At 43.7% G+C, this 107,648-nt stretch overlaps 2 protein-coding genes across 3 annotated transcripts in view; one reads left to right on the top strand and one right to left on the bottom strand.

Annotated features, from left to right (window-relative positions):
* Nucleotides 1-20,411: 20,411 nt before the first annotated feature.
* SUSD6 (sushi domain containing 6) lies at nt 20,412-78,787 on the bottom strand. Its single transcript, XM_040332976.1, has 6 exons — nt 78,620-78,787; nt 57,519-57,676; nt 29,572-29,769; nt 27,878-28,016; nt 25,097-25,521; nt 20,412-21,626 (listed from the first exon to the last, which is right to left on the bottom strand). Exons 2-6 carry the CDS (start codon nt 57,628-57,630, stop codon nt 21,601-21,603), a joined length of 900 nt encoding a protein of 299 aa, XP_040188910.1. The 5' UTR covers nt 57,631-57,676; nt 78,620-78,787; the 3' UTR covers nt 20,412-21,600.
* Nucleotides 78,788-101,738: 22,951 nt separating this feature from the next.
* Nucleotides 101,739-107,648, top strand: part of CCDC177 (coiled-coil domain containing 177) — a 16,474-nt gene continuing 10,564 nt past the window's right edge. The window contains exon 1 of one of the 2 annotated variants that reach the window (XM_040332575.1): nt 101,739-101,952. The gene's annotated coding sequence lies outside the window, so the exon portion shown is untranslated. The other variant, XM_040332576.1, reaches the window with a different exon arrangement.

The following is a 107,648-nucleotide window of genomic DNA, read 5'->3' as shown; positions in this document are numbered from 1 at the left end:
TGTAGTCTATCACTACCTGTGGCTTCATGATGTCTTTTCCCACCTTTTGTGCGTACCATAAAAGTGGAGGTATTATGGATTGTACTCATTATGCACACATGTTTTTTGTCACGCCATCGCAGTGCCATGATTTTGCATTTCTGCCTGGCAACCATTTCTCCTGTCTTGAGCTTCTTATTGCTAAAAATTGGCAGAATGTCACGCCGGTAAGCCCTAACGGTTCATACATCCGTTTTGTTCTGCAGAAGGAACTCATAAAGTTCAGGAGATGTGTAAACAGGGCTCAAGTCCTGCGGGAACGCGTGGGAACGGAGTTCCTGCACTTTTTTCACAGCAGGAACGCAGTTCCCTTTGGAGGACTAGAGCAGCCGAGCCGCCCGAGCCAATCCTTCACTAAGCGGCGATGCCCAGCTCGAGTCACTGTCAGGGGCAGGCGATCCTTACTGGCCGCTTCCTGTGTATGGATTCATCAGGTAGAGTGCTGGTATTCCGTCACTTCCTCGATGCCGCAATGTCTCCTGGGAGCTTTTGTCATTGTTCCCAGGAGACATTGCGGAGGTCTGCCGCGAGTTATCGCGGGATTTAGAAAGAACTTGCTTAAAGTTGTGGTTTAGTAATTATGCATATGAGTGTATCATTTTTTTTTTGGTGGGGGAGTGGATCTTGGGTGGGAGTTCTCACACTTTTTTCCCCAGGACTTGACCCCTGCGTGTAAAAGTTGTCTGTAGTTACACAATAGCCCTGATTTAGCAATGGCTCAATCAGTGAAAGAATGGAAGATGTTGCCATTCCATAGTTACTGTATTTTAAGTTGAATTTGGTTCCTTTCCCATTGTATAGGACAGAATTCCAAATTTAAACAGTTGTCGATTCACATAGCATGAAGGATTTTATGCCAAAAGTTATGGAAACGTAAGTGTGAAGCGGGTACCTGTCAAAATTAGGTACCTGCTTCACCCCTCCGGTCCTCATTTGTTCAAGAGGTGCAGGGAACGGGGCCTTAAAGCGGAACTTCCCCTTTTGGGTGGAGTTCCGCTATGACACTAGAATACATATATTAATCAGTTATGTATTCATGTTTTATTTGTTTGTTTTAGTTTTTTGTAAATATTAATTATTCGAAAAGGAAAGTGACCCCCACTTCACTCACAGTGACTGTATGGCACCCCTGGACTGCCACTCCAGGGGCACATACACCATAGGCTTTCTGTTCCCTATCCAACCTCCCGACCGGATCAGTACAGCCCTCCATCCATGCCAGATAGAGAGCCCTTCAAGGTTTTCTCAGGGAGAGCTGCCCCAGTAATAACAGCCTCCACCGATACTAGCCCTTCCAGGCCCCCATCAGTCCGGCAGATTTGCATGGCACCACCTAGCTCCTCCACCAGACACTAACAGGAACAGCATCCACACCAGCACCAGCCAGAAAGCCAGAAAAAGACCCAGCCAAAAGGCCAGATGCAGCACCCATCCTCACCAGGAGCACCCTTCTGGATGGCTCAGACTCGACCATGGCTGGCCCCCAAAGTCTGTCTGGGCGCAACAGGTATGAATCCCTACCGAAATCACCCTTCTGGGTGCAATGACACAATTGAATTTGCACCTGCCCTCCCCATTTGGAGTAGCATAGCGCCTCCTCTGGCAACTGAGAACACTTGATCTTAGCCAAAAGGCCGAAAAGTAATACGTACATGTCACTAGAGCCTGTACATCGCCTCATAGTACAGACCCTCCTTGTGACAAGACACTGCAGAGGAGGTTAAGCAGAGTAATTGATGAGGTTGAGGAGAGGTAGATAGGGATGTTGCTACAGAAATGGTGAAAAACAATCTCACTCCATATTTCTCGGGGTGGGGGTATGTGATCTGACATCTCAGTTGTGTGTGTTGCATAACACAAATCTGGGATACTTAGTAGGAGACGATTGGTGACATTTCACCAGAAAGAAGTAATAGAAATTCTTATTTACCAATATGTTATTGGCTATATGGTTAATTGAACATTTTTATTTTAGCCCTTTTTAATATATACATTAGTGTAAAAAAGTAAGTACAACCTATGGAAATTGTTAACTTTTTAACATATTTGAAAAGGCAAATTTTATAGTAGATCTGGAGTCAAATAGTGCTTACAGATAAAGGTGACATGTGTGAACCAATGACAAAATTGACAATTTGACATAGTGGAATTGATTTACTAAAACTGGAGAGTGCAAAATCGTGTGCAGCTCTGCATAGAAACCAATCAGCTTCCAAGTTTTTTAGTCAAAGATTATTTGAAAAAGCTGAAGTTAGAAGCCGATTGGCTACCATGCACAGTTGCACCAGATTTTGCACTCTTTCCGGTTTTAGTAAATCAACCCTGTGTATATTTATTTTCATAAATGAATAAAAGTTCTGATTTTTCATATGGAAAAAGAAAGGACTATTCTACATTAACATTACTTAAACCTCTTGCCGCCCATATAACGCATATGCGTCCATGGGCAACAGAGCTTTCTGTGCTGAGCACGTGCTTACAGCACAGTGTCTGAGCTCTCAAAAACAGCACCATACTACCAACACATATTAACTCACATCCTAGTGTCAACACTCATCGACCATCCCTTAACCACTCCTCATTTACCCACATTCATCCAATCTAATCTCCTCAAAGAGGCATACATCTTATACCCTAAAACATTCACACCACAACATATGTCACCCTGTCAGAAGGGTACTTACTGAGGCCGAGAGCGGTTCACCCTTGCGACTAGGCACACTCCGCCCCCTGGAGTTGAGACAGGGAGGGGATCACACAAAGAGGCACAGGCTACCACGGAATGAAGACTTGCGTAGAGGTCCTCTAGAGAAGGGCAGCTGTGCAATGACTGGGGGTCGCAGGAGTGACACAGGCTACCACGGAAGGAAGACTTGCGTAGAGGTCCTCTGTAGAGAAGGGCAGCTGTGCGATTAAAAGGGGGGTCGCAGGACCAGCAGAGTTCCACAGAAAGTCAAGAACAGACTGAGGATCAAACACAGGAGGCCAAAGGCAGATCCGGGTACAGGCCAAGGGTCAAGGACTGGAGACAAGAGGCAGGTCCGGGTCAAAGGCAGGTCAAGCACTAGAGACAGGAGACAGGTCCGGGTAACAGGCAGAGTGTCAAACACTGGAGACAAGGCGGAGTCCATAGGCAAGCCAGAGGTTGGTGCAGGAGAAGAGCAGAATGGTCAAGGTCAATCCGGGTCACAACAGGTAATCAGATGAAGGAAACAGGAAGCAGAACACAACAGGAAGCTGAAGACAAACCAGCAATTCCTCTGAGCACTTGCTCAGCTTTTATAGCCAGGAAGTTATGCGATGTGTGCACTAAGCAGCTGACAGCTTCTCACTGTCAACTTTGCTGCCATCTAGTGTTCAATGTATAATATGCTTCACTGACACACCCATTCTCCATTTTGCACCCCATCTACTTGCATACTCCCACGCAATGGCTCCCTACATCAAAAATCCAAACTTCCCCACCTAAATACAATTCCCACCACCTAAGGGCCATTCAAAAAGAAACCCCACTAAGCTCACACCAACACCACCCCACATGTTAACCCACACCTCACAACAACCTCTATAGCTCCAGGCCCATGCTGAGGATTTCGTCACTACTGGTCTTAGTTCTTTATACTGCCCATTGAAGCAACCGGTCTTGGTTTGATTGGTTGCTTTGGAGGGCTGAGAGATCAAGGTCCCTCCAGGGACCAACCATATGCTTCCATTAGGAGGACCTATCATTGTCCCAGCTATCACAAAAGCTGTTGTCTGAATACCTGGAGAGAGAGATTGCATTTGACAGGATGCAGTAATTGTTTGGCCAACAATTTTCAATTCAGCTCCTTCGATTTTTCAGGTGATATTTCAGGAGCCAGATGAGGCCGACAAGGTCACCCACAGCTTGAATTGTGTCCGATTCCTGCCATGTAGTTTCAGCTATTAACAAGGACAAAATGCTTTGTTCTAGGTGTATCAACATCCACTAGGTGTCACTTTTGGTCTTTTTTTAAATAGAGGCTACTTGACAAAATGACATAAGGCTTGTTCCATAGAGTCAACAGCTTTAATTTTATTATTGTTGTTATTATTGTTATAATTGTCATTAATGGTGTATTTATAACAAATGGAAAAGTTCTCCTTTAAGAGGCAATATAGCTGTAGAAGAAATGAAGGTCTATCACAGTGATGGCGAACCTTGGCACTCCAGATGTTTTGGAACTACATTTCCCATGATGCTCATGCACTCTGCAGTGTAGTGGAGCATCATGGGAAATGTAGTTCCAAAACATCTGGGGTGCCAAGGTTCGCCATCACTGGTCTATCACCTCACCTTTGCTGTTCTTTCTATCTGTGTGCATCAAAACTGGGCCAAGCAAAGTATTATAATTATTTGATGAAGGGGTGCAAATGATCACTTTGATCCATGTATTATGACCAACAACAGCAAGAGCACAGGCTTGAGCAGGAAGAAATTAGGTCCAATCTGCCTCTAGCCAACTATAGCCAGAGTAGATGTATGGATGGTCAGTTCAATAAAAAGATAACCTCTTCAGGAATACTTTATAGTTATCTTTAACCACTTCCATACCAGGCATTTTCACCCCCTTCCTGCCCAGGCCAATTTTCAGCGCTGTCACACTTTGAATGAGAATTGTGCGGTCATGCGACGTTGTACCCAAATTATTTTGATCATTAATTTTCCCTCTACAAACCACCTTGACCAGGAATGGGTGCTTCCAGCTTTTAGGGAAAGATTCAGCATCCCCGAAATTATACAAGCTGGATATGTCAAGAACTCTCAGACATTGCAGTAGTCTGACACAAGAAACTATCTAGAAATATATAAACACGAAGGACAACTTTGGCAAGTTGGATCAGTTATCTCATTCGGTGGACACTGGACATATCAAACTAGTGGTCCTCCGGTTCCAAAAATCAATAAGTATTCACTCTACATAGTGAATGGTCTTTTGCTGGGCAACTGTAGAGCTTTTTTTTCCCCCAGAAACTCTGTCAGGCGACAAAATGGTCGTCTTTTACCTCATTCATGACCGACTACGGTCTAATCCTGGTTGCACTTGCTCCCCACGACATAAAAAAAAAAAAAAAAAACTAGAGAAGCAGAGGGGCTTCATGAGCTGTCTGATCTATAGTCGAAAGTAAAAAATATTTTGGCAGCTACCCTCCCTGTGAGTGAGTTATTAACTATATGTATGCTGCCATGGAAGGCACCAGGAAAACTGAAAATTGAATACTTACCTTTCCGTAATTTTCCTTTTCTGGTGCCTATCCATGGCAGCATACGCCCTCCCCTGCCATAATCCTTAAATGTTTGAGTCTAGTTACAAGAATGGTGTATGGGAGAGGCTGACACTCTTTTAAAGAGTTATAATTGGTCCTGTGGGTTGGTTGGGGGCGGGGTTACCAACCATATGTATGCTGCCATGGACAGGCACCAGGAAAGGAAAATTACAGAAAGGTAAGTATTCAATTTGCCGTTATTTTAATAATAAAAAAAAACAACCTTTACAATCACTTTAAGAATGAATGTCTCCACAGCACATTTACACTAATGTATGTTATCACACTGTGAACCTAGCCTAAGGGCTCTTTCACACAGGCGGCCCGTTCAGGTCCGCCTGCCAGTTTTTTTGGCGGACCTGAACGGGCGCTCTGTGCTCCTCTATGGAGACATCCCCGCTGACATCCGACCCGCCAAAGTGTGACCGAGGAAAAAACGACTTTTCCATCCGTCTGGCGCATCGGATGATCACGGACAGGCGGTCTGTGTTCATCCGATCCCCCCATAGGGGAGAGCGGAGAAAAGACAGGACGGTCCCTGCACAGTGTGCGGGGACCACCCTGTCATCCGCCGGCTCAGCGGGGATCAACAGAGCGATCCCCGCTGAGCAAGCGGAGGTTCACGGGGCGGATCATTACTGATCCGCCCCATGTGAAAGGGGCCTAAGACAATTTAAGGGAAAAAAAAAACATTGACATATTTATGAGCTTGAACACAAATAAATATTAACTTTTATAATGGGAACGCTTTAAACATTCAGAAAGTGAATGTCTGTTTTTATGTCACATATTAACTGTACTTCCTACACAAGGAAATGAGATGAAAACCCATCTCTGCACCAAGTGTTAGAAAGGAAACCATAACACCTTCTGTTGCTTACTGATGCAGAATTATTTTGGTCACACCATATTATACCACAACATGATAGCTGTCTGGTTATGAGAATTAGAAAAGTACTGAGTGTCAAATATAAAAAGAGAACAATTTATTTGTATTGTCATGACGGTTCTGTAGGTTGTAGTTACAAGTTGGCAAAAAAAAAAAAAAAGGGCATAATCCGCATCACACCTGTAACCTATTTTTTATCAAGCTCTTTGTACCCTGTTTTCCCGAAAATAAGCCCTACCCTGAAAATAAGACCTAGCGTTATTTTTGGGGATGGCTGCAATATAAGCCCTACCCCAAAAATAAACCCTAGTTAAAGTCATCGTAAAAACATGTAATCCGTTTTGTAAAAAGATTATATAATGTGCAGTGTGTCTCCTTTTTGTAACTTTGTTTACAAAAAATACCTTACTTACAGTGCCGCTGGGCGCTCACGTGACCGGCTGGAGATCTTCTCCTCTCCAACGTCAGCAGTCCCTTCCTCTGCAGTGCTCAGAGTGGAGAAGAAGAGCTAAAGCGGGTCACTGTGCTGGCTATCATGCTTTAAAGGATCAGGATATATTTTTTTCTTTTTGGGGTTACAACCACTCTAAGATCGTCATGATGACTGTATTTGAATGTAGATTATTGTACATACCGTAAATAAATAAGACCTCCCCTGAAAATAAGCCCTAGTGTGATTTTTGTAGCCAAAATTAATATAAGACCCGGTCTTATTTTCGGGGAAACACGGTATGTACAGCTTTACCTGTATTTGCCACTGAACAGATAATTAAAGCATTACTGAATCCAAAAGCAAACAATTATCATATTATAGCTTACCAATTCTTAGATGTGAGGGCTGTATCACTTTTATTTTGAAGGCTTCCTTTCATTATTTTTACTTGGCAATCTAGCCAGTAATCCTGTTTTTCAATAGAACAAGCTCTCCTGTAAATGTATCAATTAGAGTGTTGAGACAAACTATGTACCACTGACAGGGGTGCTTTACAATGATCAGCTTTTATTTATTTGTGTAAAACGTTTATTCAAAAAACAAAAAAAAACCCCGTTGCTTTGACTGCTTGTGCAACTACAGTGCAAGGCTGGCCATAGACAGTTTGAATCTTGGCCGAGATTCAAACACCATGTATGGGCAGGCACCCAACATCCCAAATTTTTAGGGCAAATAGAATACTTACATTTTTTTTTAAACATAAAAGATGGCAGCATGCTTTAAAGGGGTTGATAACCGACACTGACCGCCCCCCCATTTCAGTCACCTGAGCCTGTTCGTTCCCTCAGCGGAGACACTTTATTCCTCTCCACCCGTCGGCTCTTGATTGGATAGATTGATAGCAGTGCAGCCACTGGCTCCCGCTGCTATCAGTCAAATCCAATGACGCGGGCGGGGCCGAGTTCAGCATTCTGTGTGAACGTACACAGAAGCAGGACTCCGGAGCGTGCCCGCATGGGTGTCCACCTTAGGAGAGCCTTCTCCAACGTGAACACTCGATGCAGGGAGGAGCTACCAGCACCGTCGGGGGACCCCAGAAGTTGAGGATCAGGGTCACACTCTACAAAACGAACTGCACAGTGGAGGTAAGTATGACATGTTTGCTATTGTTTTTTTTTTAAAAAGGAGAGTTTACACAACTCCTTTAACATTGTGCACATCCCTGCAAAGGTGAAAAACTATGGTATATTAAATTATCCATAGGTGATGCTTTAAAAGCCTTTACAGGTTACCAGTTTAGAGGTAGACAAGGTGGTGGGGGATAGAATTACTGCTCTTGCTCTGACGTTTACAGTGATATTTCACATGTCTGAGGCCTATGTGCGCATTCGCATGTGAGCACAGTCAATTCAAAGAAAATTGGTCTATTTAATATTTTACTGAACTTTATTGCTATCACAAAGCATGAACAACACACCTTGTGATAGCATGGAACCCGACAGGTCTTCTCTGCTCTCCAAAGCAAACGGAGACTGGTTTGATCAGCTTCTTTCCTAGCCGGTAATGGCTAGTAAACAAAAAGCCAAAACGGAAGAAACAAAATCCTTGTCACTTCATATTCAGAACATATACTAATTAATTAAACACTAATGACTTCCTACTTAGACTTATGCTTCCAAGGCCAGTTTTAAGAAATAGTGGCGTTCTTCTGATGCTTAACGATAAAAGGGATTAGGCAAAATGTCTGCTGGACAGGAAGTGGGTGTAATATACCACAGTTCCTGCCAGTAATGGATGCCATTTTTTTTTCTACCATGCCATCCAGCTACAGGATGCCTTTATTTTATTTTTTTGCGCCGTACTCACAGTTTAATCTTGTAGTTATGTTTCAGACTCCCCGCGAGGAGTAGGCGTTCCTATGCAGAGGGGAACGTGATTGACGGCCGGCTATGGCGCGTCACGCTTCCCGAAAACAGCCGAAATAGGACTCGGCTCTTCACGGCGTCTGTGCGCAGGCGCCGCATAGCGCCGTGAAGAGCCGAGTCCTACTCCGGCTATTTTCGGGAAGTGTGACGCGCCATAGCCGGCCGTCAATCATGTTCCCCTCTGCATAGGAACGCCCATTCCCCGCAGGGAGTCTGAAACTTAACTACGTGATTAAACTGTGAGTACGTCGCAAAATAAATAAATAAATAAAGGCATACTGTAGCTCACGCTAGTATGCTGGATTTCATGGTAGAAACTTGTTTTTTAGGGTGAACCACCGCTTTAAAGCAACAGTAAGATCATGAATATGTATACTTTATGGTGATCAGAACTTTAAAGTGTGCCTAAAGCCAAAGCCAAAACAACATGATGATATTAGCCAATATTAGCTCTCCTGTCGTGGTTTTACTGCTGTATCACCGTGGGGGGGGGGGGGGGGAATTCACCTTGTGTGTTTGTCCCAGTGAAAGTTGTCACAAGAAAAAATTGAGTAGTCAGAACAGGAATAAAGATGTAATCTACAAAATAGGCACACATTGTGTTGACAATCATAAATAAGAATTTCCTTTAAATTGGCTATTACTGCTCACAAGTTTAGTGGCAATTAAACAAGCAAGGAAAAATCCCCCATGATGGGCAAAAACTTTAAAATGCGCAACTCAAACAATGAAATCCAGATATGTTAGTATTGTAATAGTAGTGTCGGTAAAGTAGCCAAAACATTTGGGAGTTCTACAGGTTCCCCTTCATCGGGGCTTGAACATGTTGGATAGGGAGGTGATCCAGACTTTGAAACATTTCTCTTGAGCCAACAGTTTGACAGACAGGCAACTTTAAGCACCCCTAAAGAACCCTGGAATCACATCATCTACTGTATCTACCACCCCCCCCCCCCCCCCCCCCCCTTTTAAGCATCTAAGAGCTATATAAACTATATCTGAACTTGTGTGGCGGTTTCTTTTCTGCATGTTGGAGATGTGCCAAGAGGCTCAGGTGTTAAAGAGTGGCCTGAAAATTCCCCTAAAAAAACAGAAGTCACATCTGACCACTCCAAATCATAAGAGGGAACTAACTCAGTGTGCCTAAACCGCACTTCTCAAGGCAAAAAAAATATTAAACAAATTAAAAGTCTTTCTACTCTATTCAGAAGTTTTTTTTTTTTTTTGTTTAGATATTTTGGATATACAGCACTATAAACAATTAAGGCCCACCTAATGACGATATACGTCAGCAGAGCGGCGCGGCCGGTCGTGAGCTCCGTGACCGCGGGACCCGATCGCCGCCGGTGTCTGCGATCGGGTCACAGAGCTGAAGAACGGGGAGAGGCAAGTGTAAACAAACCTTTCCCCGTTCTTCCTAGTGAGTGTCACTGATCGTCTGTTCCCTGTCATAGGGAACAACGATGAGTGACGTCACAGCCAAGCCACACCACCACACAGTAAGAATCACTCACTAGGGCACACTTAAAGCGGTTGTAAACCCGCATATACATTTTTTTTTTTAACCCTGCAAGGGAAAAGCCATACTGAGCTAGTATGCACCGCATATTAGCTCATGAAATACTTACCTCGGAACGAGGTAGGGAACTTACCTGGTCCACGCCGAGCGTGTCTTCCGGGTATCGCCGCTCCAGCGCTGTGATTGGCTGGAGCGGTGATGACGTCACTCCCGCACATGCGCGGGAGATTTCAATCCGGCATGGGTCGACGGGGCCGGCCCTTCAGCCGAGGATCCCCCCTGCGCATGCGCCGCTGCAAGATCCTTTATACCTACAGGTAAGCCTTATTATAGGCTTACCTGTAGGCAAAAGCCAAAAAAGTGGGTTTACAACCACTTTATCCCCTTCAGCACCCCCTACAGGTTAACCCCTTCGCTTCCAGTGTAATTTTCACAGTAATTCAGTGCTATAAAAATGCACTGATCGCTGTAAAAATGACAATGGTCCCAAAATGGTGTCAAAAGTGTCCGATGTGTCCGTCACAATGTCGCAGTGATGATAAAAATTGCTGATCGCCACCATTACTAGTAAAAAAATTATAAATAAAAATGCCATGAAACTATCCCCTATTTTGTAGATGCTATAACTTTTGCGCAAATTGATCAATAAACGCTTATTTCGATTTTTTTACCAAAAATATGTAGAATACATATCGGCCTAAACTGAGGAAAAAAAAATGTATACATTTTTTGGTGATATTTATTATAGCAAAAAGTAAAAAATACATTTTTTTTTTAATTGACGCTCTATTTTTGTTTATAGCGCAAAAAATTAAAACCGCAGAGGTGATCAAATACCACTAAAAGAGAGCTCTATTTGTGGGGAAAAAAAAAAGACATCAATTTTGTTTGGGAGCCACGTCGCACGACCGCGCAATTGTCAGTTAAAGCGACACAGTGCCGTATCGCAAAAAGGGGCCTTGTCCTTTAGCAACAAAATGGTCCGGGGCTTAAGTGGTTAAAGAAAATGTCTAGTTTTCTAGAAAACTGAGTATAATGCAGGAAGACTTGCATTTAAAGGGGTGGTTCACCCTAAAAACGACTTTTTTTTATTACAATGGCCCCCCACATTACAATACGATTAAGGCTCTTATTTTTTTGAAGCTGTACATACCTTTGTACAGCATATTCACCCGTTGCGAGTCCCGCGGGAGTGGGCGTTCCTCACATGTCTGTGATTGACATTTTGCCCAAAAACGAGCTCCCCCCGTCGCGTAAGCCGCGTCACGATTGGCGAAAGGAGCCGAACGGCGATGCGCATGCGCAGTATAGCACCGACTCGCCGTTCGGCTCCTTTCGCCAACCGTGACGCGGCTTACGCGACGGGGGGGAGCTCGTTTTTGGGCAAAATGTCAATCACAGACATGTGAGGAACGCCCACTCCCGCGGGACTCGCAACGGGTGAATATGCTGTACAAATGTACAGCTTCAAAAAAAGTAATAAGATCCTTAATCGTATTGTAATGTGGGGGGCCATTGTAATAAAAAAAAGTCGTTTTTAGGGTGAACCACCCCTTTAAGGCAGTCACAAAATTTGATTTCTTCTTTAATGCCATGCTAAAGTTTGAGTGCTCTGTACGGACTCTCATGAGACTCACTATTGATCCAATACTGAGAATGATCAACAGTCATGAAAAAGCCACTATATGGATAATTAGACTGAGGAAGTATTAGATTTCCTATCAGGTTATTAGGACTATCTGCAGCTCTGTTAGAGAGATTTTCCCCTCTCTCACCATCACAGTAACAACAGTTTCTCTTGAAAGTCTAAAGCCTCCAGCACATGATCGCACTTCCATCAGACAAATCCGTGGATTTTGGTCCGAAGGGCGTTGGCCATGAACTTGGTATGCATACAGACGGCACAACATTTTCAACTAACAAAACCTAAATACTAGGAATTATATAACAGCTTACCTGTAAAAATCATTTTCTTGGAGTACATCACGGGACACAGAGCCTAGTAATTACCAAGTGGGTTATATTCCACCTTCAGGTGCTGGACACTAGTGTAATCAATTAGACAGAAAGTTTCCTCCCTATATAACCCCTCCCATACTGGGAGCACCTCAGATTTTGTAGCAAAGCGATAAGTGTTCCAATATCCCCAAACAAGAGGGGCGGGAGCTCTGTGTCCTGTATTGTACTCCAAGAAAAGGATTTTACAGGTAAGCCGTTATAAAAATCCTATTTTCTTATCGTGCATCATGGGACACAAAACCTAGTAATTACTAAGAGGGACGTCCCAAAGAAACGCCTACTGAGGGGGGGGGGGAGACACAAATAACGCAGACCGCCATAAGATGTGAGGACCTATACTGCTGCCTGCAGCATACTGCGCCAAAAAGCGACATCCTCTTGCCGTCTTACATTCACCTGATAGAAATTAGTGAACGTAAGCACCGATGACCAAGTTGCGGCCTTGCAATCTGAGTCATAAAGGCTTGGTAATGCACCACGCATGAAGAGCTTACTATCCTGGTAGGGTGCACTCTAAAAGAAACAGGGGGAAACCCTCTCTTTAAACCACAAGCCTGAATAATAACCTGATGAATCAACATTGAAAACAGTTGATTTAGATGCTGCCTGGCCTTTCCTTGGGCCTCCTGGTAGCGCAACATCATCAGTTTTCCGTATCCGAGCAGCTGCTTCAGATAGGCCTTGACTTTTCTTACTCTAATGAGAAAGTGTGTAACCATTTTAATAGCTGATCTGAACACTGCCTGCCCATTTCTAGGGTCTTCTGGCAGCACAACAAAATGTCAGTTTCCTATATCTGAAAATTTTTAACCGCTCTTATGATTGAGAGAAAAGCAATAACTTTTCCTTCCGCAGAACAAGGTTCTGGAAAAAAGAAAGGCAAGACTATCTTGATTCAAATTAAAACTAGATCCTTCTAGGAAATAAGGCTGGTGAGGATTTAACATCACCCTATCCTTAAGAATAATTAAGTATGGCTCTATACAAAGAAAGTTGCCAATACTGAAACGCTCTTGCGGAGGCTACTGCAACCAAGAACACCAATTCCCTTGTTAGAAGGATGAAGGGAAATATGGTGCATCGGCCCAAGGTGCCGACCTTGTAAGCCGACAAAACTAGACCAAATTCCCTGAGCACAAGGGCGACCTAACTGGCGGACTTATATGCGTTACCCTATGTATAATGCATTTTAAGCACTACTGTGTGTACAAGTACCCTTGTGTGACCAAGTCTCTGTGTGATCAAGCACCCCTGTGCGATCCAGCATCTTTATGCAATCAAGCATTTTAATGCAATTTTAGGCATTTCTGTGAAAACAAGCCTCTCTGTGTGACCAAGTATCCTTGGGCAATCAAGGACTTGTGTGACCCGGCAACCTTGTGTGATCCAGCATCTTTATGCAATCAAGCATTTTTATGCGACTTTAGGCATTTCTGTGCAAATAAACCTCTCCATGCGACTTAAGCACTTTAATGTGACCAAGCATCCTCATGAGACTATGTAAAAAACATGTAAACGCATACAAACAGAAACATGTATCTTTATGTGATCAACGGTAAACATGTTCTGTTACTTGTTTTTACCCCACATGCATTTTGAACATTCCAAACATGTATTTTATGCAAACATGTGGACTGGTAAAGGGGAAGTTATCCCCTGCAGACTTGCGTTTCCGCAATCATGCGATATAGCTGTTGTGCATTAGCAATGTGCACCAGCAACTGTGCATCCCAGTTGTGCGTTTGGTTAGCCTGAAGCCAGCACCAGGATGAGGACCCTGTGGAGGTTTTTCTAGCAACCTATAGAATTTTTTTTTTTTTTTTAAACCCCAAGGAGGAGACAGAGGCTTTGGCCGTCTAGGCTAAGTTATATGCAGGATGAATCTCTGAAAAAGACTGCAGCTGCAACTCCAGAACTTGCAAGGCTTCTGATAGCTCCTCCTCTCGTTAGACTGCACCTGTTCCCTGTCCTCTGATGGTGAACTATCACCCTCCGGTCTTTTAATCCTTTTGTTTGAGGATTTAGAGCAGGGGAAGGGGCACACCCCGGTTTCTGCTTCTTGCGAGGATGCTGTGAATATAGCAGTTAACCTCTTATAGACCAACAAATGCAATGCACAAAATGTCCAAACTGACATATGCGGGGAGGCTACAATGTCTGACAGGGCCGATGGCTCAACCTGTGGGCTGCCTCAAGTCTCTACAGGGGAGGATGGTATCATGCAGGCATGGTAAGGGCCACCAGATTCAGATGGCGATACCCTGGTGCCCTTTTATATTCCTGAACCTTTTCTACAGGGAGACGAAAGTCCTAAGCTAAAAGCAGAGGAACTTAACAAAAGGTGCATCAACAGCTGAACTTAGTCTAGCAAAAAAAACAGCTGGCTTTACAGAGCTCTGACGTCTGGGCTTTTTTGAAGGGCCCGCCCTGCGTCTGCACCATAAGCCGGCGAGCACGTGCAGCAACCACATCGCCCGCCTACAAAAGCACACGCGCGTAGGCAAATGGTGGAGGCGGGGGGAGCGAGAGATCCCCCAAGGAGCGCCATGGACCCGGACTACGAGGGACTCCCCCCACACAACTGTGGCAGAGCCTGAAGCGGAGGAAGTGAGCAGCTCAACAGACCGGCTAACACTGAGCTTTCGTTCCTGGAGAGCATGGTAAGCGAAATACAAGGTATGTCTCTTTACTGCCTCTAGTGGCGGAAAACAGAGAAGACATGCAGATACTCATGGAAGACAATCCTTAAGGTATTTACCTAGGATTGTCTTCACTTACCTTATCCCCGCTGCAGGATACTGCTGAGCACAGACAGACCCAATCTTCACCCATCACCACGGGTTGTCAACAGACCTTCAGGGACCGGGATCCAAGACAGGGTTTCCACTCCCCTGGACCTGTACCGCATCCTGCCAGAAATCTTTTGGTATGTGGTTATAACCATAGTACTGGAACCCAGGATCCAGCCCTCCGAAGAGAGGCATTACAGGGGAAAACCTCATGCTTCGGATAAGAGGCCCCAGGTACCATCCACTTTGGCCCAAGGCACTTTGGATGGATCTGGTTTTTATGGAGGCGATTTAAATCCAGCATGGATCCCTCCAGTGGAGCTCCTCAGAGCACATCTTCACTCGTGACCAACACCTTAGACACTGGCGAACAAACTGAGGTGCTCCCAGTATGGGAGGGGTTATATAGGGAGGAAACTTCCTGTCTAATTGATTACACCAGTGTCCAGTACCTGAATGTGGACTATAACCCACTTAGTAATTACTAGCCTCTGTGTCCCGTGATATACGATAAAGAAATGTGTTTTTTCTGCTCTTTAGCGCCACCCTTTGGGCAACTTTTGCTAATGTGTCTTAATGTTTAACATTGGTTCGGAGCAGGCAAGTTTGTACTTTGGATTTTAGTTGGACGGATTTGTGTACACACGATCGGATAATCCGACGTAACAGATTTATTACCAGACAGTTGGTGAGCATGAACAGCAAACAATTGTCTGATGGAGCATACACATGGTCGGATTATCTGACACAACACGTCTATCAGACAATTATTATCGTAAAATTGGATCGTGTGTACAGCCTCAAGAGGTTTTGCAACAGGAACAAAGTTGCGGGGGGGGGGGAGGTTCTTTCCTTCCCCTACTTTACTAAAATAATTAGTTACCGATTAAAATTTTCGTGTTCGATTAATCGATTTTATTTAATCAATTAATTGACTAATTTCGATTAATTATAAGGCACACAGTTTTTACCATATTTTTTTTTTATTAAACTTTAAGACGTATCGGATCATTTTTCGGATCCCCAACATATATAGTCCCCACTGTAACATACACATCTCCCCCCATACTGTAATATACACATCTCCCTGCTCTTACCAGAATAGAAAGGACAGCAGGCAGACCCGTCCGCAGACGACACAAGCAGGCGGGTGATGACGTCAGTGCGCCGCTACTAGGCCACTGCCGAGTGTACCAAGATGGCTGTGGCCCTGGAGCTAGGCCGAAGCCGCGGCCTTTCCTATGGGCGAGACAGCGGATGCTCAATCCGCGGATCGTACGATCAAAATTATTTTGATCGATCAAAGAAATTACCGATTAATCGAGGAATCAATTGTTAATTTTCACAGCCCTAAAAATAATAATTTTTAATTTCTATGTTGCAGTTGGAGATTTTTACTTTCCATGTCTGGTGAGACTACTGTCACTGAGGGCAATATATCGGACAGAGCCTTGGATAGCACTAAAAATCCAACATGAGTTCAAAACCTTCCGCACACTGTCCACAATTAAAAAAAAATGGTTTGCACATACGCAAGAATTCCTTGGACAGAATTTGGAATGGTTACAAAAATGCAGACCTAATGAGCGGTAGAAGGATGAATAACTAGCATTCTGGTAATGGTAATAATGCAGTAAAAACCATAGAGCAGTTATTTCCCTAGGATGTGAAAGGCATTCTTCAGATGCTGCCATTTGATGATATTTATGGACTACCAAAAGTACTTTTGCCTCCAAAGTGGCTTGTAAGGGGGGAAACAATATAGATCACACAAAGTTTTCTAACTGCATGATCAATAATCCACCACATAAGCCTCAGCTATGAATAGCTGCAGGTAGCTCATTGATATTTTAATGTTTCTTGATCAAGCTGAAATAGCAGACTTGGTTTGTCCCAGGACATATTTCATACAGGTACATAGGGCAGAGCTACGTTTGATCAATATGGAGGAACATTACGAAATTAGCAAGCAGCCAGTTAAAAATTTACTTGCAGCCTACATGCGCACAGGCAGTTTGGCCCGCCAGTATTTGAGATGAGCTCAGACATATTCATACACAAGACTAAACTGACTAAGCTATCCACCCAGGATGTATTTTGTAGTCCAGCCAGTGAGCAGGGCCGACAACGCTGGTAGGGATTTAAGTGTAACAGAAAGGCACTGCATTGTCAGCTCACTGGACAGGTCAATAATGTTTTGTACCTACTGCATCTTTCATGGGATAAAACAAGGAGGGATAAATATATGGGGGATACATGTAGCCCAAATCAAACATAGTACCGCTCAAATGCTCCCCAAAATCTGTCGGATCAGCATGTGGATAAACGGATACAAGACAGGGGGGAATCATCTAGTAGACTAACAAAATGGTGACTATCTGCACAAAATTTACTCCCTGTTGCAAAAAATATGAAAAATTACAGATGGGTAAAAATTGGCTTCTGTTCTCCACTTGTAGAGATGCATTTTGCACTTTTCGGGGTTTAAAGTGTTACTAAACCCACAACAGTAATATCAGTCTGTATATGCAGTAAAGTATGCTTGTTATGCTCACTGTGGAACCTAAGGGGATAATCTTTTGCATTATGTATAAAGGCTGTTTGATCCCATCTTCTCTGATCCTCCAAAAAATAACCCGATATTTACAGAGCCAGGGGACAGGCTGCACATGCTCAGTTTTTTCTTTCTTGGGAGGGTGCATGCATGTCCAGACAGGGGATTCGGGGAGAATGAAAACTCCTCCTACAAGCTTTACTAGGAACTGATGGAAGTCATAGGACTGCTATATACTGCTAATAGAGGTATTTATCAGCTTATAATTACTTAAAATAATTGAATTTCCATGTTCTGTGTACTGTGGGAGACCAGATATAATGAATGCAGGTTCTGCCTAGACAAACATTTGAAAAAAAAAAAAATGGGCCTGTCACAGCATTTCCTTCGTATTCATAGGTAGAAAGTGAGGAAATCATACCCATGTTTATTGTATTAACAAACTAAACATTCCACACAGAAAAAACACAACATGATTTAAACTTTAAAAGAGACTTTTTTTTTTATTATTTAGAAATGCAGTTATATACATAGAACAATTAAAATTAAATTACTTTGTACAAATATTAAAATATTATCTTCAGCCCCACAGCAATGTCCAAGTTGACAGTCAGAGCAGAGGGAATAAAGCTGTGATTTGTTTATAATGTATCATTCTGGCACCAGAGGGGGTTACCTGTCCCTGTACGCAGTCATGCAGTGCCCCATAAACCATACAACACGCAATGACTTCCATAATGCCCAGGGACACCCGGAAGACGGTACTGAGGTTAGACCACCACTGAAGTGGTTCTCTATTGTCATCTTTCATGCAATGTCATAGGGCAGTAACCATAGCTCTGAAATAGTGGGCATAAAGAGGAATCACCTGATATATATTTGAGGGCACTGTTCGAAGAACATAAAGAAATAAAAATATAAAAAAGGAAAAATGAAAAACACCCCAGGATATAAAGCCAAGCCTTGGTAATAGTTGCAGAGGAGTCTGATTAAAAGTATTTACAAACTGGTGAAAGACTGTGCAGCTCATACATTAATGCTCTTGAAAATATTGCACTTTAGAATATAAGGAAGGATGTCTAGTGACAATGCAGCAGGCAAAAGCAACCTAAGGCCTGCCAGCTGTGGTAGCCCAACAAATACCAGCAAGCTCTGGTAGATGAGGTCCAGCAGGTCATGCTACGTCTTGCAGCTCCTCTACAGCTGATGAGCCACAGGCTACCTGATCCTGACTAAAAGGAAACTAAAAAGTGGCACAATGTAAACCAGCAGTGCTGAAATCAGGTCCTCAAGACCCATCAGGGCATGAATCTTAGTGGAATAATAAAGGTTGCTCTCTTACACAATTTACCAATTTATAGAGCAGAGTTTCTACCTCTTAGTGGGCTTTGAGAACCAGAGATTAGTGCCACTGAAGTAAACCACCACTGCAAATGAAGGCCATTTTTGGTTGTATGTCCACTCTATTCATGATTGAGGAAAGTGAATAGGCAAGCTGCAAGGTCCCTCAGTATGGGCCGAATTCAAAAAATGGCTGACCCTTTTATATATGCGACAGGCCCACATTTTCAAAAAGTGCATCTTTTTTGCTCAACTGATATTTTGTTTTTAGCTGTAAAAAGAAAAAAAAATTATATATATTATATATGTTGTTGCATGCCTGCATGTTAAAACCCCACTGCAACAGTGCCGGCTCTGAACAGTCGCTTAGAAAACAAAACTAAAAAAAAGGCCCCAAAAAAGCATACAGGCTGCAACAAAAACATGAACACACAAATATACACACGCACTCAAAACCATACACACCTACTCAAGGTGTCTTGTGTAGGTGTGTATGTGGCATTAGTCTTTTGTAGTAAATGAAATATACAAACATACTCAGATACACGCATTTGCAAAATTCCAATCTCCCTTATTTCCTCTCACTCCTGCCAGCAGCTCCCATATCTTCCTATATAAAAAAAACTTGATACACTCGATGCATCCATTTCCTTGAGTTCCTGGTCAACTTAATGAACCTGACATTATATGTATGAAACACTGTTGGCAAGGATGGCCCTTTCACAGTGTTTAATATACCCCCCTCCACACTCATATCATATTCAATTCCCATTCTTGACATCTCCACCTTGGCCTTTCTGGCACAACTCATTCTTTGTTAGGCTGCGGTGTTGGAATGGGATTATGAACAAGGATGTCTAGGATCCAGTTCTCAGGAGCACCGCGTGATACCTGAAATATTTCCAGGTATTCCATACAGGGATTCTTATACAGGGCTATACATTTGTAGCTTAAAGGGAAAACATTTTAAAACCACGCATCTATGTGGCACGGCTCTGATACAGCTGCTTAAAGCGGGGGTTCACCCTATAAACAAGAAAAATTTTTTTTTTTTCTTCTAGCATAAAATCAGGCATTGTAGCGCGAGCTACAGTATGCCTGTCTCGAATTTTTTATCCCCGTACTCACTGTGCAATCGTACATAGACGATTCCGACTGCCCACGGGGAATGGGCGTTCCAATCCAGACGGAAGGTGATTGACGGCCGGCTCTGGCGCGTCACGCTTCTCCGGAAATAGCCGAAATAGGCTTGGCTCTTCACGGCGCCTGCGCATAGCCTGTGCGCAGGCGCCGTGAAGAGCCGAGACCTACTCCGGCTGTCTTCGGGGAGCGTGACGTGCCAGAGCCGGCCGTCAATCATCCTCCCTCTCCATAGGCACGCCCATTCCCCGCGGGAGTTGGAATCTATAATGTACCAGTACACTGTGAGTACGGGGATAAAAAATTCGAGACAGGCATACTGTAGCTCGCGCTACAATGCCTGATTTTATGGTACAATGTTGACACTGAGGGTGAACTACCGCTTTAAGTTGTGCATTTTGGAAAACTCTGCATTACATTTAGGCATAGATTTTGTACGGATTTAGATCTTATATACGGTCTTCACACCTTTGCTGAACAATAAAAACGGGTTTATTGTCTTCTAACTAGATAAAATCCTGGCCAGTTGACTAAATATACGAGAGATGAAGTGTCCTACATTTTTGAGAAATGTAAACTAATAGAATCATCTTGAAGTGGATTATTAGACATACAGGAGCTACTATACTAAATTACAATATTTCCATGTCTAGTGCTCTAGGTATAGATTTAGCACGTGCACCAGTTTTAATTTATTTTTTTGGGCATCCCACATCATCTGGGAGTCCCATACGTATGGAGCAATGAATCTTACCCCAATGCATGATATGTATCTCTCGATAGAACTTATATTTTAAAATGTTCCTCCTTTTTAAAAGTTACAAAATGCTTTGCAGTAACTTAATGGTAGACACATATCCCATACAAAATGCCAAACCACCAGCACAGCCTATTCAGGGGTCATGGAGATGTGCTGCTCCTCTGGTACAATCATTACTAGAAGATATCAATCAAACCTATTTTTAAAAAGGCAAACCTCAATAGGCAAAGTGCAGTAAATCCATGTTTCAATCACCTTTGAGTTATTCAACATTGGTTACTGTACATGGTTTCTCCTTTCATTATGAAGTCTGTAATGATCATTAACAGAAGAGTGAACTGAATAAGCCTCTAATGGGGAAAGCAGCCAGCGTGAGAAGTGGTCTACACCTTAGGTGTTGGAAAAGTCCTTGTCCAGTGATGCTTGCGAAGACAGCGAATATTGCACTGGACAATGAATTTTGTAGCCACCTGAATTAGATGGCTTAACCTGAGACAAGAGTCTTCCCTTGGGAACCATGTAAATATATTCCAATTATTTGAAAGCGTCTTATGGAGGTCCACAACAACATTTGTGTGTGCTGAAATCACTAGGAAGGCCAAGAGGTATTAATATTTAGTAGGAAAACGTGCCAGGCAATGTATGATCCAGCCCATATCACAGGAATATTCGTATATAGGTTACAGCATAACACATACATTTTAAATAGAGTTGTACACCTCTGCAAGCGTGGCTCAGACAACCTGCTCCCAGCATTGTGTAGATGGGGAACAAAGTGTCTGTGCTAAGTGGGTTGGTGGGGTGAGGGAGGCACATGTCTGCTCCAAAACTCCTGTCCATACAGGAAATGCAGAGCAGAAGATTGTAGGGATCCCGCAGGGTTGAGTGAGGCATCAGATCTCTTCAAGCTTCTTTTAGCAGAGGGATATCTGGGGAGGAGAGATTACGAGAAACTAATTAAAAGAAACCTACAGACATTCCCCGAACACAAGATACATTATATAGCCAATATTTTAAAACGGTTTCCTAGGACATTTTGCTGTTGAGGTAAGGTACCTAAAGCTATACACATGCAACACAAGCTTTTTTTTAATGGCATTGGAACATTGTGTGAGACCAGGAAGGGTTGCCAAAGCTCCTATATGGAGAGGGCACCAGGGCTTAGGGCTGATAGGCAGCAAAGAAGCAGCTTTTATCACCTTGGAGTCTGCCCTACAGACATACAACGTTGTATACTAATAATTTTTTGGCCGATACTTAAAAAGTGGAGCAAATGGGCAAAATATAGCTTTGGCAAGAGTGGGTAAAGTTGAGGGACCAAAAGATTATCATCATTCAGGATAGCTTCGGAAGATATAAACAATGTAAAAAAAAAAAAAAAAACAACTTAGTTGATTCCCTGAACCCCACCTACCCTTATATCTTCCTCTCACACAACTAGCTGTTGAAACATAATTGAAGAAAAAGGAGCAAAATGTACTCCCAAGCTGAATTACCCTCCAATTAACCCATACAAGTCAATCCATGTAATTCAATCAGTATTTGAAACTCCTGAAGAAAAAAAGGGGGGGGGGGTGGATATTATATCCCATTCATATCCCTGAAACGCACTGGATGGTTGTCTCTGTGCCTCTTCGATGACATCAATTGTGGACTCTCCTAAACACATGGTGCTCCAGTTAACTACACTTTCCTGTTCAGTCAGCTGTAGAAATGCTCAGGTACGAATTAAAAAAGTTATTCCACCCAAAAGGGTTCTCAACACACCTGTTGCTTTTATAAAGACCCCCATTTTTTTCTGCCAGACCTCATTTATTTCATCGTTTTAGAAAATAAACCAAATGGAGTAGAAACACCGAAAACTCCAAGATGTGCAAAAACACAGCTAGAAGCAACTCTGAGGAGATCTACAGGAGCTCCCAACAAACATTAGAGACCAGGGAGTGTCTTAGTATCCTAGACCAACTATAAAATCTTTTGGTGAAAAGACCCTTTAATTGTTGGGGGATATTTATTACAACTTACACCGGTTCAATGCAGACTGGGCATAATTCCTGATCTTTGGAAGCAAACCCCTCTGCCAACAATAAGCCACTGGTCGCTAAATTGAACGACATTAGATCAATGGAAAGCCTGGTGGCTTCACGTTATAACAGAGAAAATTAATCCAGGGACACTTGGATGCCATGGATGGTGTTACACTTGCTCTACTCAGTACATTGACACAATAGCCAGAACCCCAACATTGAATGGCTGGGACCTCCGTTTTTCCTTGGATTGTTCCTTTTTTTTTCCCCAACCTCAACTCTCAGCATTTTAGATATAATTGATCAGACCTGGTATTGAGACACACATTCCCAAAGTTTTCCTTTGCTTTCCTCCCAATTCCCTTGATACTATGGAAGGAGGACATTTCTACGTTTAAAAAATATATGTTGTATCCGTTGAGCCGAATCAGAGATCTGCAATGTACATTGTGACAATTATTCCCCCAATTATACGCTATGATGTGTACTGATGCTGCTTATACTACTTTACTTTTTCAGAGCACACTTCTTAAATAAAAAATTTAAGAAAATGTTGGAGGCAAATATCCCTTGTAGCCTGTTCTATATTGTGTCTGGCCCAATCAACCTACTGACCAGCATGCAGGATTCACAAAGAGCAGCAAAGCTTCCAGGTGGACTGAACACATCTCTAGGCAAAGTAGGGAAGGCTCAGCATTTTGTGCTGCTTAAAGCGAACCTGTGGCCAAATCATGCATGTTAAATTATTTACATATTCTAAACAAGCAGTAAAAGCACAAGCGACACCCTCATTGTTTCATGCAACTATATGCCTTTATAGTACATTTCGAAATGCATATAAAAGTATGTAACGACTTGAAATGTTATTAATACACACCATATGTACTGTATATTTTCATTCAGATTAAGTATAGAAAAAAAATTGAAATCTGTGCATCCATAAGCAGATTAAATATTCTGAATGCCTCTAAAATGTACGTGTGTGTGTGTGTGTGTGTGTGTGTGTGTGTGTGTGTGTGTGTGTGTGTGTATATATATAGGTTTATGCTTTTTTTACTTTAACCACTTAACCTCTGGAAGATTTACCCCCCCCCCCTTCATGACCATGCCACTTTTTGCGATACAGTCACTTTAACTGACAATTGCTCGGTCATGCAATGCTGTGCCCAAATAAAAATGTATGCAATTTCCCCCCCCCCCATAAATAGAGCTTTCTTTTGGTGGTATTTGATCACCTCTACGTTTTTTTTTTTTTTTGTGCTATAAACAAAAAAAGACCGACATAAAACATATCCTATATTTAGCCCAATATGTATTCTGCTACATGTTTTTGGTACAAAAAAAAAATCCCAATAAGCGTACATCGATTGGTTTACATGAATATAGCGTCTACAAACCATGGGATATATTTATGGATTTTTCCCCCCCTATACTAGTAATGGCCAAGATCAGCAGGTCATAGCAGGGCTGCGATACTGCGACAGGACGATCCGACACTGACCTACACTTTGCAGCAAAGTGGACACACTTACCTGCTACATGCCTGCTTCATCCACCATCTTGTGTTTTTAACCCCTTTAGGGGTTATTAAAAGTTTTATTTTTCTGCACTTAGAGGCGCCTTGTTTGTTTTTCTGTTCCCATTAGAGATCGCTTGTTTCCCTGAGTGCTGCCTAAAGTGTGTGAAGATCTGCTACCCTCTCCAACACAGACTTTATCTGTCAGTATTCAAATTCTTGGAGCGCCCTGGATATACACATTTTTCTGACACTAATACAGCGATCATACTAAAAATATGCAGTCAATGTACTAATGACACTGGCTGGGAAGGAGTTAAACATCTAGGGCAATCAAAGGGTCAACTGTGTCTAGCCTGTGTTTTTGTGTACACCGTGTGCTGGTTTAACTTGGGGGGGGGGGGGGGGGGGGTCGACTCTAGTCCCTGCTTTGAAGGAACACAGGATCGATCGATCCCTTTCCCCGTGTCAGAACTGAGATATGCCTTGATTACATAGGCATATCTCAGTTGTCTATGTATTGCAGAGGATCGGCGGGTGCTGGAGGACATCAAGTGCTCGACACCCGCGGATCAGCTTCTGCTGCGAAGAATCACAGCAGAAGCGGCCCCTACAGGCGGAAATTGAGAATCAAGTATATATATGTGATCCTGCTCACAGCTGCCCAACCTGCAGCAATAAAACTGCTATAGGGTGCTCGGCAATTGGTTAATATCACTTTAAGGGTAAATAAGTTAATGTCCATACTGGGAAAAAGTGCACTTTAAAATTAGTCTTAAAAAGCATAACGCAACTATCACTTGAAATTAACTATATATAATATATGTGTTAATGTATCAGCATGACCTCTACTTACCATCTGTATATTCCTCAGAAGAGAGTGAAAGAAGACTCTGCACATCGCTGTTTTCAGAGTCAGCTCCCTCCCTTCCCAGTGTCCGTCTCTGTGCTCCAGACACCCACTGGGAAGAAGTCTGATGGACGAGTACAGTCTCTGATCGCTGTGAGCTGCCAGCTGTGCATTGTGAATTATGTGCCATGGCTGGGCCAGCGGCCTGAGCATTCTGTAGAGATTGTCCTGGTATGCTGGAGCCGGGTACTTCCTGCTGTATATCCTGCTCTTCTCCTGGTCCTTCAGATAATACAATCTGCACACGAGAGCTGGCAGATGGGATACAATTTCCTGCACTGCCATAAACCGCTTCTTCATACGAAGGAAGGGCTACCTGCACCCCATCAACCATGATGGAAACTTGCTCCCCCGTCATGTGCGTTTCACGCCTGTATCAGATCATACAAGAAAAATAATTAAAAGTCATGAAGGCTTCAAGTGTCCTTTACAGAAAACTCTACTACCGGTAAAACATGATCAAACATATAAAGTAGCTCAGTGAGTCACTGTCATTTAAAAGAAGCTTGTATTGGATGAAATAGAGGGCTGAACTAGCTGACCTTAACTTTTGTCGCTGCCATTTGCTTGTCGCTCTGGCCTGGATCAAGTGTGCGTATCAGAAAAGTCATAGTGATGTCAGAACTCCTGATTGTTGGAGTGCAGAACATTTTCATATCGGTGCATTTATTAAACTGGTATGCCAGTAAGATTTTGACTATCACTGGGCGATCTGTTTGTTTCTACCAAATAGAACCCTAAAAATCAGTGGTGCAAAATAATTCAGCAAGAGGTTTATGGTTGGGGGCCATGAATAGAAAGCGTTCTCCTGGATAAAACTTCACGCATAGCATCCCTTATTGTTTTATGGGGGTCATATCTGTCCATCAGATAATGTATAAATAATCAAAGTTCATATGTAGACAATAGTGATCAACAATGTGAAATCCGCCACTAAACATGTAGAATGCAAACTCACCAGACCCAATGGCTGGCCAAAATGTAGATCAGCAAATCTCGTTCATTACTTAAAGGGGTTGTAAAGGAAAAAATGTTTTCCCTAAATAGCTTCCTTTATCTTAGTGCAGTCCTCCTTCACTTACCTCATCCTTCCATTTTGCTTTTAAATATCCTTATTTCTTCTGAGAAATCCTCACTTCCTGTTCTTCTGTCTGTAACTACACACAGTAATGCGAGGCTTTCTCCCTGGTGTGGAGAAAGCCTCTTGAGGGGGAGGGGGCAAGCAGGAGTGTCAGGACACTCTAATTTGCAGATAGAGAAAGGAGCTGCGTGTTATTGGGCATCCTGACACTCCTGCTCACCTCCTCAAGAGGCTTTCTCCACACCAGGGACAGCAGCAGGAGCCATTGGCGCTCCACTGCAGTCTCAGGCAACGCAGAGGAGAGTCTTGGGCAGCCAAGTCTCTCTTGTAACAATCGCTGGATAGAGATGGGGCTCTGGTTTTAGGGGGTGTTGGAGGGGCTGCTGCACACAGAAGGCTTTTTATCTTAATGGATAGAATCCATTAAAATAAAAAACACCTTCTGCCTTTAAAAGCACTTTAACTTCCAAGTTTTGGTAAACATTTAGCCCCTGTTCACATTAGCGCGATTTCAAAGCCGCACCACTTCAGCGCGACTTCAAAGCCGTGATTTGTACTGCCTGTTTCGTTGATGCTTGTAAATTCATACAACAGAAGTCTATGCACACTGCAATGAAAATTGGTAAAAAAAATAGTGCAGATAACTTTTTCATAATCACTGCGACATGAGCCGCGGCAATATGAACGGTTCCATTGCCAGCAATGGGGTGCAACCTGTCATGCGTTTTTGGAACTGTCAAATCGCATGACAAGTTGCACCGGTGTGAACTGCTATGTAAGGTTTGCTTTCACACCGGATATAGGCAAATAAAAACCGACTAGCCACCAGCTAGATAAAAGCAACACATACACGATCAACATTATTTGCAGAAACATAAATGCCCCAAGCCAGAACAAGCACGTACTACTGTACATTTTAGGGGGGGGGGGGGAAACACACATTTAGGCCCTCTATCAGTTTAAAAATTAGTATATAAATTTTGAAAATGGGGAACAATGAAATGATCACAATATAGGAAAGTTGGTGAAAAGCAGCAGGGGCACGCCAAGTCCCCTCTCCATTGTGAGTCAGCTCATTTTAAGTATCCTTTTATACAAGTACATAAGTAATGTTAATACCCTCTGCCCATGTACATAAGTAATGTTAATACCCTCTGCCCATGTACATAAGTAATGTTAATACCCTCTGCCCATGTACATAAGTAATGTTAATATCCTCTGCCCATGTATGAATGTTTCACAACAATCAAACATAAAATTTACAAAAGAAAAAATAAATAAAAAACTCACAATAAAAATATCAACAGCTATAACCTTGCAATAAATAACCATTTTCTAAATGTTCAAACTGATTTGATACATTTTCAGTATGCAGTGCAGATACCAACCCTAGGGGCCACCTACTCATAGAAGAGACCAACAAAAGTAAAGTGAAAGCTGCCTGACATCATTTACCTCTTGCCATATACAGTATAGTTTTTCTGGTTTTACAGAAACCATCAATTAAACTTTTATTAAATAAAGGAGCGTCTTCAGCTCTAGCTCCGGCTGAAAGCTGCCTCAGGTGAACGTGAACCTGTTGAGACAGCAATATGCTTTCGTACATGATCAATTACGAAGATGTACAGACATTGTGCAACACTCACCTGCTGTGGTGGAAGGACTTGATTTTGGGCTGCAGCAGGACAAATAAGACAATTAGGAGTAGTATCAGGGCCACAGAGCTGGCTGTTGAGGCAACAATGGAAAGTGTGGGGACCCCAATGCTCGTGTTTCTATTGGTGTCTGTAGGAAAAAAAAAAAACATGGAAGTTACAAAGGTTTCCCACTACATTGCAGTGTTAAAGTTTAACCAAAACTTTATTTATTTTATTACTCTTGTTTATATGGTTATCCAGATTTTTTTCTCTCACTTTTTGTCACGGTGACAACCATTTTACAGACAGTAAGGGAGGAAAAAACATCACAGCAACAAAACACATTTTTGTGTGCGTTTTGTTGTTTATCCTTGGGGGGAAAAAAAAAAAGAATAAAAAAATAAAACGGTAAATCGTTGTCACCAGAATACAAAGTGATGGAAAATCTAAAGCACAGGTGTCAAACACAAGGTCCGCGGGCCGAATCCGGCCCTCCAGGCCATTTCATGTGGCCCTCGCACCTCTAGTGTGGCTGCAGGAGAACTCCAGCCCTCCTCTGGTCCTCCTCCAGACCCCTACTTTCAAGCAATGCATGCAGCTTCTTCCCAGCAGCAGCATAAGGAAAGGGGGGGGGTGCACTGTGATGTAAGGGGGACTCAACTTCTGATGGTGGGGTGGTTTTTGACATCTAATGTAAGGGGAGGGGATGCGCTGGACATCTAATCTTACAGATACAACCGGCCCTTTTGAGGGCAATCATAATGCTGATGCGGCCCACAATGAAATAGAGTTTGACACCCCTGATCTAAAGGAAACCCAGAGAGAGGATAAAAGCAGACAGAAGTTTTAATCCTTCCCAACTAGGTGATAAAAAAAATGGCAATGGCAGTGTACAGTTCACCAATCAGACAGATAGCTTCATCATTTTCATTGACTACTTATAGCAATGAATATCTTGAATAATCACACCGGAGTGCGCCTTCCATTGATTCCCATAATACACAACAATCATCGCCGCTTCCTGGAACCAGGTATCCCATATAACAGTGGTTCTCAACCCCTCTAGTGCCGTGACCCCTTGATAAAATTTCCCAAGTTGTGGGGACCCCTAACAGTAGAATTTTCATAGCATAGGTTGTTAGCACCTAAGGCCAGACAAGTAATTTGCGCCCCTAGCCCACGGACATTTAGGGCTCCCCAAGTCCCTTACACTCGTACATTATTAAAACCCCTTCTGGTACATTTTAGGAGTGCTGGCAGGGAGTTCTGATCAGCCAGCTTAGATGCTCTTGATCAAGATCATCTGCTGATCTGAGAACTCTAATCACAGGTAGTGTTACTCACTGTGTCTCCAGATCTGTGGTGTCTCGCAGCAGTGACACCTATGCCGAAATCAGGAGATAGGGTCTCCTCCAGCCCCTCCCACTTCAAATTTCTCACCAGCCAGCTGACCTCTAGTCTATGCCCCACAGCCATGCTGTGAACTGAATGGGCAGGAAAGGGCTCCAGGAGCAGCCCAGCTGGGCGGCCACAGGCTCCAGGGACAGCCCTGCTGGATGGCTGCGAAAAGGCTGAGAGTGCTGCAGGCTTCAGGAACAGCCCAGGATTCGGTCACCCCTGGCAAATTGTCATTTGACCCCCGAGGGGGTCCCGACCCCCAGGTTGAGAACCACTGCCATATAACCATAAGTAAAAGCACTCACCTTGGTTCATTCTACAACTAACTCCCATAGGTGGGTTCCAAGCACCATTCTTGCATGTTAGGAACTTGTAGTCTCCTTTCAGCATGTACCCCTCAGCACAGAAGTACTCTATGACGCTTCCAGAAGTAAACGACTTTTCACAGTGTGGTGGGTGACACATGAATCCACCATTCTCTGGTTCTGGGGGTGGTGGACACACTAAAGAGGAGACAACAAAGAAAAGATATACAAGTATTAGAACACAACTAAGCCAAAATTGCTGCGTTAAGAATTTAATCCTGTACTATAAATGCACAGTAAACAGTATTGAAGAAAATATTGTTGACGCACAAAGTCCATTAACTTATACAAAGGGCTGAAACATTTATGGCAAAGCAACAACTGTGCAAGAGAAACAAGGCGACTGCAATCCAATATTTGCAAGTGATGCTTAAAATAGAGCATTGTTCACGGTCAGTGTTCAGCAAGTTCTGCCGTTTGGTGCTCATTTGGTTAAGGAAAGAAAGGAAAAATTACCAAATGTATTATTCCGAAGAAGATCTTTCCATGTAAACAAACTGTCACCAACTTAAAATGCAGATAAAAAGGCACCTCAAAAATCAAGTATTTTAAAGTAGAAAGAAAGTACCTCTGAGTTTGCTAGAAAATTTGACTCGAGGAATCAATTCCCTACTTGGTCCCCTCCTTCATGGCACATCAAATATTGGGCTTTCTCCAAAAAAATGTTGGCACCCTTTTAAACTAAACTAAACTATGCAAAATATTGAGACACCCTTAGTCTAAAAATGTCAAAAAATACTTAAATGTTACTTATCAATGGGGAACTTGAGCCTGGGATGATGCCCACACACTTCCCTTCACAGAGGCCCTTCTTCATGCCAGTGAAGTGCCCTACCATGACAGAGTCTCCCCATCATCACAGACTCTTACACCCCCCCCCCCCCCCCCAACACTCCCCCTTTTGGTTGCAGCAGAGATGCAGAGGGTAGGAGGTTGAACAGATGGGCTTCTGTCTTGAATGCTAGGGTTGGCCACCTGCCCCGGATTAGCATTATGAGCAGGCATCGTGCAGGCTGGCCGCTAACACCATGGCAGAAAATGAAGTCCTAGAGCTTCAATGGCCGTTATGGTGTTGGCAGATTACCTGCCAATACCATAGTAACTCATGATGCCGATCCAGTGCAAACTGGGTTCCGTGCTCACGGTACCCCAAGGTAACCCAAAACGTCACCCTTGTCGAGAAACACCGATAGCCCTCTCCTCCTCTTGGAGTGTGTCTAACTGCTGCCTGTGCTGGCCCAGCTCCTCTACCCTTCTTACATTACTACATAACCTTTTATGTAGTTGGTGGGGAGGAGCAAAAGGGAAAAATTGGAGATAAAGTCAGTTAAACATCTCCAAGTCTGCTGGGGCTGATGAGATCACATCCAAGGCAGCAGCACCTCAGGGCATTGGAAAGTCTTCACAAGGGAGGATTTTACAGGTAAATAACATGCCTAAAATATGTTAAATGCACATATCTTAGAAGAAGATTTTTGTTGAAATCGAGAGTCAGGCGACAGTGTGTTATAAACTGTGTGAAATATTTGATAGTGTTAAAAAGGTTCCACAAACCTACAGGATATACTGTACTATAATGGGTACTTATTAAAATATACACTTCCCTTTTAAAACCTGTTGTCCTAGAACACTGAAAGGGGTTATATTACTGTAAAAGCAAGAAACTGCTTCACAGACTTCCTCCTTACAGAGCAAATGGATATATAGAATACCGTTAAGTTATACTTACCGCCACTGTGCAGCTAATTTTTCACACACTGGCCCCGATCCTGGTCTTCTGGGGTCCCTCGGCGGCTGTCTCGGCTCCTCCCTGCAAGAACTAACCCCCTTCATAGGCGCTCTCTCCCATGGGGGTTAGTTCTTGCGTGCACGCTCCTGTGATACAGCCGGCGGCTTTAGCCGCAGACTGCATCACTCGGACTTGCTCCCCGGCGAGGCGCACCATTGGATGTGATTGACAGCAGCGCGAACCAATGGCTGCGCTGCCATCAATCCATCCAATCCATGGCCAGACAGAGTGGAGAAGAGGACGTCGGGGGCGAGCGCAGCAGGTGACCTGGCTCAGGTAGGTAAAACGGGGGGGGGGGGGGGGGGGGGGGGGCATCATTGCCAGTTTTTTTTTCACCTTAATGCATAGGAGGTGAAAAAAATAAAAAACAAACCTTTAAAACCCCTTTAAATGTCAGCCCTCACTGCACCATCTCTGCCATGTTTAAAGAACTAGGTTTAATCTCTGTATCTTTGATGTATTAGCCAAAGACAATAGATGTATTCCAAAATAAATAAATAAAAAAAAATACATACATTACATAAATTTTTTATAGAACATGGTGATTCAGCTTGTTTGTCCTGATAACTATTGTAACCAGAACAGAAATGAATGCCTCCAGTGACACCTGTCCAAGATTGGATTTTCCCTCATTCTAGACAGATTTACTCTTCCACCCCATACACCCGGGCTTGACAAATTTGCTTGGAATCTAGGAGCCAGCTAAAAAAGGTTAGGAGCCAGGAAACGGTCCCGTCCCGCCGAGCTTGCGCGCAGAAGCAAACGCTTACGTGAGCGGCGTCCGCATACGAGAGCGGTGTTCAAACCACACGTGAGGTATCGCCGCAGTTGGTAGAGCGAGAGCAATAATTCTACCCCCAGACCTCCTCTGTAAATTAAAACATGCAACCTGTAGAATTTTTTAAATGTCGCCTATGGAGATTTTAAAGGGTAAAAGTTTGTCGCCATTCCACGAGCGGATGCAATTTTGAAGCGTGGCATGTTGGGTATCAATTTACTCGGCGTAACATTATCTTTCACAATATAAAATAAATTGGGCCAACTTTACTGTTGTCTTATTTTTTTAATTAAAAAAGTATTTTGTCCCAAAAAAGTGCGCTTGCAAGACCACTGCGCAAATACGGTGTGACAGAAAGTATTGCAACGACCGCCATTTTATTCTCTATGGTGTTAGAAAGTAGAACCCCAAACATTATATATATTTTTTATTCTAAGTAAAGGGAAGGAGATGGAAACTGGCAGGGAAGCTCCATTAGCATTGCTGGTTGTCTTGTCATACCAATGGGCACCACAAGAGGGTGCCAGATTCCAGAAGGAACCATAGTACTGCGGAAGGCCGCGGCCTCAATTACCGGCCGGCGCAGCCCGACGCGATTGCGCCCAGATTGCCAATTTTAGTCGCAATTGCGACCTGGCGCCCGGGGGTTTGTCGAGCCCTGTCATACACACTATTCGATTTTCTGACGATTTTTGGACTCCTCCCACCACGCAGTCTTCTAGGACACGTCATAGGTCCCAGAAGTCTGCGGACCATTCACAAAGTGCAGCGTGGCTTCTACATGCACAGTGGGCAGCTGCTTGTGAAGCCGCACAGTTGGATTCCCACAGTTCAGATATCGGTGCCGGGGACAGAACACCGATTGAAAGAATTGCTTGGGTGAGCACATCGCTGGATCATGGGACAGGAGTGTCTGTTTATTACAAGTTACAGTTTTTGTAGCTGCTGACTTCTAACAAACAGCAATTTGACTAGAGCTCATCTTTAAGATATCTGTAAAGATAATGATCTTGTAAAATAGGATGCAAATCATGCCTCTTAGTCATTTTTCTTTTGTGTCATAAGACTATAAAAAGGCTGAGGCATTTGTTTTGCCCCGACATACACTTTAGGCCGATTCGCACAGTTGAACCGATCGGGTCCGCCTGTCAGTTTTTCAGAGGAACCCAATCAGGCCAACCACTGCCCCCTATCGCGGCGGATGTAAACAGACATGTGTTCACTTACACCCGCCAACATCCGATCCGCTATAAAACAGACAGAAGGGGGATCCATTTCACAGCCGTCTAGTGGATTGGGTCGGGTGATGTCCATTTACATTTGAACCCCCATATATATATATGTGTGTGTGTGTGTGTGTGTGTGTGTGTGTGTGTGTGTGTGTGTGTGTGTGTGTGTGTGTGTGTGTGTGTGTGTGTGTGTGTGTGTGTGTATGTGTATATATATAATATATATATATATATATATATATATATATATATATATATATATATATATATACACACACACACACACACACACACACACATACACATACATACACACACACACACACACACATATATATATATATATATATATATATATATATACACACACAGCCAACTAGAATAAAGCTACTACAGTGGCCTCAACCGAGGCCCCTGAGGCCCCCAGTATTTAGTGCAAGTAATGCTACAGAAGACTGCAGTAGCCTGCAGATGAGCCACAGCTGTGGTTGGATCCATGTTGTAGGAGACTGTCCTAGACTGGGGACATCTAACATTAGACAGAGTTCTAAACTTTCCACACACTCCTAAAAAAGGTTTTATATGCGTAGTCTCCCATTGGAGAGATTTCCTATTTCTTCGGTGATATCCTCTCACTGGGACAGGAAATAAGGGAAGAGTTTCCTGATGGGGGTCCATAGAGCAATATAAACCCAAGACAGTATCTAACCCTTCCCCACTCTACAAAACTAAACAGAAAACTTTATCTGGAAAATCCTTAGTAAATTGACATTTTTACAGATATCCTCCTGAAGTAGTTTATTCCCGATGTGTGCACAATTAGGCCGATATTCTCTGTAGCTGATATGATGACAGCTATGACATTGCAGACAGCTGGAGTGATGACTGAACTATTTCCTTCAATAAACATTAACCCCTTTCCACCGCCCGACAACACATACATGGGACCTACTAAAAGGCTTACCAGCATTTGTGCTGGGATTGCACTGCACAGCACGGTCTCAGCACAGAGACTGGGCTCTCTCCGAGAACCCTGGGTCTCATATTAATGATTCGGGAACCAGGACTTCCGGCTCCTGAGAACCTAAATCGCTGTTATAGCCTCCGATTGGCTATTACAGTGATCAATCAGTGGGCAGCCAGCTCCTGTGTTTTTTTCCCTCTCCTCTGAATAGAGAAAAGGATACATTGGGGTTGATTTACTAAAACTGGAGAGTGCAGCCGTGTATGGTAGCCAATCAGCTTCTAAACTTTGTTCAGTTAAAGGGTCACTAAATGCAAAGTTTAAAAAAAACAAAAACAAAAAACAAAAAAATAAACATTTTATACTTACCGCCACTGTGCAGTTCATTTTGCACAGAGTGTCCCCTAACCCTGTCTTCTGGGGTCCCTTGGCGGCTGTCTAGGCTCCTCCTCGCAAAAGCTTTCCACCTTCATGCGAGCTCGCATGGTGGAAAGCTTTTGCGAGCGAGCTCCCGTGATACAGCGGCGACTGCATCACTCGGCCCTGCCCACGCTGTGATTGACAGCAGCGCCAGCCAATGGCTGCGCTGCTATCAATCCGTCCAGCCTAGCCAATCAACGGCCAGGCTGGGAACCGAAGAGGATCACGTGGACGCGCGCAGGACTTTCGAGAGGTCAGGTAAGTAAAACGGGGAGAAAAATTTAATCAAGTGTAAAAAATAAAATTGTAATTAAAAAAATAGCTAGACCAAGGCTTGGTCTAGGTCGGTGTTATGGTCAATGGTCCATGTAAGGGTCAGTATATTTTGGGTAGGATTATTTTATTTTTAAAAATTAGTATCGGTGTGTTCTAGGGAGGCTAAAAAACAAAAATGTGCACTATTATTTCTGTGCCCTACTACAGGTGCAAACAAATCACATATTGCTGTGATCATCAAGAGCAGGAGAATTTATTTTGGGTTGTTCTTTGGTGGCAAGTTATGGTGAGAGCAAGACATTCAGCTTAAAGGGGTGGTTCCCCTAAAAATAAACTTTTGACATTGCATTCGCTATAATAATTACAGTTAGAATCGGCTGGTTTTATGTAAAAAAATACCTCCGTACGTAGCGTTTGTATTATTCGTTCCCACCGCCACTTCCGGGTACGATGCTGGCGGTGGGCGTTCCTTATTGATGGACAGGCATCCGACCGACGCATCCATCGCGTCACGAGATGCCGAAAGAAGCCGAACGTCGTTGCGCATGCGCCGTACCGACGTTCGGCTTCTTTCGGCATCTCGTGACGCGATGGATGCGTCGGTCGGATGCCTGTCCATCAATTAGGAACGCCCACCGCCAGCATCGTACCCGGAAGTGGCGGTGGGAACGAAAAATACAAACGATACGTACGGAGGTATTTTTTGCATAAAACCAGCCGATTCTAACTGTAATTATTATAGCAAATGCAATGTCAAAAGTTTATTTTTAGGGGAACCACCGCTTTAAAAACATTTTTCTAGAAAAAAAAGGTACTATTTTGGCCCTTTGATAATAAAAAAATGAGGAGATCAGGAAATATCCATTATTGTTTACCACCAAATAAAATGACAAATTTGTAATTTTGCAATTCATGCAATTCACCTGGATATACAAAGTTGTTGCGATAAATACGTACAATGTCAAAGTTGCAAAATTGTGTTCAGGTGGAATTGTTTTACACTCTGCCACGAAGGGGTTAAATAATGTACCGAAGAAGCAGACATGGTTTACTGATGAGACAACATTTTTCATAGTTGTCTCTTTCTCAAAGATTTGTATCTGTGAGTAGGCCAAGCAGATAAAATGTAACAAAACACAAGCTATGAGCAAGTTGAGGCAGGGAGATCTTTATGTCTCATACAGCAGATGCTCTGTTCCCTCAGGACCCCATATTTAGAGTAACTGTCCACGTGGCTGGAACAGCTGAGAACACACACTGATCTCTACTAGAGGCTGCACAGAGCCGGGACATTTATGTGGTTCCAGCAGCTGTGGCAGAACATCAATAACGGCAGGAAACCACACACATGAACACAAACAGATGAACAGTACTCGTATACAACTGATGAGAGAGAAAGGAAGTGGGGGAACAGACTTTTTATAGTCACCAAAATGCCAGCAATACTGCAATCAGATAAAAAACGCACTAAGCAATTTCCAACAAGTCTTCTTACTTTCTAGGAGAACACGCATGTTCTTGTGCAGGATTCCCTTTAGCGAAAAGTAGCATTCCTAGGATACAGTTTTCTTTTTTTTATTAAGATTAAACAGAAGCGATGGAAGGACTGGGATATTTCAACCAGCTATGGTGTGTTTAGACCGTTTTCCCACTTGGTAATGTGTATTTAAATGACTTCTCAGTGTTAAAAGTAACACTAAATTATATTCTTAAAAGATTAGTTCACTTTGCAGGTAAAAATATATACCGTATTTATCGGCGTATAACGCGCACAGGCATATAACGCGCACAGGCGTATAACACGCACCCCAACTTTAAGAGGGATGTTTCAGGAAAACAACTTTCCACGGCCCCCTGCGTATAACATGCAGGCACAGTTTCCCCTCTATTTTCAGGGTAAAAAAGTGAGTGTTATACGCCAATAAATACAGTACTATATTTTTTTTGTAGGAGCCTGGAAAGCATTGCACCCACGATCAGCAGACCACAGGTGGCATGTAGGACTCCTATAGACTGCCAGTGTAAGCAGTCTGCCTGTACATCGTAGGAGCAGGCAGTTTCACAAAGTCAGGAAGGCTCAATGAATTACTTAAGCGCTCAATAACATCTTGGTAGTTCACCGAGAACTACAAATCGACCACCACAAAGGTGCTCGGTACTTGTAGTTTATTGATTCACAAGTCAGTGATGCTGCCATGAGGGTGGAGCCACACACAGCCACGCTCTTTTCAAATAGTGACAGCAGGTACAGAGAGACGATCCCCAGCCTGCTGTCACAGGGGGTGCAGGGACTGGAGAGTGGCTTCAGGATCAGGAACATGAATCCTTTAAGCAGCCCATAGATTACTGGATTTTCGTTCCTTCCACCACAGATGGGGGTTGGGTGCACGGGGAGCTTTCCTGACCAGCAGAATACATTACTTCTAGCGGCTAAAGCCGCTGGCAGTAATCGCATTTAGAAAAATCAAACAGGCTGGTTGCACCCAAGTCGACAGATGGATTGACCTGGGTACCTGGATTGAAATCTGGCCCGTCCCTGAACTGGCTAATGCCTATCAGACTAACTCTTCCCTACTCTACATCTAAAACTCTTCCCAAAGTCCCTAAAAGGACAAAAAGGAGGCATTGCGAGAATGGATGTTGTATGGTAAAAGAAGGAAGATTTCTTCTAGGCATGTATAATAGTGGGATCATTTCTTAATTGTACACTTTCAGTAGATTTAATTTCCTGTTAACCACGATACTCTAACCAAAAGATAAAAAATGCAGCCAACACACAGCGTGTCCTAATAAACTCAGACTGATCGCTCAGCATTTTGTAAGGTTTTTCTATCTGGCAGTCATATATCAGGAACACTAGAGCTCTCATTCATTTCACGGTACATACAGTACTTCTTCGCGGCACTGCATCATTTATTCACAGGAATATGTGAATGAATGCACTACAAGTCCCATCTTCCAATGCCTTATGGAAGGTATGGGGAGACAGCTTTATTGAGTGTCTGCAGGAGCATGACATTGCATCCATGATATACTGATCAAAAAGGTGTAATGCTTTGCAGGCTGCAGTGAAAATAAATGAACCTTTTTTACCTGCAAAATCATTTTTTTTTTTTTTTTTACAAAAAGGTGAACTTGGCCTTAGTTCTTTTTGTTTATTGGTGAGCTGCTCCGTCTTATTAGAATCTGTCTCCAGGAACAGAGAACATATGCTCAGCTAATGGATACACATTTACGTCATGTAACAGCACATGGAGCTTCACATGCCACTGCCAAAAAATCATGTCATTAGCTGGACAGTAACCAAGAAGCTCTACCTCACACTTTGACAGATTGGTGTGTGGGTGACTATGTTACATACAGTTCAGAATAGGGGTGAGGTACACTGGGACAGCAATATATGCCCACTGGGTGTAAAGCATTAAAAAGGTTCCAAACACCGTTGTATAAAGAAAAATATCCTGCACAAGCAAAGTAAAAATCCACATAATGGATTCATTTTTTGCTGTATTTTTTTTTTTTTTACATTCTTTAGTGATTTTACATGAGCAAAAAGAAAAAGTGAGTTCTACAACTCGAACAACGTACAAAATGTATCCATATCATATAGCATTTCCATACAGTAGCACAACAGCCAATCCTATATATAGTACAATCACATCAGTCCCTGCCCTCAAGGAGCTTGCAATCCAGGGACCCCAATTCACATTCTTACATACGATCAGAAGTCAGTCTACTTTAAAAGTATATAAAATCCTTCCCTGAAAGATAGATAGAGCAATGCTAGGGCCCAATGGATGTCTGCAATTTTAAGTGGGGGGACTTGGAGCCTTTCAACGAATAAGGGCATCATAAATGCATGGTCTGAAAAACAGGTCTGCTGAATGCAAGAGATTCATTTTAATTCATTTGGAGCCCGTGGCTTTAAAATTATTAAAAAGTGTATGAATCAACATTTTCAGTTTTGGATAGTATGGAGAAGTCCACCCCAACATTGAAATATCTACAGACATCCACAATCTAATACTAACCCATCTAGCCCAGTAAAGAATAAATCAGTATACATACCTTTTTTGAAGCAGAGCCAACCCAATCTCACACTGTGCTGTCAGCCACGGCTTTGCCGGGTGTAGAGGACATGTCAGACAACGGAAACCCCATAATAAGTCTATGGGGGGGGGGGGGGTCGTTACTCCCCATTCAGTTCACAGTCGTTGTCGGCTGTGTCCTCCGCAGAGCTTCCGTCGCTGGAGATCGGGTCAGATTGGCTTTAAAAAAAAAAAAATGTATGTATACCGATTTCTTCCTTACGGGGCTAAATAAGTTGGTGTTAGAACCATGGATGTCTGTAGATGCAGGGATTTTAGTTTTAGGGTGGACTTACACTTTAACTCATCTATCAAATTTCTTTTGTACCTGGGTGTCCACTGGGGAGACGTCAACCTTATCCCCTTGTCCTAGTGATAGCTGCCTCTGTGGCAGCATGTGAAGGAAGACCCTTTTCACTCTAATCAAAATAAAAAAGATTTGGCCGGAGTTTTACTTTAATACCATAGGGATACAAAAAGGCAGGCGCCCAATGGACATCGATAGTGTACGTCTATGACTCCCAGGTGGTTAGCGAGGCTTATTCTTTTTTGGAGGTTGCACCGGTTGGTGAGCAAGATGTACATTACGGAGCAATGGTCTATTAAGTGGAACCTAGCAACTTTTCTATTAAATGTGTTTATACATAATGAATTCAAACACATGATGACTCAAAAAAGGGCATGGATGTAGGTATGGAACCTTAGAGTGTATAAACCAAACTGTCAGTGAGACTTAGGCTGGCCATAGACGGTTCGAATCTCAGCCGAGTTCCTTCTGAACTGGCCAAGATTCAAACCATCTATGGCCGGCCTAAGTCTCACTGTCAGATTGACAGTTTCGATTCGATCCGAACCATTAATTGGGCAGATTCAATGTACCAAGTTGATTGATCAAGCAACTTGGGTACAACCAGCCCGCCGGATAATCACAAGCGGCTGCTATAGCCGCTAGCGATAATCACAGTATTCACCGTCTCCCACCGTGCTCAGCAGGAGGGTTTCACTTGTCAACACACTGTATTGATGGGCGAAATTTGCAAATTTCTTTCCTGCAACCCGTGGTTGCAGGAAAGAAACGTGCATTGTCTATGGCCTGCCTTAGACTAAAAATAAAAATGTATGAAACCTAGAGAGCTGGTTCCTATAACATTTAATACGATTCCAGTAAATAATGCAAAAATGTTTTGCCTGTTGTAGGCAGGGGTTCTACTTTTGCTGTAATCTTCAAAGATCACTTTCATTCTCATTTGTCTGCCGTATCTAAAAACTTATGAGAAGCATCATGTAAATAAATGTGCTTTGGTTGACGAACATGGAAAATTGTGGCCAGCAGATGCAAGATCACAAGACAGAAAAAATAACTGACAGAAACCACAAGGAGACCTACAGATAACAGTGGGAGTAACAACACCGCAGACATAGCCGTCATATAGGTCAAATAAGGGTTAAAGCGGAACTGGAGTCAAAAAATAAAAACCTACAAACAGGTAGGATCTTTATTAAGAGGCATGCACTCCTCTGCAATCACAAACTTACCTGCAATAAAATAAAACTGCCCGTTTGCAATCCTCTGCATGTACAGTGCCGTTTACATTCCTGCCACAGTGCTAGTGTACCAGGATGAATGACTCCCGTGCATGTGCGGAAGTGACATCATCCTGCACCGCCCAATCAAAATGGCAAAACCAGCACCCGGAAGAAGTCGGGGAGAAGATGCCAGCCCAGGACCTTGTGAGTGTAGGACTGTTGAAGCATAGGCAAGTATTCTTGCCTTGCGTTCATCTTTGAGTTTGCCTGTTGTGATAAAATCTGTGGGCTGCCGAGGCAAACCTTTTATGAACGTGACTTGCCTGGCAGCATTTGTGCAGCAAACACCCAAAGAAACGAGCAGCATATGAAAGTCAAAAGAAAGAATTTCTTATCTTTTTCTTCCAAACTTTGAATCACTGACCCCAGTGCACCGTTGCCCCCAGATCTCCTGTGTAAGCTTGTTTATTAGTAACGTTGGGCTCACAATTGTGTTTAGGTGCGGTATACTCACCGCTGGAGAGTTTCTACATCACTTCCTGTCACAACGGAAAGTTTGGCAAAATCTCGCCAAATGGGACACAGCAGTAAAACAGGTTAGAACTGCCATCATGTTGATAATAAATGACAGACTGCCTGTCCTCAGTGAATCTTGGACTTGAATTTTGCCAATATGGAAGCACATTGCAAATAAAAACCCAACAGAGGTTATATTATTTGCAAATTCTAGTAAAAAAAAAAAAAAGAAGGATTTTTATAACAGCTTACCTGTAAAATCCTTTTCTTCGATTACATCACGGGACACAGAGCATCATAGTAATTACTATGTGGGTTATAGGCCACCTTCAGGTGATGGACACTGGCACACCCAAGACAGGAAGTCCCCCTCTATATAACCCCTCACATACAGATTAGTACCTCAGTTTTTGTAGCAACTTGCCAAGAACAGGCAAGGATCCAGTGCCATCTCCACTCCACATAACTCAGTCAGGGTCTGTGCCACCTCTTGCCAGTAGGGACGCAATTTGGAACAGGACCAAACCATGTGAAAGAATGATCCCGGCTCAAGAGCACAATGGACTCCTGGATGGATATACCTTAGCTAACCTCTGCAGGGTGTGATATGCCCTGTGCAGGAACACAGGGCATATAAAACGATCCCTAGAAGCGATCATGGAGGGGACATATGAGGAAACACATTCCTCCCACACCTCCTCATCAAGATCAGGGATGTCAGTGCTCCATTTACCCAAAACCACTGCAGTGTCAGTGTTGTGGGCCAACGTGAGGTACAGGTAAAGAGATGAGTGGGGCTTCCCCATCACACCCGAAATCAGGACACTCTATTGAATTAGACTCTAGAGTCACCGGGTCAGGAAACTGCGAGTTGAGGGCATGCCGCAGCTGCCAATATCTGAATTGGAAGGAGCCGGGGATGTGATAAGTCCATCTTAGTTCCTAAAATGTCATGACCTTACCGCTCGGCATCACATGCTGGAGGGTAAGAATTCCCTGTCGTGCCCATATTGCAGGATCAGGCACAGTGCTCAAATGAGGAAAAAGGGGTTACCCCAAAGTGGGGTATGAGGGGAGACAGTCTGGTTTAGTGCCCATCGCTCGGAGGATTGCCACAACAGTTTTCACTGGCCCCGTGAAAGGGGTGCACCTTATATCCCCTAAAAAACAGATTGGAAAGTGTGTATGAACCTAGAACGGCAGCCTCCAATGTGACAGCCGGATTCTGCATGGGCTGAGAGGACCACCACCTAACTGTAACCATGGCCGCTGCCCAGTAAAATACAAGGAAATTTGGAGTGCCAGTCCACCACCCTATAAAAGGGAAATAGAGAATGCGTTGCATTCCCCACTGCCATCTTTACGATCTCTGCATACCAGGCTCTTCGGAGCCAGGCCGGGGCTACAAGAAGCACCAGCTTCCCTTCTTACTTAGTCCTTCCAAAAAGCTGTTGTAGAAGCTGAACGGGGGGGGGGGGGGGGGGGTAACACATAAATCAGTAAAAGATACCACGGGGTCACTAATGCATCTGTCCCATATGCAAGTGGGTCTCTTGTCCTTGACACAAATTTGACCAGCTTCTTGTTGAACCTGGATGCCAACAGATCTATGTCCGGGATACCCCATCTTAGGCATATGGCCAGAAAGATTTTGGGGTGAAAAGACCATTCCCCCGGCAACAACTGCTGGCGACTTAAGGGAGTCCGCCTGCCAATTTTCTATTACCAGGATGAAGACTGCAGATAGGCAAGGGACATGCCTCGCTGTCCAGGTCAGAATATGGTTCACCTCCCCCTCCGGGCTGTGTGACTCCTGGTGCTCCCTTGGTGATGGATATAGGCCACTGCTGTGGAAATGTCGGATTGAATACTGACTGGACAACCCTGCAACCTGAACATCCAGGCCCTCGAGCCAGACATGCTGCCCGAATTTCTAGGATATTGATGGGCAAGATCCTCTTGGTCTTGGACCACTTCCCTTGGACAGTAGCCTCTTCCAGGACTGCTGCCCAACACAAAAGGCTGGCATGTGTTACAACCTTCCAGGTAACCAGTATGAAGGATTTCCCCTTCTGCAGATTTTTGGCCACCAACTGAGGCTCTGGTGCCCCCTTGGGCCCAGATACATTGGGAAGTCGTGGGTGTGGCCATCACCACGGCTCAGCCATTTAAGCGGCTGCTTCCAAATAACCCAGAAAGAAGACCTGGTGAAGATGGAACCCTCTGCAGCGGTGACAGCACGTCGATGGAGGAGTTTGTTTCAAGGCAAGTCCTTCATAATTTGCTAGTATGCAATGCGTACTAGCACATCATGCAGTTTTTCCCCCCCCTCAACATTTACTATCGCTATAAAAATTCTCATGACAGCACTTTTAGCTTACAAAATTTCAATGCTGCTGGTTTCTGCTCGAAGTCTTCAAAAAAAAAAAAAGTTGTCTGCAGTGTCCAGCCAGTCTGTTTACTCAGAGAAGGGAGAGAGGAGGAGCTGCAGGGTTGTGCCTTGCCACCCTAGGCTGGGGCTGTGCGTGTCTATTGATGCACACATTGTAGAAAGACAGGCAAGGATTATAAGAAAGAAAACTGCATATACAGTAAGCGATTAAAATCGGCTGCAAAAACTGCGTTAAAACTGGGAGGATTTCATATTACCTCCTGATTGCAAATATATATATATATATATATATATATATATATATATATATATATATATATATATATATATACACACACATACATACATACATACATACATACATACACACACACACACACACACACATATACATATACATATACATATACATATACATATACATATATATATATTATACACACACACACACACACACACACACACACACATCCAGAATAAAATATCTACATTGTACTTCATTACAGCAGCGCCAGCGAAGGCATAGGCTGAGCTCCCACCAAAAGTAAAGAATATGCAGATATTGCTCATTTACATAAACCCAGAGACGTGATGACTGGGATTTTCCCAGTGAGGAAACCACATTGCATTTCTGGTTTTACTGTATGCTTCCAAAACGGTTTGCTTACTCAGACCTCTCTTGGTGAGATAGGGGGTAGTGCCGCCCATATCACTTAGTACAAGATAAAATCTGAAGCAGAATAAAAAAAGCATGGGTCTATCTGTTACAGTGCAAAAACAAATGGCGAGAAGGAATGCTTGTGAAAATTCTGAAAGCCCTAGAACACCATTTTAGAGCAGTAAATATATTTGTTTTAGACATGCTTTGTTGGGTCACGTGTAAATCAATATGTTCCTATTTGGCATCTGCCCAACCTTGGTTCTCCGTCATAATAAGCTGTCCAGTCTGGCCTCACAATTTGGCCTGGTGATGAAGGTTGATAACTGAGTGCTGTACACAATAGGTGAATAGAAGGGTGTGAGCCAATGAACTCACTAGAAGGGAATGCGGCCTGTAAATATGAGGAGGGGAATTTCATAATGCCAAGTATTCAGCGACAAAGCCTGTATTGCATGCAAATTCTCCTTGTGGCTCTAATTTCTGGAACACCTAGACCACAGGTATCTGAGCTTATCTAGTCAATTACAAGGGTTAAGGGGTGGGTCCGACCAAAACTAAAATATCTGCTGTTCTGGATACAGGCAGGCTACCAAATATACAAGTTTGTTTTAATAAAGTCTAAATAAATTAATTGAGACTCAAGCATAAAAATGATGCTCTGTCGTAATGGCCATATCACAAGGACAACACTGGGAGCTTATACAGGGAAATGTAGCTGATGGTGATGGAGTCCTGAAGCTGGATCTAAAGCCAAAAAGGAGTGGGGGGGGGGGCATTTAAAAAAAATGCTTTGTCCTTTGAGTTATTCCATCACCCCTGTCTCAATACACAACATGAACGAGAGAAAAATAACTTTTTAGAGCCTGGTCGTTAGAAGGTGCAACCCCACTGAAAAAGGTCACCATTACACCTCTTTTAGTTGGGATCATTTCACGGCTTTGCATTTTTTATCCCAATGAGTTTTCTATTGAAATACCCATTGACGTGGATTATGATGATGTGCTGAAGATCTTCATGGCACATGTTTAGTGCATGCATTGACATGTACATCCACTATGCTCAATTTCAAAAACGTTCTGTCCCTGTGGCAGAGAAAAATAAAGAAGGCACGTCTTTACAGACAAAAACCGAAAAGGGGTTTTAAACTCCAATGCTCTATCCAAAATGTGAAAAAAGTTTTGACTTTAAAAAACTGATCTCGATTCAACCCCCCTCACGATCTTAACGTGGCATTGCCATGATTCTATGTAACAAGCATAGAGTCATTCTCTGCTCAGAGCTGTCAAAAAAAAAAAAAAGCTTGCAAATGTTTATCAACATTGCTCAGCACTGAGAGAGCTATATATAAAAATGTATGTGTATATATATCAATCACACACACACACACATATATATATATATACACACACATACATACATATACACACACACACACACACACACACATATATATATATATACACACATACATACATATATACACACACACTTATTATTTGGTTCTTTTAGATCAAAAGGGGATGAACTTTGGTCTGTAAATGAGGTTAGTTTAACCACTTAAAGGCCAAGCCTTTTTCTGACACTTGTTGCTTACAAGTTAAAAATCAGTATTTTTTGCTATAAAAATTACTTAGAATCAACATTTTTGTAGTAGAGACTCTATAGAATAAAATGGTGGTTGTTGCAATATATTATGTCACACTGTTTGGGTCTTTCAAGCGCAATTTTTTGGGGGAAAATACAGATTCAATGAATATATAAAAAAAAAAAAAAAAAAAAAAAAAGTACAGTTAGGCCAATTTACTATTTTTTGCATAATGTGAAAGATATCGCTATGCTGCAAGAATCATGATCTTTATTCTAAGCAAAACAATTGAGATTCTCATTTTAGCCAGAATTGTGCAGATCTAGCTTTAGATAAACTTAATAAGTACTGGGAGGGTTGTTAATGTTGTCATCCAGCTAAAATCGATATATTTATATTAGAGATTGGACTGACCGTTTAACATTTAAATAAAAAAAAATCTACTTTTTTTTCCCCCCTTTTCACTTAAAGCAGCTCATGGTACAAGTTCTGACAAAGCACAGAAAAATAAATGGTTTATGTCCCTCTCATTCTCTGCCTATGGCTAAAATGTAGTCAGTTTCAACCCAGAAAGCCCTCAGATACAGGCAGAAAAATGTCTGAAATCTGAGTGGGGTAATGCCATTTTTTGCTGTAAGAATCTTCATTAAAAACCACATGAATGAAAACTACCAGAGAGTTGGCCATTCCTCCATCATCAATGAAGGCCTACAAGCAAGCCTGACAGGATTCAGATCTTTTCTGCCAATGAGTGACCGGTAATGTCCATCCTAGAACTGGAAGAGCTACCTTGTATACTTTGCAATTACATTGCCAATATTTAACAGGAATTAAGAAGCAAGAATGCCCACAATGGGAATGTTTGCAACCACAGATGGCAACAAAGACAATTGTGTATTGCTAAACGCAATGAGTTCTAAATGCGGTCATGTCAAGTCATGCAGAAACAGACTACAGCTGAACACAAAGCATATATTTATAAAACATCAAAATCTAATGAGTGCCAATATGGAACAATGGAGATCATCATAAAAAAAAACGAATGAAATCAGTACACCCATATAAGTGTTGGTCTTTGGGATTTTTTAGCATGCAGAAATGGTCATATTCAGTTCACATTTGTCACTCTAATCAGAAGGGAATTCTACCTCCATTTACAAAAATTAGGTATCTAGGAGCCAGCTAAAAGTTAGGAGCCAGTTTTTTTTACCAAAGCTTTATTTTCAACGACAAAACCCTTTCTCTTATGTAACCCTGATGTGCATCTTTACAGATGCACAACGCATTTGCCCATTAACCTTCTTAGGACCCCCAAGAACTTAGTACATCTGCAATGGAGATACATCCATGCTGGGACTTGTAATTCCCCAGCAGCCCCTGCCCCCAGTGTACACACCCCCAGGAGATTTCCCTGTACCATTGTACTGCCCTGTCATAGATGATATGACATCCCCCAGTCCAGTAACCTGACCCCTGCCCAACAGTCTGCCATCCGCGTCCCTCAGGCCTGCTCTATTCCCCTACTTAGTTTGTCAGGGACTCGGCTTCACCAATGAGACCCAGGCAGAAGTGAGCGCCAGGCCCCAACACTCTCTCCCCAGCCAATTCGCCGCATGGCTACTCCAAGCTGCACTCAACCTACGGTGAGGCACAGTGGGCGGAAGCGCCAGGCTTGGAGCGTGCAAGGTGGTGTCAGCTCAGGCCCGTGTGATCCCAGTGAATGGGTTGACAAAAGCTCAGGTGCCAGGGTGCAATTTCTAGTCACCATGAGGTGCCTGGAATTTGTCAAGCCCTGTCCTTGGGATTGTTTCCTGTGTAAATTTAGTAGGCAGCAGCGCACCAACTGTATATTATTTATAGGTGCGATGTGTGTTACACTGGTTATACCAAAAATGTATGAAAAGTGTATGGACTCCTGCCAGGATGATCTTTATTACCGTACCTAAATGGATACTATCCATGGAGACCAGGCTCTAACAATCCTTGAATAAAGCCAAGACCTTGTCAACTGTCATGTGCCTTTTCCCTTCCACTGTGGCCCACTATGACTTCAGGAAAGGCTGGAAGAAATACAGTACAAATCCAGTGAAGCCTCAACCACCAGCAAGAGATCAGCTGTCCATGCGGTGGCTGGCATGAGGCCGGGAATAATTCTGCCTTGTACAAAAGAAGTAAAAATGCTACTAGCTGGCTCATGGCCTTCACTCTCAATTAACTCGCAGAGACCCCATCTCTGCGGGTATTGAAATGCTAATTTAATTCTGTCCCGATCCCAAACAGAAGCTGCCTGTGTCCTCTGTAGACAGATGGCTGGGTCACTGCAATGCCCCAGGGTCACCCTAAGCATCAATCAGACCTTCCTATTGAAGCAGCAGAGGCCAGCTTGTGGCCTTTGTGTATATAACATGCAGACAACAGTGCAGCGACTCAAATTTGAGAGGTCCTTCTACAGAAAAAATGGTTAGAGCATTATAAATGCGTTCTCTGTCTGTAGAGTCACCCGAAGGAAATGACCACATTGTCATCACCCTACACCAGCGATCAGATGAAGATAAACTCATTCCTCAGTCAGTTGTTTCATTTATTAAAACTGAAATGGTCAGCCCAACAAAAATCCCAAGCAGCATTCATACTGCCATTGTTTATTTTTGGAAGAATTTTACTTTTCTAGTTCAGCTTAAAAACGCAAAATATACTCAATTATGGTGTTCAAAAGACCATTCCAGCAAACTTTGTCAGGTCAGCATATATCAGTAGTGTAATAATGATAAGCGTTATCAAACTCAGGAGGAAAATTCCAAGTTCATGGACACATCTATATTACCGTACGTACAATTTTTCAACCCATGTTGCTTCAACTCACGGTTGCAAATGGCAGGACCAGCTTCTTTCTACCTTGACTTCTATTCTTGCATTGTACTCTCGCCCAAGTCTGTGCAGAAACTGCAGCATGCGCATTCTCAAACAGGGAACTGTAACTCTACATCTTCCCGCTCTGTGCACTAAAAACTCAGCATGCATGTGCATTTGGAAAAAAAATTAGGCTGCACAATTTTTCTCAAAACCACGTACCGGTACTTTTTCTGAAGTACTTGCCGATAAAAATTAGACACCTATTTTTTGTGCTACGTGACAGTTTAAGGGCTCGTTCACACCATAAATACATGGAAACTGATAGGAGAACTGCGCAGGTTTGACTTCCAGAAACATCAATTTCACATCAGTTTTCATGTGCGTTTCAACATCTTGGTGGCAGTGCTAGATCAGTCCGGTTCAGGTGCTACCCTACAATTCACATTGGAATCACACTTGAACCTCACGCGCAAAAAAAAAAAAAAAAAAAAAAAAACAGCCCACAAGTATTCGTGCCAATGTTTAGTATTGGCACCAGTTTCAGTGCAATGCAAAAAAAAATGAATGTGCTCATGGGAAATGCAGTCCCGCCGCAAGAAGGAAGTTGCTGTGAAGTTGAGGGATGCAGATCATAAAGAAGGAAGCCGGTGTGAGTATCAAAGTATTACTAATATATAGACGTGCTTTAGACAAAAGCCAAATAATGTTTACTTTGCTAGAAAAATGCTATGTACACATAAACCATTTATGAGCTCCAGAAGATTTTACCCCCTTCATAAGCAGACCATTTTTTGCTATTTAGCACTACGCTAGTTTAGCTGGTAACTCCGTGTTTTGTTTTGTTTTTACACAAATAGAGCTTTCTGTTGGTGCCATTTGATCACTGTTGCGTTTATATACACACATACATACATATATAAATCACACATATACATTATATATATATATATATATATATATATATATATATATATATATATATATACACACACACATACATATATATATACACATACACACACACACACACACACACACACACACACACACACTTTCTGCTACAGAACATATCCAATAAAAAAAATAAAAAAGCCTTACAATGTGTGCTGCTTTTTACTACAGACCTCTGCAGGGATAAGAAACATAGATCACTCCCTCTGTACTGTGTTGATTGTCAACACAGGGCTTTGGGGTGTTATTGCACACAGCCGATCAGCAGGCCCTGGCCATAAATCATTGGGCGGGATACGCCAACAGACTCCCACTGTGAACAATGCAATCTAAACCTAGAAGCAGGCAGCAACGTATGGGTACGTTGCTTTGTCTATGAGGGTGGCCCATCTGCAAGTGGTTCAAGTTAATCTTTGAGGGCGCCATCACACCAGAATGCGATGTGAGAAACCCATATTCTGTGCATATTTCACACACCATGTTCAAAACGCATTGCAGTGGGTGTCAATACCAAGTTAAAACACAGGTTGCAAAAGCAGTGTGTTTGCCCGCACCGGATCGCATGGTACAGAAGTACAATGAATGGGCTGAAACCGCACTGCACAGAACGGCATGTGAATCACACAGGAAAGCACAGTGCATTCCAATGCAATTCCCAGGGTGAACAGACCCTAAGAAAAATAAAAATAAATGCATACATTATTGCAGGAATAATGTGTAATTTATTTTTCACAGGAGCCTACAAAGCATTTGCATCCACAGTCAGTGGATCATGGGTGCAATGTCAGGTTCCTGCAGACTTTTCCTTCAGCTCCCTGCCCAAACCTCTGTACAGGCTTTCACTTGGAGAAAAAAAAAACGTTGACTATGAATGCACCGATTATAGCGCTGAGAACACGTCTGCCTGCTGCGTTGGCAGATGGACTTGTAGTTTATTTATTCACAGATCTCTGTGAATGAATGACATGGCTGAGCAGTTAGAATGCCGCACAGCCACATAGAATTTAAAAGTAACCCCAAAACACTTTTATTGGGGGGGGGGGCTTAGCAACATGTAGCATGCTAAATAGGGGTGCAACATGTTGCTAAAAAGGTAAAGTATTCCTTTACTACTACTTTTTTTTTTTTTTTTTTATCTCTATTGATTTTTTCCTTTTTCATATACAAATATATATTTCACATTTTCATTTATCTCCTTATTAAAATCACATTAATACAGACATTCCATTACCTACTTCGCATCTTATTCCCATTTAACCTCTTTCTCCCATTGCTGTAGTTCCCTCCCACTTCCACGCCCCCCTACCCTGAAGCCGTTGTTACATTCGCTGTCCAATTTGCCCATATTTTCTTATACTTTTCCCCATTTCCTCTTTATACAATGACAAATTATTGTTTATCAATTTTTTCCATTGCGCCACAGAGAGGGCTTCGGCTTTTTCCCAATTTAACACTATAGCCTTTCTTGCGTAAAAGAGCAGCAAACCCACCTGTATTCTTCTTTCTATAGGGGCCATAATTTCCTCTACTAGTCCTAACAGGCAGGTCCCTGCCTCCAGGTCAAGTTGGACCAACGTCACTTCATCAATTACTCTCAAGACCTCTCTCCAAAACCCCCTTATCTTCGGGCAGGTCCAGAATATATGTATAAAGTTCCCTGGAGTGCCTGCGCATCTCCAACAATTTTGAGGATTTGATGCAAATATTTTAAACAATTTATCCGGTGTATAATAACTCCTATGTGTTATTTTAAATTGGATTAATTTGTCTCGAAGTGAGACTAAAATCTGAAATGGAAATTTATATATCTCCCCCCAATTTTCTGATGACAGTTTTGGGACATCTCTCAACCAACACTCACATCATTTATTCATATCTGATGGTTCTGTTGTTACTAAATGGGTGTAAAGCGTTGAGATCGACCCTTTCTCTTTCTCACCAGTTGTTCTAGGCCTGTTTCTATTAGCTGCGGGATGCCATCAGGAAATTGGGCTACCAACTGCATATGTCTAAAAAAAATAATTCTCCGGCACATTCCATTTTTCTCTCATATTTGCAAATGAGGATATTTTTCCCTCATATATTACTTGTGATATTTTTTTTACTTCAAATTTTGTCCATGCTCTAGGGTCCTGAATGGAAGTTAAATGTACCAATTCAGGATTTCTCCATAATGGAGTATTTGGGGATATATCTGTTTTTAGATTACCCTCTCTTGCTATACCCACTTTCCATACCCTTACTGTTATCATTGACGGAGTTAAATCTCGCCTACATTTTAACCCACGAAATGGTAATGCCTGCAGTGCCTCCAAAGACTGGACCACTGCCGCCTCCACCATTGTAGCGGGATCATATCAATCTGGATTCAGCCATCTTCTTATTGTCACCAGATAATTGTTGCAAGATAATATTTATATAGGTCTGGAAATGCTAACCCCCCCCCCCCCCCCGTTCCACTGGACGCATAAGTGTTTTTAATTTTATTCTAGCCATTTTATTTTGCCATATGAATGAGGATAAGACACAATGTAGCGGTGTGAAAAAACTTTTTGGTAACCATTGTGGTGAATTTCTAAACAAATATAGCAGCCTGTGAAGAATCTTCATGTTTATTAAATTTATACGTCCCAAAAGAGACAAAGGAAGAGTTTCCCATATCTTTAGTTTTTTCTTATATTCCAGCAGCACTGGGTGTAAATTTAGCTTTTTGAATTCCTCAGCCTGGCGTGATATTATGCCCAGATATTTAAACTCTGTTACCCATCTTGGTGGAAGATTTGGGGTTGCTGTATCCTTCGCACCTTGATCAATAGCAAATAACAGTGATTTATCCCAGTTCACTTTAAAGGGGTGGTTCACCCTAAAAACTACTTTTTCTTATTCCACTGCCCCCCCACATTACAATCCGATTAAGGCTCTTATTATTTTTTTCATGCTGTACATACCTTAGTACAGCATATTCACCCGTGCATCCGGGTTGCGAGTCCCGCGGGAGTGGGCGTTCCTCACATGCTGGTGATTGACGTTTTGCCCAAAAACGAGCTCCCCCCGTCGCGTAAGCCGCGTCACGGTTGGCGAAAGGAGCAGAACGGCGAGTCGGCGCTATACTGCGCATGCGCATCGCCGTTCGGCTCCTTTCGCCAATCGTGACGCGGCTTACGCGACGGGGGGGGGGGGAGCTCGTTTTTGGGCAAAACGTCAATCACACACACATGTGAGGAACGCCCACTCCCGCGGGACTCGCAACCCGGATGCACGGGTGAATATGCTGTACTAAGGTATGTACAGCATGAAAAAAATAATAAGAGCCTTAATCGGATTGTAATGTGGGGAGGCAGTGGAATAAGAAAAAGTAGTTTTTAGGGTGAACCACCGCTTTAAGTCCTGTAAAACCTGAGAAGACATTCAGTAGCTCTAGGGCTCCCTTCAATGATGGGCCTGCATCCTTTAGAGATAACAGCAAATCATCAGCATACAGGGCTACCCTCTCCTCCAGCCCCCTATTCGGAGTCCCTGGATGTCTTGTGAGGTCCTCAGAGCCTCTGCCACTGGCTCTATTACTACTGCAAAAAGTGGCAGAGAGAGGGCAGCCCTGTCTTGTGCCTCTGTGCAGATGAAAAAAGGATGACAGTTTTCCCCCCTAATTTGACCGCTGACATAGGTTTTCTATATATTATTTGTACCCATTTAATAAATGTTACTGGAAACCCTATTCTTCTGAGTACCTCCCATAGAAAAGGCCATTCTACTACTTTAAGTATGGATTCACACTTGCCTGTAATGACATTGACACTCCCCAGAGAGTCAACAGCTCACCAGCCAGAACTGATCAGGATCTAAAAAGATATTGCCCCTGCCAAGCTGGATGACCAGAGAAACTGTGAGAAGCAATCAAATGTATTTCAAGGGTCAGGCAAGTGACTATTTATTGCTGCTGTATAACAGAGTATTACTTTAAATATTATTTGAATATTCCACATTAAGAAAAACAAAAGCTATATAAAGCTGTAAAACATACCTGATAAGAAATAGAAGTGTAACTGGCTTAACCTGTCAGGTATTCTATGACGCACCTTGCAAGAATCTAACCTCAGGGATTTCTTTACATAATTCAACCTGGACAAATGTTTATTTGTACCGTTGATCAATAACCTTTGAAGCAGCTGCTTTGGATGATGCTTGTTCTTTACAATCTTCTAGTTTGGCTACTTTCACACTGGGGTGTTGTCCATCTTTAGCGTAGTTTTTGCTGTGCTATTTGGCCACTAGCAGGGCGATTTTAACCCCGCTAGCGGGCGAAAAAGGGTCAGAACCGCCCACAAAGCTCTTTGCCGGCAGCGCTGGCCATTGATTTCAATGGGCAGGGGTGCTTTGAAAGGGGTGTATATACCACTCCTACAGCGCCTCAAAGATGCGGCTGGCAGGACTTTTTTGGGCGTTTCTGGAGTGTAAAGGAGTGGCTCTTTCAGGGTGCTTTGCAGGCGCTTTTTTTTTTTTTTAACGCTATGGCGCCTGCAAAGCACTCCAGCGTGAAAGTAGCCTTCTAGATTTTTTCTAGCCCTAATAATAAAACTCATGACACTTCTCTAAAAGGTCATAAACTATTTACCACCAACACACCATAGGGGGGTTATCGACTAAAGGCAAATCCACTTTGCACTACAACTGCAAACTACAACTGCAAAGTGCACTTGAAATTGCACTGAAAATGCACTTGGAAGTGCAGTCGCTGTAGATCCGAGGGGGGACATGCAAGGAAAATAACAGCATTTTAGTTTGCACATAATTGGATGATAAAATCAGCAGAACTTCCCCTCAGATTTACAGCGACTGCACTCCCAAGTGCAATTTCAAGTGCACTTGTAGTGCAAAGTGGATTTGCCTTTCGTAAATAATCCCCATAGTCTCCAAATTGTTTAATTCATCACTGCAGAGTTTTAACAGCTTAAGAAATAAGAGCATCAGCTGACAGCATTATGACCAAGTACTGGGTAACAGAATAGTACCTCGGATTGCTATACCTTGTATTGCCAAGTTCACAAAGCACCTTGGAAAAAATACGGTATTGATGTTATGAGATATTTAGGCAACAATACAGATCAGCAGATTGTCATTTATCATAATGATGAAGGTGGGTGATCGTTTTCAGGCTAGGCTTGACTGCTCTGAACTCAGCATGTCCTATTGGAGATGTTTGCAATGCCGGAAAAACAGGGCAAATGCAGACTTTTCCATTCAAACAAATGCTCCAGGGGGAAATCCATAACGCAGATACAAATATCTTTCGGTAGTCGTTTCCACCAATCAAGCATTCAGACGAGGATTTGTACTAGTTTTGGTAAAATTACCAACATGTGCACCAAACTCAGGTAGTGCCAACTACTCCCACATTAAAGGGTCACTAAAGGAATTTTTTTTTTTTTTTAGCTAAATAGCTTCCTTTACCTTACTGCAGTACTGGTTTCATGTCCTCATTGTTCGTTTTTGCTTTGAAGTAGCTGTAATTCTGCTGTGATCTCCACACTTCCTGGTTGCCTGTTTCCTTATAACCATGGTACTGGGAGATTTTCACGGTGGTCCAAGCTGTCATTGCTGTGTGTCTTAAACTCCTCAGAACCAATCAGATTAATTTTAAAAAGAAAAACACTGCCCTGGATTTGTTTGTTTTTGTTCTGTGGGTCTCTTTACTTCACAAAAACATGAAACCAGTTTAAAACCGAAAGTGAAACTAGAGGCACATTATATGATTGAATTTAATCTATTTTTAATCATTTTTAAAAGGAATCAGTTAACTTTTATGTCTCTATACCCTGTAAACAGTCATTTCGGCCAAAAAAATGTTTTCCTTTAGTGACCCTTTAACAACCTGTCACTACAGCAGCAACAGATTCTTAAAGAATTACAGCCAGTTAACAGATTAGGAAACAGGCTGTAATTAAGACCAGCTCTGAGCTTGCATACGGATATACAGGGCTCTATTCCCCAGCCCAAATATACACAAAAGATCTGAAGGTTACTGGAGATACCTGATGAGTCAGATGGAAAGTGGACCTGATGGGACCCTAGTCCCCCACGGTTGTAGCACTGCATGAGCAGAACCTGCTAGGGAATGAGAACGTTCTCCATCAGGTCTGCATTACTTTTCACTGACAGCAAATGGCGGTGGGCGTATTGAAAGCTGCTACTGGACTGAATATGGATCCACCCACTGCTGTGCACTGTCAATCAACAGCAAGGTGTGCCTGATGGAGAACTAGTCCCTAAAGCGGGCCATACACTGTGAAAATTCCTGCAACCACAGGATGCAGGAAAGAAATTCGCTCAATTCCACCATCAACACAGACACTGTTAACCACTTAAGGACAGAAGGTGTTTTTCAGATTCGGCGTTTACAAGACTAAAACAGTTTTTTTTGCTAGAAAATTACTTAAAATCCCCAAACATTATATATAATTTTTTTCTAACACCCTAGAGAATAAAATGGCAGTCATTGCAATACTTTTTGTCACACCGTATTTGCGCAGCGGTCTTACAAGCGCACTTTTTTGGAAAAAAAAATCACTTTTTTTAATTAAAAAATAAGACAATAAATTTGGACCATTTTTTTTATATATTGTGAAAGATAATGTTACGCCAAGTAAAATGATACCCAACATGTCACGCTTAAAAATTGCGCCCGCTCGTGGCATGGCGTCAAACTTTTACCCTTAAAAATCTCGATAGGCGACGTTTAAAAAATTCTATAGGTTGCATTTTTTGAGCTACAGAGGTCTAAGGCTAGAATTAGTGCTCTCGCTCCAACGATCGTGGCGATACCTCACTTGTGTGGTTTGAACACCGTTTTCATATGTGGGCGCTACTCGCGTATGCGCTCGCTTCAGCAACGAGCTCGTCGGGACGGGGAGCTTAAAAAAAAAAAAAAAAAAGTTGTTTTCTTATTTTTTTTTTTATTTCAGTGTAAAAAATTATAAAAAGGGTATCAAGGAAATTTGGTCATTTAAAAAAAAACAACAAAAAAAAAAAAAAACCAAATGTCTCTTTAAGACGCTGGGCGGGACTGACGTTTTGACGTCACTTCCGCCCAGCAATGCTATGGGGACGGGTGGGGGCCATCTTGCCCTCACTCGCATCCTCACACAGTAGGCAGCAGCACCCGATCGCCTCCGCCGCTACCGACGGCTCTGGTAAGCGGCGGAGGGCGTGGGAGGGCCCTACCGCCACCGATAACAGCAATTTTGCGGCGAATCCGCCACAGAGACCGCCGTTATCGTTTACAGGACCGCTCACTGAAGAGATGGATATATTGGTTGTGGCAGCAGCTGCTGCCGTTACCCAGATATCCATCTTTAAAAACAGGACGTATATATACAGTGGGCGGTCGTTAACCGGTTAACAGCAGAATCCCTCCTGCCGAGTCACTATATTCTCCTGAAGGGAGTTGGGGGAAGCCACCCCCACCGGGAGAAGACACAGTGATTACTGCTAGCTGCTATACCAGCCGCTAGGGATAATTGCATGTAAGACCTGGCAGGCTGGTTGTAACCAAGTTGACAAATTGATCAGCTTGGTACATTTAGCCTGCCCATACATGGTTCAAATCTCAGACGCTTCCAGACCATCTTTTTAGGTCTTTGATCAGCTTTAGTAAAAAAAAACTGACATTTGTCTTGTTCAGACAACTTCAGTGTTATGCTGAACCCTTGATAGCGCCAACGCATTATTTACAAAGGTTTTCCCAACTATTTTCTATATAAAAAGGACCCCTCCCCCCATGCAATGTGAGGTGATGTGATTGTAAGTTGATCCTGTGCAGATATGAGTAGTTGTAACTTGCCAATGACAAGAATGCACTTACCTGAGCTGAAACTATAAGGTAGATAGGAAAGTAGTAACACTAATACTCCACTCCTTCCTGAAGACCAGACTTTATGCCACAGACTTTTCCCTGCAGATACTTGCTGGCACATCTTCCTGGATGAAGGTAAGCCAAGGGGCAGATATGACAACCAGCACCTAGTCATGAGAAAATAATCAACTGGTCAGGATGCAGAAGAAAGAAGGAGATTCAACACATTTTATTTAAAGAGATCATATCACAACAGAAAAAATACAAAGCTGATATTTATAGAGGACCATAAGAAAAACCCACACAGGCTGGTAAAGTCTGCTAGGAACTGTTGTCCAACAGCTGTAATGCATTTCATTGCCTCAGCACTATATACTATGACTGTGCTACATACAGTTACACCAACATTCTCACTAGCAGGCCAAGCCTGATGATCAAGAAACTCATGTTACTGCTTTAATACCATTATCATATTGCTCACTGTTGTCATGCATTTTAAATGAGAAATAATTACTGTAACGTCCCAAAAAAGTAAACAAACAGGAGGGACCGTTCTCACCTTCAAGCATGCAATAGTTCGCTTTTTTGACACTTGCATCTTGACATGAGTTCACTTTTAAAGGGTTAATTGACATTTTAAATTCTTTTTTATTTTTAATAAGTACAGTAAAACCTTGGTTTAAGAGCAACTTGGTCGGAGAGCATTTTGAAAGACGAGCTAAATTGTTTAATGAATTTTGACTTGATATACAAGCGATGTCTTGATATAAGAGTAGTGTCATGTCACAACTGAGTATAAAATAGAAGAGAGGTGCTTCTAAGTGTAGAAATACGATTACATTTAATAAAAAGGTACAACATTTAGAACTCACATTCTCCTCACCGCCATTGATGTCGTCCCTTCCACGAGCGGTTCAAGCTTTGCTTTCAGATCGCTCTACTGCAGGGTAGTCTTCCCAGTCACAATTACAGACTGACAGCGGTGAGGACGACGGTGTATGTGGATCGCTTTACCCCGGATGTCTGCATACTTAGATGGGCCTCTTTTAATCATGTGAGTTGCTAAATGTTGTACTCTAATTAAATGTAACCATATTGCTACACTTGGGCCCCTTTCACACTGGGCGCGGAAGGAGCGCTGGCGGTATAGCGGCGCTATTTTTAGACCCGCTATATCGTCGTTTTTGCCGCGATATTAAGACGCTAGTGGTGCAGTTTTAACCCCCCCCCCCATCGCGGCCGAGAAAGGGTTAAAACCGTCTGCAAACCGCTGCTACAGCCGTATAGCCGCGCTGTCCCATTGATTTCAATGGGAGCAGTAAACACACCGCTCCAAAAGATGAGGCTAGTAGGACTTTTGGAGCGGGCCTGCTAGCGCACCGCTTCAGTGTGAAAGCCTTCGGGTTTCACACTGAAGACTGGGGGGCAGGATTTTTTCAGGCGTTATTTAGGCGCTATTTTTAGCGCTAAAACGCCTGAAAAACTCCTTGGTGTGAAGGGCCTTTTATAATCTGTAGCTCCTGCTGGGTTTTGCGATTTCCATTGTCATGCTATTCTATACGACTGAAATCGCATCCGAAATTGCACTAGTGTTAAACAGACCTAATAGGCAACAGAAAAAGCTCGTGACTCGCAGTCTTTGTTGGTATGTGGCCTAAGGATGTTAACAGCTCAGATTCCACAATGTATTGCAAATGTTCAAGGCTTTGGTATGTTTAAGCTTTGCTGCCAATTCCCACAATATACTGGAGGAAATACAATTTTAACCACTTGCTTACTGGGCACATATACCCCCTTCCTGCCCAGGAGAAAATTTCAGCTTTCAGCACTGCGTCGCTTTAAATTAAAATTGCGCGGTCGTGCAACACGCCTGAAATTTGTTTTCATATGCCAGTTTTCGGCGGGGAAAAAACATGAAAAATGAAAAAAAAAAAAAAAAAAAAAAATGCCGGCGCCAGCGGTTTTTAGCATTTTTTTTTTATCCATTGAAAAAAAAAAAGCTACACCGATTAAATCCATTGCAAAAACGCTAAAAGGCTCCCTGCAAAGCTACTGGCGTTTTTTTTATAGCTTTTTTTAGCTTCAGTGTGCATGGAGCCTTAAAGTGAGCTTGTAAAGCTTACTTTTTTTTTTTTTTTTTTTAAATGTTCTACTTCCCTCCTCTTTGCACAGAGTGGTCCTGATCCTTCTTTTCTGGGGTTTCCCGGTGGTGCTCCTGGCTCTTCCTTCTCTTGAGTGCCCCCACGGTGAACCGCTTTCCACGGGGGCACCCCGTGTCACTGGATTTGATTGATAGCAGCGGGAGCCAATGGCTCCTGTTGCTATCAATCTATCCAATGAGGAACCGAAATTAACGGCTGGAGCTGCTGTGCTCGTCTCCCGTCGCTGGAACAATCAGGCTCAGGTAAGAAAGGCTCAGGTAAGGGGAAAAAAAAGGGGGGGGTTTGGGGGGGTAGTTCCTTTTGGGAAAGCAGGGGTTGGGCTTTAAATACAATAGGTCATACATGTACCTCCTATTGGACACGTTGGGTTGGGCTTTAAACACAAATATGTATACACACCCACTATTGGATTCTGGAAAGATACTACAGTTTTCAGCCAACACAAAACAATGTGCACATTTCAATTACAGCACTTTAAATTCAGCAGGATTGTTTACACCATTCACATTGCAGCAACGTACCCCATAAATGTGCTGTAGCATATCATTCGCTCTTTTCAGTGTCCTTCATTGTGTATGGGATTGTACTGTGTTTATTTTGTTTGTTTATTTTTTTTTGTGGTTGAACTGGATGGACTTGTGTCTTCTTTCAACCTGACTATGTAACTATGGTATGGCAATTACGTCCAGAATGAACCTGCAGCACAACTTATTTCTTCGAGCCCTGAGGTGCGTTGCAGTCCCTTTATTTCAATGGGACTGCCTAACACAACACACCACAACCCAGGGTTTGACAAATTTGCTTGGAATCTAGGAGCCAGCTAAAAAGGTTAGGAGACAGAAAACGCACCCCGTCCCGACGAGCTTGCGCGCAGAAGCGAACATATACGTGAGCAGCGCCCGCATATGTAAACGGTGTTCAAACCACACATGTGAGGTATCGCCACAATTGGTAGAGCGAGAGCAATAATTCTAGCCCTAGTCCTTCTCTAACTCAAAACATGCAACCTGTAGATTTTTTTTAAACGTCGCCTATGAAGATTTTAAAGGGTAAAAGTGTGTCGGCATTCCACGAGCGGACGCAATTTTGAAGCGTGACATGTTGGGTATCAATTTACTCGGCGTAACATTATCTTTCATAATATTAAAAAAAAAATGGGGATAACTTTACTGTTATCTTATTTTTTAGTTAAAAAAAGTGTAATTTTTTCCCAAAAAAGTGTGCTTGTAAGACCGCTGCGCAAATACGGTGTGACAGAAAGTATTGCAACGATCGCCATTTTATTCTCTAGGGCATGGGTGCTCAACCTGTGGCTCTCCAGCTGTTGCAGAACTACAATTCCCATGAGGCATTGGAAGCCGCTGACAGTTACAAGCATGACTCTCGAAGGCAGAGGCATGATGGGACTTGTAGTTCCGCAACAGCTGGAGAGCCACAGGTTGAGCACCCATGCTCTAGGGTGTTAGGATAAAAAATATATATAATGTTTGGGGGTTCTAATAAGAGGGAAGAAGATGGCAGTGAAAAAATTACATTAGAATTGCTGTTTAACTTGTAATGCTTAACTTGTAATACCAATGGCCACCACCAGATGGCACCAGCTCACACATCTAGTGGTAATAACTTGTAATACCAACGGCTCACCACCAGATGGCGCCAGCTCACAAAAAAACTTCCAAGCCAAGTCGCCAGGACACAATTTCTAGTCGCCATGGCGACCTGGCGCCCGGGATTTGTCGAGCCCTGCCACAACCTACAAAAATGCGTGTAGCAGGGAAGTTAGGTGTAGCGAGATCGAACCCTTTAATGCACCTTTGCTACTATGGGAAGGTATACAAACTCCATGCAAACAGAACCCTGGAGCAGAATGCATTTCTTTCTTTTAATAAATGTACATGGGTTTCTGCCAAACAACTGGAATCACTTATAAAAAAAGAACAAAGTGCGAATACATTTTTCCGTATTTCTGAGTAAAAAAATGTCGGTAGGGATCAAACCTCAGTAACATGGCCTAATGAAGACTGGCGTTTTTGCTTAAAGGAAATGTGTGCCGTGCTGAATAGGGAGCAGACACCCAACACTCCTTTCTGGTGACAGAAGCACAATCGTCAGCGGTGAATATGATCTCCCTGTGAACATGAAACTGTTTATGTAAGACGACAGTTACTGTTCTTCTGAAAAGGTAATGAACAACTTCACATGGAATTGCTCCAAACTATTTAGCCTACTTTCCCTTCCTAACATCCACTAATCTCTGCTCAGTCATCATATCGGAGCTACATTCCCATCAGCTCATGGATAGACTTTAACATGGAATTACAGTAAATCTCAATGCTTTTTAACCATTGTCCTTTTAAGGAATTGGGTGTCCATAAAAATAGTACAGGAAGGGGAAAAAAAGAAGAAAATATTGGCAGAAATATGCAAGGAGGATATCCAGACGGAACATGCCGGGATGAGTCACTGTGAGAAGTAGCGATTAGCTGATCAAACTGTCTAAAAGCAATGATTTGAGTCCATATGACGCAGCATTGTTATGTCAATGTGTGTCTTTATTTCCATACTAGAAGAAACTGGCTGAGCAGGACTGGGGTGTGTGCAGGCCTGATAATCCGGACCTGCAGAAACTTGGCTCTCCTCCCCTAATGTGCCAAATCCATTGCCTGGCCCTCCAACCTTTGAGAAATCTAGGCACAGGGCAGGGGAACCAGAATCTAGCAGCGATTACTACAACAGTGATTTCCACAGGGATCGGCCACATAGGAGGCATACATATTTGCGTTTTTGTCCAAGCTGGACCAATGTGACTATGCAAAAAAAAAAAACATAACCACAAATAATTCCTTTAAAGCAGAATTGTAGGTATGACCATCCTCACTGGCTAGCACACGCCACATCAAAAATGCAGATACGACCTAGATTTTAGTATACAGGTTATGCGCTTAATTCTGGGGATTATGTGCAATTTATACATTTTTGCTTTTTTACCTTTCAGCTACATCTGTATACATATTTAGTAGGGCTGTGGAAATTAAAGATTAATTAATCGATTAATCGTTAATTTTTTTGATCGGTACTAGTGGTGCAACGAATCGTAAATGATCCGTACGGGTCACCATATGCGCATCGGCACACCACGTGATCCACGGAGCTCCGCTGCTGCTTCAGCCATAGGAAAGGCTGCGGCCCAACTCCCGGAGCGGCGGCCATCTTAGTCCACCTGACGGTGGCCTAGAACGGCGCGCTGACGTCATCACCTGGCCTTAACTGCTCGTGTTCAGCCGGATTCTCTGGCAAGACTAAGCAAGCACTAATCTTCCTATACAGTGGGGAGATGTCTGGATAGCACAGTGGGGACTATATATGGTGGTGATCCGAAAAATGTAGGTGCGTTATAATTAAATCGAAATTAGTCGATTAAAAAAAAAAAAAAATTATTAATCGAACACGAAAATTTTAGTCACTAACAGCCCTAATATTTAGGAAAATCTGCTGTGTGCCCAGTGATCTTTTTGCATAGCTCTCCACTGCCCCCCTTTTAAAACCCCTCCTTTGGTCGGATGTATAAGGCCTCATTCACACTTAGGGCCGTTCGGGTCCATCTGTCACGGACCTGAACGGCCGATCCATGCATCGCTATGGAGCGTCGGATGTCAGTGGAGACATGTCCGCTGACATCCGACCCGCTAAAAACAGACTATGGGGGCCACATCCCATCCGTCCATGCGGATCGGGTAAGATCTGATGAAAACGGACATGCTGTCCGTTTTCATCAGATCGATCCATAGGGACACAGCGGTGCCCGACAAGCCCCTCCCCACTCAGTGAGCAGAGAGGAGCTTGTCATCCGTCGGCTCAGCGGAGATCTGCAGACTAATCTCCCGCTGAGCCGACGGGAGCAGGCGGACTCCGTAGTGACGGAGTCCGCCAAGTGTGAATGGGGCCTAAATAGTAAAACATAAAATAAAAAAATTGCTATACCAAGCCTTTCACCCCAAGCTCTAAATGATTGCATGTTATCTTGAAAAGCCAGCCGCTGTGTTACAATCCAGTGGCTGGTGTGCAATGCTGATCAGTGCAGTACTGACAACCCGATCTATCTTGAAGCATCACACTTTTTTTGTTGTGTGTGTTTTTTGGTGACTCTTATATGTCATACTTCATATTCCCATTGCACACATTCCTGGATGAGCTCTCAAATTTGGGTGCTGCGGCAACAACCAGCTGCATACTGGTTCAAGTCACAACAAAGATATTTGCCAGCACACCGTGGATTGACATAAAATGCCATCCAAACGGATAGTTTATTGCATGATCACAACACAAGGAGAGTGCAACGTTTCAGAGTCACGCAGGACCCGTCATCAGGCACTGCTGGCAAATATCTTCATCATTGAAACGTCAGACACATTTTATAAAGTGATTTTGCCCACCTTACCGTGTGGGGCAGTGGATTGCCTCAAGCTGCGCTGAAAACATTTAAAACAAAATAAAAATGTACTGCACGCCGTTTTGTTTTTTTGGAGAATTCTGGATGCTCATGCAGTGGGACAGCGCTGAAATAATCACCCAATGCAGTTCCATCGCATCTTGCGTGAATGCACCCTAAAAGACAAGCCGGGCAAAAAAAAAACACACACACTTGTGGGTGTCGCCAATTATTTTTTTGCATATTAATTCTTCAGGGTCTGCATAATAGTGGCACAGCAGGGGTGTGCCCTTTGCCTTAAGAATTTGTGCTACCCGGATGTCCCGCCATCATTCTAGAAAAGTTGAGAGGTACGATATCTGTAGCACCGGCAAAGCCAGCATGACCCATCTCAAGGGCAGAAAAAAAGAAAAAAAAACACACCATACAACATTTTTCTGTATGTCCTTCCCATAATTCACGGTCCCGTGTTCCTTCTTTCACGAATGACTTGAATCGTGTCATTTACACCAAATTTCACACCACTTCCTGCATTCGCTTTCACACCCTCTTCTCCACCAATCCTGCTACATCTACAACTCTGAGCCGCCCTCTTCCTCCATCACAACAATCAAAGAAATCGCAAGACAGTTTCTGTATTACTGCTTGTGACTCAAGTTTGTAAATTCTAGATCAGAGGATCTTTGTTTTCTAGGGGACACCGATTACCCAGACCTACGAGACAGTTGTTAAATATTAAAGGTTTAGGCTGGATTCACACCTATGCAGTTTTGGTGCTTTTTGCATTTTGCAGATTTGCACTACAGAACGTGTTCCATAGGAAACCCTGTTAAATGGACTGCAATGCAAATCAGCAAAATGCAAAAAGCACCAAAAATGCATAGGTGTGAATCCAGCCTTAGGGTTTTTTTTGTTTTAAAATACCAAACATGTAATACTTACCTGCTCTGTGAAGTGGTTTTGCACAGAGCAGCCCAGATCCTCCTCTTCAGGGGTCCCCCACCAGCGCTCCTGGCTTTACCCTCCCACTGTGCCTATAGCAAGCTGCTATGGGGGCACTCCTGCATGCTCGCTCCTGAACCGGCTCTGTGTGCTGTCCATAGACACAGCGTGGTTCCACTTCACCCCCACTCACTCCTCACTGGCTCAGATTGAGGCAATGAGGATCAAGAGAGCCGACACAGTCTTGGCTCATCATTGGATTGAGCTCAAGTATGTATTTGGGGGGATGCAGGGGAAGTTGTATGCAGAACATTTTTTAGGTTACACAAGTAATCTGCCTTTACAAACACTTTACATAATAATTCTAGACATAACACCAGATGTCTCAAGTGCCAGAAGTCAAAGCTGTGGCAAGTTTAGAAGTACAGAGCTACTAGGAGATATTTCCATCCATGGCCTTCAAGCTGAATCCCAGGTTTACCGCTGCATATGAAAACTGCCAAATGGATTTGCATTCCTGTCCATCTAGTCCTAATATTTACAGAGTTCTTTAAAGTGGTTGTACACCCTGTACAACCACTTTCACCTACAGTGAATATATGAAGGCTTACCTGTAGGTGCTGGAAATATCTCCTAAACTTCACGGTCCCCGAACGCTGACTTCTGCAATGCTGTGCCGTTTCTAGAGAAGGTCATGCAGTGACTGGCGGCTCCCTTGCGCATGCGCGGGAGCCGCCAGTCACAGTCTGGAGCCTGCAGCCCCCCGGAACAAAGAGGGGTGAAGAATGGATGCTTCCAGCCAGCGGAGACATTGCAGGCTTTGGTTTCAGGTAAGTGACACATAATGGGCTACTATGCAATGCCCATTATGCTTTACCTTTGCAGGGAAATAAAGAGCAAGTAACACCCATCAGGATTTACTTCCTCTAACACAGCACAGTCCTGCCTGGCAGAAAAGGGGACCTGATCTTTCTCAGCTGCCTTTTTACTTTCATTTAAAGCTTCCGTTCAGGTATGGCAATTTAGACATTGTTACATTGGTCCAGTTTATATCAATACCATACCTGTGGGATCCCTGCGGAAGCTGAAAATCACTGTAGTAGACATCGCTACTTACTACAACGATTGCCATTAGCTTTAAGATCCTGTGCTGAGCAGCTGCCCTGCTGCTTACTAAATGCAGGAGGTTACTAGCTTAGCACAGGGCCATTTAGAGAACACTGCAAAGTGGATTTGGAGGTGGAAATCAAGATATGACCTCTCCACCTCTCCTAATCAGAAAACCCTTTGTATTCATTGGGAAAATGTAAAATGTTCTCTGAATGCCAAATACGTGACCTCATGTGTTCACTAAGCAGCAGGGCAGCTAGTGGCACAGGGAGCTAGTGGTGATCACTGTAGTAGCCGTCTCTACTCAATTGATTTCCAGCTTCCAGGGGGATCCCACAGGTATGACACTTCATACTTACATGTAACTATATAAAAAATTGCCAAACCTAAACCTGAGCGTCAAAGAAACATCTTACTGTGGGTGCCCCCATAAAAAGCCGTGTGCTAAAGGTGCACCTGTGCAGGCACACTCCTAAACCGGGCTGTGTGCACCTATAGACACACAGCGCAGCACTTCAGACCGCGCTCTGCTGAAAACAGGTCACAGGAGTCCAAAACAAACTGCACTCCTGTGATCCATAGGAGAAGTGCTGCCAAACGAGCTCAGGCTGGACATCTCCCTTCAGGATAAAAAACGTTTAGCATTTAAAAACCACTTTAAGGTCCCTGCATCCTGCAACTGGACAGTGAAAGGAGAAGCAATCTATGGACTGGGGAGTACCTGACTTTAAATATATAAAAAAAAAAAACCTTTGTGAATTTCCTTTTTAATCATGTATTAATGATTAAAGAGCTGCCCTATAATGTGCTTTGTATCTTCTTATTTAAGCTCTCAGAATATGTCTTCAATTAGGGTGACAACCTCATATATATTAAGTCAGCAACTGTTTAAGAGAATGAGCAACTGACAATTTAGGAAAGCTTTTTCTTTCACACCCAGTGAAGTGAACAGCCTCAGATGACACACAGATAAAACAAATCTCCCTACATAAGTTTTACATGTATATCAGCTGTCTTCAGCTTTATATATTCTTTAGAAAGTTCAAATTGTGTTAGGAGATATTCTTTTCCTGTTCAACACTGCAGTGAAGCCTGGGCATACAGCAAAGACAGATGATTGGAGGAAAGGCACACGTCCCCTCTCCTCATAGGTAGAGACTTTCAGAACTGTTCCTTAAATAGCTCAGCACACTGCTAATCTATTTATAGCACCCTCCCCCCCCCAACACAAAACTCAGGCTGCTTTTATCTCAGTTATCATGCTGATAACATAGGAACTGAGCAGGAGACAGCTACTGGACATAGTGCTTTGAAGAGAGATAAGAAAACACTGTAGATATATGTGCGCATCGAAAATTTCATGAATGGGGGTTTACATCCACTTTAGGTGAAAGAGCCGTTATAGAGTTTGTAAAGGCTGAAGTTTTTTTTACCTTCATCCATTCTATCCATGAAGGTGAAAAAAAAAAACCTGTGTGCGGCTCCCCCCTAATATTTACCCAAGCCCAATCCCTATCCAGCGATGTGCATCAGACCCGAGGCTCTCCCAGGTCTCTTCCTCCAGATTGGCTCCCGCTGCTGAATCTCAGCCTGTCAATCATACCCAGCTAGGTGGAAGCAGGGGGTGGGGCTAAGCAATGCCCTCTGTGTCTTATGGACGGAGAGAGCCGACTCTGGAGCAAGCACACACGAGTGCCCCCACAGCAAACGGCCCAGAACGCTGATCGGGGACCCAAGAAGAGAAGGATCTGGGCTGTTCTGCACAAAACCACAGCACAGAGCAGATAATTATGACAGGTCTGTGATTTGTTTCCTTTACAATCACTTTCATCTCAAATATTTACAAGTCTGGCATTGCTGCTGTGGTTTCCATGAAATCATACTGCACATACCGCTGAAAAGTCTGTGACCCAGATTCTCGTAGAATCGCGCAAAACTGTGCGGGCGTAACGTATCTGATTTACGTTACGCCGCCGCAAGTTTTACAGGCAAGAGCTTTATTCACAAAGCACTTGCGTGTAAAGTTGTGGCGGCGTAGCGTAAATCACCCGGCGCAAGCCCGCCTAATTCAAATTAGGTGGGTAGGGGGCGTGTAGTATTTAAATTACGCGCATGAGCCGTCCGTAAAAATATCCCAGGGTGCATTGCTCCAAATGACGTCGCAAGGACGTCATTGGTTTTGACGTGAACGTAAATGGCGTCCAGCCCCATTCACGGACGCCTTGCGCAAACGACGTACATTTTTTAATTTTGACGCGGGAACGACGGCCATACTTAACATTGATTGCGCCTCATCTACCCAGGGGCAACTTTACGCCGGGACAAGCCTAATGTAAACGTTGTAACTTTACTGCGTCGGCCGCGCGTACGTTCGGGAATTCGCGTATCTAGCTAATTTGCATACTAGACGGGGAAAGCGACGGAGGCGACACCTAGCGGACAAAAAAAAAAATGCATTTAAGACAGCGTAAGAGCCTTACACCTGTCGGATCTAATGGATATCTATGCGTAACTGATTCTAAGAATCAGTCGCATTGATACGACGGCCCAGATTAGGACTTACGACGGCGTACATGGGGTTGCGCCGTCGTAAGCCCTTTGAGAATCTGGGCCTCTATGTCTATAATGCACATACAATATAACAGACATGTGATCTGGGCGCACACGTACCTACACCTGTGTGGAATTGAGGCATCTATATGTTATTAAACTTTGTGTACAGCCTGCTCTCCTGTGTAATCCACTATGCGTACAAACCAGGACGTCCGTGGTGTGTTCTCCTAAAATCTGAAACTTTATACACACAAGCAGCTAAAAGGCAACAATCAGACCATTGGCCAGCAACTGTATAATAGTTTACAGGAGGCAGACTAACAATGAATAAATAAACAAGTACAGCATATAATCATACAGCACACTGTGTGTAGTACAGGGAGAGAACACAAGGGTTTATGTTATGATGTACACATTCCATAGCATGTATGGACAATACAGGGGGGGTAGAGACAATACTTGTGTGTATTTGGCACAGTTCATGGAATACAGACAATAAAAGCTGAGGACTATTTATACAGACAATACAGGCGAGTAGAGCCCAGCACTATCCTGTACAAACAATACAGCTGTGCAAGATGGAGCAACACTTCCTGTTTCAGACTCCCAGCCATACAGATCACTGTATACATGCCCTCTACTACTCACAATGGGGGGGGGATACTGACGGCACCCCTACTTACCAGCTGGTCTTGGGGTTCCCCGGTGCTCCGGTGTCAGTCCCAGCTTCAGTGGCTCAGCTGCCAGCCCCCCTGGCGTCAGTCTTTCCGTGTCTGCTCCGTGGTGAAATGGAAGAAAGCATCCCTGGCTCCCTTTAGCTGTGCATGTTTCTTGTGCAATCCTGCCTGTCATGGGCGATGCCAATCACTTTCACAATGATACTGCTACAGGGCTATTAATTCAACACTTTCTAAGCTGTACATTTTCTATTTGGCAAATTAAAGGATTGGGGATTGCACACTATTAAAGGGCATTGCTATAAGAAAAATATAGTCAAAGCTTTTTTAGTCTTACTTTTCTTGTTAGTCACAGCAGTGGCCTGGAGTCCGCTGACAGCGCAGAGCCGCTCCAAGCTCTGGAAGGTTCCCGACCATATTGTCAAGATCCACCCAGCTGCCCGATTGACAGCTGGATCTGCCTCTCAGTGCGTGGCTGAGCGCCAAAGCTAGCTGCACCCATTCCCTCCCAGGCCCGATGCTTCAAAAACTTAGCTACGACGCTTCGCCATCACGCGCGTTTGCTGACCGGTGGGCGAGTTCGGTGCAGCCACACAGCCTGCTGCTTTTCAGTGGAGCAATTGTATTTGTTTTATTACCATATGCAAGTTTTTTTAAAAAACCTATTGTCCAAGGATTTGCTTAGTGCGATTCACTTTGCAAGTTTTACTTGCTATTTTTGGAATAAATGTTTATGGGTTACACTATGGGGGCGTATATGCTTTTTATTTTTACTTTTCATCCTGCTGACGAACCAACCCTGACTGGATCACGTTTGGCGCTTTTGAGATTCCACTTCATAAGGAGATGTAACACGCGCATTTATCCATACTATATGGTGGACCACAGGATCCGGTAGGAGGCTTTAATACTTGGTGTCACCTGGTGGTGGAAGCACTACGAATTGCGATTGTGGGGACACAGGTGGAGCAAGCGAATCGCAAATGATTTGTTTCCTTTGGACTATCTTGTATCACATATATTTTTCCTTTTGCATGGCCCCTTATGGACACTTATTTACATATTTGGTGCCATTTCTTTATACACACTTTTTTTTAACCTAAGTTTGTATCACAATTCTTGCATCTATTTTCACAGATTGCTCATTTGTAATTTATATGTGTTAGAGCGGATATCATATATGATTTTTGAAGTATTAGGGGGGTCTGAGGTGAGCTGCAGCACACAGAAGGCTTTTTAGCTTAAAGCGGGGGTTCACCCTAAAAAAAAAAAAAACCGAACATGCCATCTAGCATACTAGCGCGAGCTACAGTTTCTTCCAAGAAATACAGCATAGTAGCGCGAGCTACAGTATGCCTTTATTTTTTTGTGCCGTACTCACTGTTTAATCCCGGAGATAAGTTTCAGTCTAGTAGGTGTTCCTATGCAGAGGGAACATGATTGACAGCCGGGTATGGCATTTCACGGAAATAGCCGAAATAGGACTTGGCTCTTCACCGCGCCTGCGCAGTCAGCTCCTTGTCTGTGCGCAGGCGCCGTAAAGAGACGAGTCCTACTCGGGAAGCGTGACGCGCCATAGCTGGCCGTCAATCATTGTCCCCTCTGACTAGGAACGCCCATTCCCCGCGGGGAGTCTAAAACGTATCTCCGGGATTAAACAGTGAGTACGGCGCAAAAAAATAAAGGCATACTGTAGCTCACGCTACTATGCTGTATTTCTTGGAAGAAACTTGCATTCTAGGGTGAACCACCGCTTTAATGCATAGAATGCAATAACAAAAAAAAAAACTTTTTGCCTTTACAACCAGTTTAAGGCTCGGTTCACACTGCAGCGATGCGGGAACCCAGCGAATCCACTGCGGGTTCTTGCATTGCATGTCTCCCGGTGCCAGTTCACACTGCCCTATGCAAACTGCTGGGAGTGTCAATTAAAAAAGTTAATGACACCCCTAAATCAGTTTGCATATCACAGCGCAAACTGCAAATTTGGACATGAATCGTATCGCATGAGAGTGAACGCTCCATGCGATCCGATTCTGCTGCGGATCAGAAAAAGGGTCCTGTGCAACTGGTCTGAATGCGAATTTAGCCATACTATCTATATGGCTGAAATTGCATCACAGAGACTGCATGTGATTTGTAGTGCGAATCACATGCGATGTCGGACCTCGCACCAGTGGGAACTGACCCTTAGTCTCCGGCTGGTACTGCTACTTTTGTTGGGAGATTTTCACAACCATCACTGTTGCTGGACAGGAAGAAGAGGAAATATCTCAACAGGAACTCAGACCTCAATAGGAAACAAACACACACACACACACACTACAGTTTCAGCCCTTTCCTCATGCGATCCAAAAGCAATAAGGTTTTAGCTTAGATTCCACTTTAGGGGAGACACTATGGAAGAGTATTGGCCTCCTGCAGCTTAGCGCTGAGCCTAAACAAGTTACAGGATAAGTTATGGAGTGCTGCCATATATTGTAGGGAATACTATATGATGCACCAAGTAACAAGCTCACCCTATGTCCCACGAAGCTGCCAAATATCTTATTTAGATGTTACATATGTAGAAGGAGGGTGAGAATAACAAAGCGGCGATACTATGAATAAGGAAATAGTAGCGCACAATGCAGGGGAATTAGGGAGCACACAGTATATTATCGCTAATGGCAGATGCCCTTTGTCTCATAACAAAGGGAAGGGATCAAGAGGTCAGAGGATATAATGCAAAGACAAGCACAGAGCAGGCACATCTAAAGGGATGCCAGGGATGCCTTCCTTTATGTAGCGATGGTCTTTGATCAACTCCAGGAAGTGACATCCCCAGGCAGAGGGAAGTGCTGGAACTCCTCCTACCGCTTACACCATCTGTGCCAAAACCATATCCCCAGATCATATAGAGTGAGTGTGAGTGTGTGTGTGTGTGTGTGTGTGTGTGTGTGTGTGTGTGTGTGTGTGTGTGTGTGTGTGTGTGTGTGTGTGTGTGTGTGTGTGTGTACACTGATGTGTAAGTTGTGCACATACTGTATACCACATATTTATACATCTGCTCATCAGTGCTACACAGGGTTGCTGGTGGGCAATGCAATATATTGGGACTGTAGAGACAATGCCCTCAAAAGCTGCAGTCTGTGTTCATTCTCATATGGTGTCCCCTTTTAATCCCTTCGCTGCAGGAGCATTTTCTGCACGCATCACAAAATGGATTTTTAGGTCTGAAGATTAAATAGTTTTAAATTAGTTATACATTTTTCCAAAAGCAGAGACCCTGGAGAATAAATTGGTGGTAGCTCCAATATTTTATGTCACACAATATTAGCGCAATGGTTTATTACTCATTTGCACACTGGGCACTTTCACCCCATTCCTGCCCGGGCCAATTTCCAGATTTCATCATTGTCGCACTTTAAGTGACAATTACATGGTCATACAACACTGCACACAAATGACATTATCATATTTTTGAGACACAGCTTTCTTTTGGTGGTATTTGATTTTTTATTATTTGCTAAACAAATGAAAAAAGACCCCTTTTTCTTTGTTTCTAATGTAAAAATGAGAGAATATGTATTTTTCCTTTGTCGCTGATGAGGCTGCACTGCTGGGACTGATGAGGTGGCGCTGATATGCAGCACCGATAATCAGTGTAAATGCCTGTCACCACAGGAAAGCCAGCTATCAGCTTTCCTTTCCTCAGACACCGACAGTGCTAAGGAACAAACGGTTAACGGCTTTCCTTTCCTCGGACACCGACAGCAGTGAGGAAAGGAAATGCCAATAACCGGCATTTGTTTGCATGTGATCAGCTGTGATTGGACAAAGCTGATCACATGGCAAATAGCCTATATCATCAGCTCTTTACCACGATCGGCGTGTGAGGCCCATCTATTATTTCACAATACGGCAGGCAGGAAGCAGTTAAATCACCAATTCCTAAGCCCTGACTAGGGTGAACTACAGTATGAACTATAGAGACGGGGGGGGGGGGGGGGGGGCAGGGCAGTATTGTAAGATTCCATGATAGCAAAAGCATACCTTCCACTCCAACTCTTGAAGTGCCCAGATAGCTACTTTGGTCTAAAACAGGGGTCTCCAAACTTCCTAAACAAAGGGCCGGTTTAATGTCCTTCAGACTTTAGGGAGGCCGGACTGTGGCCATCCCAAGTACAAAATGTTCCAGCATCAGTGGGAGTAAGCAAATCCCCATCATTGGTGTCAGTGGGAGGAATTGTACCCCTCCATTGGTGTCATTGGGACCTTTTGTTGGTGCCATTGGGAGGAATCAGTGGGTGCCATTGTGGGAGTCATTGGAAATTTTTTTGCCTCATCATTGATGTCACTGGGCCCAATTGTTGGTGTCATTGGTAGGAACTGTGCCCCATGGTTGGTGTCATTGGACACAATTGTTGGCATCATTGGGAGATACTGTGCCCCATTGTTGGTGTCATTGGGAGGAATTGTGCCCTTCATTGTTGTTGGTGAATAAAATAGCACCCCAAGGGCCACATCTGGCCCCCGGGCCGTAGTTTGGAGACCCCTGGTCTAAACAAATAACTCCCTAGACCGTCAGTGTACAAAGGAGTGAAAAGATGAGCCCAATGATCACTATAGAAGAAAATACTCAGAAATGAATAGACTGGAAATCACTAACCCACACATTGGTACTTTGGGGTAAAGACCCGGGCTGCAATCTCAGGTCAGAAAGCAGCAGAGTTTGCCAGGAAACAGTCCTTGGAAATCTGCTCTAAATGCACCACAGCTATGGGGATGGTTGTGGCCTTCCTGGTGGGAGAGAAACTTCAGGCTTACCATAAAAACCTAAGAGAATGTAGAAAAATCTACCTTTTTTCTATGTACTCTAGTGCCTAAGCATAGCAGCCAAAAAAAAAAAAAAAACACAGTGGGACAGACAGCTGGACAGGGAAGACCGTGCAACCAACATGTCCGCCTGAAAGATTAGTGTAAACCATCTGATGGTGCGGAGCAAAAACAGCTGAGGCTCAGGAGTATGTTGCTCTTTATTATAATGGTGGATAATGTTCCCTGTTTCTAGGTGGAAGGAGCCTTCTCTCAATTCTGCCCTGAAATATGACTTGAGAAAAATCGCACAAACTACGTTTTTAAAACCGTGCCATACCAGGCATTTTGGCGTGCCCGTTAGTAAGGCTAGAAAGGAAGTAAGAAGGCAGTAATGCCAGAGTTGGACCTTATTGCTAATGTATACACAGCTAAACTATTCATGCTCTGCAGCAGAGGACTTGCCTGAACAAGCCATACAAATCACATCTGCTCCGGTAGGCTCACTATTGTAGTCTGTGGTACTACAGCGATAGCCACAATCTTCTAGGACCTGTGCCAACTAGCCTCCCCTCTAGAAGTTCAGGGCCATCATTGTAGTAGGTGGGGCTGACTACTACACTAGGGATGCAACAATATATTGGCAGCCAAAAAAATCGGATTATCAGAGTTTTGCCGATAGAAAAAAATAAAATAAATAAATGGCGATTATGGCCACTGAAAAACACACAAGATTTTGCTGCAATTTTTATTAGTCACGCGACTTAAAAACCACAACACAAGTGCGTTTGTGCCATGTTTTCAATAGGGGGGTCTATTACACCGCAACAGACCAGTGTGAAGACATACTGTACATAGAATGTAAAGGGATGCTTTTTTACTTGAGCTATTCTCAACACAAAGGTGCTTCAAAAATGAAGAAGGCAAATATAATACAAACACTAATATATATATATATATATATATATATATATATATATATATATATATATATATATATATATATATATATATATATATATATATATATATATATATATATATATATATATATCTATCTTTCCTGGGGTTCCGCTTTAACTGTTCAGTGACTGACCCACAAATGGATTGGAATTTTAGTGTTCTGGACTTTTCACTGAGTGCAATGGTTTGTCTCTTAGCAACAAAAAAGTATAATAGGAGAGCAAATGTACAGTATTTCCATTATTTCCAAGGCCTGGTATTTCACCCCACAGAATAGCAGGTAAGAAACCTGTCACCAATAGAATTCTTTATGATAGAATATCTCTAGGAGCGCACATTCATGTGAGACTAGTCAGGGTTTAGTGATCAGAATTCATGTACATTACAATAACTCTGCACCCAACCGCCATACTATATTATGGCACTCTGTATCCAGACAACACGCCACAATACTACACTCCTCACATAGTCAACACAATCTCACAAAGATACATGGAGCTGCTCACCTAAATTCCAAGACTATCTGCACAATAAAACCTCATCTGTGTACTAAATCTACGCAGGGAATCTCCAAGCACTGGGAGCGTGGTCAGTGACACTGGGGTCAATTCACTAAGAGATGTATACCGCATTCATTTTTGTATTAAAATAGCTTATGTGATATTTTTTTCAGAACCAGGAAAAAAAAAAGAGGGGGGGGGGGGGTTAAATTGTTGACCCACGTGCATCCCAACAACAGTAATCATCCCTATCTGACTCTTTCAGCTACCAGCTTGTAAATAGGTGAATGTAAACAAAAGGGCGGGGACAGTGTGTAAGAAAAACAGCATGGGGGGGGGGGGGCATTTTTTGGTGAGCGCCCCCCCACCCCCAATCTGAATATGCAGGAAGGAAAAAGGTCGAGCATTGTTCACCACGACCGTCGGTGGATGACGTGATTGACAGTGAATGTGCATTTTCATAAAATAAAAATTAAGAACTTAACATCTCCTAAAGAGCCTCAAAGATGCTGCTTGCAGGACTTTAAGCGTCCTGCCAGCGCACCGCTGCCATGTGAGAACACTCGGGCTTTCACGCTGGAGTGACAGGAGACGCACTTTACAGGTGCTATAGCGCCTCAGTGTGAAAGTAGCCTTAGCCTCCATGCACACTAGTGTCATCATTACAGCGATGGTCACTGTAATAAGCAATCAGTAAGTGTGTTCAAACGTTTCATTTACGAAACCTTGACTACTACTGTGATGCGGTCATTACTCACCTCTATCACATGGTACGTGGCTTCTGCGATTGGCCCTGGTACCATGTGATTACTGTGACCAATCACACAGTTGTAAACAATGACTGCCTTGTCTACTACTGTATCTGTGATTGCTCACAGTAATCACATGGTACCAGCGTCAGAGTCTCAGTATAAAAATCAGTGTTCTGCTGGACAAATCGGTCACAGATCTCGCTACGCACGCACACACACAACGCGGGAGGACGTTTGGGTATGTTCATTTCCTATGAGGCGGCTCCCATCCAGCTGTATTATACATATTGGCTGGACAGGAAGTGGTTAAATACTGAGTGGATAATTAGAAAAGGGAATTCTTTTTTATAGACTGGAAGGTGAGATTACATTTTTTGGGAAGTTTATCACCTGTAATGACTGTTTTTTTCAACACAAACAACCGTACTGAATTTCTAGTTTAAACATTGTATGGAATATTTCACACAACCCAAATATTACATACGTTAAACGTAAATCAATTGTCTGTCCTCCTCCCATAGGGAGGAGGAGGGGGGGGCGGCACAGCCCCCTATGGGAGGAGGAGGGGGGACGGCACAGCCCCCTATGGGAGGAGGGGGAGGGAGGGGACAGCACAGCCCCCTATGGGAGGAGGGGGGGAGGGACAGCACAGCCCCCTATGGGAGGAGGGGGGGAAGGGACAGCACAGCCCCCTATGGGAGGAGGGGACGCAGCACAGCCCCCTATGGGAGGAGGAGGGGGGACGGCACAGCCCCCTATGGGAGGAGGGGGAGGGAGGGGACGGCACAGCCCCCTATGGGAGGAGGGGGGGAGGGACAGCACAGCCCCCTATGGGAGGAGGGGGGGAAGGGACAGCACAGCCCCCTATGGGAGGAGGGGGGGAAGGGACAGCACAGCCCCCTATGGGAGGAGGGGACGCAGCACAGCCCCCTATGGGGGGAGGGGACGCAGCACAGCCCCCTATGGGGGGAGGGGGGACAGCACAGCCCCCTATGGGGGGAGGGGGGACAGCACAGCCCCCTATGGGAGGAGGGGACGCAGCACAGCCCCCTATGGGAGGAGGGGACGCAGCACAGCCCCCTATGGGAGGAGGGGACGGCACAGACCCCTTTTGGGTGGGGGGGGGGACACACAGCACAGACCCCTATTGGTTGGGGGGACACACAGCACAGACCCCTATTGGTTGGGGGGGACACACAGCACAGACCCCTATTGGTTGGGGGGGACACACAGCACAGACCCCTATTGGTTGGGGGGGGACACACAGCACAGACCCCTATTGGTTGGGGGGGACACACAGCACAGACCCCTATTGGTTGGGGGGGACACACAGCACAGACCCCTATTGGTTGGGGGGGACACACAGCACAGACCCCTATTGGTTGGGGGGGACACACAGCACAGACCCCTATTGGTTGGGGGGGACACACAGCACAGACCCCTATTGGTTGGGGGGGGACACACAGCACAGACCCCTATTGGTTGGGGGGGGACACACAGCACAGACCCCTATTGGTTGGGGGGGACACACAGCACAGACCCCTATTGGTTGGGGGGGGACACACAGCACAGACCCCTATTGGTTGGGGGGGACACACAGCACAGACCCCTATTGGGGGGGGTGACAAAGCACAGACCCCTATTGGGGGGGGGGGTGGGTGACAAAGCACAGACCCCTATTGGGGGGGGGGTGGGTGACACAGCACAGACCCCGATTGGGGGGGGTGACACAGCACAGACCCCGATTGGGGGGTGGGTGACACAGCACAGACCCCGATTGGGGGGGGTGACACAGCACAGACCCCGATTGGGGGGGGTGACACAGCACAGACCCCGATTGGGGGGGGGGGTGACACAGCACAGACCCCGATTGGGGGGGGGGGTGACACAGCACAGACCCCGATTGGGGGGGGGGGGTGACACAGCACAGACCCCGATTGGGGGGGGGGAACACAGCACAGATCCCGATTGGGGGGGGGGAACACAGCACAGACCCCGATTGGGGGGGGGACACAGCACAGACCCCGATTGGGGGGGGGACACAGCACAGACCCCGATTGGGGGGGGGGGGACACAGCACAGACCCCCTATGGGGGGGACACAGCACAGCCTCCTATGGTGTACACAGGTCGGTGCGGAGTTCCGGGTTCTCTGTACTGAGCTCTTCCTGGTCCGGGCTCCTTGTACCCCACCTCCTCCCTCTCCCCGTACAGACACACACTCACCGGCTGGTCCTCGGGATCCCCTCCCTGTCACAGCGTTCTCCTCGGTTCCCGTGTCTCCGGTACCAGGCCCCGCACCTTCCCCTCCGCTCTATTCCGGGATCCGATCGGTAAACAGTGGAGGAGTCGGACAGGAAGTGATGTAAACGGGAGAGGGCGGAGTTTGGGCTCGGAAGGAACAAAGCTCAGATCTGCTGGTTCCGTGTACAATGTATTATCATACCGAGAGATGGTGATGGGGGTTTTACTGTGTTCTCCGGGGAGGTGGTGATTTCCTGGTGTGATGGAGTGAGGGGTCATGTACATGTTGTCCTCAAAGGGCCGGTCGTATCTGGGTAGCCCTACATACAGAGTGCAGGGTTCAGGAGTGCGATACGTTCAGAGGTGCGCTCTGTACCCTAGTGCAGTTCCAGGGGTGCGTTGGGTGCAGGGTTTAATGGTGTATAGAGTTCAGGGGTGCGCTGTGTACAGAGTGCAGTGTTCAGGGGTGCACTTCATGCAGGGTTCAGGGGTGTGCTTCATATAGGGTTCAAAGGTGCTCTGTGTACAGAGTGTAGTTGCAGGGGTGCGCTGTGTGCAGGGTTCAGGGGTGCACTGTGTACAGAGTGCAGTGTTCAGAGGTGCAGGGTTCAAGGGTGTGCAGGGTTCAGGGGTGCGCTTCATGCACGTTAAGGGGTGCACTGTATACAGAGTTCAGGGGTGCGCTTCATACAGGGTTCAGGGGTGCGCTTCATACAGGGTTCAGGGGTGCTCTGTGTACAGAGTTCATAGGTGCTCTGTGTACAGGGGTGTGCTTCATACAGGGTTCAGGGGTGCTCTGTGTGCAGGGGTGCGCTTCATACAGGGTTCAGAAGTGCTCTGTGTACAGGGTTCATGGGTGCTCTGGGTACAGGGGTGTGCTTCATACAGGGTTCAGCAGTGCACTGTGTTCAGGGGTGCTCTGTGTACAGAGTTCAGGGGTGTGCTTTGTGCAGGGTTCAGGGGTGCTCTGTGTACAGGGTACAGGGATGTGCTTCATACAGGGTTCAGTGGTCCACTGTGTACAGGGTTCAGGGGTGCGCTATGTACAGGATTTAGGGGTTCTCTGTGTACATAGTTCAGGGGTGTGCTTCGTGCAGGGTTCAGGGGTGCTCTGTGTACAGAGTGCAGGGTACAGGCATGTGCTTCATACAGGGTTCAGTGGTCCACTGTGTACAGGGTTCAGGGGTGCGCTATGTACAGGATTTAGGGGTTCTCTGTGTACAGAGTGCAGGGTACAGGGATGTGCTTCATACAGGGTTCAGGGGTGCGCTGTGTAACCCAAGTCCCAACCCCCCACCACCACCGCTTCCTCCCAACTCCCTCTCTCGATTTTCGTATAGTGCGTACAAGACTTTCGGCATCCGGATTCAGATTGTCGAATCGAATATGAAAGTCTGCACGTGATCAGAACAATAGACAACAAAATAAGCCTTTGTCCTTGGAGCATTTTTGTACAATTAGTACCATCCTCAGGTTACCACTTGCTGTGAAACGTTGAGAAAAAATGGACTTTACATGCACTTTAACAAACAATATCATTCCAACATTACAAGTAGAACTACTGTATAGGCACATTTTTTATTTTAGATAGAGCAAGGGAGAGTTATAACCCCTGTCAGAACTTTTTTCACCATCTGTGTCCCATCTGTGTCCCATTGCAGAGATTTCACTTCCTGTCCCATAGCCAAACAGGAAGTGAGAGGAAATCCCTGCAAGTGGAGGGAATTCCTTGGGGACCTCCAGGTCACCAGAACTAGTGTCCCCATTGGAAGATTTCCCATCTATTACTTTTCTGGGGATGTACCCAAATTGTTTTTTTTTTTACTTTCAATGATGATGGTAAACGGGACATATGGGGTGAAGAATCTCCTCAATGGGGACACAGACAGCAATAAAAATGTACAGATGTTCTAATCCCTCTCCACTCCATCCAAAACTAGAAAAAAGTTTTACCTTTAGGTAAATTTAATGTATTTTTTTTTTTTTTTAGTAATGTACATATTCTATTGCTTTTTCACAATTTTTTTTCTCATTTGTTGTATTCCTTTGCATGCCAATATGCAGATTGAGCAACAGTTTATTGCTGTTTGCTTAGCAATTTATAATTTTTACAGTGCCAAGTCGTTAACTTTGCAACTAGTTTTCTTTATTAGCATGTCTTTGGTACTGGTTATGGCTGACTGCCAACCTCCTAGACAGGAAAAGCATTGTTTTTTTCTTTTACCTTGTATGCATGTGGAGAAGCAGAGAGGGCTGGGGTAGGCAGAGGTAGTCTAGCTGGGGAAGACTCAAGTAGGGCCGACAACACTTCTTGGCATTTTAGTGCAGCAGTGGATGACAACACTTCGGGGGTTGACTTACTGTACTAAAGGCAAATACAGTGGAACCTCAGATTGCGAGTAACGCGGTTAACGAGCGTTTCGCAATACAAGCAGGATTCAAACCAAAGCGGTGTGCATACCGCATTTAACCTGAGGTGGGGGGGCATGGGAGCCAATCGGAAATGATCGGAACTATGCCGCTCCCGAGGTCAGCCGAGCTGTGCTCTGGCCTTTTCGTGTGTTCCAGAGGCTCTCCGGCGCCCCCACCTTTGGCCGCATGCGGTATTGCATGCCATTGAAGTCAATGCGGAACAAATAATTTTCGTTTCCATTGACTTCAATGGGGAAACTCGCTTTGATATGCGAGTACTTTGGATTACGAGCATTCTCCTGGAATGGATTTTGCTCGTAATCCGAGGTTCCACTGTAGGCTATTTAGGCCCAGATTCACGTAGGAGATACGACGGCGTATCTCCAGATACGCCGTCATTTCTCTGAGTCTGAGGCGTCGTATCTTGGCGCCTGATTCAAAGAATCAGATACGCCAGAATTTCTCTAAGATACGACCAGCGTAAGTCTCCTACGCCGTCGTATCTTAACTGCATATTTACGCTGGCCGCTAGGGGCATGTACGCTGATTTACGCCTAGAATATGTAAATCAGCTAGATACGCCTATTCAAGAACGTACGCCCGGCCGACGCAGTACAGATACGCCGTTTACGTTAGGCTTTTTCCGGCGTAAAGTTACCCCTGCTATATGAGGCGCAGCCAATGTAAAGTATGGACGTCGGGCCAGCGTAAAATTTTCCGTCGATTACGTCGTTTGCGTAAGTCGTTCGCGAATAGGGCTGTGCGTCATTTACGTTCACGTCGAAAGCATTGGCTTTTTGCGGGTTAATTTGGAGCATGCGCACTGGGATACTTTCACGAATGGCGCATGCGCCGTTCGTAAAAAGCGGAATTTACGCGGGGTCACAATAGATTAACATAAAACACGCCCACATGTTCCATATTTGAATTTGCTACGCCGCTGCAACTTTGCTTTGTGAATACTGCACTTGCCTGTCAAAGTTGCGGAGGCGTAGCGTAAATAGGATACGTTACGCCCGCTCACAAATACGCGCTTTCTACGTGAATCTGGGCCTTAGTGTGCAAGGGAATTTTTCCCTTAGCTTAGTAAATGTATTGGAAAAATTACTGTGAAAAGAATACCTAATCACATGCAAGGAAAACAGTGGGGTAGATTCAGAAAGCAATTGCGTCTGCGTAACCATAGTTACGCAGCGCAATTGCTTTGTTGCGCCGGCGTATCGACTGCTCCTGATTCAGAGAGCTCGATACGCTGACTGCAGCCTAAGATATGACTGGCATAAGGCTCTTATGCCGTCGTATCATAGGCTGCATTCTTACGATGGCCGCTAGGGGGCGTTCCCGTAGTGGTCAGCGTATAGTATGCAAATTGCATACTAACGCCGATTCACAACCCTACGCGAGCCCTGCGTACGCAGTTTACGTTGTTTCCGTTCGTCGGGTTCCGCGTAAGGCTGCTCCTGCTATTAGCAGGGGCAGCCAATGCTACGTATACCCGTCGTTCCAGCGTCGCGAATTTAAAATTTAACGTTGTTTACGTAAGTGAATCGTGAATGGCACTGGACGCCATTTACGTTCACTTTGAAGCAAATGACGTCCTTGCGACGTCATTTGCCGCAATGCACGCCGGGAAAGTTTCCCGATGGAGCATGCGCACTACGTTCGGCGCGGGAACACGCCTAATTTAAATGATCCACGCCCCCTACAGGATCATTTAAATTACGCGCCCTTACGCCGGGCAGTTTTAAGGAGCGCCCGCGCAAATTACGTAGCTACTGCGTAGCGCAGATAATTTGCGTAGGCGCAGGGTAAAAACGGTACGCTGCGCCTCCGTAAGAAGTGCGCAGCGGTACCTGAATCTACCCCAGTATTTTTTAATTGCACATAATTGGATGATGAAAGTTAGCAGAGCTTCACCTCATTCGCTAAGTAAAACAGACTATTTGCCTTTAGCCACCACTGGAGAGAGCATATAAACTGGAAGTAGCTGTAAAGAGGCAGGAGCGATGTGATGCAACACAGTTTGAGAATAGGTGAAAACATGACAGTTGGTTTTAATATACTGTGCTTTAGATCCACTTATGCTTTTCAGCTGCTTATAATTCCCTACACTCCTCCTCTACACCATTTTCCTGGAAAAGAGAAATTACATATCCAATGCTTCTGGAAATGGAGGAACATGTGACCCATCCAATCTCCTCCCTTTTTCATTACAGCGCGGGTACAACCCCATAGTGATACATTTATGAATTGATGGTATTTGGGAATGGGGACACAGGTTCACCTGATTCACAACCATTATTTTTCAAAGTAAACAACCCCTTCACTTTTAATAAATCAAGCCCATAGTAAAACATCTGGTGGTATTTTAATGCAGTGCTATGAATCCTGCAGTTGACAATTTTTTTGGAATAGGAGCTTTAACCACTTAAGCCCCGGACCTTTAGGCAGCTAAATGTCCAGGCCAGGTTTTGCGATTCGGCACTGCGTCGCAGACAGACAATTGCGTGGTCGTGCGACGTGGCTCCCAAACAAAATTGGCGTACTTTTTTTCCCACAAATAGAGCTTTCTTTTGGTGGTATTTGATCACCTCTGCGGTTTTTATTTTTTGCTCTATAAACAAAAATAGAGCGAGAATTTTGAAAAAAATGCAATATTTTTTTCCTTTTTGCTATAATAAATATCCCCCAAAAACATATATACATTTTTTTTTTCCTCAGTTTAGGCCGATACGTATTCTTCTACCTATTTTTGGTAAAAAAATCGCAATAAGCATTTATCGATTGGTTTGCGCAAAATTTATAGCGTTTACAAAATAGGGGATAGTTTTATTTATTTTTTTACTACTAATGGCGGCGATCAGCGATTTTTTTCGTGACTGCGACATTACTTCGGCCAATTTTGACACATTTTTGGGACCATTGTCATTTTCACAGCAAAAAATGCATTTAAATTGCATTCTTTATTGTGAAACAGTTGCAGTTAACCACAGGGGGCGCTGAAGGAGTTAGGGTTCACCTAGTGTGTGTTTACAACTGTAGGGGGGTGTGGCTGTAGGTCTGACGTCATCGATCGAGTCTCCCTATAAAACGGATCACTCGATCGATGCAGCCGCCACAGTGAAGCACGGGGAAGCCGTGTTTACATACGGCTCGCCCCGTTCTTCAGCTCCGGGGAGCGATCGCGAGGGGGCGGCTAGAAACGAATAGCCGCGCCCTTGTCCCAGATCGCTCCCCGCGGGTTACCGCCCGCCACATGTACCGGGGGGGTCCCGATCGAACCCCCTACCCGCGGAAAGGCGGGGACGTACATGTACGCCCATCTGCCTGCACGTGCCATTCTGTGGACATATATGTACATGCGGCGGGCGTTAACTGGTTAAGCAAAAAAGCAGTATATGACTGAGTATTTTTAAATAGGGATTATACATAGATGATCAAAAATTTTTCAAAAGCAAAAAATATGTTATACCTACCTGCTCTGTGCAATGATATTGCACAGAGCGGTCCCTTACCTCTTTTTCTGGAGTCCTCCACCAGCACTCTCTGCTTCTTCTTTTTAGTGAACCCTCAGCAAGCTGTGTGCACCCTTATGTCGCGTACACACGATAATTTTTCGGGTTGTAAAAAATTAAGTTTTTTTTAATATCATTAAAAACTATCAAGTGTGGGCTTCAGAGCATTTTTCGGGTTCTGAAAAACGGGCAAAAAAAAATTCGAACATGCTCTATTTTTCGGATTGTAAAAAATGGTTGTGTGTGGGCTTTAACGACGTGAAAAATCTGCGCATGCTCAGAAGCAAGTCATGAGATGGGAGCGCTCGTTCTGGTAAAACTACCGTTCATAATGGAGTAAGCACATTCATCACGCTGTAACAGACAGAAAAGCGCAAATCGTCTTTTACTAACACAAAATCAGCTAAAGGTTGACGTCATCCGAATGGAACTTCCCCTTTATAGTGCCATTGTACGTGTTGTACGTCACCGCGCTTTGCTAGAGCATTTTTTTTTTCACGATCGTGTGTAGGCAAGGCCGTTTTAATGAACAAGTTAAAAAAAAAGGTCGTTTTTTCTAGAGCCTGAAAAACTTAGTTTTTTACAACCCGAAAAATGATCGTGTGTATGCGGCATTAGACATACAGCATTGGTAAGCCATGCCCCTGCTTCCGCCTTAAAGTTTGACTGACAGTCTCCTGTGAGACCAGGAAGCAGAGGAAAGGGGCAGACGACAGGACAGCTCTGGATTGGTGAGAGATGCCAGGTAGGTGTTTAGGGACGGGAAGGAGGGGGGCTAGGACCGCTGGTCGAGTATTTTTTACCTTAATGCGTGGAAACCATTTTGACTTTGAAGTCACTTTAAAGTCATTTTAAAGAACAATTCCAGGCATCATTATGTTGTACATAGTTGAATCGGTCCAGCTTGGATCGATATAACTATATATACAGTTGTGTTCAAAATTATTCAACCCCCCAATGCTGTAAAGGGTTTTAGTGAATTTCGTGTACATTTGTAATTGTATTCAGAATGAAATCCTACAAGGACTTCTTAAAGAACCATAAGCAACTAAAATGACATCAATTGGTTTTGTAATACAGTAGTAAATGTTTATTTTGTGAATTCTTCATTTACACAATTATTCAACCCCTTAAAGACTACCACTCTGAAGAACAGAGGTTCATTGAAGTGTTTTCAATCAGGTCTTGAAAACACCTGTGGATGTCAGGGAGCAGCAATAAAGCCTAATAAGCACCAATTAGGCAGCTTTAAAATGACTGTGATACTCAGCTCCTTCTAGACATTTACTGGTGTGGTTACAAACATGGTGAAGTCAAGAGAATGGTCCAGGAAGACAAGAGAAGAGGTGATTACTATTCACAGGAAGGGCAATGGCTATAAGAAGATTGCAAAGATGTTAAACATACCAAGAGACACCATAGGAAGCATCATTCGCAAATTCAAGGCAAAGGGCACTGTTGAAACGCTACCTGGTCGTGGCAGAAACAAGATGCTGACTTTGACTGCTGTGCGCTACCTGAAGCGTAGAGTGGAGAAAAGTCCCTGTGTGACTGCTGAGGAACTGAGAAAAGATTTGTCAGATGTGGGTACTGAAGTTTCTGCTCAGACAATACGGCGCACACTGCGTAATGAAGGCCTCCATGCCAGAACTCCCAGGCGCACCCCCTTGCTGTCTCCAAAGAATAAGAAGAGTCGACTGCAGTATGCCAAAAGTCATGTGGACAAACCACAAGAAGTTTTGGGATTGTGTTCTGTGGACTGATGAAACAAAATTAGAACTGTTTGGGCCCATGAATCAATGCTATGTTTGGAGGAGGAAGAACAAGGCCTATGATGAAAAGAACACCTTGCCTACTGTGAAGCATGGCGGGGGGGTCAATAATGCTTTGGGGCTGTTTTGCTTCTGCAGGTACAGGGAAGCTTCAGTGTGTGCAAGGTACCATGAATTCTCTTCAGTACCAGGAGATATTGGATGACAATGTGATGCAGTCCGTCACAAACCTGAGGCTTGGGAGACGTTGGACCTTTCAACTGAACAATGATCCCAAGCATACCTCAAAGTCCACTAGAGCATGGTTGCAGATTAAAGGCTAGAACATTTTGGAGTGGCCATCGCAGTCACCAGACTTAAATCCGATTGAGAACCTCTGGCGGGACTTAAAGAAAGCAGTTGCAGTGCGCAAGCCTAAGAATGTGACTGAACTAGAGGCTTTTGCCCATGACGAATGGGCGAAGATACCCGTAGATCGCTGCAAGACACTTGTGTCAAGCTATGCTTCACTTTTAAAAGCTGTTATAACTGTAAAAGGATGTTGTACTAAGTACTAAGAGTGAATGTCACTTGGGGGTTGAATAAAACTGATAATGATGTGAGCACAGAAAAGACATTTGTGGTTATTTCATTATAAATGTTATGTTATATTTGTCTGACCTACACGTGCCTCTTTGATTTAATTGTAAGCAGGATGACTGAATGATCAAAATTAATGTCAGACTGGCCAAAACAATCAATTTCAGTGGGGGTTGAATAATTTTGAATACAACTGTACACTAGGCTGATTCCACTGGAAGCTGGACATCTCTAAAGTAGACATCACCACTATACCTTATAGTTATACAGATCTCCCAAACGCTCCAGTGACACCGATGCTCACCTAATAGTCGACACAGATCTCTACTTGCTTATGGGTTGTGTGCTGAACGGCTGCCCTGCTGCATTCTGAACATAGGAGGTTGGCCTCTCGGCACGGACACAATTCAGAGAATATTTTGCATCTTTTGAATGAATATAAAGCATTTCATGATTGGATGAAGTGAAAAGCAGAGCGGTAACATCATCCAATCAGAGAACACTTTGCATTCATTCATAAAATGCAAAGCATTCTCTGAATGGTGCTTGTGTTTCGTTTTTGACCACCAGGGGCACTGGCTAGGTACGCCATGAACATAGTTATAGTGGTCCAAGCTGAACCAATGTAACTATGTACAGTATCTCACACAAGTGAGTACACTCCTCACATTTGTATAAATATTTTATTATATAGTTTCATGTGACAAAACACTGAAGAAATTACACTTTGCTACAATGTAAAGTAGTGAGTGTGCAGCTTGTATAACAGTGTAAATTTGCTGTCCCCTCAAAATAATCACAATGGTAAAATAATAAAAACACCAGACTCTTTGTTGCATGTCTCCACAGTAACAACATAATAAAGATCGGTAGAGTCCAAAAGAGCATATTATAGATAATGTATAAAAGTAGTATGAGAGGCATCTAATAGCTTGACGCGTTTCATGGCTATGTTGCCACTCTTCAGGAGCATATAACTATATAATTAGTAATAGCAGCCAGAAGACACAAATCTAATGATCATCAACCATAATATTGTAAAGTTCCAATTTTCCAAAGTTCATATATGTTGAAACTGATGAATATATTTGGCGGAGATAGAAGAACCCAACACTGGCTTCAATGTGATATAAAACAGTGCTCGAAACCAAGGTGATGAATTTAAGCCTCTTACCAGATGTCAGTGACCCTCTGGTTATAGAGTGGTCACAAAGGCTTATGGTTATACTAATCTCCTAAACGCTCCAGTGACACCGATGCTCCAAGGGTTAAATCGTCACCTAATAACCTGCACAGATCCACAATATACGGACATATCTTCTGCTTGGGTCCACTCCTGCCCAAAGAGTACTTCAATCAAAACAATGAAACAGAACTACTTAAGAGCCCATTCACACAGGGGCAACACGACTTTGGGAGGCAACTTGGACACGACTTGAGTATGAATCATCAGGCAACTTACAAGGCAACTTCAAGTTGCCTCCAGGACTGTACAAGGCAACTACAAGTCGCCTCCAGGACAGGAGGCTTTCCAGTGGCCAATCAAACAACAATCAGCTCTGTGGGAGGAAGGGGTTTGCCTGAAGCCTCGTACACACGACCGAGGAACTCGACGGGCGAAACACATCATTTTCCTCGTCGAGTTCCTTGTTAGGCTTGTCGAGGAACTCGACAAGCTTGCTTTGCGTACACTGTCAAGACAAAATCTCCTCGTTCTCAAACGCAGTGACATACAACAGCAGGGGAAGTTCGATTCCACTGGCTAAACTCTTGGGGCTGGTTTTGCTAATCTCATGTGTTTGCGTGTTAAGTAAAAGTTTGTTAAGAGACGATTTGCACTTTTCAGTCTGTTACAGCTTTAAAAATGTGTTATGTCCATTCCAAATGCTACTTTTACTCCCGTCTCATACTTTATTCTGAGCAAGCGCGGGTTTCTTAGCATACACACGCTCGAGTTTCTTGTCGAAAACCAGCCCGTCGAGGAACTCGACGAGCCAATTTGAGACTCCCGTCGAGGAAATAGAGAACTTGCTCTCTTTTTGGCTCGTCGAGTTTCTCGACAGTTTCCTCGACGAAAATGTACACACGTCCGGTTTCCTCTGCAAAAAAATATCTCCCAGTAAGTTTCTTGCTGGTTTTTGCCGAGAAACTCGGTCGTGTGTACGAGGCCTGAGAGATGTATGTTATCTTCCTGTATTGTTGCTTCAGTTAAGACAGTGATCCGACTTCTGAGGCGACTTCCATTGAAATCAATGGGTACAAGTCGGATTGAAGTAGTACAGGAACCTTTTCTGAAGTCGGAGCGACTTCAGTAGTGTACATTAAGACGGCTCCCATTCACTTCCATTCATTTTCTCGACCGCACGACTTGGGGCGACTTAGAGTCAGATCCCAGGTCGCCCCAGTGTGAACCGGCTCTTAAAGACAAGTATAAATAATAAAACAAAATACTATTGTTTTGGATAAAAACATTTACAAAGAACAGTTCAAAAGCACATAATAACCCAAGTGTGAGTCATACACATGTATAGGGAGGGCCAGGGCCCAAGCAGACAAAAAAGTCCATTGTCTGACATCCCACACACTATTTGTGGCCAACAATTCATAACAAAGGATGTATTACAGTTTATGGATTTTAATAGTATGTTCATTTACATCTTCAGCTGGATCATGTCTCACTTTAGTATAGTCAGCAAGAGTGGAAGAAATGCAATACCGCACTCATGCGCTGAGATTCCACAATTTAATCAGACAGTTCCACTGGCCACCAACGATCATTTCACATGTAATAAGCACTTTCATTGGAATGGGCTTAGTAGTACTGTATATAAAACATCTCTCACACTCATTAAGCCCACATTCACATTGGGCCGATTTGACATGGCAAATCGCATGCTGAATCTGAGCCTATTTGTGGCGCCACACCAATTCCCAAAAGTAGTTTCTGCACTCCTTTTGGCGACTTCGGGGGCGATTGTAATAGATATCTCTGCATGAACCCACACAGATGTCTGTCAAATTGCCCCCGAAGTCGGACTGAAATAACGGTTTGAAATCGTGCAAATTAAGCTGAACTCGCACGATTTCAAACCCGCCCTTGGTGTGAACATGGGCTAAAGCCCATTAAGAGCCGGTTCACACAGGCGCGACTCGTCTGGTGACTTAGCCGCCTGACAAGCGGCGCTACGTTCTGTACAATGGAACCATTCTAATAGGAGCGGCTCAAGTTGTTAGTGTACTACTTTGGGATGACTTGCATTGACTTCAATACAGAAGTCATTTTGCAAGTCGCCTCTGAAGTCGTGGGCAGATCGCCTAGGAGTCGCTCGGCAAGTCGTGCTGCCCCAGTGTAAACCGGCTCTTATAGTTTTTTGTTTTTATTATTAGGTGAAGATTGGATACTGAATAAATTGAGACTTTATAGGCTTTATTCAATCAAGTAGAAACACCTTCCCTACTTCCTCTTACCTAGTGGCGTGATAGAGACTCAGAACACTCGGCTCTGTGTGGGAGGAGCAATCCCATGGCCCTGCTTAGTACTCCAATCAACAATGCTCATGATCTCTGCGGATCCAAAGGGTGTGTCACAGCGCTGGAGAGCCTCTTAACTCCCAAATTTGAGATGGACACTTATTAGCAAAAGTATGTATTCATAGGGCACGCCCCCGCCACACCCCCTTAAAGAAGAATTGTAAAAAAAAATATTAGTTAGCCTAGGTTCACACTGCTGCGAATTCAAAATCGCGGTAAAATGCGCGATTTTACCGCGATTTTGCCGCGATTTCGGCCGCAATTTAATGTAAATCGCGGCCCGAAATCGCAAAAAGTAGTACAGGAACTACTTTTTGAAATCGCAGATGCGGCGTCGCACTGATTAGGACAGTGCCATTGCCGCCGATTTGAGATGCGATTTGACATGTCAAATCGCATCTCAAATCGTTCCAAATCGTACCCAGTGTGAACCAGGGCTTAAACCCACAAGTGCCTTTTTTTTTACCAGTACTATTCATGTATATTGGCCTTTGGAATTTACAAATGCAGCAATTTAGAAATTAGATGAAAGGTTTAGCACTGGGAAACTGTTTTTGAAAGATAATAACTGAATTTTATATACAACTATATAGATCAGACACGAATGAGGAGGAAAGAGAGACTTTGTTCCAAATCAGGGACAGTCCCTCGAAATCAGGGGCAGTTGAGAGCTGTGGATCCTCACCTCTGCTGGTCCAGATATGCAGCATGTCTCCAGGGAAGGGGAGTTTTGAAAGGTCCCGGAGTGTTTGTAGCAACCAAAAATAATTTTAAAAAAAAGGCGTTTGAAATCTTTATTTTTTCACCTTTACCTAACAATTAACCACTTAATTGTCACCCGGACCAATATGCAGGTAAAGGACCAGGCCCCTTTTTGCGATTCGGCACTGTGTCGCTTTAATTGACAATAGAATAACTTCGCAGTATCAGGCTTGGATAAGGAAAAGCAATCCTGCTTTCTGTAATTGTATCGGTACGTCGCCACTCCAGCCAGAGTGGGTGAAGTGCCCCCAGACAGACCTTAAGGTTGCTGGGAGGAACAAGTCTCTGCCACAGACTTGGCTCTGATTAAATGTTGAGGCCTCTGCCACAGGTCTAGTGCAAGGTTAAGTTGAATGATAGAGCGAATCCTCCCAGTAGATCACGTTAGGGTCACCGGTTGACAGTGTGAGTGTACCTGTCAATGTCCGGTCACCAGATCCCCGATGGCTCGTTCAAGCCCTCTTGGATAACCTGCCTCCGGGTTCTCCTCAAGCCGATCCCCCACCGAACAGAATACAGCCAGGGATCTTCTCAATAGAAGTGGGGACCCAGTAAGTCACTGGGGCCCCTTGGTAGCATCAGTTGCTCCAGGCCAGGAGGGCCCAGAGTCAGGAACTCCACATAGCACGTGACCCCAGGCCAGGAAGGCCATAGTGGTGGGGCCCGTGATGTGCGCACACCCTAAAGGTGGGTGCCGCACCTGGAACCAGGAACCCGCGAAGAACCCCGAACAATGGCCTCCGCCACAGAAATACCCCTCCCAGCATGCCCTGCGAGGGAAAACTCCTCCGATTGGCTGCTGGGAAGAAGCAGCTCCGCCTGGACCCCTCTGGCGCCACCTGCCACCCAGGGATGAAACTGCATCCGTGGAACGCAGACTGACTCACAGAACAATCCAGATTTGGCGACAGCCAAATTTAACAAAAATCAAGAATGAGAGCAACATAACTCTCTCATTCCCCCACTAAATGTAACATAGCGTCCTTTCTGAAAGTAAAGGGGCGCTACAATAGATAGATATATGTATTAACATAGTCATATGCATGCACACTATATTGTCAAAAGCTATAACAGCTTCAACTCTTCTGGGAAGGCTATTAAGGTTTGACCATTCTTACAGAAGTGCATTTGTGAGGTCAGGCACTGATGGCTCAAAATCTCCACTCTAATTCATCCCAAAGGTGTTCGGATGAATTAGAGATCGGGTTGAGGTCAGGACCCTGTTCAGGGCAGTCAAGTTCCTCCACTCCAAACCATGGCTTTATGGACCTTGCTTTGTGCACTGGTCCAAATCATTTGGCGGAGGGGAAATTATCTTGTGAGGTTGTTTTTCAGGGGTTTGCCTTGGCCACTTGGTTCCAGTGAAGGGAACTCTTAGGGTGTCAGCATACCAAGACATTTTGTACAATTTCATGATCCCAGTTTGGGGGTGGCCCTTTCCTGTTCCAAAATGACTGCTCACCAGTGCACAAAGCAAGGTCTATAAAGACATGGATGAGCGAGTTTGGTGTGGAGAAACTTGACTGGCCTGCACAGAGTCCTGACCTCAACCCGATAGAACAACTTTGGGGTGAATTAGAGTGGAGAGCCAGGCCTCGTCCAACATCAGTGCCTGACCTCACAAATGTGATTCTGGAAGAATGGTCAAACATTCCCATAGACACACTCCTAAACCTTATGGACAGCCTTTCCAGAAGAGTTGAAGCTGTTATAGCTGCAAAGGGTGGGCCAACTCAATATTGAACCCTACGGACTGTGACTGGGATGGCATTAAAATTCACATGCTTGTAAAGGCAGGTGTCTCAATATTTGAATTGGAGGAGGAAGATTTTAACATATTCAGGAGCCAGCAGCACAAGGAACACATCACATTAATAGGAAGTAATGTACTTTTTGCTTATTTTTTTTTTTCTTTTTACCAAACTTACTTTTATTTTAATATTAAATCAAGGCCCAGTAGCACCATCTGCTGTCTATAACCATAATATCAATCTAGGCAGAAACAACTTCAAACTAAGGTGGGTTTTTTTCTTTCTTCTTTTTTTAGAGCTTGGTTCACAACTAAGTATGGGCGAATGGTTCGGCCCGAGCATGAGTTTGGGCCAAATATTGGCTGTTCACACATTCGCTGAACAATCAAATTATCAGGGCATATGACCATAATGTACTGCGCCGATGCACAGTGCATTGAAAGCCCTGATTGGCTGAAGCAATGAAAGCTTTGCCCAATAAAGGCATAGATTACTGTCAGAGCCATGATTGGACGCTGTCATGATGACTCTATCCAATCATGACTCATTGCTGCTGGTATTCTTTTAATAGCGGACATTTTCAGTGTAATATTGGCTTGAAGAGAGATAGGGCTCTGTTCAGTGCTATTAGACAGTTAGTGTGCTATAGTGTGCTATTCTGATTCTATTGTATGTGTAGAATATCGGTTTAAAGCGGAGGTCTGTCTAAAAAAAATTATATTAAAAGCCAGCAGCTATAAATACTGCAGCTGCTGACTTTTAATGAATGGACACTTACCTGTCCAGGGTGCCTGCAATGTCGGCAGCTGATCAATCGCTTGGCTGCCCCGCCGCTATTCTCCATGAGGGAATCAGGAAGTGAAGCATTGCAGCTTCACTTCCCGGTTCCCTACTGCGCATGCGCGAGTCGCGATGCGCATCCTCACTGGTCCCAGCAGTCCTCTGTAACCAGTGTGTTTCCCAGAAGACAGCGGGGGATGATGACAATAAGGGACGTGACCCCCGTGGGAGTCTATGCCAGGAAGTGGGTGCAAATACCTGTATTACACAGGAATCTGCACCCTACTCCCCCTGAAAGGTGCCAAATGTGACACCGAAGGGGGGGAGGGTTCTGAAAAGCGGAGGTTCCATTTTTATGTGGACCTCCGCTTTAATGTGAATCTAGGGAAAGTTCAGTGTGAGTGTAGTGCAACCATTCATCTTTACATTAGTGTTAATGTAGGGATAGTTCAGTCATTGTGAGTGTAGTGCGACAATTCATCTTTACATTTGTGTGAATGTAGGGATAGTTCAGTCAGTGCGAGTGTAGTGACTATTTAACACCGTATATTTCAGTTAGTGCTTTACGTGCCGTTTAATGCATGTACATTTCTGTGCGTTACCGCTCACTTAACGCAGTATATTTCAGTGCGTTACTGCAAGTTTAAGCCGTATATTTCAGTGCATTACGTGCCGTTTAACGCAGTACATTTCTGTGCATTACTGCACACTTAACGCAGTATATTTCAGTGCATTACTGCAAGCTTAACACTGTATAGTTCAGTGCATTACTGCAAGTTATATTTCAGTGCGTTATGTGCCATTTAATGCAGTACATTTCTGTGCGTTAGTGCACGCTTAACACAGTATACTTCAGTGCTTCACTGCAAGTTTAACGCAGTATAGTTCATTGGGTTACTGCAAGTTTAACGCAGAATATTTCAGTGCGTTATCTTCTGTTTAACACCGTACAGTTCAGTGCGTTACTGCAAGTTATATTTCAGTGCATTATGTGCCATTTAATGTAGTACATTTCTGTGCATTAGTGCACGCTTAATGCAGTATATTTCAGTGCATTATCTTCTATTGAACGCAGTACAATTTAGTGCATTAATGTAAGTTTAACGCCATATATTTAAGTGCATTATCTTCTGTTTAGTGCAGTACAGTTTAGTGTGTTACTGCAAGTTTAACACCGAATATTTCAGTGCGTTATCTTCTGTTTAACGCTGTATAGTTCAGTGCGTTACTGCAAGTTTAACACTGTATATTTCATTGTGGTATGTGCCATTTAACGCAGTACATTTCTGTGCATTACTGCGTGATTAACACAGTACAGTTCAGTGCGTTACTGCAAGTTTAACACTGTATATTTCAGTGCGTTATGTGCCATTTAATGCAGTACATTTCTGTTCGTTAGTCCACGCTTAATGCAGTATATTTTAGTGCGTCACTGCAAGTTTAACTTCGTACAGTTCAATGCGTTACTGCAAGTTTTTAACTCTGTATATTTCAGTGCGTTATCTTCCATTTAACGCTGTATAGTTTAATACGTTACTGCAAGTTTAACACCGTATATGGCAGAGCGTTACATGCCGTTTAACGCAGTACATTTCTGTGTATTAGTGCACGCTTAACGCAGTACATTTCAGAACCTTATCTTCCATTTAACAAAGTTAAAGTGCGTTACTGCAAGTTTAACACTGTATATTTCAGTGCGTTACTGAGCGATTAAAGCAGTATATTTCAGTACGTTACTGCAAGTTTATCACTGTAGAGTTCAGTGCGTTACTGCAAGTTTAACGCTTTATATTTCAGTGCGTTATCTTCAGTTTAACACAGTACAGTTCAGTGCGTTACTGAAAGTTTACACCGTATATTTCAGTGTGTTATCTTCCGTTTAACGCAGTACAGTTCAGTACGTTACTGCAAGTTTAATGCTGTATATTGCAGTGCATTGCGTGCCATTTAACGCAGTACATTTCTGTGCGTTAGTGCACGCTTATCGCAGTATATTTCAGTGCATTATCTTCCATTTAAGCTGTATAGTTCAGTACGTTACTGTAGGTTTAACGTTGTATATTGCAGTGCGTTTTGTGCCGTTTAACGCAGTACATTTCTGTTCGTTAGTGCACGCTTAACGCAGTACATTTCAGAACCTTATCTTCTGTTTAACGCTGTATAGTTCAGTGCGTTACTGCAAGTTTAATGCCGTATATTGCAGTGTGTTACGTGCTGTTTAACGCAGTACATTTCTGTGGGTTAGTGCATGCTTAACGCATTATATTTCAGTGCGCTACTGCAAGTTTAACTCCATATATTTCAGTGCAAAATGGTATGAATGAATCCGCGCAATGGAAACAAATATTGCCTGTGAGTGATTTTGGGGTTTTGACACCCTTAATTAATTAAGCAGTTGCCCCTACTTAATTTATTTCACCTAAGTGAGATAATGGATTGAGTGAAGTAAAAGGTAGAAATGGCGCTACATTAATACATAAATATAAAGTGCAATGCTAATAATGTGGGTAGTGGATTTACCCTATTAGTATGAAGTGTAATAAAGTGCACCTGTGCTTAATATGTGAGAAACCATAAGTACAAAAGAAAGATCAAATACAAATGCAATAGTACACGTTAGTATAAGTCTTTGTGCTGCGTATAAATTAATAAAAGTCTTTGGTGCTGCGTATGGATTATTGCTTATCCAATCCAAACGTATACATAAAATAAATGACAGTAAAAATATGAAAATAAAAATAAAATAAAAAAGTGCTTCGTGCTTTGTGAACGTCTAGTTCATTATTTCACACAGTGACCACCTCAAACTGTGCTCCTATGTGGCCCGCACTCACCGGATTTTCACCCCCTCTTGGGATCTACAGCCTTCACAGTGTGTGCCACTGTGCAGCAATAATACAATAATACGTCCTGCTGTGATCCTGGTAGTGCTCCCAGTGATTATCCCATATGGAGGAGAAAAAGGGTCCCAAATAGTGTAATAACGTTTTAAAATGTTCAACTTTTATTATATAGTCAAATGAGTACTCACAATTTAGTGGGTTCAACAGAGCATATCATATACATGCAAAAACGGAAGTGTTGTGGCGTTCTATCGGATCGCTCGACCGGTTTCGTCAACCTGACGTCATCTAGGAGCGTCCTGAACGCCACAACCACCTCCCTTTTATCACAGCACTGTGTCCTGTATATCGGCGGCCGTGTTTGGTGTGATCTGAGGACAGAAGTCCATACACTCTAGTAGATGTAACTGGCAGCCATGTTTGGTGGGATAATGGGGACCTAAATCCATCTCACAAAGAAAGAGGCCAGGTTTCGTGGTGGATACCTGAAAGGTTGTCGCCATCCTTGAGGGTTGTCCCCTCTCGTTATTGGGGTTTTCCTCTGTATCCCCTGGGGAAAAAACCTCCTGTGCCACATAGGAGCACAGTTTGAGGTGGTCACTGTGTGAAATAAAGAACTAGACGTTCACAAAGCACGAAGCACTTTTTTATATTATTTTTATTTTCATATCTTTTCTGTCATTTATTTTATGTATACGTTTGGATTGGATAAGCAATAATCCATACGCAGCACAAAGACTTTTACTAACGTGCACTATTGCATGTATTTGATCTTTCTATTGTACTTATGGTTTCTCACATATTAAGCACAGGTGCACTTTATTACACTTCATACTAATAGGGTAAATCCACTACCCACATTATTAGCATTGCACTTTATATTTATGTATTAATTAATGTAGCGTCATTTCTACCTTTTACCTCACTCATATATTTCAGTGCGTTATCTTCAGTTTAACGCAGTACATTTGCACAGAAATGTACTGCGTTAAACTGAAGATGCAACTGAAGATTAGTGCACGTTTGAAGCAGTATATTGCAGTGTGTCAGTGCAGTTTTACTGCAGTATAATATAGTGTATCAGTAGAGTGTGTCTATGTAGTAGTGAGTACTCAAGTTAAAGTGCACCAAACACCACTTTCCATTGATTAAAATGCATCCACATGAACATTTCCACATCTATATTACATTGGGGGTTATTTACGAAAGGCAAATCCACTTTGCACTACAAGTGCAAAGTGCACTGAAAGTGCCCTTGAAAGTGCAGTCGCTGTAAATGCAAGGAAAGTAAAGAACAGCATTTTATCTTGCACATGATTGGATGATAAAATCAGCAGAGCTTCCCTTCATTTCAGATCTACCCCTCAGATTTACAGTGACTACACTTCCAAGTGCACTTTCAGTGCAATTTCAAGTGCACTTTGCACTTGTAGTTTGCACTTGTAGTGCAAAGTGCATTTGACTTTCATAAATAACCCCCATTGTGTCAATAAACACCCCCCCCCCCTTCATGTCTGATAGAACAAGGAGAGGCAGATGTTCCCATGGCACTGTGAGGGGCTGTGTCCACAGGCAAAGGTGGACGTGTTCAGTCCTCAGGTACACAAACTGGCAGTCATGTTCCCCCAGCCGCAGCGTATTGCCAAGTTGTCTCCAGTGGTAATAAGGATGGAAGGGATGATGATGACATAGCTCCCAACTGTCCCTGATTTCGAGGGATTGTCCCTGATTTGGAGCAATGTCCCTCTGTCCCCCTAATTTTTCCCTTATTTTGGTCCGATCTAAAATGTGTTTCCCAGTGCTAAACTTTTATCCAAATGATAAATTGCTGCATTTGTACATTTTAAAAGCCAATATAAAGGAACAGTAGTGGTAAAAAAAATCATGGAAGAGTAGACAGCAGCCACCCTATTCCATTCCGGCACACTTCCCACAGCTCAGCTGTCTTGGCCTTTTTTAGCATATGTGCAGCTGATCACACTGTTGCAAGTTGAAATCTTTGTCTCAAGCACATCAAGCATGGCAAAAACAATAGCCATTTGGCTACCACATGCTTGACAAGGCATTTAACCTCCCACTACTCAGCCCAGTTGCAAGAGCATCTGAAAGCCAGTCTGTTCCTCCTCCTTATTCAGTCTGCCCCCCGCTATACCACATGCCCGCTCAGCAACCTCCACTGACGGGGAAGATGGTATACCGCAGGGTGTCCCAGGTACTTGCAGCACATATGCCAGCAGCACACCACCAGCTGTAGACTATAGCCGGCAAATTTCTCTGCCCCATCTGCTGCAGCAAAAAAAAACACAGTCACTGCCACCCACATGCTCAACTTCTGCCTTTTCGTCTGGTGGATTCTGCCCCCTTACATGAATTTTCAGAATGTGCTGTTGTCACGTACCTGGGTGTCCTCGACCCGGGATGTTCCTAGTCCCACAGCTGCAGTTTTACCTGTTGTGCCATGGAGGAGCTCTAGAGTTATGACTAGGAATGAGCTTTATGTTCGAGTCGAACATGAGTTCGATTCGAACATTGGCTGTTCGCCCGTTCGTGAACAGCGAACAATTTGGGGTGTTAGCGGCAAATTCGAAAAGCTGCGGAACACTGTTTAAAAGTCTATGGGAGAAATCAAAAGTGATAATTTTAAAGGTTAATATGCAAGTTATTGTCATAAAAAGTGTTTGGGGACCTGGGTCCTGCCCCAGGGGATATGTATCAATGCAAGAAAAAGTTTTAAAAACTGAAGTTTTTTCGGAAGCAGTGATTTTTCTAATGCTTAAAGTGAAACAATAAAAGTATTCCTTTAAATTTCGTATAAACAATAGTATGCCAGTAAAGTAGCGCATGTTTCCCGTGCTTAGAAAAGTCGCTGCACAAAATGACATTTCTAAAGGAAAAAAGGTCATTTAAAACTACTTGCGGCCTATAATGAATTGTCGGGTCCCAGTGTGACGAGACCCTTTGCTCACTCGGTTCTGCTCTCCCAACACTCCTCTGCTTCTATTGGATCAGATTGCAGATTGCAACGTCTGATGGTTCAGTCATCCAAGGTTCTGGGATCCGAACTACAGCTATGTGCCGTTCAGACCCATTAAGAACACACACCAGGCAGGCTGTATGTATGTTCAAACAGTACTCTCTTTAATGGCAGCATTCTGCTGGTTATAAACAGTTTACAAGCTTATCATCAATCAAAGAACAATGGGCCAAATCCACAAAAGGGATACGACGGCGTAATTGCTGTTACGCCGTCGTATTCATGTTCCTAACTATGGAACTGATCCACAGAATCAGTTTTCCATAGTTAGGCAGAAGATCCGGCATGTGTAAGGGACTTACACTGCCGGATCTTAGGATGCAGGACATTTCTGTCCAGCGACGCGATTTTTTTTTAATTTTTAATTTTTTTTTTCGCGCCGTATCTTTTTTTTTTCCTGACGCAACTTTATTGACCCGTCGCAATCCACAAAGCTCGGCGTAACGTAATTTCGAGCTATGCATGTCGGGAAAATGACGTCACGAGCATGCGCAGTACGGCCGGCGCGGGAGCGCGCCTAATTTAAATGGGAATCGCCCCGATGAAAATAGGAACGCCTTGCGCCGGCGGAATTTAAGTTACACAGCCCAAAATTTCTAGGTAAGTGCTTTGTGGATCGGGCACTTAGGTAGAAATTTTAAGGCAGTGTAACTTAAATGCAAAAAATTAAGTTACGCCGGATCTTTGTGAATTTGGCCCAATGAAACCAGCAATACAAATAAAGTCATTGAAAAAAAAACAGCATGGGTTCCCCCCTTAGTCCATTACCAGACCCTTTGGGTCTGGTATGAATATTAAGGGGAACTCTACCCCATTACCAATTCACATGGGGGGCGGGATCTAAAGTTCCCCTTTGTTGCGGTGCCCAGATCATCTTGATCAGGTTCACCCGCTCCACCACTGACAACAGAAGCCTACACCAGCCATGACATTTGGTACATTGCTTGTCCAACAGAGGAGTCAGATTAAGTTTCAGGTATTCAGTTGGGTCCAGGTATACTGTCACGCCCAGGTATTTAAAGGTATTATCAATGGCTATTTGGGACGCCTCTGCAGGGAGGGGAGATTCAAGTGGATCAAGGGGCATAATTACAGACTTGGACCAATTGATAGTGAATCCGGAGAATTCACAGAAATTGATTATATTTGCCATCGGAGTTTGCAATGATCCACCGGTATCCCCCAGATATATTAGAGCGTCGTCAGCGTAAAGGGATAATTTATCTTTCAGCTGGCCCCTACGGAAGCCCACAATTTCCTGTTTATTACGAATTTACATGGCAAGTGGCTCCACGGCTCCCATAGGGAAACATTGATTTTCAAACATCATGCGACACAAGCTCCCAAAGTTGGAGCGTTTGTCGTACCTGTGTGAACCTGGCCTCTTACTAAATACCTTAGACTGTCTACTTTCCAAAAATAGGTCATTTGTACGGTCCTGACCTCAAGAAATGATAGGCCTCTTCAAGGAGAACCCCTGAGGCCCCGTACACACGACTGAGTTTCTCGGCAGAATTCAGCCAGAAACTCGATCGGAGCCGTATTCTGCCGAGAAACCCGGCCGTGTGTACACTTTCGGCCGAGGAAACCGACGAGGATCTCGTCGGGCCAAATAGAGAACATGTTCTCTATTTCCTTGTTAGTCAACGGGGAAACTTGGCTCGCCGAGATCCTCGGCAGCTTCACAAGGAACTTGACGAGCAAAACGATGTGTTTTGCTTGTCGAGTTTCTCGGCCGTGTGTACGGGGCCTGAGACGAGTTCAAGGAACAGTAAGGTAACAGCAGGCCCAAATCTAAACCAGCAGCACCTTCAGGGGTAGTGCTACATACCATTTGTTATTAACACAATTGCTCAGGTGAGCGTGTTCCTCCTTTTTTTTTCCAGTAACCTTATGCTTGTCGAAAATGCAAGAAAATGTATAAAAATATATTGAATTAAATGTCCATTTTGCAATGCAATTTACAACATTAAATGAACTTATTACATTTCCAAGGCCTATATTCCATCTCTGGTTACCATCCTGACTGTGATTTCTAGCTGTGCTATTTTTTTCCTCCTCCCTCCCTTTTACAAAGGCTGTTCTAGGAATTCCTCCCCCCCCCCCTACTGATCTTTAGTGGTGTGTGTTTGTGTATTTTTTTCCCTGTAAGCCTCCACTCCTGCAGATCTTCCCACCAGCTGTTCTCTAGTACCGCCACCTCCCTCATCTGCCCATCTGGCTGTTCTTCCCAGCTGCCTCTCCCTGTTCTCCGCTCGCTGTCCATTGCTGTGGTGCTGAAACATCTCTTGGCTACTAACACGCCCGACAGTTGATCTTGGATAGGGGGGATAAAGGTAACTGCTAATGTCGCATTGTGTGATTCACCATCCCTGCATCATATTATTACATCCTGCCCTTTGTGTAGATGATGCCGTCTCGTCCAACCTCTATCCACCGACCAAGTATACACATTCCGCCAAGTACATTGTGATTAAAAGGCGTCGAATCGTGCAAGCGATAATGTAAGCTGAGTAAGGCTTTTGTATGCATGCTTTTTTTTTTTTTTTTAGTCATTTGTTCTTTTGCTTTTGGTGTTGGGTTACTTCAAGCAGCAGTCATGGGCTCCCTGTGCCCTCCTCCTTGTTTCCAACTGGAATGATCTCTTACTTTCACTAAGCCAGGCAGGATTATTCAGGCATCTGGCAGAGGTGCTAAAATGGACCTGGGATTGAGGACACAGTATGAACCAAAAACTAACATTTTTATTTTATAATTAAATGAGTCAGATCAGGTGATAACCAAGGGTTAATTTTATTACCTGCTGCTCATTGATGTAAAGCTTTATTATTATTATAATTATTATTATTATTATTATTATTATTATTATTATGGGATTTATAATTTCTTGTTGTAATTTTTTTTTTTTTATTATTTTCTTTTATTTTTTATTCCGCCAGAATTCATAACAATCATGCATATGTTTTTTTTTAATTAGACTATTTGATTTATAGATATTATGACAGATTATTACATTTTTGAGCCCAAGTCCTAATACAGTTTATTGACTAATTGGAGTCCTATTAACCCAGGGGTCTCCAAACTTTCAAAAGAAAGGGCCAGTTTACTGTCCTTCAAACTTTAGGGGGGCCGGACTGTGCCAAGTGGGAGTAAACAATGTCCCATCTTTGGTATTAGGGGGAAAAATAGTTGTCGTCAGGAGGAATAGTGCCCTATTGTTGGTGTCAGTGGTAGGAATCGTGCCCCCCCCTGTTGGTGTCGGTGACAGAAATAATGCCTCAAGGGCCGGATAAAGGCTAGCAAAGGGCCGCATCTGGCCCCAGGGCCACAGTTTGGAGACCACTGTATTAACCAATAGTCAATTTCAACACCTTTGTGAGAAAGTCAGCCAAATAATTACATTAATACGAAGAATTCATTTCTTATGTTGCTCAGTGTGAAATGTTCAGATATTTTTATTGAAGTGGAGAAACTGGAAACACTGGGGATGTCATCTGTCAAGGTGCCAATGATAAGTACCCACAACCACAAAGTCAATACATAAAATTATTGGAATCTGTAAATTTGCATCTGGTTTATGGATGTTGGGACCTAAAACAGTTCCTAGTTGGACACTTTGATACATTAGATGCAATGTTGTCAACTGTGGACAACTATAGGCATAACCCAGCCAACAGCAACACATTAGATCTGAACATTTCCCACTAAAAAGTTCTACAAACATAAAACTTGTCATGAAAATGTTTTGTAAAGTTAATTATATCTCTACTGTTTGCACAATCAATTTGGACAGAAGGGTAAAGTTATGCTTTAAAGTGAACCTGTGAACTACTTTTAAAGGGGTTGTAAAGGTTTGTTTTTTATTTTCTAAATAGGTTCCTTTAAGCTAGTGCATTGTTGGTTCACTTACCTTTTCTTTCGATTTCCCTTCTAAATGTTATTTTTTTCTTTGTCTGAATTTCTCACTTCCTGTTCCTCCTCAGTAAGCTGTTCTGACTGACTAACCCCCAGCTTGAACAGCTCTGATGATGGGGGAAAGCGTACTGAGGAGGAACAGGAAGTGAGAAAATCAGACAAAGAAAAAAAAACATTTAGAAGGGAAATCGTAGGAAAAGGTAAGTGAACCAACAATGCACTAGCTTAAAGCGGAGGTTCACCCAAATAACATGTATATAAGATCATATTCTTTATACTTCCACCATGTACAGTAAGCCCTTTTTTTTTTTCTATTTTGGCTCTACATACCTAATTATGGCTATTTTCCACCCGGCATCCGGGTACTGACTCCCGCGGGAGTAGGCGTTTCTATGCAGAGGCGCAATGTCACCTGGGCCCAGATGATTCACATCTTTGAGAAAAAGTTCCCCCCCGCGCCCGCCTATTGCGTAGGCGTGTCACGAGAGTCACGGAGCTTCCGAAAGTAGCCGAACTGCGAATCAGCTCTACACGGCGTCTGCGCACCGACTAGAAGACGTGTAGAGCTGACTGCGCAGGCGCCGTATAGAGCTGACTCGCAGTTCGGCTACTTTCGGAAACTCTGTGACTCTCGTGACGCGCCTGCGCAATAGGCGGGTGCGGGGGGGAACTTTTTCTCAAGGACGTCAATCATCTGGGCGAAGTCCCAGGTGACATTGCGCTTCTGCATAGAAACGCCTACTCCCGCGGGAGTCAGTACCTGGAAGCTGGGTGGAAAATAGCCATTATAAGGTATGTAGAGCCAAAAAAAAGGGCATACTGTACATGGTGGAAGTATAAAGAATATGATCTTATATACATGCTATTTGGGTGAACCTCCGCTTTAAAGGAACCCATTTGGGGAAACAAAAAAACTAGACTAAACAAGACACCTGCTATTATATTTTAGTAAAGAATTCCCCTGTGTCTCTCTGAAACTAGTTTCATTGTGTTACTTGAGATCTGACTTCTACCACTTGAGAACTAGGTTCAGATGGACCAATTACCTGCCCATCTGAGTGCCCTTTGTGGCCAATAATCTGCTCACATTGGATGGGCAGGTGGCACATGGCAGAACATAAAGTGGTTCTAAAGGCTGAAGGTGTTTTACCTTCATGCATTCTATGCATAAAGACAAAAACCTTCAGTATGCAGTGCCCCCCCCCCCCCCCCGGCCCCCAAATCCTTCCCTTAGCCTCCTCTGATTCAGCGATGTTCACAATAGCCTGGGCTAGATGGAGACTCTACCTCCTCATTGGCTGATACAGCAGCGGGAGCCCATTGGATCAATCGCAGTGGGGGGAGAGAAGGGGAGCAGGCCAAGCCATGGTTCTATGTGTTTTATGGACACATAGGACAGTGGCTCGGGAGCAAGCATGTATCGGTGCCCCCAGGGCAAGCAGCTTTCTCTGGGGGCACTGCTCAAGGGAGAGGAGACAGGAGAGCCAGCGAGGTGAAACAAGAGGATTGGCGCTGCTGTGTGCAAAACCACTTCACTGAGCAGGTAAGTATAAGTTTGTTATTTAAAAAAAAAAAAACTTTAGTGTTACTTTAATGCTGAAGTCAGTAAAGTTGTATTTCTGGTAACAAAACAACATTTTGTTTACAGGATTTTCTGGTGATCGGCTGTCATCTTGTAGTTGTGGTAGGAATTTTAAACTTAAATGTTTAAATTGCTGACAGATTCACTTTAAAGAAGTTCTAAAGCCAAGACATGTTTACCTTAATGCATTTCCTGCATTAAGGTAAAAAATTTCCCCGTAGCAGTATTGCCCCCTCACTGCCCTAAACACTTACTGTACCTTAGTCCTTTTCCAGTTCAGCACTGTGCCCATATGTAGCAGCACTCTCACCTCAACTTGCATTCACAGAACAGAACCATTGACTCCTGCTGCTGTCAATGAAAGCCTGTGGGCAGTGGGGGGGGGGGGATCTGCTCTGTGTGTGTCTATGGATGCACACAGCCCAGCTTGGGAGTGAGCCCACACATCTGCCCCCATAGTAAACAGCTCGCTATGGTGGTTGCAGACACAGAAGAGGAAGAGCCAAGAGTCCTGGCGAGGGACCCCAGAAGAGGAGGTTCGAGGCCACTCTGTGCAACTCCATTGCATAGAGCATGTAAGTACACCATGTTTATTGTTTTAGAAAAAATGAACCTTTACTACTTTAAAGTTCTTTATTTTATAATTTGGCTGTTCAGCCACGATCGGATGCATTTTGATCCATCTGTGGCCGTTCCCATTACAGAGAAGTTGATCTAATGATGGCTTGTTGGGTAATTTCCACCTGTGCTGTAGCCAATCGGCTGAGCTGATCAATGTATTCTGACACCGAAGAAGTCCCCACTGTCAGAATACAATAGCGAAGTGGGAAGGATTCCTCTATTAACCTCACTGGTGGATGTGGATGGGGGAAACTGAACCATGTATAGCCAGCCTAAGATTACCCGATCTGTGAAAGCAATCATTATTGTACAGAATCATTGTCACTTTTTCTTTCTTTTAGTTTGCATGAATGAGTTTGTTAACCCTGCACGTTGAAAATATTCGAAATTTTCAGGTATATCTACTTTGGGTATTTCTGCTTTTAACATATCAAAAAAGTAAGTATCCCACATGGAGCTATCCTGTTATTACAGGTCTATAAACAAAAAATGTAACTGCTGTGTGCTCTTTTCTCCTATTTTATGTTGACTACAAAAAGTTAGAAACAACCAAACACTGACCCTTTAGGCCCCTTTTACATGGGACGAATTTCGTCCAAGCGGATCCGTCTGCTCAGCGGGGATCTCTCTGCTGATCACCGCTGAGCAGGCAGATGACAGGCCCGTGTCTGCTTCTCTATGCAGAGCAGACATGGACACAGCCTGTCGTTCTCTATGGAGCTGTTAGATGGAAACGGACTGAATGTCTGTTTCCATCCGACTGTCATCTGATCCAATCCACCGGACGGATGGTGAACGTATCCAAATCTGTCTGGTTTTAGCGGACTCGATCAGATCAGATCCCGGCGGATGACAGCGGACACATATCCGCTGACATCCACTGCCCGATAGGTGGTCTGACAAGTTCACCCAAAAAACGAACAGGAAGACCCGATCGGTCTGCTGGTGTGAAAGGGGCCTTATGGACCTGTAAAAATATTGATACTTACAAGCCCTAAATTTGTCAAAATAGTTTACGAAATGACCACTGGATCTTAATGTCCTCGTTGATAATGAAAATCTCCATCCAGTCACGTATATGAATTTCTTGTTTAACCACTTGCCGCCCGCCGGACGTCAAATGACGGCTGGGCAGTGCGGCTCTTGTTCTGGGCGAAGCGTCATATGACATCCTCGCCTTCCCAGCCCACTAGGGGACGCGCGCGCCTGCTGCTTCACTGGGGACCAATGCGTGTACCTGGTGGCCGCGATGTCCGCCGGGCAGCCGCGATTGCCCAGTAACAGAGCAGGACTGTGGATCTGTGTGTGTAAACACACAGATCCACTTCCTGTCAGAGGAGAGGAGAACGATGGTGTGTTCCTTGTACAGAGAAACACTGATCGGTCTCCTCCCCTTGTGAATCCCCTACCCTTACAGTTAGAATCACTCCCTAGGTAACATATTTAACCCCTTGATTGCCCCCTAGTGTTAACACCTTCCCTGGCAGTGACATTTACACAGTAATCAGTGCATTTTTATAGCACGGATCGCTATATAAATGTGAATGGTCCCAAAAATGTGTCAAAGGTGTACGATATGTCCGCCACAATATCGCAGTCACGATAAAAATCGCAGATCGCTGACATTACTAGTAAAAAAAAAAAAAATAATAATAATAAAAATGCTATAAATCTATCCCCTACTTTGTAGATGCTATAACTTTTGCGCAAACCAATAAATATACGCTTATTGTGATTTTTTTTTTATTCAGTGACTATTCTCCATTCTCTAAGTGCATCAACATCAGTCTCTGGTATATACGGTATGTGTAAACAGCAATTCTTTGGGCGTGCAAAACCCACCTAAAGAAGGTCAATGGATCTCCATGGCATCTCAAACTGTCCAACTAATACATTAGGTGTTAACATGTAACA

Source organism: Rana temporaria, chromosome 13 (genome assembly GCF_905171775.1).
Source record: "Rana temporaria chromosome 13, aRanTem1.1, whole genome shotgun sequence".
Lineage (NCBI taxonomy): Eukaryota > Metazoa > Chordata > Amphibia > Anura > Ranidae > Rana > Rana temporaria.
The sequence above is the reverse complement of the archived record's forward strand: the minus strand, read 5'-3'. Positions and strand labels throughout refer to the sequence as shown.

What these genes read in the sequence shown, in the direction of transcription:
- SUSD6 (XM_040332976.1), bottom strand. Translation starts at nt 57,630, where the DNA reads ATGTGCCAGCAAGTATCTGCAGGGAAAAGTCTGTGGCATAAAGTCTGG. An exon ending in ACCTTATAGTTTCAGCTCAG is followed by an intron (nt 29,770 to 57,518) that starts GTAAGTGCATTC and finishes TCTCCTCTTTAG; the next exon opens with TGTGTCCACCACCCCCAGAA. An exon ending in TAGTTGTAGAATGAACCAAG is followed by an intron (nt 28,017 to 29,571) that starts GTGAGTGCTTTT and finishes TTTTTCCTACAG; the next exon opens with ACACCAATAGAAACACGAGC.